Raw genomic sequence first — 144,179 nt, forward strand, 5'->3', positions numbered from 1 at the left:
AGACACAGAAATACAGAACAGACTTTTGAACTCTGTGGGAGAATGTGAGGGTGGGATATTTCAAAAGAACAGCATGTATACTATCTATGGTGAAACAGATCACCAGCCCAGGTGGGATGCATGAGACAAGTGCTCGGGCCTGGTGCACTGGGAAGACCCAGAGGAATCGGGTGGAGAGGGAGGTGGGAGGGGGGATAGGGATTGGGAATACATGTAAATCCATGGCTGATTCATATCAATGTATGACAAAACCCACTGGAAAAAATAAAAAATAAATAAATAAATAAAAGTTTATAAAATATTTTATACAGAGAATATATTATACATAGTCATATATATATATATATATATCTTATTTATTAGTTCAATTCAGTCACTCAGTCGTGTCCGACTCTGCAACCACATGAACTGCAGCACACCAGGCCTCCCTGTCCATCACCAATTCCCGGAGTTTACTCAAACTCATGTCCATTGAGTCGGTAATGCCATACAACCATCTCATCCTCTGTCATCCCCTTCTCCTCCTGCCCTCAATCTTTCCCAGCATCAGGGTCTTTTCCAACGAGTCCGCTCTTTGCATCAGGTGGCCAAAGTATTGGAGTTTCAACTTCAAAATCAGTCCTTCCAATGAACACCCAGGACTGATCTCCTTTAGGATGGACTGGTTGGATCTCCTTGCAGTCCAAGGGACTCTCAAGAGTCTTCTCCAACACCACAGTTGAAAGCATCAATTCTTCGGTGCTCAGCTTTCTTTATAGTCCAACTCTCACATCCATACATGACCACTGGAAAAACCACACCCTTGACTAGACGGACCTTTGTTGGCAAAGTAATGTCTGCTTTTTAATACGCTATCTAGGTTGGTCATAACTTTCCTTTAAAGGAGTAAGCGTCTTTTAATTTCATGGCTGCAATCACCATCTGCAGTGATTTTGGAGCCCAGAAAAATAAAGTCAGCCACTGTTTCCACTGTTTCCCCATCTATTTGCCATGAAGTTATGGGACCAGATGCCATGATCTTAGTTTTCTATATGTTGAGATTTAAACCAACTTTTTCACTCTCCTCTTTCACTTTCATCAAGAGGCTCTTTATTTCACCAGTTCACTTACCCTAACAGATATTTGTACTTCCTGCCAATATTACTATAAAACAAGCATGCACATAGCTAATACTCAGGTAATGAGAATTCACACTAAATTATTAAAAAATGCAATCTGATTTTTAAATTGTGTAGTAGAAAGTATGTAGCTTAAATTGAAGGTAATATTAGTTATGATAGAAGAAAATTGGTTGGGTTTCAAATAGCTTTTTAATATAATTTCCTAATGAAAATTCTTCACAATTTATTTAAACCTTGCTTTCTTTTCTTATAAAAATATTCATTTTTTGACTGCAGTTCATTTCTCAAGTTTATATCATTAAAAAAGTCTTCCTATCCTGAGCTTAAGATCTACTCTAATGTATTCTTTATATATATATATACATATATATATAGTTTTTCACATTTTTTCATGGACAGTTAGGATGGATATATACTAAGGTATAGTTAATGTTGTTGTCCCATTTGTTATGCCAATACCTCATTAGGTTTGCCAGAGTTAGCTGAATTTCTAAACATAGTGCTTAATCAATCAGGAAAAGACCAAAAGAAAACCTCAGTCAACAACTATGTCTCATCAGTCATTTGCTAGATGGAACTGGAGTTAATATACATAAGTAAAAATATTTACTTATATAGTCGAACATTTGAAATCAGTCAAAGAAAAAATATTACATTTTAAATCTACTTTTATAAAAAATGCATGTATATGATAGGAGTTCAAAAACCATGGAAAGGTGAAAGATAAACTATAAGAAATTCTCTTCTTCCCCAAAGCATCTACTAATAATGCTACCTTATTTAACTTAGTGCTAACAAAACCTGTAGGAGACAAAATAATGGATCCCAAAAATATTGTGCCTTAATTGCAAGAACTTGTGAATATGTTATATTAACAAGAAAAAGAGTGATTAGTTTGCAGATCTAATTAAGGGTGCTAATTCACTGACCTTGAGATGGTGAAGTTATTTCTTTCCACTTTTATTTAGATAAAATTGACAAACAGCTCTGTAGAAGCTTAAGGTGTAGCACGTGATGATACATCATGAAATGATTACCACGATAAGTTTTATGAACATTCATCATCTGATATAGGCTTCCCAGTTGTCAGTGGCTAAGAATCCGCCTGCCAAGCAGGAGACGCGGGTTTAATCCCTGGGTTGGGGAGATCCCCTGGAGAAGGAAATTGCAACCCACTCCAATATTCTTGCCTGGGAAATTCCATGGACAGAGGAGCCTGGTATGCTACAGTTCATGGGGTCACAAAAGAGCTGGACACAACTTAATGACTAAACACAGACATATTCCCTGTCTATACACTTTGTGGAGAGTTATTTTATCATAACTGGATGTTGAATTTTTGTCAAAAGGTCTTTCGGCATCACTGGTATAACTCTTTTTATTCCTCAAATTTTAAACGTGCTTTGTCACATTTACTGACTTGGGGCTATTAAACCATTTTTGCATCCTTGGGATAAATCCTGCATGATCATGGTGTATAATCCTTTTAATGAATTGCTGAATTCAGTTTGCTAATATTTTGCTGAGGATTTTTGCATCTATTCTCATCAGTGATATTAGCCTGTAATTTTCCATCTCTCTCTCTCAGTATTTTTGTCTGGTTTTCATATCAGGTTGGTACTGGCCTTGTGGAATGGATCCAAAAGCATTTCCTTCTGTTTAATTTTTTGGACTATTTTGAGAAGGATAGGCATTAATTCTTTAAATGTTTGGTAGAATTCATCTATGAAACCGTCTGGTCTTTGACCTTTTTATTTATGTGGGAGTTTTTTTATTGCTGATTTAATCTCATTACTGGTACTTGGTTTGTTTATATTTTGTATTTCTTCCTGATTTAATCTTGCTATGAAAGATCAACTTTAAAAACTATCAATACAAAGAGTTGGTTCTTTGAAAATATAAACAAAATTGGTAAATCTTTATCCATATGTATCTGGACTAAAAGAATATCCAAATAAATAAATCATAAATTACAGTAGTTACAAGTGAAACCACAGAAATACCGCCCCCCCCAAAAAAAAGATATCACTAAGAACAATTATATGCCAGTAAAATGGACAACCAAGAGAAATGGATGAATTCTAAGATAGTGAAATTTTCTTATTTGGGTTGTTTCAATGTAATCACAGAATCCTTACAAATGGAAGAGCAAGGCAGAAGAGGGAGAAGCAGAGTGATGGCTGCATAATATTTAATATACTGTTGCTGACTTTGAATATACAGGAAGGTTATAGCAGTGCTGATACATTTATTTTAGCCCAGTGAAACCCATTTGAAATTCTAACCTCCAGAAATATAAGGAAATAAATTTGTGTTGTTTAACCACATTTTGGGGTAATTTTTCGTAATTTTATAAGTTGTAATAGGAAAGTAATATGAGATATTCATAAAATGTATATTTTATTTATTCAGATCAGAACTCTATGGGGAACAATTCACCTCACCTGGAGTTCTCTGAAGTTGTGAAGTATACAAGTTGTGAAACTACGTATAATGGTGGCCATGATTATACTCTTTACTACATGATAGAGATATTCCTATATCAGCATATATACAGAGCTTTTTGTTTCACTAATGATGCATGGTATTCATGTGTTCACAGATAATGAGACTCTTGTTATCCTTGGGGAGATTGATCTGTCAATATAAATAAGCAAACTCTGGGAAAGAGCCTAGTGCAAAGCCAAACTAGGTACAGGATGATACCGAGCTTAAATCCAAGAAGACAGTTGCCATTTTCAGAAGGACACTGCAAGAGGAGCTCTGGGTGATCAAGAATCTGTAATGCTAATATTCCAGCTATTTGTTGAACTTTCATTTTCAAAACACAAAAAGTATTAAACAGCACAAAAAATATTTGATCTGGAAATGCTATGTTGTCTACATTAGTTAGTTCATTTTGGAGAGACTGTCCATAAATCATTAATCTCATGATGAGAAATAGATTTATTAAAGAAAATCATCATATACTGTATTATAATCATTCTCATTTTATTATCCAGTTATAATTGCTTTTTAGAAAAATGTTGAGTGGGCATAATCTCATAAAATCATTTGATGAATCTCATTTGAGTTTGTATATTGTACCATTTATATATTTAACATTTAAACAGGTCTGTTTTCTAAACTTAATGACAAAGTAATCAAATTTTATAAATCTAATAAAATAAATTTTAAGAGGAAATAAGATTTTGACAATAAATTCTTACAGAATTATGAAAGTTACTAAACAGACATAAATTAGTCTGAAAACATTGATGCTTAATATTAGAACATACAGGAATTTAAGTACTAAAATACATTTAAAATAGGATTTTTTAAAATGTTTTAAAATTTATTTTCTAAATGGAAGAAAATTGCTTTACAGTGTTGAACTGGATTCTGTCATGCAACAATGCCAATCAGCCATAATTATACATATATCCCCTCCTTGACCCTCCCTCCCTCCCCTGATCCCATTCCTCTAGGTAATCACAGATTGACAGGTTTGGCTCCCTGTATTATATATCAGCTTCTCACCAAGTATCTGTTCTACAAATGATAGTGTAAATGCTACTTTCTCCATTCATCCCAATCTCTCCTTACCCCACTGTGTCCACAAGACCATTCTCCACATCTGTATCTCCATTCCTTCCCTGCAAGTAGGTGCATCAATATCATTTTTCTAAAATAGGAATGTTTAATAATTTTGGTTATAATTATTTCTTTGATCAGGCCCAAATGAATCTTTTTAAAGTACGTATTCTTTTTTTAAAACAAAATATGTTTAATGTATGCTTATTTTATCACTGTCATGCTCTAAATCATTATTTACCAACATCTGAGACATGGGTAAAATAGTAGATATATTTATAGTTTTAAATTTTTGAAAATAAATTAATTTAGGGTCACTTGGTTATCTAATAGATTCAGTAATGTTGCTGCATATTTTCACTCTTATACTGAGTAAAAGGTCTGTGGATAAGGGGGAAGACAGAATTTCTTGCATCTGTTACTCACTATCTATATTTTCTTAGTATTGACATATGAGAATATTGACATGTTAGATGTTTATCTTTCATTATTTTAGGAATGTTTGGCAGAAATTCCAATAGTGACATCGACTTATTTAAAAGACATAAGTGTTATTTTAAGAATATTGTATATTGAAGATTTTTAACTGGCTCAGTTTCTTACAGCACCTTAGAGAATGAAAGATGTGATAAATAAGCTATATCAGCTCAGGAAAAAGGGAAAAAATATGGAAATGAAGATCTAAAGTGTCTTCTAACGACAAGAGAGAATAGGAGAGGAAGATAGCTGTATTTATGAATGAAGCAAATGTGAATCAAGGAAAAAGATGTTAAATGTGTTGATTAGGAGAGAATAAAGAGGAAAAAATAGAAAAAAAAATCAAGGTAATTTTCATGTTTTAAACTTTTATAACTATATATTAATTTTACTGACATATTTTCTATAGGCTTCCTTGTCTGAAAGCAAAGAGAGAACACTTAGAAAATTAATCTTTTTTAAGCACTGTGGTACTTCCCAGTATTTAAAATAGACTCTAATTTTTGTTTAAAATATCATAAATACACTTAAAATCATCAGGACACTTATATAAAATATTATTAATAGTGACTGTTTATCTCTTGATATCCTTTGACAGTATAATTTTGAGTAATTTCAATTTCTTTGAATGTACACACACACACAAATATATTCTGCCAGATTCTTCAAAATGAGCACATTTAATTTTTTATTCATGTTTCAAAGCATAAAATTAAAATTTTAAGCAGGAAATATTTTTTTTTTATTCCCTGAGCAAATGAAATTTTTTGAAAGTCAGAAGGGGCAAGTTTTAGTTTGAAGTTCATGAAGGTCCCTTTAAACAACAAAAAATAGACTCATCAAGATACGTACTATTTTGAGGCAACTGATATAATTATTTGCCCCAACTTCATAATTATGGGAAAAGGATCAGAAAATTTGAATAAAGATAGCTTTGTTGCTGCCAAAACAGACTCTCACTGAAGGAGGACATAGATTTTCAGCAGAAAGATGGTGGTGCTCATTTGTTTTCTGTAACTGTCAAAATCTAGTATGACCTTGATATCCTTTAGTCTAGGAACTAAATTTTCATATTCACTACCACCAGCACAGCAAAATAAAAATAAGAAATGAGGAGACTATATATATATATATATATATATATATATATATGCCATATGTATATGTGTGTGTGTATAGAGAGAGAGAGAGGGGGAGAGGATACGGGTAGTCTTGCCTTGGACTGCCGCTGCCATAACAAAATATCATAGATCAGTAACTTAAACAACAGCAATGTATTTTCTCAGAGTTCCAAAGGCTGAAAATTGAGATCTGGGATGCTAGAATGGTAGGATGAGATCTGCCTCCCTGGCTTAGGTATACTATCATCTTATAAATGAAAGTGTAAGAGAGAAAGTAAATGCTAGTGTCTCTTTTTATAAGTGTACCAACTCCATCATGAGGGCCCCATCCTCATGACCTCAACTAAGTCAATTACTTCCCAAATAACATCATTTGGGAATTGGGGCATCAATATAATGAATTTGGGAAAGACACAAATTCATTTCACATTACCACCAACACCATTCAAGGGTTCCAATTTCTCTACATTCCCAACAACACTTGTGATCTTTTGTTTTTTGATAACCATAACAGATATGAGATGATATCTTACTGTAGTTTTTATTTGCATTTTCATGACTATTAATTATGTTGAATATCTTTTCATATGCACATTGTGATGCAGCAATCCCATTCTGGGTATGTATCCAAAATAATTAAAATCAGGATTTTGAAGAGATAACTGCACTCCCAGTTTCATTGCCGTATTATCCACAGTAGCCAAGATATGGAAACAACTTAAGTGTTTTCAAGAGATGAACAAAGAAAATATGTTAAATACATACAATAGAATGCTATTCAGCCTTTTAGAAAAAGGAAATATTGCCATTTGACACAATGAGGATGGAGGGCATCATGTGAAATAAAATAAGTAAACACAGAAGGACAGATACTGAATGGCTGTATTTATATGAGGCATCTAAAATAGTCAAACTCATAGGAGAAGAGAATACAGTAGTGGTTGCCATGGATTGAGGAACGGGAGAAATGGGGAGCAGTTGTTCAACAGGTATAACACTTCAGTTATGTTAGATGAATAAATTCTAGAAATCTGCTGTGCAGCATACTGCCTGTAGTTAACAATATGCTATTGAGCACTTCAAAATTTGTTAAGAAGGTAGATCTCATGTTAAGTGTCCTTACTGCACACCCACAAAATAGACATAAAGAAACTTTGGACAGTATTGGATATGATCATTATCTTGATTGTGGTGATGGCATCACAGGTGTTTTGTCATGTCCAAACTCATTAAATTGTACACAAAAACTGTGTGCAGTTCTTTGTATATCAATTATACCACAATAAAGCTGTTTTAAAAAGCCAAGAAAAATCTTAAACTGTTGATGTATAATGCCTTGTGGATAGGAATAAAAAATAGTTTATGAGTGAATTGCATGATGTATAAAAATGCCATGCCTAGATCCATTCTCTTGGCACTTGGATTCTGCATTCTTCAGAAGGTCATTCTAGCATTCTGAAAGGCCAGATGCTAACTGCTATCCCAGGTGGCTGAAATACAGAGTAAAACCGGTAAAATCCATGCTAATCAGTACATTTTTTTGCCTCTTACTGTAAATTCAGTTATTCTCATTAACAAGATTTTAATAGTGTAGTGTTCCACCTCAAGCTGGTGACAACTTACCATGCAGAACCAACTGCAAAGCGGACTAAAAACGTTACCTTCCATAGTTAACATAGAGCAAACTCCCTAGAAGACCATGGCAGTAAGTTGAGAGTGAGTGGCAGTGTACCAGGAATAGGTGCTCTGGGAGCACGATCCACTAGCTTGAGCAACTTACTTGTACTTTTGGGACAAGCTTGAAGCCATTCTTCAATATGACATTTTCACTTGATGGTACAGGAATGCTGATCATACATTTGTGGCTTGGTGAATTAGATAATGCCCATTTATTTGCATATGCTCAGTTGTAGGACAGTGGTCTTTAGATTTTCCTAGTACTCAAAGAGAATTTTCTCCACACCCTAAGGGTCCACTCGCTAATTATCTTTGAGGACTCACAATAGACTGAAGGTTCTTCCTCATTTGCTACAGAAATTTTGAGTATTATTGGTTTTGCCAAGCCATATGTGACAAAGACGCATTCACTAAAGCTTGGGCCAGCTCTTAGAGTCTTTGTAAGGACTGGACCCCAAATTCAAAACCTTGTAGCCTTCAAAAACTAATTTGCAAAATACAGCACATTTAATTTGTCATATACCTCTCAAGTCAAAAGAGGACAAATGAGCCATGTGCCACTTGCCTGGTTCTAGGGACTATAACGGGCATCATCCTTGTCTTTTACTTTAGAGTAACTCTAATTTGACTCAGGCCAGGAAACACCAATAATCCTAACTGAGGTAGAAAATTGAAATTTGACAGGTTTTATCTCCCTTTAGGGCTTCCCTGGTGGCTTAGAGATAAAGAGTCCACCTGAAATGCAGAAGCTGCAGGAAATGCAGGTTCGATCTCTGGGTCAGGAAAATCCCCTGGAGGAAGGCAAATTAACCCACTCCAGTATTCTCGCCTGGAGAATCCCATGGAGAAAGGAGCCTGGCAGGTTATAGTCCATAGGTTGCAAAGAGTCAGACAGAACTGAAGTAACTTAGCACACACACACATCCCTCTTTAACAAGCATTTTTTTTCTTGCCAAATGTTAGAGGATATAAACTGTGTCTATCCTGTCAATATGTAGACATTAATGTGGTGGACCAGCATAATGTCTTTTGAGATGTTGGGTTAGTCTAGATTTCTTAAACTAAATTATGAGAGAGAATTATAAAAAGAAAAGAGACAATAGAGTTTTAGTGCTGTCATTACAAGTTGAAAGCCAGTTGCTGCTCATGTTTTCTACTTATTGATAGAAAGCAAAATCTTTTGGCAGTTTGATAGCTGCATGATAGGTGCCAGGGGCAAAGTTAATTGCTCCTATAAAGAGACTACATCTGGAACAATTGGAGTCATCATCAGATTTTATGTGGTTATCTCCCATTCCTGCCATGTTTCATCTGCAAGAGCCAAACAGACATGTTAAATGAAGTTGTGCTAAGAATCTCTGAAATTCCCCCAAGGAATACAGCACTGCTTTTATTGCTGTCTTTTGATAGGGAGGGGTGGAGGGAAGATGAAAGGGTTAGTGCTCAGTCGTGTCCACCTCTTTGTCAAACCATGGACTAGCCTGCCAGGCTCTTCTGTCCATGGAATTCTCCAGGCAACAATACTGGAATGGGTAGCCATTCCCTTCTGCAGAGGAGTTTCCCTGACCCAGGGATCAAAATCAGGTCTCCTGCATTGCAGGCAGATTCTTTACCATCTGAACCACCAGAGAAGCCCAGGGAGGGGAAGGTTTCAGGGCAAATCTTTAGCTTCTCCATACAGAATCTACTCTGAAAATGACTCAGTCCAAAGCTCTATTCCATGACTATAAGCCCCACCTCCGACAGAGCACCGTGGTATTACAGCTCTGCAGAGGTTAACATTGCTTTGGAGCCAGTGAACAGTTACACGTATAAGTTATGACAATAAATGCCTGGCGTCTCATATACATTTAGTGGCAGCTACCTGTAAGACTAGGTTTAGTCAAACAACTGAACAAGGTGCTTGAAGTATTACTCTTGTTGCTCAGAATGGCACATTACAATTAGAATTGTATGTAAGTATAGCCATATTGATTAAGTCCCCTAATTTAATGTTTTATTTCCTTTCTGTCACATTTAGAATGCAGCTCCAACTAAATTTACCAGACTTTTGCCAATAATAAGTGGTGAAAGGATGTAATACGTGGCATATAGTATATTTATCATGATCCTACTTCTGGTTATCCCCTGGGCTTCCCTGGTGGCTGAGACAATAAAGAATCATCCTGCAATACAGACCTGGGTTTGATCCCTGGGTTGGGAAGATCCCCTGGAGAAGGGAATGGCTACCCACTCCAGTATTCTTCCCTGGAGAATTCCATGGACAGAGAAGCCTGGCAGGCTACAGTCCAGTCCATGGGGTCGCAAAGAGTCAGACATGACTAAGTGACTAATACTGTCACTTCACTTTCTGGGACATAATGCTATCAGAATCAGTTTATCTGGCTAGAGGCTATGAGGTAGTAAGAGTGGTTAGTGAGAAGAACTGGTGTGTCATTGCAAAGCAAAAAGCTCAGGTGAATGACTAAAGCTCTCCACCAACAGCATGCACACCCATGAGCCAGGAGAAGAACAAGGGCTAGGGATTCACACAACTCGTATCTAGATAACTTCACATAAAGGATCCCATTCCAGTTCTCCAACTCCACTCTTTCCCAGTCAGTCTTCCAGTCTTCACATAAGAAACCAACAATTTATTTATAAATTCCATAACTTGATAAAACCATGTATCTGATCTGTGTTTTTATTACCCTAACACTACTAAGTACAGAAAAAAAAATTATCTTAAATTATGAATAGAAAGCTCAGAGCTTGCAGGTGTCTTTCTTAAAGGTTTGTAGTGTCAGAGGCAACTAGCCCATCTCCCAATTCTTATAACCCTCATCTTCACCATAACACTCTGTTGAACAGAGACTCTTCACTGAAGCCATGTCTCCCTTACTACTTTTTCTGTCACTGCTTTCCATAGACTGTACAGCTCTCATCCTCCAGTTATAACCACCAGATCAACTCATATCCATCCAAACAGGCCAAATAAAACAAATCAAAACAAACAACAACAAAAATGTTCTCATCCTTGAATATCTGTTTTTGCACCCACTGCTGGTATCAGCCAAGTCAACTACAGGAAACAGAAACCATTTTCAAACAGGTGGTTTTAAACGGTTTCTGTCACAAATCACTGAAGGATAGGTTCTCAGATAACAATAAGGAATAACTCCCATTCTCTTACTACCTACCACGGAGAACTGGAGCCATGACATCTAGCATACACACCTGAAAATGAAGGTCAAGAGATGAAAAACCAGTATCAAGAAACTACCACTTGGTGATGCCGCAGGTATCTCTAAACACAGTGGAAGCTGATGAAGAGACCTAAGTGGTGGCTACAGGGAACCTTCAAATGTGTACAACCCTGTTTTGCCATCACAAAAGATAAACATATCCAGGATATTGGCCTCTACTTCATTTTTATCTTCCACATTTAAGCGCATTTTTGGATTTTTATTAAATCCAGACCCAAAGGTACAAGATACCACAAGAAATAAAGTTGTAGCTTTCCAACTTCTCTAAGAAGGAAGTGAGAAATGGAGAGAGACAATCCATAATATCTAGAACACCAAGAATAAAAGCATCATAATAACAGAATCTTTAAAGTTAAACTGTATTTAAATAATAATTTAATATTGGGGTTTTTAAAAAATAATTTAACAAGCTTTTTACAATAATGACTTAAGATTCAGTTTTATATGTATTTATTTTGCACTGGAGGACACTGTAGTACAGTTAACAAAGTCATCAGATTTTAGAATTAGATTTCACAATTAGGCTTCTATCGTACAATTCTAAGTCTTTTCCTCTGCATAATCTGTTTACATTTTATTCTTCATGACTGTCTTTCAGCTCAGAGAATTATACATAGATAGGTAGGCTATTATCTGTGAAATCTCAAAATGAAAAAAAAATTAATTGCAATTAATAGAGTAAGATCTGCTTTGATAATGGTAATAGGTGATTTGTGATTCTTCATCACAAATGACACTTGTGTTATCAAGTTCAACTGTTAATTCATTGGTATGCTTTTGTTGCATCATCCAGTATGTATTATACTTCACCTTAGAAATGTTACTCTCTTTTGCTCTATTATTCATGTTTTTAATCAGAATACAGAATACTTACTGAAGAGTGTACAGATGTTAAAGTGAGATGGAATTGGGTTATACACCCACATCCACACCTTCTCTACAGTAGCATCTCAGTCAAGTGTTTCAAGTGTTTTCTATTAAGTCCTGCTTCTGCATCTGCTAAAAACTATAGCAGAGCTGTTGTGAGCCGTATATGAGAGGGATAAGCCTTGCAATTTGCTCAGTACATTGTCTGTCTTGATATGAATGCTTAATCTGGAAGTTGTTTATAATTCAGTTCAGTTCAGTTCAGTCGCTCAGTCGTGTCCAACTCTTTGTGATCCCATGAATCGCAGCATGCCAGGCCTCCCTGTCCATCACCGACTCCCGGAGTTTACTCAAACTCAAGTCCATCGAGTCGGTGATGCCATCCAGCCATCTCATCCTCTGTCGGCCCCTTCTCCTCCTGCCCCCGATCCCTCCAGCATCAGGGTCTTTTCCAATGAGTCAACTCTTTGCACAAGGTGGCCAAAGTACTGGAGTTTAAGCTTCAGCATCAGTCCTTCCAATGTTTATAATTAGTGACTGTTAATTGAAATACTGCTTTTCAAATTCCATAGTTTCATTTTCATTAATTGGGTATCCACTCATCTCCTACAAATCATCTGAGCAGAAAATATTTTAAGTTATTTGTGACTTCTAATATTTAGCAAAGATATCTGGCCTATTAATACATAATGTATGCTATGAAATATGTGAGATAATGAACAAATATTATCAGAGAGGATTTTTCTGATCATAATATCTAAAGTAGACCTCTCTCTTCAAATCATAAAACTATTCAATTAACTTCTAAGTGGTTATAAACATCTCAAAATATACTTTTCTTCATTTGTATTTCTCTTTCTATAAAATAGAAATTTCCCGAGATAAAAGTCCAGGTCTAGTGTTTTATTATATTATAACACAACATAATATAATGTAATATGATAGTTCATACTAGATATACCTGGTCATAGTATAGGATGTTACACCAGTCTTGATTTCCTGGGATGAATCCCAGTTGGTCATGGTATGTAATCATCATTGTTGCTATTGTTGTAGTTGCTAAGTCTTGGCCAACTCTTTTTGCAACCCCATGTACGTAGCCTGCCAGGTTTCTGTCCATGGGATTTCCCAAGCAAGAGTATTTGAGTGGGTTGTCATTTCCTTCTCCAGGGAATCTTCCCCACCCAAGGATCAAATGCACATCTCCTGCATTGGCAGGTGGATTTTTTTACCACTGAGCCATCAGGGAAGCCAACAAAAATTTTTGCATGTTGCTAAATTTGGCTTTTCAAGAACTTGCATCTTGTGTCCATGATAGGTATTAGTCCTTAGTTTTCTTAACACAACTTTATCTAGTTTTGTTATCAGGGTAATATTGGCCTCATAAAATCAGTTACAATATGTTCCTCTTTTATTTTCCGGAAGACTTCATGAAAAATAGGTGGCCTTCTATTTCTCTTCAATTCAGTTCTGGTATTTTACTTTTTTTCTGGAAGCTTTTGCTTGTCATCTAAATTGACTATTTTATTGGCATGAAGTTTTCAATGTAATATTTCCTTGTTTATTTTTAACATTTTCACAAGTTTTAGTGATCTTCCTTCCCTTTTTATCCTCAATTTTGTAAATCTGTATTTTCTCTTTCATTTTCTTGATCATTTTAGGTAATGTTTGTCAATTTTGTTGATATTTTCAAATAAACAACTTTTGCTTTCACTGATTTCACTATGATATTTCTGTTATGTATTTTATTGGTCACAAGGAGCTTAAATGTTGACAACTTAAAAATGTGAATGTACTAAAAATATAATTTAACCACTACAATGTATAAATATACAAACTCTTATAATGCAATAATTTAATGTAAGAGCACATAAACTTAAATACTTTAATATAGGGAAAGAATAAAATAGTGAATCACTCTGTGTGTACCTGTATGAATGTGTATAATTTTTATTTTTTAATTTAGTAATTATACACTATAATTTTTATTTTATATTATACCATGAGACAAAGAGAGGTAAAAAAAAATTATCCTCCTTTTATGAAGGTGGGTATGTGTCCTGTTAAGTTAGGTTCTTGTTTTACATGAAAAGCATTGTAGTGTAGTCATTACAACCATGGCTGCTAAAACTTGTTATCTATGGGACTTTGTTCAATGTGATAGAATATTTGCAAAAATGACCAGGATAATGCCCTCTCCTTAAATGCACACTTCTTTAGGAAGATCCCCTGGAGAAGGAAATGGCAACCCACTCTGGTACCCTTGCCTGGAAAATCCCATGGACAGAGGAGCGTGGTAGGCTACAGTCCATGGGGTTGCAAAGAGTCGGACACGACTGAGAGACTTCACTTTCTCTTTCACTTTTATAATGTAGGTTTACCACACCTATAATGAGGTATAATCTATTTTCCCATTCCTTATTTGCTCTGAACAACAGAATATAGAATATGTGTTACTGCTCAAATTGCAGAGCCTCAGTTTTAAGAAGAATCGTGGTTCATATTCCCATAGTGTTGAAACATTCCTATGAGAGAATCCATCTAAAACAAATAAGCAAACAAACAAAAAACTAGGTCTAGCCCCCCAGGGGTGGCTGTCTTGCAGAGAAGAACAAAAGACTGCAGTTGCTAGCCAGAATCACCTGACAGTTATATACGTACATCTGTTTGAGACCATGCTGCGCCAGCAGAGACACCAGGTGTTTGAAGTTGCATGAGTGCTCCCAAGTGAAACTGATCAAAGAGCTACCTAGTTGAGCCCAGACTAAAGTTCTGACCCACAGAATCATAGGCAAATCAACAGTTGTCCTTTTAAGTTTTGGGTGGTCTGTTATGCAGGAACAGATAACTGAAAAGGGCAGATTTCTTACATTCTCTGAGGTTTCCTTATCTGTAATATTGGAGATACAACAGTATCTACTTCATAACTTTGTCTTGGGTCAATAACTGAAAAATGCTTTTGTTGGTACCTGGCCCATAGCAAATGTTCTTTATGTTATTGTCAAATACATACAAGTGACAGAAAACATATGGGACAAATGTAGGCTAATCATAGCAAAGACCAGATGCATCTGGAACAGGAGATAACTGGACACAGAAAATTAAAAGCTTCCATGGCCCAGTTTCCCATCTCTGTTTCTTGGCATCGTATTCTCTCAACATTTGCTTCCACATAGATACAAATACAGTTGCCAGCATGATCTGCATGAACAGAAATCTTAGCTATATAAAGGAAGTGTTTCTTCAGTATGCTCTTCACCTGACATTTTAAGGTACTACAAAAAAGCATTTTAGAAACCATGGATGATTAAAATATCAAATATCAGCTTTCAAGAATGACTAACAGTATGTGTGTAATGCATTAATCTTACTACTTAAAATGCAACATTAAATATTATATAATTAATATAGTGATACCACTATTACTTACAAAGATTTGTACTGAGTACAATCAAAGATAGTTTAGTTCAGTGTATAATCATGAAATTCATAGTATTGGAATCAGAGAATTTAAAAGTCAATTATATAGATGTAAAATATCACTGTATAATATTATAGAAAGAAAAGATAATGAAATAATATATTTGGATTGTTGATTTAATAGAAAATATGGTTAAATTATTGAAATCTAAAGAATATTTATCATCCATTGATATATTGGGAAAACATACACACACATATAAAAGGGGAAATTGCAGAGAATATTTTATTTTTTTGTAACTACAAAATTTAGATAAGCCAAGAACACAGTTTTAGTTCAAAGGTGTAGAACAAAGATTTGTTTTTGTTCTTTTTTTGTGCATGACTATATAGGCATAGAAATAATTTCTTATTTTCCTATTTTTAGCATTTTCACTCTTTCTGCTGTAACATTATATTGACAAATCTATGTAATAAAATCTTAAACAGTTCATAAATGAATATGCTCAAATGGCCAAAAAGCATATAAAAAATATTCAACATCATTTGTTACCAAGAGAGAAAAATTAAAGCCACAATAGTATAACACTACACATACACTAGAACACTAGAATAGTAATTCAAAAAAACTGACAGTGCAACTGAGACTCATAAATTGCCAATGGAAGCATAAACTATTTTTAAAAAATATAGCTTGACATTTTCTTAAAACTATGACTTATGAATTTCACTTCTAGTTATTTATCTAAGAGAAATAAAAGCAAGAATGTTAAATACCTTAAATAAGAATCGTCATAGTAGCTTTATTTGTAAGAAGGAAAGTTTGGAAATCACCAACGCTAGGTATCCATCAACAGAAGAATGGATAAGCTGTAGGATATTAGTAAAGTTGAACACTACTCAGCAACAAAAAGGAACAAGCTGTTGATATATGCAACAATAAAAATGCATCAAAACAATCACTGGAAACCATTTAGGTGAGAAATAGAAGCGGAACCCCAAAGAGAACAGACTATCCAGTTCCACTATTATGAAGCTCTAGAGCAGGCAATAAATCTATGATGATATAAATAATATCTAGAAGCAGAAGGTATAGCAGATTGACTGGGAGGGACATAAGGGAACAATCTTGAAAAAGTATGTGTTACAAGGCTGTATGCATTTTTCACAACTTACTGATCTGTAGAGTTTTCGGTGCATTTTATCATATTTATATCACATTAAAATAACTTATTGGAAAAAAACAAGACAACAGCATAAAAACCTATGAAAATAAACAAATAGTACTCATTTTAGATTAGATCTCGTCTTTAAACTGAAATTAATCCTTCGAGACTTCATTGGACATTTTCAAAGTGACAAAGCTAGCATGATTATAAACATGAATAGTGATGCATTACTTCCTCATTGCTATTAGGTGACGTGATTCTTTGGTGGGAAGATAAGAGAGTAGACATTTTCCATGTGTTCGTTTCCATTTCTACAAATAAATCAACTCAGATACTATTTCATTAGAATTGTGCTTTTCTAGTCTCAGAATGTTCAGGCAATTAAGTATTGAAAGTATCTATAAATAATGATTTATCTGAACCATAACAATGACCAAATTATCTAGACAAACTACGAGGTGACTTTTCTATTTAAAAGTTTGTTTGTAATGTTGTAAGATTATATACTCATCAGTTTTCTCACTTAATATGTCTCTCACTTGGTGTAATCGATAAATCATTTATAATACCTTTCTTGTAATTTGTCTTATCACTATGCTTCATTGGTTTTCAACTTTATATCATAGTTATATTAACCCATTAAGTGTTAAACTTCTAAATATCTCCTAGCACTGATCAATTGGTATAGATAGTGAAAGTGTTACTCACTCAGTCGTGTTCATCTCTTAAGTGACCACATGGATTGTAGCCCACCAGGCACCTCTGTCCAGAGGATTTTCCAGGCAAGAATGCTGGAGTGGGTTTCCATTCCCTTCTCCAGGGGATCTTCCCAACCCAGGGATCGAACCCAGGTCTCCTGCATTGCAGGCAGATTCTTTACTGTCTGAGCCACCAGGTGTAAAAATAGTGAGATATTCAGTAATTATTAAATTTATTAGTTTAAACATAATTGGCTGGTTTGTAAACATATAACTGTGTGAGAATCTGATAACTGAGAGATGTGGTTAGTGTATTTTACATAGATTGTTTGAAATGTTGAGATAAGTTAATTGTGTTTTGCTTATGATGCTTGGGAGCCAGTAACAGACTGCATTATATGGCAGATAAACTTATAGATGAGGTGAAAGTGTACTGTATTTTAAGCGGTCCATTAAATCCACTACTAGACCACAAACTGAAATAGCATCAGTGAGCAATTCCCTGAGGCAAAATGATCTGAAATCCATGATAGCAAATGTAACACAGCCCTGTCATTAATAAAATCATAACCAAGGCATGGTTTGATAAACACAGAGCAGCAGCGGTAAACGTCCAGAAAATTTGTTCCTGTAGGCGTCTGATCTACCATTTTACAACGAACATGATTCAAAGGGATCATATTTCAAGTTCTAAGACAGTCTATATTATTTTTGTCTTTCAAAACATACAGTTATATAAGTTTTCTTTGTCATTGTTATTTTTACTTCTGTCTATAAGTAGAGTGCTTATAGGGAGTGCCATCAGTACACAGTAGGGGAAAAAAAAAACCTCTTACTTCTGTCTGCTTACTCAAGTTATGCTTATGGGCAGTTGCAGTTTATTTAATATATGTTTCCAGTATGTACCTAGAATTTTGATGAAGGATGAATTAAATCCAAAACAAAAGAAAGCAAGAAAACCCAAACGTCAAACTATATTTATATACACTCAAACACACATACACACACACACAAACTATTGCAAGTGCACATCTATATGCATATTTGCAGATATGTAATCAGTTTGTCTGCTGAGGAGGGACTTAGTTTTCCTCTGCATGAAAAATATATTCACTTACTTAATGATTACTGAGGAGCAGTGGAGAAAATTAATTATAAAGTGCCAAGATGTCTTCCTGGAGGGCAAGAACAAAAACTTTATAACCTTCTTCCTGAAACGTGTATTTCTTTAAACATGTGAGTATGAGCCATCCTGCTCAGTAATGAGTACCCTGATAGAAAAATCATGGACTGTAGCCCATCAGGCTCCTCTGTCCATGGCGATTCTCCTGGCAAGAACACTGGAGTGGGTTGTCATGCGCTCCTCCATGGGATCTTCCTGACCTAGGGATTGAACTCGGGTCTCCTTAATTGGTGGGCAGGTTACTTACCACTAGTGCCACCTGGGAAGCCCGATTTAAAAAAAAAAAAAAATCACAATATAAAAACTAATGAATCCATGGACTTGATCCTGCAGAAACAGACTAACAGTTGTGAATATGAATCTACATCTACAATATGGTCGACACTAGCATCTAGCATGGTTCAAGCTGCCTGGGGGAGTTTAAACCTAACTAGAACTAAGTAGAAATGTCAGGCCAAAGTTTATATGAAACATTCTCCCCTATTCATACAACTCTATGACAGGTAAGGTGCATTTTTTTTCTTTCTGTTATACTTTGACAGAGAGGTGATGATCATTTACAGTAGTTGCTTGTGACCAGAAGAGACAGCTGCAGCCTCACTGTCTGGATGAGAAACAGTGTGAAAGGTGAGAGGTAGCAATGGACACCCACAAAGCATTTCTTGAGACCTCTGCTTAGCTGTCTCCAAGTCAGGTGACACAGCAGAACTGGTGGTTGTGAAATACTCCAGGCTCAAAACTGAGGAACGATCTTGACTGATTTGTTGAATAGGAGTCAGAATTAAGTTATCTCCTTGAATTGTCATAGGAAGCAGAAAGCCAGGCGGGAGGGAGAACAGGATAAGTGAGACTGAAAACCATCTGCAAACATACTCTGGAGCTCAAACGGAAGGAGTAGAATACAGTCACTACTGATAAAGTTAGTAATAAGTTCCTACAGTGTATATTCAATTCATGAAACCTATCTTCTCCAAATGATATCTAGGAAGACTCTATTTTTTTTTTCTGTAGTTCAAAAAATCTGTTTATTACAGAGCCTTGTAAACTTTGATACACTTGGCAACAATAACCTAATAAAGGGAAGCTGCCTTTCTGGGACAAAACAACCACTGGAGTATAGACTGGTAATAATACTTACCACTAAGTGCAGCTGAAATTCACAGGCATTTTTGTCCTCTACAACTAAGAATAATAAAGAAGGAGTTAAAAATGATTTTAAAAAGTTAACCTCAAAGTCACTGGAAATGAATAAGCTGTTACACTTAATTAGGCAAAAATCCCTGCCATAAAATGCCTATCTTCCTTTAGCTACATGATATGTGTGCTAATTAATAATCAAAGTACAGCCTGAAGGAAGGTTGGCACAGTAATTTGTTCAAGTAAAAGTAGAATTTGGAATGTGCTGTCAGTTCTAATTGAGTTATGACAAAATACCCAGGAAGAAGATTTTTCGAAAATAGCAGTTCAAATTTAAAAGAAATCTTATAACAAGAAAGTAAAACTGACTTGAGAATTGCTTGATAAAATATATCCTAGAACTTTGTTTTTCTAGCATACTGTGATCAGTGGGAAGTTATTATTTTTCAGGAAAATCCTCATGAATGAATGACAGAAAATAGACTCCTGTGGAGCCTACAGCAGCAGTAAGGCGGAGTACTCGGCACAGAGCATCGACTGAGATGCGTCAATGGCTACCTGTGTTTAGATGATTCAGGTGAATAAACGTTGCTTTGTGCTCAGGATTATCCTGAGTGATGTAATGAGGAATTTTAGAAAAGAATATATGCTATCCGTTCAAGAAAATTATATTCTTCATAAGAAAAAGCATCTTCACATATAAACTACTTGCTAATAATGAAAAAAGCACAGTATGTGTCCATACTGATGGTTATAATGCTTAGAGTAAGTTAGAGTTTTGGGTGGTGTCACAGTCAATTAGGGAATACATTAATGAGGCCTGAAAAGATGGAAATTATTCAAATACCAGAAGAATGGGGTAAATATGAATTAGTGGATGAGAACATTGACTGTAAAGAAGAAAATGATGATATGGCAGAAACCAACACAATATTGTAATTATCCTTCAATTAAAAATAAATTAAGAAGAAAAAAATGAAGAAAATGAGTAAAGTATATGAGACAGCTCTCTTGAGTTGATGAGCCCTTTTAATTGGGAAAAATGAGAAATAATTTTGAAAGGATATTTTGAAATTATTTAAAAGTCAATCTCATCAACTTCTAATGGGGAAGCTTCTGAGAAAGTGATGTGCATAAAATAGCAATAATTTTATTTCCAACCTTCCTTGATATAACTTTAATAAAGTAAATATTCAATAAGCATAATCTCCAATATGGGCATTAATGAACCTCATCTCCTGGCATTCTTACTGCTCTATAATTCTCTTCCAAATCAAATAGGGTCAACCTGTGTAATCAACAGAATATTGCAAAAGTTGTGATATGTGATTCTGAGACCAGGTAATCAAAGCCCTTATGCCACCTTGCGCTTTAAGGAATCACTCACTATGAGGATATTATGACACTACTCAACAGCCCTATGCAGAGGTTCATATGACATGGAACTCTTACCATGAGCTACTAAGGGAATTGAGAATTCTTCTTAATAGCTCTATCTGAAAACTATCTTGAAAGTAGGTTCTCTAGCTTTGTGAAGCCCTCAGTTGACTGCAGTCCCAGCTGACATCTAGATTGTCATCACCTAAGATGATAGAATCACCCAGCTAAGTGAACCCCCAAATACCTGACCCTCAGAAATGGTGAGATAATAAATGTTGTTTAAGATACCTAATTTTGGGATAGTTTGTTATGCAGCAATAGGTAACAAATGAAAAAAAATAGTTGTCTGAAATTTCAATGGCAAATGAATGCAAAAAGGAGACAGGAAGTGCCAAACCTCCATATCTAGTCTACTAAATATCTAAATACTTTCTGATAGTTGTTGAATTTTATTCTCATTACAATTTTTAGTCTAAGAGCTGATGAATTTAGGCAATTAGACACATTTCCCTTGTGTAGATTCAGTAAAGAGATTAAACAAAGAGTTATTAAGAAAAGTTATCTAATGTCAAAATTAGAGATACCAGCGATCCAATATAAATATAGTCAGCGTATTCCCAGAGCACCTGAGCCACTCCTTTATGCTATCTTGGCTATCTTGACTAAGTTAAGCTAACTTGATGCTTTAAACAACTCTAATACTCCACTAGCTTAATTGTCACATTTGAAGAAATATGAAATGAATATTCCTTATTCTGAGACAGAATAATGTGCTGCTTGAGCAGGTGGTAAAATTCTAAGGGGATGAAAATATGCTTAACTCAGAAACTATTTTACTTATTAAAATTTCTCTTCACTGACATTTATTGTAATTTCATCAGAATAACTGCATTGCTGACAAGTTTTAAATAGCATGGAATCTGCTATTAGAGGTTCTGAAATTCTGAATAGAAAATTAAAACATTGCAAGTTTTACAGAGAGTTTTCATGTTTTACTTCAAAGTCTTATTCATTTAATCAACCTGATTCTTACTCGTGAAGGAGGAGAGCTGCTTTCAATTCTACATTAATTTTTATTATGTGCTTTCACGTAGAAAGATGATAAGGGAAGTAAAATAATCTCCTTTCAAATATGGAGAGAAAGGCTATTCTTCTTGGCTTTCTGAGAAAAACACAAATTTCTCCAGGAAAGATTATGAGTGCTATCAGCCACACTTTTTCTACTTCACAGCTTCTCACATTCCATATCAAAATAGGCTTAGTTATTATTTTTGAGTGGGTTCAGTTATATTCATTTAAGTTATTTCATATCTTTCCTATAAGAGAAACTAGAGTCATCTAATATTTTAGAATCCATAGTATCCTTTCAAGTGTAAGAATTTAAATTAGTGGCTAGAAATTATTCCTATTCCATCCTTGCTAACCAGCACTTTTCCCCCAAGAGCTTCTAAGTGCTTGGTTGCATAAAACTATATAAATTTAATGTTCAGTGCTCAAGTAGAAATTAACAGGTTTAGAGCTTATAAGCAATTAGGGAGTCCTGAGAAAGAAATGATCTCTATACACTGAATTTTGTGTGTGTGTGTGTGTGTAGGATCTTTGTTCCCCACCCAGGAATCAAACCCATACCCCATATATTCAAAGCACAGTCTTAACCATGGACAGCCAGGGAAGTCTCTGATATGTTTAAATGAGATATCCTTATGAGTCAATCAATTAGTATATACACATTCCATTTAGAACTTGGTATATATTTCAGTTTTTAAGCTTATCTTTGTATTGTGGGTAAATGCGCATAAAATAAGGCAGACTTTATGATACAAGTGTCTGAATAGCTTTTATGGAGGATTTAGGAATATAAACAAAATTAAGTATATTCAGATTTTCTCTGAATATGTTGGATTATGTATGTATCAATGGACTAGGCTAAGAGAAGAAAGGTAGATCTAATATTTATGTACTAAAGAATAATAGAAAAATTGTTATTGAATCAAGTAATTTCCCTGCTGACATATAACAAGTAGAGAAGACCTTTGAAAAGAACATGTAAAATTTACTGGAAAACAACAAAAGTTAATCAGAGATGAAATGATTATGTAAATCAAATCACTATTATAAATTTTAAAGTATTACAAACTCTTTGCATTCTTGATCAATATATCTTTATTTTTAGTAAAGCATTCATGTAATTATAGTATAATATAATTCTATCCTTACAGCAATTCGAAAATGTGTTTAAGTTTCTTATAGTTGGTTTTGTGTATTATATATATGTGTTTGTATTCCTCAATAAGAAATCAAGAAACTGGCATCAATAGAAATGAAATATAGACTCATCTGAGCTTTCTAAAATGAACACAAGTATCAACTCTCTGGCTGTAGTTTCAGAGAGAGATGAAATGCATGAGGGAGCAATTAAATCATATATTTTAAAGACAAAGGCTAGTGAATTGCTTTACTGGTTACATGTATATGAAATGATAGGATAAAATGCTGCATCTCTTATTTAAATTGATCAGTTTACAGAATATGTAGAAAATAATATTTTTATATTTTAATGCTTTCATGTAGAGGATGAGAGTACTAAGTTTTCTACAGTGGAAACAAAATTAGTCATTATTGAAAGGCAGTCTCATCCCACATAGTTAATTTTAATCACAAGGGGAGACAGAGAGGATACAGAATGCTGTCATTAAATAACTGACAATACTGTAGTAGGTTCCAAACTCAAAGATGTGTTCAATATTCTGAACCATCATTCAATTACATGATACACTAGCAATATAAAAAGATAACATAATTATTCTTGCATTTATTTTGTCTCAGAACCAAATTTTATTTGAGAAAAATAAAGTTGATAACCAGAATTTGGGCTGAGAGTTCAGGATAATTGCTATTTATTACAGTGCAGTTGACAAAAAGTGGCAAATTATTAGACATTTTGTATCTACTTTCCTTTTAGAAATTAAAAAGGTTACCACCTACAATTCTGTTAAAATTTCTGTATTTGCCATCTACTCATTATAAAGTAAATACATGCTTTAAGGTTATTTCAGTTCTAAAGAGGTGAAAGACAAGCTGCTGATGAATTTGATAAGGTACAATTTCTTTTCATAAGCAATTTTTACTTAGAAGTACTCTTTAATTTCTAGCTCATTTTCACAGAAAGGAAATCAGGAAAAGAAGAACAATAAAAATTGTAACTCACTGATTCACAATATGTTTATATTTTGGTTAGAAGAATGAAGCACATTCTATGATGATACAAATGATCTTACTATTTTATTTCAATAGTGGCAAGTTTATTTGAAGTAAATTATTTTTAGGTTATGTTGTTTCATGAAAAACTCAAGAATACTCACTGCTTCATCAAACCTAATTTGAGAGTTACATCTGGAAAAGAATTATGTAAACGATATAAGGAAGGCACAGATTGTTCAGTGATAAAGAATCCACATACCAATGCAGGAGATGCAGGTTCGATCCCTGGATTGGGAAGATCACCTGGAGGAGGAAATGGCAACCCACTCCAGTATTCTTGCCTGGAGAATTCCATGGACAGAGGAGCCTCGAGAGCTACAGTTCATGGGGTCACCAAGAGCTGGACACGACTGAGCAACTGAACACACACAAATGATATAACCCCTGATTTATAATAATACACTGAGGTATTGAGCAAGAAAAAAATGACACAATTGCAGAATATTTAATTTAGAAGGAATCATAATACAAAATATCTACTCTAAGTCATGACCCAATAAAGGGATGTTGTAGTTTAGTCACCAAGAGTGTCCATACAACTTTGAGACTTCATGGACTGAAGCCCACCAGACTCCCCTCTCCAGGGTATTTCCCAAGCAAGAATACTGGTGTGGGCTGCCATTTCCTTCTCCAAGGGATCTTCCTGACCCAGGGATGGAGCCCGCATCTCCTGCATTGCAGACAGACTATTGCTGAGCCACCAAGGTAACCCCAATACAAGTCACAAAAGTGTTAGACACAACTTAGCAAATAAACAACAACAAAGTATAGGGATACTCACTATCTTACAATTGGGAGAGAGTCCTCTATCTACTGTAGAAAGTCTCTGGTAATCAGGAACAAATTTTGACACAACTCCAGTGTCCAGAATTTAGGCTCATTGTTTACATTGAACCAAAGTCTGCCTCTACCTAACGCCCAAATTTAGACTGAAGTATTATTTCTAGGAAAATATTGAATTGACTATCTCCTTTGTATACCATTTAATAGTTGAGTGTACTCATCTTCATTTAATACACCTGACTCATGAATTACTTTTCAGTGACCTGATTTCTTAACTACCTTTGTTTTCATGTTTAACTTTCTTCTAATTTATAAAAATTTGTAAAATGAGACATTTAAAAATGTTTATTTCATCTAAAATTTGCGAGGTATTACTACATGCTTTGTAGGCAGACTTTACACCTAGTATTGTAATCCAAAATTGTCTTGAATTTGGTTTTTCATGTGATCCTTTGGTAGTTATTAATGTATTTATTAGGTCATAATTAATATATTTCTTAAGTCATTGGGACTTCCCTGGTGGCTCAGACAGTAAAGTGTCTGCCTACAATGTGGGAGACCCAGGTCCAACCCCGGGTCAGGAAGATACACTGGAGAAGGAAATGGCAACCCACTCCAGTACTCTTGCCTGGAAAATCTCACGGACAGAGAAACATGGTAGGCTACAGTCCATGGAGTTGCAAAGAGTTGGACACAACTAAGAGACTTCACTTTCACTTTTCACTTTTAAGTCATCAATAATTCAGACCAGCAAATTTGGTGGTCCATTAACTACAACATTAAGTGTTGCTATAACGTGATATACTACTTGAATTTATTATTAAATTGTAACATTTTCTGTATGTAAGAATTCCTTTTATTATCAGCTTGTGAGGATACATATTAAGAATTATAGATCTAAATCTGATGATGTCATCAAAGTAGCTGAATAAGATTCCTCTTCAACAACAACAAAAAAACTTGGCATACATTCACAAAAGCTTCCTGGGAGCTATTGGATTTCAGGAAGAGTTGTGAAACCTCACTGCAGAGCCCAAGACTACAGAGGGCCATTTTGAGAAGTCAGGTTCACAAAGTTGTGTTTGGCTTGCCCATGCATGGTCTTGACTACAGAAATGGAAACACATCCATGTCCTTGAGGACTGCTGCAGCCCCATTTGGCTTTGGGTCTGACACCAAGCCTATATAACAAAGATCCTGGAGGAGTCATACCCACCATGCATTGGGTGACAGAACTTGGCCTTGGGTATGAATAGGGATGTGGCACATCAGCTGGCCCTAGACCCCTCAGCTGCACTCCAGGAGGCACTGAATTCAGAAGACTTACCCACATGATAGAATCTATACCCACCTGGAGCCTAGAAATAAGCCTGACAACAGCATACCCCACTGCAAACTCAGCAACAGCCTTGTAACTGGCATCAACTCACCAAGACTGCAATTCTACATGTAATCTCACCACCCTGGGGCAACTGAGAGGAGAAGGCTGTTACCCGCTAAATCCACTCGGTAAGGACTAGAAGAGATGTTTGCTACTTCAAAAGCACAGACATTAGGCTACATAGATCATGAAAAATCAGGTAAATATGATGCCATTGAAGGGAAACTAATGAAGCTCGAGTAACCTACCCCTAAAGAAATTATGATTGGCCTGGCAAAAATTCAAAATGATCATTTTAAAGAAACTGAATGAAATGCAAGAAAATGGAGACAGACAACCAGACAGAAACAGGAAGCAATGCATGAACAAAAGGAGAAATTTCATTAAAAAAAAATCCAAACATAAACCATAAAAGGCCAAACAAAAATTCTGGAGCTAAGGAATTCAATGGCAGAACTGAAAAATTCAACACAGAACTTCAACAACAGACTTGATCATGTAAAAAAAAAATGATCAACTTGAAGACAGATCATTTGAAGTTAGCCATTTGTGTGTGTTAGTCGCTCAGTCGTGTCTGACTCTATACGACTCCATATAGCCTAGGTTATGGCCTGCCAAGACCCTCTGTTCATGGAATTCTCCAGGCATGAATACTGGAGTGGGATGACATTCTCTTAGCTATTTAGGGGTACAACAAATCAAAAAAAGAAAGAAAGAAAGAAGTGAAGAAAGCCTACATAAATCATGGAACACCATCAAGAGAATGACTAAATGTAATTTGATACTTCTGTCACATTCTGCATTCCATCCTGAAAACCCTAAACTTCTAAATGATTTTTTTTTTAATTAAGTATTTTAGGGTTGTACCTTTGTGCTATCTAGTTGTATGGGGTTTTGACAATGCTTAATGCTTTGTATTTACCACTACACTGCCATACAAAACAGTTCTGCTGTTCTAAAAATCCCCTGTGCTTCTTCTACTTAATTCCCCTTCAATACCACTCCCACTCAAACCCTTTGCAAATATTAATCTTTTTATCATTGCTATAGATTGATCTTTTACAGAATGCTATATAATTGGAAGCATATAGTATGTAGCTTTGTAAGGCTGGCTTCATTACCCTACTAATATATATATTTAAGATTCACCAATTTCTTTTGTGACTTTCTACTTTTTTTTTTTTTTTATCATTGATACACTCACCTATTGAAGAGCTGATTCCAGCTTTGGTGACTATGAATAAAGCTACTGAATGCCTTTTCATACATGTTTTATATGGTTAAAAGTTTTATAGTTAATTGTGTAGATATCTAGGAGTGTGATTGCAGATCATATGGTAAGATGATTAAATATTCTGAATATTGCTGTAAGAATTAGTACAAGCTTAGAATCTTAAAATGTCAAAAACTTATTTATCTCACAGTATTGTAGGCTGGAAGTCTAAAGTCAAGATGTCACCAGAAACGAGTTCCTTCTGAAGTCTCTGAGAATCTTTTCAGTTCTATTCTCCTAACTTTTGGTGGCTGCTGGTGCAGAGTCAGACACGACTGAGCAACTGAACTGAACTGGACTGGTGCATCTTGACATGCTTGTGAATACATCACTCCGATCTCTGCCTCTGTCTACATGTAACTTTTCCCTGTAGATATCTCTGTGTCTTTTCATTTTGTGTCTCTCATAAGACCACTAAAAACCAGATGCAATTTTTGTTGTTTAGTTGCTAGCTTGTATCCAACTCTTTGCGACCCCATGGACTGCAGCACTCCAGGCTCCCCTGCATTCACTGTCTCCTGGAGTTTTCTCAAACTTGTCTGTCTAGTCAGTGATGCTGTCCAATCATCTCATCCTCTGCTTCCTCCTTCTCCTTTCGCCTTCAGTCTTTCCCAGCATCAGGGTCTTTTCCAATAGGTCAACTCTTCGCATTAGGTGGCCAAAGTATTGGAGCTTCAACTTCAGGATCAGTCCTTCCAATGAATATTCAGGGTTGATTTCCTTTAGGATTGACTGGTTTGATCTCTGTGCAGTGCAAGGGACTCTCAAGGGTCTTCCCCAACACTACCATTTGAAAGCACCAATTCTTTGGTGCTCAGCTTTCTTTATGGTCATCCTTACATGACTACTGGAAAAACCATAGCTTTGGCTATATGGACCTTTGTTGGAAAAATGAAATCTTTACTTTTAAATATGCTGTCTAGGTTTATCATAGTTTTCCTTCCAAGGAGCAAGTGTGTTTTTTAATTTCATGGCTGCAGTCACCATCCACAGCGATATTGGAGCCTAAGAAGATTAAATCTGTCACTGTTTCCACTTTTTCCCCTTTTGTTTGCCATGAAGTGATGGGACCAAATGCCATGATGTTAGTGTTTTGAATGTTGTTTTAATCCAGCTGTTTCACTCTCCTCTTTCACCCTCATCAAGAGACTGCTTAGGGCATACACGTGTGCTAAGTCACTTCAGTTGTGTCTGACTCTTTGTAACCCTATAGACTATAGCCTGCCAGGCTTCTCTGTCCATGGGGATCCTCCAGACAAGAATACTGGAGTGTGTTACCATGCCCTCCTTCGGGGGATCTTCTGAATCCAGGAATTGAACCCACATCTCTTGTATCTCCTGCACTGGAAGGCAGATTCTTTACCACTAGCCTTACCTGAGAAGCCCTCTTTAGTTAGGGTTCACACTAAATCCAGAATGATGTCATCTTGACATCCATAATTTAATACCTATGCAAATAACTAATTTCCAAACAAGTTCGTACTATCAGGTACAAGGGGATAGTACTTAGAGATATTTCTTCTCATATTAATGCACCATATGTTATAGAAGTTATTCCAAAATATTTTAATTACCCACCCCATATGCAAAATGCATTCACCCCAACCAAACATCCCCCAAATTTGCAAAATATTACAGCATCAACCCCAAGTCCAAAATCTTATATTAATCCTAAACCTCATGTGTTAAATTGTCTTATATACAAGTGAGAATTTGAGTATAATGCATCCTGGGGCAAAAATACTTTTCATCTGTGGAGCTGAGAAGCTAATAAATGGTTACCAGTGACTTGGTAATTCTTCATAATCCAAAAGGGAGAAAGTGGATATATTATTCCTCTGAGGGAGGCATAAAACAAAGATAAAAGCAAAATAGTTGAGGGAAAGGACAAAGGAGTAAGGAGGGAGTTAAAAAGTATAATAACAAAAACAAGACAGTCAACCAGATGAAACTGGGACAAGACTGAGCTTATTTAGTAAATAATTGTATCTTACTATTAAATAAAACTAAAAACAATCTAGTCATAAGCCAGAGTCAATCAAATTAAATATACCTTACTGTGTTCCCTACAATAATAAGATACTTAGAATTATGTGACTCAGATGCTAAAAGAATCTGCCTGCAATGCAGGAGACCAGGGTTCGATTCCTGAGTCAGGAAGATCCTCTGGAGAAGGAAATGCAATCCACTCCAGTATTCTTGCCTGAAGAATTCCACAGACAGAGGAACCTGGTGGGCTACAGTCCACAGGGTTGGGTTGCAAAGAGTCAGACACTACTGAGCAACTAACTTTCACATGTAGACGAAAATTTAACTTCACCGTATGTAGGAACACAGGCAGATTTGGAGGCATGCAACTTTTAATTGAAGCTTGTATATTACCTTCAACGTCTACTGACTTAAAGATTTCAGTTTTAATTAACAAATGTCATGGAATATGTTTATGCTAAATCCACCCACAAAGAAATGTCGAACAGGTGTCTGAATGCTCACACATTGTTGTGTCTTTTTAGGTGAACATCTTTTTCTTCATGATTAGAGAATTAAACAGTCTCATTAATGTGGAACAAGAGTAGGATTGAAGTAGAGGCTGGCTGGTTAAAATGGAGGAAAATTTCAGAAAAAAATTAGGGCTGTCATTTAGTTTTCGTACGTTGAAAGAGTGGGGAAAAAAAGCAGGTGTCCATTTAATAACATTCTACCCATCAATTAAGAACAGTTGTCTTCCATAATTAGTAGACTACAAGCATGCACATGCAATATTCAAACAAATTATCCTAAAACTGTGAGGTAAATTGTGTGATCTTTAATATTATAAAAAAGAAGCTCTTGTTTTCTGTATTCCTTTTTATCTTGGAATCCTTTTTTCTATTTATCATTGTTTTTCCCCTTAACAATCTGTACCAGAATCGTTAGAAAATAAGCACCCTTTTCTTTAACAAAAGATGAAGAATCACTGACAATACGGTTAATCAATATTTTGTTCTTTGTATAACTTTACCAATGAAATGTACATTAATTTAACATAAAATAACATATATATGATATCTTGGCATTGCAAATATTTTTAATACATAGGTACCTGAAAATGTACATTTAAGTATGTAAAATCAGGAACAGATACATGGAAATACGTAGTTTTTGCATGTTATTGTTTAAAACTTTCTCAAAGTACATAAATTTAAAGTTTGGAGTTGATGGGGTCTTCCCTGGTGGTCCAGGGTCTAAGACTCCTTGCTCCCACTGCAAGAGGCTCAAGTTCAATTCCTGATCAGGGAACTAGATCCCACATGCTACAACTAAAACCCAGCATAGCCAAATAAATATTTTTGGGCTTCCCAGGTAGTTCAGCTGGTAAAGAATCCACCCGTAATGCAGGAGAGCCTGGTTCAATTCCTGGTTTGGGCAGTTCCCCTGGAGAAAGGAGAGGCTACCCACTCCAGTAGTCTTGGGCTTTACTGGTGGCTCAGACAGTAAAGAATCGCCTGCAATACGGAAGACCTGGGTCCAATCACTGGGTTGGGAAGATCCTCTGGAGGAGGACGTGGCAACCCACTCCAGTATCCTTGCCTGGAGAATCCCCATGGACAGAGAAGCCTGGAGGGCTATAGTCCTTGGGCTTGCAAAGAGTTAGACATGACTGAGTAACATTCCTCCCCATGATTTTCTCTTAAGAGTAAACAAAATATCCTGGTTTTAAAAAGCAAAACAAATCAGTAACAAAACAAAGAAACTGCTAATAATATTTCTACATATGTTTTTTACAAATAAAACATTGACATAGGCAGATTAAAATGTCCTTGATTTATTCAGATTGAGTGAAAAGGAAAGCAAGTTATCATGCTATATTTAGATAGTCTGATGATTTATTTTCCCTAGTTAAGTTCCTTTGACTCTAATACCTCTCATCTTCCTGTTCCTTGTACATGGAGAAAAGAGTGGTTTTCCATAACTTTGTGATAGCAGAGGAGAGAGGCATCCACATACTGATGTTTTGTCCACTGGTTTCTTATAGTATCCACTGTGGAGAGGCTACTTTGAGCTGTTCCCTGAATAGGAAAAGATAAGACTGGTCCTTTCCTGGATGACAGACTAACTGCTGCTGAAGCCCTTAGCGGTTTCAACTTGTGATCTGGTCATTCTTGTTTAAGGCCTAGTCGGCCTCCATATACACCTCTGAATCATTTTAAGTCTCCTTTACCTCAAGCCCCTAAACCTCTTTCACATTCTCTCCACAGGTCCTGGCCCAGGATTTCCATGCCTCATCCTCTGCTGTGCCATCAACTCAGAAACTGCTAGACTTGGGTGGCGGCAATTTAAGGACATTTAGATCTGACAGGCTTTCAATTAGGCTGACCTCTGTAATCATCAAGGAAATGTAAGAAATCCTGTGTGATGATGCACTTCAAGCAAGATTAGTGGAGTTTGGGACTATTAAGTAATCTCTGTCTCTGCTTATGCATTTATACCATTGTCTTTACTTGCTGAGACCATCCTATGTCAGTGCAAGGCCTCTTCACTTGAAAGGCTTCCTCCCAGAGTGCCAAAAGGAAAGCAGGGCATTTCTCTGCACCAAACATAGCAAACTATCAACATAACAAACACTTCCTCAAATTCATCAGCATAGGGAGTGTTCAACATTATTCGGTGCTTTCCTCTCCTACCTCACACTCTTATTTTCTTGCTTGTATTCCTTCTACCACTCACTGATTAGCAAAATTCTTAGTATATCATGAATCTCTGAACTTTTTCCTACACTATGAAATTGTTTGTAATCTGGTTGTCCAAGTCTCACTCTTGGTTTGTTAAAAATGCTAAAGGATAAATTTACTTTTCCTTTTTTTTAATTTTTATTAGTTGGAGACTAATTACGATATTGTAGTGGTTTTTGCCATACATTAACATGAATCAGCCATGGATTTACAAAATTACCTGGCTTTCCAGACTATTATATTGCTATAAAATTAAGAATCCAGATTTTATTTCTTTATCTATTCCTGCAATAAGAGTTCTAATTTCTAACCATCTCTCCCCTGCCCCTTGGAAGACCACATTCCGTTATCTAGATAGATAGTAACTTTTGGCCAAGTAGAATATTACGAACAAAAAAGCAGCAAAAAGACAAAAATACATTCAGATATTTCATATGTCTTATCTCTTTTAGACATATGCCCACACGGATAGAATGTACTTGCCAAGGGGATTACTAATGTTAAGAAAGATGATACAGATCCCAGCCAGCTTTCCAGGAAATAAGAATGAAATGGAAGGAGATTCCTATCACACATGCCAAACAGCTAGCTTGCCATTCAGTGAGTTTCAGGAAAAAAGAAAGTAGTTTCTCCTTTATTTCTGTCGTTTATTTTTTAGATCCAATACATAAAACAGAAATAAAACAAAAGAAATTAAGGATCTAAACCCCACTCTGTCACTAATATTCTTCTAAGGCCATTTGTTTTTCATATGATGAGAGTTATCATTACCTTTTCTGAGCATCCTCAACCATTGTATTTTCAATGTCTTTCCAGATATGTATTCATACTGTATACATTACTCTATGCACACTGAAATTTTCCAAATATTTTACAAAATCATTAACCATAAACAAAATAAATAATTCAACCCAGCTTTGTATAAGTATGTGACAAATAATTCAACCCAGCTTTGTATGTGACATAAAACAACTGTATTTTTACTTATTATTTCATAGTGAGTTTATATGCCATAAATTGAATTATTTTTTCTAATACTACTTAACTATTTGACTTTGAATCATGAAAAGTAAACTCTTGGGTCCTCAGTTATTTATATTATTATAACAATAATTATACTGCTATTTCTTGTATGTGTTTAAAAATTCTATGAACAATGTATGCGGAGGACATTTTATTGTAACTGAAGAAGTCTGCTGAATGTAACTGAATTTGATTTTCTTTTTTTTTCACTGTTAGTAACTGTCACTCAGAGAGAATATAATATAGGGCACTCAAATCAAATTTAATTTTGTTATCTTAGACTTATCATTCCTTCCTATCCATATGCTTTGGGATACAGATTTAACACAGGTATGCTAGGATAATCTCTCATTTACTTTCACTGGCAAATATTATCATCACTTATACATGTAAATAATGACTTGGCCAAGTATGAACTGAGGAGAGAATTCTCTTTACAATTTGACAATAAAACATTGTTTCTGGTGGCACTACTGATTGGCTTTCTTGACCATATTTAATCTGATTTTTTTGTTTAGATATTATCACTTTAAAGGAATAGAAAAGTGAGCAATATAAAAGAAAATACAAAGAAAAAATTTTTAATCTTGTAACTATGGAAAAGCTGAAGGAGGAAATGTTATTAATCTGTAATAATTCCACATAAACTATTTCAGGGGAGTGCAATTACTCAATAATTTGTAAGGAATAAGATACTAATTTTTTTAAGCTATAGGGGGTATACACAGAGGCTACTGGTTTTAACTCCAACATGTAAAGACCTAGATGCCATCACGTTCATCCTAACAGTTAGAAAAAATTGGAAACACTAAAAATCAATGACTTAGACCCATTCAAGAACTGAAATTGTAAATCACTACCCAAACTCTAGAGATATAGGTGAGTGCAGAGAGTCAGAGCTGAAATATGTTTAGCAAAATTAATACAAAAGTGTAATACACTACAAACAAGATCTATCCCATTAATGCAATTTATTCAACATTTAAAGTGTAATATATGTGGCCCAGTATATTAACAAGCTAAAGAATGAAACTCATATGAACATATTATTAGAGGTAGGAAAAATATTTGACAAAATGCAATCCTTATTCTGATAAACACTCTCTGCAAAATAGGAATTGCGGTTAGTTTCCTTAATTTGATAAAGGGCACATATCAAAATTAATTTTTACAATTTGACAAAATAGAGAATTTTTCCTAAATTCAGAAAAAATGCAGGGATGTTTTCTCTCATTACTACTAATCAACATCACCCTGGAAGTCCTAGGAACTATATAAATTAGAAAAAGAGAAATAACTGTTCTGGTCTATTTTGTTTTGCAAATGACATGAGTACCTATGTATAAAACCCCCAATGAATCTACCCTCAAAAATACTTTCTAGTATTCTAGAAAGTATAGCAAGTCATAGCATACAAAACCAATATACAAAAATAATTTCCTTTCAAGTATCTCAGTACTAAACAACTGGATTTTAAAAAAACACTATATAAAATAAAATTTCCTATTAAATTCTGAGGTATAAATATTTTGAAAGTACACATAAAATATATATTCATAAATCTACAAAATGCATATTAAAATAATAAATAGTTCTAAACAAATTGAGAACTATCCCATGTTCATACATTGGAGGAACCCCTATTATAAGAAGTCAGTCTTCTAAAATTTGATTATAGATCTAATCCTATACCAACTGAAATCCTAGTGACCTACAGTATAGACCTCTATAAAGTGTTCTGAAACATGGGGATTCTCCAGGTAAGAATACTGGAGTGGATTGCCATGCCCTTCTCCAGGGGATTTTCCCAACCCAGGTCTCCTGCATTGCAGGCAGATTCTTTACCGAATGAGCCACCAGGGAAGCCTGTCTAAAATATACAAAAGGACAAAAGACCTAGAATAACTTAATATTGAAAAATAAAAAAGCTGAGTGACTCACAATATCAGATTTTAGATTTACTGTAAAGTCACAGTACACAGGTTGCATTAGCAAAATAATAGACACCTAGATCAATGGAGGGCTTCTCAGGTGGCATTAGTAATAAAGAATCCACCTGCCAATGCAGGAGACATGAGATGCAGGTTAGATCCCTGGGTTGGGAAGATCCCCTGGAGAAGGAAATGGCAACCCACTGCAGTATTCTTGCCTGAAGAATCCCATGGACAGAGGAGCCTGGTGGGCTACAGCCCAGACACAGCTGAAGCGACAGCAGGCACACATGCCCAGATCGGAGGAACAGAATAGAAAGCAAAGAAATGACTATAATGATACAGAAATTACTCTCTGCATTTGTCGAAATTAGTCTATACTTATATAAATGATTGATAGAATATTTTGTGCAAAGTAATTCTAAATTTATGTAGTTATTTCACCTTCATGATGGTGATTATTAACTCCCCAGTCTTTAAGTGAGGTCGTGCAGAGTGACTTTCTTCCAAAGAGTAGAGTGTGGAAAGAGGGGAAAAAAGTAACTTTACTCTGTTGAAACTTAACCAGTATTACCCAGTCAGGTGACCAAGGCTAACATCAACAATGATTGCATATTGATAATACGTACTCTTGATATATCGTGATGAAGATGATACTTTCTTTATCTCTGTGACATCCATCTCAAGAACTCCAGTATAACCATGAGAAAAACAGGAAAAATGTGAGAGAGACACCTTACAAAATATCTGGTCAGTATTTCTCAGGATTTCTAGGATCATCAAAAACAAAGAAAATATGAGAAACTGTTACAACAAATAGGAGCCCATGGAGCGAAAACAACGAAATGTAACGTGGTATCCTGGATGGGATCCTAGAACAGACAAAAAGAACATTAGGCAAAAAACTAAGGAAATCTACTTAAAATACTGGACTTCAGTTAACAGTAACATATTAATATTGGCTCACCTATTGTGTCAAATATATGTACTATAATAAAATAAAATGCTAATAGGGGAAACTGGCTATGAGTATATGGGAACTTTCTGTCTTCATAAAAGTTTTATAAAACTGAATTATTCTAAAATAAAATACTAATTTACCAATTAAATAACAAAACAAAACAAAACAAAATACAAACAAACACTCCACACTTAAGCTTCTCCTTTCAGGCAGAGATACTGGACACATGTGGCTCTCTCTCCTGAAACATTATTGAGACTAAAATGTAAAAACAGATCAGAATCGACCCATAACAGCAAATTTCTTCAAATCATAAGTTAGATGGGGCATATTTAGTGGCTGAAACACATAAAAGGTTACTGTTTAATGTACGCTCTGAGGATGTGCAAGAAAAATTGTAGTGCAATCCTCACACTGATAGCCTAACGTGGTCTTGGCTCTGATTCATCAAGTACAAAATTCTGCAAGCATGAAAGTTAGGGATGAAAACAGAACTCACCTCCAAGCCCTTTCTTCCATTTATTCATTATGTAGAATTGAGGCAAAGAGAATTGAGTAAGACTAGCAACTCATTTTTCTTTAATGCAGTTGATTAAAGAATCTGGAGGAAACAAGGGATCTAGTGTAGATTTTGTTTCCTAGAGAAAAACCTTCATTCTGGCACATAGAAAGTTCATTTCCTCACAGAAGTCTCTCACCTAAAGCACCATAAATTGAAGTCTAGGAATCAATAAACCACATTCTATCATACGTTGAGCTCCTGATCAAATTCTGACCTATAGTAGTGATTAATGACCATTATAAATCCCCATCTTAATCTTCTGACTTTCAAGGGAGAATGATAGCCGTGCAGTCTGTGGCCTTCTTGGGGTTGAATGTGGCCCCTGTCACTAGTTCTAGACAATCATCACCACTTCCAGATTGGAACATTTAACTGTTGACACAAGAGGCATTAGAGTTCATTTTCTGCCATAATGATCAATAAAAATCCAAATAGTAAGTGCTATGGCAGCTCAAGTTCCAAAGTGAGGACAATTTAAAACACAGTACAGACACAAACCCCTGATGGAAATTCAACACGAGCAAGGAATAAACCTTTGTGTCAAGCCACTAAATGCTTGTCACTACAGCATATTTTAACTTACTTCTCTTGATGCATCACCTATGGAAAAATATATCAAGAAATAATCCTACTAATCAGATTGCCAGGAAACCCAGCCAATTATTTATTTCTTCTCTCTTAAATATAAATATCAGTGATAATAAATATTCATACACATGAAAAAATATCATAAGGAAGATAATTTCAGAAATAAAGAACATAAGTGAATTAATAAGCATTGTAATAAATGAAGAAAAAACAATACAATTAAAAAGCCCTAACAAATATGCTAAAAATAATCTGAGAGGGATGACATTCTAAAAAAATATATATGCTATATGGAGTATAAAGGATATGAAGCCTTTTGAGATTAAAACCACAATAAAAAATATTAGAAAATAACTACTAACAAAATATATTTAAAACCTTGAAAATATGTTCAGATAATTGTACAGCTTTAATAGCAAACACAGCAAAGAAATTAGAAATATGGAAAGTTAAGAGACAAAGAGGTTCGGTCTACATTTGAGCATTATAATAATATAGAGAAATCTCAAGAGTCTACTTTTTACATTAAAATTGCATTTCGGATCTAAGTGTTTCACTCTCTTCAACTTTAATAATTCACATGTTGCCCAAGCCTGTTTTTTGTCTTAGGAAGTTTTTTTCTATTTTCCTTTTCTTACTTGTCTTTCCCTTCCTCCCTTTCTCCTTTCCTCCTATGCTTCCCTCTCCTCCTCTCCCACTTTTCCTTGCCCATTATGATAATATGGAGACATATCAGAAAGTGTCTACTTTTACATTAAAATTGCATTTCACATCTATTTCACTCTCTTCAGCTTTAATAATTTATGTGTTGCCCAGCACTACTTTTTATCAAGGGAGTTTTTCATATCCTTTTCCTTCCTTCCTTCCATCTTTTCTTCCCTCTTTTCCTTCTTTCCTCCCTCTCTCCTCTTTTCCTTCTCTCTCTCTCTCTCTTTCTCTCTCTCTCTCTCTGTTTCTATCTTCTTTCATAGTACCTAATCCACTGGGTTTTGAAAACATGTTCTTTATGTTTACAAAGCATGGGCAAACATGACCTCCAGGGAATCAAACCAAAAAAAACCCCTAAATATTTTTTTCTTTCTTTAACTAGTCTGGAAATAATGCCAAATTAAAAAAAAAAAAAGTAACAGGTAAATGTAGCTGAAGAAAATGCAAGACAAATATCTTATTCCCTTTGATTATCAAATTACAATGAAATAAAACTTGACTAGTAATATTTATCAAATATAGTTGGGGTGGAAAATTCAAAACAAAGGCTATTTTATAGGCAGGAATATATGTACCTAGGCAGTAAGCCCAAAACAATAACATCTTTATTACCTTTATCTAAATTTAATACTTGATTTTTAAATTTGTAGTTAAAGTTTTAAAATTTATTTTCCACATGTGAATTATCTCTGAGAATAGTATGCTTTATAAATTCCATTTCTAGAGATCAGGAAAACGGTGACATAATTGTACCAACAGTAGCTATAATATAGATGCTGTACTGTATGCATTATAATATTGAAAGACATATTTACCTGCCATTTGTGGCCACGCTATCTTTCCATCCTCCTGTCTTTTTAATACTAGTCTTGGCAGGTACTAGAAGGCTCATTGAGATTTCCTGTGGTTTATGACCCAAGTTGACAACTGTGACTTCTTCTTTGTTTTTTTTTTTTTTTTTTTTTTTTGTGACTTCTTCTTTGTGGCGTTCTGATGGTTGTGTCATATAAGAATCACCTTATATCATTTGAGAAGCTGCTGACACAGGGCTCTGGTTTGATGGATGACCTGAGCTGCTGCGATTCCCATCAGAGGTAAGCAGCAAGCTTTACAGGAAATTATTGGAAGAAGATACAGTGAGGGGGAGAAAGAGAAAGTAATGCGCATTGCACAAAAACTGACAAAATGATTTGCTTACAGTTCCAAGCTGGTATAGCTAAGAACGGCAGGGACGGAAAAAATGTCTCATCAATATTTAAATAGTTGATCATACAACCAACTTGACAGGCCATTTGTAAGGGCAAATTATAGAGCAGAACTGTAAGCTATGGAAGCCACTGTGCCCTCACTTGCAGTTTTCATATTTCAGGTTTACATAAAACATAAAAGAAGTACAATCATGCAATTGTTTTATGTTTTTACAACAATGAGTCTCAAACTGTGCTCCCCAGAAGCAGCATTAGTGTGAGAACTTGTTAGCAAGTGCAATGACTAAGACCCCACTCCAGTCATACTGAATCAGAAACTCTAGGGTGGGTTTAGCAATATATGTTTTAGCAGTCCCCCAGGTAATCCAATGCAAGTTCAAATTTAAGACCACTGCCTTCTCAAATCAATATTTGCTGTCTTAGTTCCCAAATATGTAATATTCCATGCACACATCTTTGATTTTCTCGAAAGATTTATATAAATAATTTATAACAAGAGAAAATAACCCTGGCAAGATTAAATTAATTAAACTCTATTGCATATAAACACAAAAAATATGCACATGTGATATGCAATGCTGCTAATAACTTTTAGCAATACAGCAATTACTTTAGAAATATGGTCATAGAGCCACAGATTGGAAAATACACACCACAGTTTAGAGTAACTCTCCATTATCAACATGATAATCCCATTCCTCCCTGTTAAAAGGCTTACATGTTTATCCAGCTTGCAGTTTAGCATTCCTGGTAATAGAAAGTTCACTACATTGGAAGGCTGCTCGGCTGTTAGCCAATGTACCTGTTGGGGACGGGGCGTTGTAGCTATGTTAAAAATTGTTAAACAGAGCTTTAAAAGACACCTGAGAACCATGGAAGGAATGCAAAGCAAATTAAACAAACAAACAAAATCTTGAGAAGCAGAACTATTCTTAGGTGAGCAAAAGGTCACCAGCAAGATTTTTCCCTTAGTATATCTGCTGATTATTGGTGGAGAATTCTGGGCCTTTGATAGAGAAAGATCAATTGAGCTTTCAGCGGTTCTTTTCAAAAACCTGGAAAATGCAAGTGCCTGAAATATATGGTCAGTTTTTTTTTTTTTTCTTCACAGAATAATGCTAAATTCTGAGCAATAAACAGAATGGGGAACAAGGCTAAAAGCTTCTACAAAGCCACGGAAATGTTTCCGCAGTCTTTCAGTGTCCAGTGAACAACTCTAAGAAGTCGTGGAGAGGAGCAAAACAGGAAGGGAGCGTTCCTCAAAAATATTGGCTCTCCAGTATTACAGTTTTCTTCAGGAAAACAAAACAACCTGGGCACATCAAGCAGAAAGAGTTCATACCATGAATGATAGGTCTAAAAAAAAAACTGTTGAAAGAGCTGGAGGAATAAAAGAGACACACCTGCTAGTATTCAGGCCTTCAGAAGGCACGGAGTTGCGGGAAGTTGTGTAACGAAGCGAGGCGCTGCGAGTCCGGGGCGGTGGGTTTGGCCCGGGGTCCTCCAGGCGCGCACGAGGGGCGCCCAGGGGGCGAGGGACCGCATCCAGGGGTCAGTCCGCTCTCGCGTTGGAAAGGTCTGAGGACTTCGATTATGCAGCTTTTGAATAATTTTTTTCCCCACCCGTTCCGTGACACCAGCAGGGCCATAACATGGTCCACAGCTCTAAAGGGAAGCCATGGTGTCCAGAGGATTGCGACAGTGACGCGCCACATCCGGAAGGGCGTCCCGCCCGAGCGCTGGGCCCGCGCCTGCGTCGGGGTGAACGAAGCCTTGGCCCCGATGGACCGGAGCCCTGGCCACCACCACTGTGTTCTCTGAGGAGAGAGGCATGACGGCCTGGAGGAGGCCCTCAGAACACACAGGAACGGGGCCTTCCCGGACAGCGTGAGGCTCCAGAAGGGCGCGGGCCCCTGCTTGCAGAGGACCCTGGATCACGTGCTGCGGAGCAGCCCGCACACAGCCGCGGGGTGGGCTGTTGTCAGGGAGTGAGCTTCATAGCGCGATATCTGATTCTGTGGCTGTTGGACGTCCCAGCGGACGGAATACTTCCAGAGTACTGCGGTCCCTCGATGCTGAGCCCGAAGACAGGCCAGGAGGTCCTCCCGGAGCTGGTGAAGACCAAGCTGCTGGCAGTGGTGGGCAGGAAGGGACAGACACGGCGTGCGGTGGAGCCCGGGCGTGTTGCACTGGTTTGTCTGCCTGTCTGTAAACCTCCAGCCCGCGTTACTTCACCTCTGGGATAGTCTGCTCAAGGAGGGCTCCAAGGTCACCTTCCAGGTGGCCCTGACCCTCCTCAAGCGACATCAGGCGTTGATCTTGAAAACTAACCGCGTCCCCGACATCTCAGGGAGATACCAGAGGGGGCTTCGTGACGCAGTTGCACACCTTCGTGCAGACAGTGTTCTCGGAGCCTGGAGCCTGTCCAGGGCCAGCGTGACGGGGCGCTGCCGCCCGGCTGCTGACACAGGGCTGACTCAGCTTTCCGGGCGAAGGAGTTTCCACCCGCCAACGCCAACACAGCTAACGCCCCCGCCAGGAACCGAGCAACTTAATTATCATTCTGTAACGTACATCTTACTCGTGCCTGGAAAATCCCATGGACAGAGGAGCCTGGTAGGCTGCAGTCCATGGGGTCGCTAAGAGTCGGACACGACTGAGCGACTTCACTTTCACTTTTCACTTTCATGCATTGGAGAAGGAAATGGCAACTCACTCCAGTGTTCTTGCCTGGAGAATCCCAGGGACAGGGAAGCCTGGTGGGCTGCCGTCTATGGGGTCGCACAGAGTTGGACACGACTGAAGCGACTTAGCAGCAGCAGCAGCGTACATCTTCTCTTCATTGTGAGCTGCAAGTCACCTTTCTAGATTTCTTTTTTTTAATCTGAGATGTTAAAAATATATAATACGTGAGATGTAAGGAAAAAAATGTGTCATTCATGGGAAGTTGAAACCTTCCATAGTCGAAAGCCCATTTGCCTGACTACCACTGCTGGAGCTATACTGGTCTCTTCTTTACCCCCTGAATTTCACATGTGCTTCTTGCTGGTAAGTCCTAAACTGTAAATATACCTTTTACACAAAATGGTAGAGATAGAGGACAGCAAAAAAAGGGTTAATGAACACAAATATGTATATAACAGAGTATTTGCTACTGTCCTCATTTCTGTAATTGTTCATAAGGTATTTATACCTCCTGCTATTTATAACTTTTGGTATCCATTCCATATCTGCTTTTGTCAACCAGATGTCTGGATGTGTTTCTTGCTTGGTACATATGTAATATGTAAATCCTTTTAGTAATATTTAAATATTTTTTCTTTAATTCAGGACAGTTATGGTCTACAACTTTTTTCTATGGTGAATTTCAAAATAAGTGTTTATCAAATATATAAATATAAATATGAATTTGTGTTTCACCCTATCTCAATAAAAGATTATCCTACAGTAAGTAGTATTCTTAAAATTCGCAAAATTTCAATTTTAGTGTAAATGAAACTTCACACTTCTTCACAATTAAATATATTGGTCTAGTGAGTAAAATAATGGTAGGAAACTAAGGAAAGTTAAACTTCAAGTCAAGTATGATAGCATGAGTGCTGTATTTCCATTTAACTGTTAATTGACATTGTTACACACTTTAAAAAGCTTAGTATTAAAAATGCACTCTGTGGGACAGTTTTTACAATTACACATCTTATTGCAGTGGATGCAAAGTTATGTTCTTAATGACTATGAGGAGAATATCTCTGTAAAATAAAGTGTGCCTTTATTGAAACTCTTTTCTTTCTATTTTTTTCCTTCAAAATATTGTTGCTTGAGGAAAAAAAAAGATTTCTGTCAGTGGATCAAAGCTCTGTTCTCAGTGGAATCTCATCGACTCTGCTTGCTAAAGAGGTGAGGAGGCTATGGTGGGCGGTCGGTAGAAATAAAAGGGAGACAGTAATGCCCAACGATTTAACAGATTCGACTACGTTGCAGATAATTTGATCGATCTCTGATGAATCTCCAGTCTTCTAAATTTCTTCCTAATCATAATATGCCTTTCAGTATTGTATTTCTTTGGAAAGACAATGTTGAGACTAAATTTTCTGTCAAGTTTGCATCAGGTTTTAACAAAGGCTGTGCACTATTTATCTGAGTCACAACTCTTTTTAGATAAGTTACAAATTAAAACTTTTCAAAATAATAAGTAAAAATATAAATAAAGATATAGCTTTTTAATGTCTAAGAGGTAGAAAGAGAAGATATAGCGTTAGCACAGATATAAGATGATCAATCTAATAATAAGACTTTAGTGTTTTCGTCAGATTCAAAGCATGTTACGTGTCTTTGATGTTAGAAAATCACCTGAGTATTGTGGAAATTTACTTGCTCTGGAAATCAAAAGTTCTGGGTTCAAATCCTGAACATATACTAGCTCTGTGACCTTGAACAAGTTGAACATACTTCTGATTTCTTCACAAAATTGTAATAATTGTACAAGTCATGTATTCCTCTCATGCTTGTTTGACAAACAAATGATAAAACCATATCAGACATTATTTGGCAAAACTACAAAGCACCTTTTGATGTAGGATTCTTAGAGAAAGTGATGTTGTGCAGCATATGTGAGATAAACAGGAAATCATACACAAACAGTATACTTTAGAATCAAATGTCTTAGATTTTAACTCCATTTAGCTTGTGCTTTTCTACACAATGAAAAGTGACTGTCACTAAAAAGTAATGAAAAAAAATCATTGAATTTGATGAAGATGGTTCTGGAATTGACATGTTTTTCTTTTGTTTAACAGTAATTTTCTAGCTTAGCCTGTGTTTTCTTATCTGTGAAGTGTGAAGGGGGCAGCATTAAAATTTGTGTTGAATAGTGTTAAAATGTAAAGAATACTAGTAGAATTTCTAATCCATTGGATGAACTCAATAGATTTTGTTGTTTTTATTTTTCTAGTTAACAAACTTTATAAAGGTCATACTAAGGAAATTGCTAATGAAAATAAGATGGTAAAAATGATATGTAGTGTTAAAATTAAGTGCAGGGTAAATGCTGATATGCTGAAAGAGATGATGTAGTGGTAAGGAATCCACCTGCCAGTGCAGAAGGAGCAAGAGATGCAGGTTTGATCCCTGGGTCAGGAAGATTCCCTGAATAAGGAAATGGCAACCCACTCTGGTATTCTTGCCTGGAAAATTCCATGGGCAGAGGAGCCTGGTGGGCTACAGACCATGAGGTCACAAAGAGTTGGATACCACTGAGTGACTGAACACACAAATACAATTTGTTTAACGAAGATCTGTTTTGCTATGTACATATTTTGATCTATTTCTTAAAGACGCATTAGCAGAAACCTTAGTGGCCATAACCGTTGCATGTTACATCCATACTAATAGTAATAAAATTATTTCTCGTTCCCCAGAACTTATCATTATGACTTATCATTATCATTCAACAGAATTTATATTTTTATCAAAAACAACTGTATTTCTCTTTCTAATTCAGCTTGATATTTCCCTAAGGTAGTCTGGTTTGGAGAACTGTACTTTTTGAAAGATCAGTCAGCATCTTCTCTGTGAAACTGTAGAACATATACTCTCCAACCATCTAGGTTTAACAAGCCTTAACCAGTTCTCAGCTGATTCCTTGGCTGTATTAACAACCTCAGGGTCCAGCAACATCCCGGGCACTCTGCCACACCGTCTGTTCACTATCAACGAATGTCGCCAATCAGTTTGATCAAAGTGTCACAAAGGTCAATGTCTTGCAGATTTTGCTAAAAAATAAATGCCTAAGAAGAATATTCTCACTTTCCTCTTATTATCTTTTATGACTCGCTTTTTAAAATGTGTTCCTATTAAATACTGAGCAGAAACAAAATATATATAAACTATATGATAGATGCAAAGTGTTTAACATAGAACTAACCAAATAGTAAATGCTGAAAAAGTTGACTATTATTAGAAATAATATGCACCTAAAAACGTATTTTCAGACTTAAAAGAATTTTTACAAATTTAAGAATTTTAGAAATATAAAGAGATACAGATATATTTGAACTTCCTGTAGCCCATTTGATCTCATTTATTCTCCAAGGAAACTGCAATCCTGAAGTCAGTATGATTTATGCCTACACAGACTTTTATATTCATACTAGTTTATATGTTAGTTTATTCTTTATATTTGTGCATACTTTATTAAACCTAAACTAAAACAATCATAGTTGATAAAAAAAGAATAATCTGAGGCATAGATTCAGAATTTGATCATAGTACCCATTACAAATGGTAGCATCAATTTATGCTCTTTTGAGAAGAGTCTGCATTATTTTTGCCAAGATTTGGCATTGCCAGCCTTTTTACTTTTTAACAGGCTACTGGGAATAAAATGGTGAATTTTAATGTGTTTTAAAAATTATTTACAATGTCAAGCATCCTTTTTGAGGTTTATGGGCCACATGTGATTTCTTTCCTGCAAAATGCTTCTTCATGACTTTTGGCAATTATCTTCTTGACTTGTTTGTGCTTTCATCAGTTGAAATGATGGAGATGCTTATATGTTTTGCATATAAATATAATTTATTTTCTTACAAATATCCACTAATGGCTTGCCCAATTATTCTTATTTTGGTGCTATGAAAGTAATATGATACTTTTCATATTAATACTCTCAAAACTGTCAACTTTTTCATTCCTTTTGATACAGATTTGTTAACAATATTTTCCAACTCAAAGATAAATAGAAATTTCTACAAGTTTTTCTAACTAAAATTCGATTTTCCACAGCTTAGCATTTAAAATATATTGTTTCTTTTTCATAGAATGAAGAGTAAATGCATTTTCCATAGATATAAAATTTGCCTCAGCACCATTTACCAAATAGTTTATTTTGTTGTTTTCAGTTGCTAAGTCATGTCCGACTGTTTGTGACCCCATGGATTGCAGCATATCAGGCTTCCCTATCCTTTACTATATCTCAGAATTTGCTCAAACTCATGTAAATTGAGACAGTGACGCTATCTAACCATCTCATCCTCTGTCACCCCCTTCTCCTCCTGCCATCTATCTTCCCCAGAATCAGGGTCTTTTTCCAATGAGTCGGCTCTTCACAACAGGGTGGCCAAAGGATTGGAACTTCAGCTTCACTATCAGTCTCTCCAATGAATATTAGGGTTAATTTTCTTTAGGATTGATTGATTTGATCTGCTTGCAGTCCAAAGGACACTCAAGAGTCTTTTCCAGTATTGCAATTCAAAAGCATCAATTCTTTGGTGCTCAGTCTTCTTTATGGTCCAGCTACCACATCCATACATGACTACTGGAAAAACCAGAGCTTTGACTATAAGGACCTTTGGTGGCAAAATGATGTCTCCACTTTTTAATATGCTATCTAGGTTTGTCATAGCTTTCCTTCCAAGGAGCAAGCATTTTTCAATTTCATGGCTGCAGTTACCATTTGCAGCAATTTTGGAACCCAAGAAAATAGAGTCTGTAGCTGTTTCAACTTTTTCCCCTTCTATTTGCATCAAAGTGATGTGACCAGATGCCATGATTTTAGTTTTTTGAATATTGAGTTTTAAGCCTACTTTTCATCTGTTTCCTTAAGAAGTTCTGTAGTTCCTCTTCACTTTCTGCCATTAGAGTGGCATCATCTGCATATCCAAGGTTGTTGATATTTCTCCTAACTATCTTGATTCCAGCTTGTAGATTTATCTAGCCCGGTATTTCACATCCAGCCTTGTATGTAAGTTAAATAAGCAGAATAACAATATACAGCCTTGTTGTATTCCTTTCCCAGTTTTGAACCAATCCATTGTTTCATGTTCAGTTCTAACTGTTGCTTCTTGATCTTCATATAGGTCACTCAAGCGACAGGCAAGGTGGTCTGGTATTCCCATCTTTTCAAGAAATTTCTGCAGTTTGTTGTGATTCACATAGTCAAAGTCTTCAGAGTAGTCAATGAAGCAGAAGTTGATGTTTTTCTGAAATTCCCTTGCTTTTTCTATGATAAAGCAGGTGTTTCAGTTTGGTCTCTGGTTCCTCTGCCTTTTCTAAGTTCAGCTTGTACATCTGGAAGTTCTTGGTTCACATACTGCTGAAGCCTAGCTTGAAGGATTTTGAGTATTACCTTGCTAGCATGTGAAATTAACGCAGCTGGATGGTAGTTTGAACATTCTTTGGCATTGCCCTTTTGGGGGATTAATATGAAAACTGACCTTTTCCAGTCCCATGGCCACTGCTAAATTTTCCAAATTTTCTGACATGTTAAGTGCAGCACTTTAACAGCACCCCAGAGTCTGTTGAACAGTTTTATGTAGTTAATAGACTGCTAGGATCGATACTAAAGACAGAAAAAAATGGATGTTCATTTGCATATATTTTCAAATTAACTTTAAAATGTTTGAGTAAATATTAAATTGTCTCAGTTTCAGCCCCTCTGATTTACAAATTTAGCAAATAGAAACAGAAGCGGCTCAGATAAATTTGAAATTCATGTAGGCAATGAATACTTTTCTGTTCTAAGCATGTCTTAAATATTGCATGGAACATACACTTAAAAATATCTACTTTTTATCTTAAATTCAATTTATAAAAAAGTTCTGTATTTTATCTAACAACACTATTCTTACTGAAACAAAAGTATAAAATTAGTATTTTGATGATTCTAATTGAAAAAAATAAAGTTAATCATACAAATTAATTGTGGGACATTCTCAAAGATGAAAATTTGAAAATAAATTTGAATCGTTAAATTTTCAAACGTATTTTTTGGGAATTTGCATCATTTACTACTTGATTTTGCACTGGTCTTTTGAGATACTCCATATGTGAAGTTTAGCAAAATTTCATTATTTTTAATGGCTGAGTAGTATTCCATTAGAAAAGAGAAAATTTCCTCTTCTGGGGCTCTAAAACCACTGCAGATGGTGACTGCAGCCATGAAATCAGATGTTTGCTTCTTGGCACGAAAGCTATGACAAACTTTGACAGTGTGCTGAAAAGCAGAGACATTACCCTGCTGACAGTGGTCCATATTGCCAAGGCTATGGTCTTCCCAGTGGTCATATGTGGTTCTGAGAGCAGGACCATAAAGGCAGAGTGTTGAAGAATTGATGCCTTTGAACTTTAGTGCTGGAAAAGACTCGACGCCTTCAAACTCTGGTGCTGGAAAAGACTCCTGAGAGTCCCTTGGACAGCAAGGAGATCAAACCATTTAATTTAAGGGAAATCAACTCTGAATACTTGTTAGAAGGACTGATGCTGAAGTTGAAACTCCAACATTTTGGTCATCTGATGCGAACAGCTGATTCATTGGAAAAGCCCCTGATGCTGGGAAAGATTGAGGGCAGAAGGAGAAGAGGGCAACAGAGGATGAGAGGGCTAGATGGCATCACTGATGCAATGGACATGAACTTGGGCAAACTCCAGGAGGTGGTGAAGGAGAGAGAGGCCTGGTGTACTGCAGTCCATGGAGTTGCAAAGAGTCAGACATGACTGGGCAACTGAACAACTATGGAGTATATATACCATGTCTTTATCTATCCCTATGTAGATGGACACCTAGGTTGTTTCCATGTCTTGGCTATAGTAAATAGTGCTACATCAGTGGTCAACATTGAAGTCCATGTGTCTTTTTTGATTAGCGTTTTCATCTATTCTGGATATCTAACCAGGGGTGGGATTGATGGATCATATGATAACCCTGTTTTTAATTTCCAAGGAACCTCCATTATGTTCTCCATAGTTGCTGCACCACTCTATAATCCCACTAACAATGTAGGAGGTTCCCTTTTTTCCATATCCTCTCTAGCATTTATTATTTGTAGAGCTTTTGATGATGGTCATTTAGACTTGTGTGAAGTGCTACTTCATTGTAGGTTTGATTTGCATTTCTTAATAATTAGCAATGTTGAACATCTTTTAATGTGTCTGTTGACAATCCACATGTCTTCTTTAAATAAATGTCTATGTATGTCTTCTGCCCATTTTTTGTTTTTAATTAGGTTGTTTTTTTGTAATTGAGTTATATGAGCTGTTTGCAGTATTTTGGAAATTAAGCCACACTCAATCACATCATTTGCATTATTTTCTCCCAGTACATAAATTGTCTTTATTGTTGTTTATAGTTTCCTTTGCTGTGTGAAAGCCTTATTTTTGTATTTATTTATTTTGCCTTGGGAGTCTGACATAAGAAAACATTGTTACAATTTATGTCAGAGATATTATGTCTTATATTTAAGTCTTCAAGCCATTTTGTGTTTACTTTTCTGTTTTGTGTAAGGGTGTATGAGGGTGTGTTTGAATTTCATTGAGTTACTATTACATGCAGCTGTCCAACTTTTCCAACACCACTGCTGAAGAGACTGTCTTTCCTCCATTGTATATTCTTGCCTCCTCTGTTGAAGATTAGTTGTTCATAGGTGTGTGGATTTGTTTCTGGGCTTGCTATTCTGTTCCATTGATCCATGTCTGATTTTGTGCCAGTAGCATACTGTTTTGATTACTGTAGCTCTGTATTGTCTGAATTCTGGGAGAGTCATACCTCCAGCTTTGTTCTTTTCCCTCAAGATTGTTTTGGCAATTCTGCTTTTCTGTGGTTCCGTATAAATTTTATGATTATTTGTTCTAGTTCTTAGTTTTATTTTTTGGTAATGGCTTTGTTTGATTTTGGTATCAGAGTGATGGTGGCTTTATAGAATGACTTTGAGAGTGTTTTCTTTAATGTTTTGGAAGAGTTTGAGAAGGATCCATATAATTTCTCCTTTGTATGTTTGGTAGGATTCCCCAGTGAAACCTGAATTTTGTCTTCAAGGAGTTTTGAATAGATCCTTTTATCATTACAAATGATGATAAATGAAATCATTTTATCATTATAATAAATGAATAATATATACATATAGTATATTATATATAATATATAAAAATAAAAGGAAGTAAAAATTCTTTTATCATTATAAATGATTGTAAATGGCTCAGATGGTAAAGAATCTGTCTGCAATGCAGGAGATCCAAGTTTGATCCCTGGGTCAGGATGGTCCCTGGAGAAGGGAATGGCAACCCACTCCAGTATTCTTGCCTGGAGAATTCCATGGACAGAGGAGGCTGGTGGGCTACAGTCCATGGGGTCTCAAAGAGTCGGACATGACTGAGCAACTAACACTTTTATCATTATACAGTGTCCATGTTTACCTTTTTTGTCTATTTATTGTCTATTTTTGTCTATTGTCTATTTGTCTATTTTTGTCTATTATCTATTGTCTATTTTTGTCTATTTATTGCCTATTTTGTCTGATATGAATATTGCTTCCCCCCTTTTCTTGGCATTTCCATTTGCATGAAATATCTTTTTCCATCCCTCTACTTTCAATGTATATGTGTCCTTCACCCTAAGGTAGGTCTTTTGTAGGTATTATGTTGAAGAATCTTGTTTTATTATCCAGTCTGCAACTTTGTATCTTTTGATGAGCACATTCAGTCTATTGATATTTAAGGTAATGATTGATACCTGTGTATTTACTGCTATTTTAAACCTAGTTTCCAAGTTCATTTTGTATTTCTTTTTATTCCTCTTGTTTTCTATTTCCTTTTTTGGCTTGATGGTTTTCTTTTATATTATGCTTGAGTTCTCTTTTGAGTTTTTGTGAATCTATTTGTATCTCTTTTGATTTGCAATTATCCTGCTTTTCAAGTATGTTAGCACATTACTATATCTTCTTACTTTAGACTGGTAGTCATATGAGCTGAAACACATTCAAAAAGTCATTTTCTTACTCCCCTCCTCATTTTATGATTCTGATGTCCTATATTATATTTTATATTTTCATTTCATTTATAATTACTTTCACAATTTAAAAAAATTTTTTATTTTAATTCTTTGTACTAGCTTATTTTTCCCTTCATGGATGACAACTTTGTCATGATGAAGGGGTTTATGTAACTCAATGAAGCTATGATCCGTACTGTGCAGGGCCACCCAAGATGGATGGGTCATAGTGAAGAGTTCTGACAGAACATGGTCCACTGGAGTAGGAAATGGCAACATACTCCAGTATGCTTTCCTGGAGAGCACCATGGACAGTGTGAAAAGGCAGAAAGATATGACACCTGAAGATGAGCCCCCCAGAATGGAAGGTGCCCTATATACTACTGGGAAAAGCAAAGGGCAATTACAAGTAGCACTAGGAAGAATAAAGTGGCCGGGCCAAAGTGAAAATGATGCTCAACTGTGAATGTGTCTGGTGGTGAAAGTAAAGTCTAATGCTATAAAGAACAATACTGCAATGGAACATGGAATATTAGGTTCATGAATTAAGTTAAATTGGATGTGGTTGAGTAGGAAATGGCAAGGGTGAACATTGACACCTCAGGAGTCATTGAACTAAAATGGATGTAAATGGGAGAATTTAATTCAGATGACCACTATACCTACTACTGTGGGGAAGAATCCTTTAGAAGAAATGGAGTAGCCCTTATAGTCAATAAGAGAATCCAAAATGCAGTACTTGGGTGCAGTCTTAAAAACAACAGAATGATTTTGGTTCATTTCCAAGGCAAATCATTCAGCATCACAGTAATCCAAGTCTATGCCCCAAATACTGATGTTGAAGAAGCTGAATTTGATGGGTTTTATGAACATATACAACACCTTTTAGAATTAATACCAAAAAAAGGTCCTTTTCATTACAGGACATTGGAATACAAAAATGAGAAGTTAAGAGATACCTGGAATAACAGGCAAGTTTGCCCTTGAAGGTAAAAATGAAGCAGAGTAAAGGCTGACAGAATTTTTTCATGAGAACACGCTGATCATAGCATATACCCTTTTGCAAAAATCCAAAAATAACAGCTCTACAAATGGACATCACCAGAGAGTCCAACACCAAAATCAGATTGATGATGTTCTTTTCAGACAAAGATGGAGAAGCTCTATACAGTCAGCAAAAGCAAGACCTGGAACTGACTGTGGCTCAGATCATGAGCTCCTTATTAGAACATTCAAGCTTAAATTGAAGAGAGTAGGGAAAACCAGTAGGCCATATGGGTATGATCTAAATCAAATTCCTTACTATTATACAGTGGAGGTAATGGATAGATCCAAGAGATTAGATCTGGTAGAAAGCCTGAAGAACTATGGATATAGGTTCTTAACATTGTACAGGAGGCAGTGACCAAAACCACCACAATGGTGTCACTCACCTAGAGCCAGACATACTGAAGTGTGAAGTCAAGTGGGCCCTAGGAAGCATTACTGTGAACAAAACCAGTGGAGCTGATGGAATTCCAGCTGAGCTATTTTAAATCCTAAAAGATGGTGCTGTTTAAGTGCTGCACTCAATATGGCCGCAAATTTGTAAAACTCAGCTGTGGCCACAGGACTGAAAGGTCATTTCATTCCAATCCCAAAAAGGGCAATGCCAAAGAATATTCCAACCACTGTAGAATCGTACTTATTTCACATGCTAACAAGGTTATGCTCAAATTCCTTCAAGCTAGGCTTCAGTAGTATGTGAACTGAGAACATATAGACACACAAGCTGGGGTTAGAAAAGACAGTGGAACCAGAGATCAAATTGTCAAAATTTGTTGGATGATGGAGAAAGCAAGGAAGTCCCAGAAAAGCATCTGCTTCATTGACTACTGTGAAGCCTTTGACTGTATGGATCACAAAAAAAAAAAAAAAAAGAAAAGAAAGAAAAGAAAAAGCTGTGGAAAATTATTAAAGAGACAGAAAGGTAGGAATACCAGACTACCTTGATTGCCTCCTGAGAAACCTGTATGTGGGTCAAGAAATGACAGTTAGACTGGACATGAAAGAGCAGACTTATGCAACAGGAAAGGAGTACTACAAAGCCATGTTTAGTCACCCTGTTTTTTTAACTTATATGCAGAGTGTTTCATGAGAAATACCAGGATGGACGAATCACAAACAGGAATCAAGATTGCTGGGAGAAATACCAGCAACCTCAGATATGGAGATAATATCACTTTTATGGCAGAAAGCAAAGAGGAACTAAAGAACCTCTTGATAATGTGAAGGAGGAAAGTGAAAAAGCTGACATGAAACTCAGCATTGAAAGAAACTAAGATCATGGCATCCAATCCAATCACTTCATGACAAATAGAAGGGGAAAAAGTGGAAACAGCAACAGACTTTATTTTCTTCGGCTCCAAAATCACTGTGGATGGTCATTGCAACCATGAAATTAAAAGCCACTTTCTCCTTGAAAGCTATGACAAACCTAGACAGCACATTAAAAAGCAAAGACATCATTTTGTCAACAAAGGTCCATGGAGTCAAAGCTATGATTTTCCCAGTAGTCATGCATAGATGTGAGAGTTGGACCCTAAAGAAGACAGTGCCAAAGAATTGATGCTTTCAAATTGTGGTGCTGAAAAAGACTCTTGAAAGTCCATTGGACAGCAAGGAATCAAACCAGTCCATCCTATTCATTGGAAGGACTGATGCTGAAGCTGAAGCTCCAATACTTGGCCACCTGATGCAAAGAGCCAACGTACCAGAAAAGACCCTGATGCTGGGAAGGATTGAAGCAAAAGGAGAAGAGGGCAGCAAAGAATTAGATCATTAGATAGCATTGCCAACTCAATGGACATGAATTTGAGCAAACTTCAGGTGATAGCAGAGGACAGAAGAATCTGGCATGCTAAGTCCACAAAGTCTCAGAGCTCTGCATGACTTAGCAACTGAACACCAACACTTGCCTATTTAAGTGATCTATGATCCTTTTATATATTTGTTTTTTCTCTTGTGATTTTTCCTTTCCTCTAGATCCTTGTGCTGTTGGAAAGGAATGTTTGCTTTGACCAGTGCAGTGTGTTCTCGTGGAAAAGCTCTTTTACCCTTTGCCCTGCTTCATTTTGTGCTCCAAGGCCAAACTTGCCTGTTACTACAGGTATCTCTTGCCTTCGTACTTTTGCATTCCAGTCCCCTGTGATAAAAAAAGGACATCTTTTTTTTTTTTTTTTTTGGTGAAGAGAAACTAAAAAGCCTCTTGATAAAGGTGAAAGGAGAGAGAGAATTTAAAAAAACTGGCTTAAAACTCAACATTCAAAAAACTAAGAACAAAGCATCCAATCCCATCACTTGATGGCAAATAGATGGGGGGAAAAATGGAAACAGTGATAGACTTAATTTTCTTGGGCTCCAGAATCACTGTGAATTGTGATTGAAGCCATGAAATTAAAAGATGCTTGGATACTTATGACTGATTCATGTTAATGTTTGGCAGAAATCAACACAATACTGTTAAGCAATTATCCTTCAATTAAAAATGAATAAATTAAAAAAAAAGTTCTCCTTGGAAGAAAAGCTATGACAAACCTAGATAGTATCTTAAAAAGCAGAGACATCGCTTTGCTGACAAAGTTTCATCTAGTCAGTATTATGGTTTTTTCCAGTAGTTTTGTATGTGTGTAAGAGTTGGACAATGAAGAAGGCTGAGCACCTAAGAATTAATACTTTTGAACTGTGGTGCAGGAGAAGGCTCTTGGGAGTCTCTTGGAAAGCAAGGAGATCAAACCAGTCCATCCTAAAGGAATCAACCCTGAATATTCATTGGGAGGACTGCTGCTGCTAAAGCTCCAATACTTTGGCCATCTGATGAGGAGAGCCGACTCATTGGAAAAGACCCCGATGCTGGAAAAAGAGAAGAGAGTGACAGAGGATGAGATGGTTGGATGGCATCACCAATTCAATGGACATGAGTTTGAGCAAACTCCAGGAGATAGTGAAGGACAGGGAAGCGTGCTGCAGTCCATAGGGTCGTAAAGCATCAGATGTGACTTAGTGACTGTACAACAACATTGACCCTTGCTTCTTTTCTGTTTAAAAATACTTTTTAATATACTTCTTTAGAATAGATTTAATATTGCTGTATTCTTTTAGTTTTTGCTTGTCTAAGAAATTTTTTCTCTCTCCTTGTCTTATGATAATCTTGCTAGACAGACTATCCTACTTGCAGGCTTTTCCCTTTTAGGATTTTGAATATATCTTTTGAATTCTTCCTGAATTGCAGTGTTCTGCACAGAAATCAGCCGATAGCCTTTTGATGTTCCTTTGTAATTAACTTTTGTTTTCTCTGCTGCATTTTAGAATTTTCTCTTTCACTTTTGCCATTTTAATTATAATATATGCTGGTGTAGGCCTGTTTGTGTTCATTTGTTTGACACCTCATTGTTTCCTGTACCTGGATATCTGTTTCTTTCTTTAGGTTTCAGAAGTTTTCAGCCATAATTTCTTTAAATACCTTTTTGATCCCCCTTACTGTTTCTTCTCCTTCTGAGATCTTTATGCATAGATCAGCATGCTTTATTATCTCATAGGTCTCATATGTTGTTTTCACGTGTCTGCTAAACTCTATAGTATCAATTCCATAAATAGTTTTTGAATGAAAGTTACTGGCGTGTCAGATCATATTTGGATTTGAATACTAGCTAGGTATTGACTTCTAGCAAGATACACACACACTTTTACACACTTAGTGGATTGATGTCTACATTACAAGGATGTTATGACTAAATGGAGATAAAATTTCTAGCATAGTGTGAGTACTATTAATATTTTTCATGTGTTTAAATAAAATTTAAAAAAAACTGAAGAATTAATTTAGCTGTTTCTAAAATACCCTTTGACTTGTGCATGATGTAAAAAAGTTCTGGTTAGCCTGATTCAAGACTACATGTCTTTATATTTTGAAGAGTGATTTGACTTAGTAAACATTTTTCAAATAGCAAATATAAAACCTATTTTATACATTAACTTGTACTTAGCTTTATGCATTATAATGACTGATTTATTAATTTGAATTTTCTTCAAGTATTATGTTACCTCTTGTGTAATTTAGAAATATGTTGATATGTTCATCTCATAAAGTAAGGCAAATACAATTATAATGCCAATAGAGTGATAAAATAAAGGATATACCATCATTTCCAATAGATTTTTAAAGGAAAGTAGATTTGCTTACATAATATAATGGTTGATGGCTGTCTTCAGAGTATGAAACTCTCCATGTTATTGAAATATTCCATTTCCTTTCTGGTCCTTGCTATAAATGTGCATGACAGCTGCTTTCATAAAGGTGAACAATGGAATAGCATTTTAATACTCACTCTGAAAGAAGGATTGGTCACAGAGAAAAGTGACTTCAATTATTTTCTAAAAAATAAAAGGTGAAGGAAATTGTACTGCTTATAGAATGGTCATTTCTTACACAGTGACATTTCATTCAACATACATCATTCTAGCAAGATAAAATTAATTGATAAGCTCTGTGTCCCATTTATCCTTAGAGTCCTCCCAATTCCAAAAGGAAGAATTTTACTATTGATTTTTTTTATTTGATTTTTTGGTAGATGCATTATCCCATATGCCCCAGCACTTAGTCATCATAGATGACAATAGGATATGAAGAATGACAACAAGATGCCATATTTTCAGTGTATTTTTCTACTTTGAATGAAGTTATTTCATGATTTTTGCCAGTACAATACAGTACAGGGGGAAAGATAAATGATAAATTCAAAAATAGCAAAAGTGTTTCTAAACCTAAAATATATTCTCTCTTCTGATTCTCTCAAACCACATGAAATAGAAAACACAAACAGCAATAAATGACAACATCACATTACAGAGAAAATGACATTCACATAACATCATTACCTTTTTTTAGAACTGTGTTTTGTTCTTTTTTCTGTTGTACCACACGATTATTTTTCTTCCTCTTCCCTTCTATCTGAGGTTAAGCTAATATTAAAATGGAGTATTTATAGATGATCACATCTCTAAAAGGCTTTTACTTTTTCATAATGGCTTTTACTTTCAGGTAAAATTGATATTAGATGTTGTAAAGTAATAGAAAATATATTCCTTGGTCTCTGCACCTGATTCCTGTAACTGAGCTCTTTAAACTCTTGTAATTTCCTAAGTGAAGCACTCGGAGCATCTTTTGTTCTAATATTTGATTTTTGATCCCACGTTACTTGCACTGAGCTTCTATAACTTTGGAATTTCCTGGGTGACAGCTGTGTCTTTTGTTTTCATGAGGTGACATGGGTGGGTTCCTGGATGAGGGCTTGTCACCAGAAAGGGCAAATCCTGCTTCCATGCGTTCTTGGTCATGTTCGACTCTTTGCAGCCCCATGGTCGGTAGCTCGCCAGGCTCCTCTGTCCACTGGATTCCCTAAGAATGCTGGAGTGGGCTGCCGTGCCCTCCTCCAGGGCATCTTGCAGACCCAGGGATTGAACCCGTGTCTCCTGCATCTCCTGCATTGCAGGCAGATTCTTTACCATTGAGCCACCAGCGAAGCCTAAACTGTGATTAGAGTCTTAGAATTTTCAGCTCCACCCCCAGTTCTCTAGAGAGGGGAGAAAAACTAGTAAAAGGTTAATGATCAATCCTGGCTATGTGATGAAGCCTCTATAAAAATCCCCAATTTATAGGATTTGGAGAGCTTCCAGATTGGTGAACACGTCTACCTACCAGGAGGGTGGTGCACGTCAAATCCATGGGAATAGAAGCCGCTATACTCTTACCCTCCCAGGCCTCCCCCAGTGTATCTCTTCATCTGTTCTTCTGTATCATTCATCATATCCATTTTTACTATATAAAACTATGTAATAAATTGGTAAACATAAGTCTTTCCTTGAATCCATGAGCTGTTCTAGCAAATAATCAAATTTAAGGGGGAGAAAATCATGGGAACTTCAGGTTTGTAGCCAAATTGGATAGAAGTTGTGGGTAATCTAGGGACCTACTACTTGTGTTTGGCATCTGAAATGGAGAGCCGTCTCATAGGACTGAACCCTCAGCTTGTGGGATCTGATTTTATCTTCAGGTAGATAATGTCAGAATTCAGTTAAATTGTAGGACACCCAGCCAGTATCACGATAATTGCTTGTTGGTGGGGGGAAAACAGTCTCACACATTTGTGTCAGAAGTGTTGTGAGTGCGGTAGTAGTGTGACAGTAAAAGAGACACACACAGGATAAGTTGGGTTTTCTTATATAGACATAGTTGATTAAAGGACACAATAGTTCTATGCAGTGAGCAAACATTGACTGAAAGATCAAAATCTATATTAAAGTTGAAAAAAAGATGTCTACCTCCTGTGTGTCTCTAAACTTAAATGTCTCAAAAAAACCTTTCATAGCACTACTCAAAGTATGCTCTTCAATTTTTAGGGACCCATAATCATTTATTTTCATTTCTTTTATGTAAGTTTAGATGATATTCACAAAATTGTAGAAATAAACTGCTCCTTGCTTTTAGCATATTTCTAAAGAATAAATTACACACTTTATATCTCTCAACCAAAACTGTAATCTCTTTGACATCATAATTGGTTGCAATGACTATTTGTAGTCGCTAGAGCACATGCCTCAAATCAATACATAATTGTTGATAAGAGGAAAATGCAAATATTAAAAAATGGATGATATGTAGATAGATATAAAGATACAATGAAAGGAAAATAATTGTTAATACCAGTTTTTAAGTCAGGAATTTCAGGAGGAGGAAGCATATAGGATTCTCCTTGAAGTGAGATATTAATAATTTCGGTGAAAAATGAGTTGGTCAAAAATCTCTACTGTGGTTCCTATAACAGAAATCACTATTAAGAGATAGGAATCAGGACATGGAGCAGAGTTTATTCACTGTTTTATCTCTGGTATTTATCATAATATAGTCATATAAAATGTGTTCCTTCTCTGATTATTTAATAGAAAAATGCCACTATAACAATTATAAATTTTCTTAATCCCCCAATTTTAAAGAAAATTTTCACCTAGCTTTAAAATTACCATAAAATTAAATAGTGCATGTGTAAATATCTTGAGATATATAGAAAATTTTTAAAAAATTGAGATATGTCAAATGGGCTTCCCTTGTGGCTCAGCTGGTAAAGAATCTGCCTGCAATGCGGGAGACCTGGGTTTGATCCCTGGGTTGGGAAGATCCCCTGGAGAAGGGAAAGGCTACCCACTCCAGTATTCTGGCCTGGAGAATTCCATGGACTCTATAGTCCATGGGGTCATAAAGAGTCGGACACAACTGAGCAACTTTCACACGTGTTATTTAATTTGGTGCAAAGGTAATTGCGGTTTTGCACTCTACTCTTGAATTTTGCTATTTGATATTGGTATATACATTCATGTATAAGGTATATACATTGTTAAATAATTGTGGTTATGTTACACATCATTTTAATATGCATTTCTTGCTTTATGTTTTTTGCTAAGGACTTATTACTTGCTGTTTATTTTATATTTATTTTAGACTATGTTTAGTTGTTAGACATTTATTTTAGATATTAGACAAAAAGCAAATTCAAGCAGTTTTCTTATTCGAGTTCAAAATGGGTCTTAAAGCAGCAGACACAACTTCCAACATCAACAACTCATTTGGTCCAGGAATAGCTAATGAATATACAGTGCAGTGGTGGTTCAAGAAGTTTTGCAAAGGAGACGAGAGCCTTGAAGATGAGGAGCTCAGTGACCATTCATTGGAAGTTGACAACAGCCAACTGAGATGATAATCGAAGCTGATTCTCTTACAACTACACAAGAAGTTGCCAAAGAAGTCAATGTCCAGCATTCTGGTCTTTTGGCATTTGAAGCAAATTGGGGAGGTGAAAAAACTCATAAGTGGGTGCCTCATGAGCTGACCGCAAATCAGAAAAATTATTGTTTCGAAGTATCATCTTCCTCTTGTTCTCACAACAATGAACCATTTCTCAATCAGATTGTGATTTATGATGAAAAGTGGATTTTATACAACAACTGGCAGTGACCAGCTCAGTGGTTGGACCAAGAAGAAGCTTCAAAGCACTTCTCAAAGCCAAACTTGCACCAAGAAAAGACAAGGTCATGGTCACTGTTTGGTGGTCTGCTGCCCATCTGATCTACTACAGCTGTCTGAATCCTGGTAAAACCATTATATCTGAGAAGTACACTCAGCAAGTCAATGAGATCCACTGAAAACTGCAACGCCTGCAGCTTGGCATTTGTCAACAGAATGGACCCAATTCTTTTCCACGACAATGCCTGACCACACATCCCACAACCAGTGCTTCAGAAGTTAAATGAATTTGGCTATGAAGATTTGCCTTATCTGCTATATTCACCTGACCTCTTGGCCAACTGACTACCACATTTTCAAGCATCTCTAGAACTTTTTGCTGGGAAAATGATTCTAAAACCAGCAGGAGGCAGAAAATGCTTTCCAAGAGATCATGGAGTCCTGGAGCATGGATGTTTACACTATAGGAATAAACCAAGTTTATATGAATTTAGATTTATTTATTTTTTTAATGAATTTAGATTTAATTTTCAAGTGATTAAGAATAGAGACTGTGTACTGGACACATTTCATTATATTATTTTTCTTTCCTCAAACAATGATAGAACTCTAATGGGATAGGTTTTTCTGTTAGTCTAGAATTAATATGATCTAAAATTAATATGAGCTGAAACATTTATTTTATAGGAAATACACTCATTAAAATAATGCATTACTTTCCAGCTCTCAGAGACCCTGGTTTGGGTCCTATATGTTTGTAATGATGTGGAAGTTACAGAATACTATGGAAGTTAGCAGGGCAGAATCTCATGGGTATGAGATAGATCTACATAATAGATTATGTAGAGAAAATAATTTAAAGGGTTTGTTTTTAAGAATGATGACATTTAGAACCCTTGAGAATCCATACCCTGAATTTTTTGTATCAACATTTATTAAAATGTAAAGTAATTTGAAAAGCTTACATTCATAAGTGAAATTGCACTGACAAATAAGTCATGACTTTCACTAGTAAAGAGATCACTTTATCTCTGATGAAAAGTTATGATGAAAGAACATTGAATAAATTCTTCACGTTAATGGTCATATTATTTTCTTTTTTTTTTCATTTATTTATATTAGTTGGAGGCTAATTACTTTACAATACTGTAGTGGTTTTTGCCATACATTGACATGAATCAGCCATGGGTTTACATGTGCTCCCTATCCTGAACCCCCCCTCCCACTTCCCTCCCCATCCCATCCCTCTGGGTCATCCCAGTGCACCAGCCCTGAGCACTTGTCTCATGCATCAAACCTGGACTGGCGATCTGTTTCACAATTGATAATATACATGTTTCAATGCTATTCTCTCAGATCATCCCACCCTCGCCTTCTCCCACAGAGTCCAAAAGTCTGTTCTATACATCTGTGACTCTTTTTCTGTCTTGCATATAGCCATTCTTCAATCCATGTCAAGTCCTCACTGTTACACTTCCCAAATAACTTTATTCTCAATTTGACTGTTGTAGACACCATTTTTAAAACTGCAGAAAGCAAGCACCTGTTTCAAAGAAAGAACTCAAATGACTTATTAAATCTAGCAGATGACCAGACTCAGTATTTTCACATGCCAGTAACACCCTTAGAGGTATCCCAGGTTGAATAAAGTAGAAGAGAACAAGTTGAATAAAGTAGAAGAGAATATTGTTTACACTGCTAGAAAATTGTGTCTTTGTATTCTGAATATAATCAGGAATATCAGTTCTGATGCTTGAGAATTCAACCCTATTTCAAAAGCACCACAATTAATTAAGAAATAAAGTAATAACATAATATATATGGAAAAAGCAAACCTCGATTACTCCTAAGCAATTATCTACCTTGCATATTTGAAATTATTCTTTACAAAGCTGCCTTTTACAGTGCTTTTTCCATTTGAATTATTCGACAGTATAATTCAGATTCATGCTGAAAACTGTGAGAAAAGTACAGAAAAAAAGTGAACAAGTAATTAGAGGAACTAACTTTCATCAAATAATTGATTTATAAATTTGTGATTATTGCTTGATATTTTTTTATCCATTCCTAGTGTCTTTAGATATGTACCATGCAGAATAAATTACAACTTTTGTCTTTATAACTTGTGAAATACTTTCTTTATATTAAAATGTGATTGTAGGACTTCCAATTTTAGCTCCAACCTGTATAATACTTGGAAGTTATCATGCCATCATTATAGAAAAATAACTGAGCAATGTGAAAAGCAGTGACTTTTGTTAGACTCATCAGAGATTGGAAGTCAGTGGAAAAATTATAAACAGTACTTTGGGGAGGCAGGCAAATATAGTTATTAGCAGTCTTTATCAATTTACCTGGAACAGAAGCCTCTGAAGTCTTAAACTGGGAGGAACACATAGTCATTTCAACAAACCAACTGGTAAGACTGAGTGTGAACTCGCTTGAGAAAAACTCCTGCGGCCATAGTCCAAGTTTTTGTAGATGTTAACCTCCAGGAATCCTACCAGTTTCTCATGTTGATGATCCAATAAATGCCCTCATGTTTTGGGCAGAGGAAAAGGAAAATAAAATATTCCTGGAGGATTCTCCACAGCAAAGACTACCACTGCAGGGGAAACTATGTTACTAGAGAGTTTTAACAGGGGAAGGAGTAATTATATGGCTTCAGCCACATCCCCCATACTCCCAGCCTTCCTTTCCTATTTTATGTAAGAATAAGGGGAAAAAAGCTGAAAGATACTTGCAAAAGTCACCGTCTGGGGACCCAGGCCCACCAAAAGACAGAAGTGATCATAAGATATAGAACAGTTTCCCTCTGCACACCCTACCATTATTCATTTCAGCAAGGCTGGAGTATAACAGAGAATCACAACGGAAAGATCTGCAAGGCACAATCTTCATTTAAGAAGGAATTCTTAGGAAAATTCAAACATAACAACAGAGGATGGGACAGGAACACTAGAGGAAACTGAAGTCTCTGACATCTATAGCTTCAGCAAATACTGAGCAGAGTAACTACCAAAAATATCCATCATTTGGCATATCTATTCAAATTGTAGATCAAAGAAAATCTCGAAAGAATCCTGAGTTGAAGAGACATCTAGGAGGAACAAGAATGAGATTTATATCTAATTCTTTATCACAAAACATACAAACAGAAAGGTGAGTAAAATATGTAAAGCACTGAAAGAAAAAAATAATAAAAGGAAACCTAGAATTCCCTATCCAGTGAAATTATATTTTAGAAGTTAAGGGGAATTAAAAATGTTTTCAGGCAAAAAACCTAGGGAGATTGTTGCCAGCAGGCCTGGCTTGCAAGAAATATTGAAAGTTTTTCAGGGTAAATTAAAATTATTTAAAATTATGTAGATCAAAAATTTAGATCTACATAAAGAAAGAGTGTCAGAGATGAAAGTAAAAGAAAATATTTAATTTTTCTTATTCTAATTTGATCTAATACCTGTTTATCTAAAATAATAATACTATCAATATTTGAGTGTTTTTAACATGAAGAAAACTAGATTAAATGACAGCAATATTATAATGGGAGGGAGGATGGAATTATAAATTCTCTTTGAAAAACTACTTACCCTGTCACTAAAGCTGTATATTGTTATTTGAAAGTGGATTTAGGTCATTTATTAGTGTATATTACAAACTCCAGGATAACCAGTAATTTAAAATAGGTATAAATAATTGATATGCTAATGGACTAGAGAAAATCGACTAATATAAAATGCTCATTTGAAAGCTCAAAAGTTAGAAAAAATGGAGAATATTAAGAAACAGAAAAAATCAAAGAACGAGTATAACAAATAGAAAAGAGTTACAAACATAGTAAATATTGGTTACACTATATAATTAATTGCTTTAAATGTAAATGGTGCAAATATAACAAACAAAAAAACAGAGGCTGTTAGAGTAGTTAAAATAACAATCCCAACTATATACTTACTGCAAGAAACCCTCTTTAAATATAAGGGCACAGATAGTAAAGACATGAAGAAAGATGTAATATGCTAATACTAACCAAAATAAAGTTTGAGTGGCTGTATTAATTACAGAGAAAGCAGACTTCAAGGAAAGTCATCTAGGATAAAGTGTTGCAAGACACAATCTTCATTTAAGAAGGAATTCTTAGGAAAATTCAAACATAACAACAGAGGATGGGACAGGAACACTAGAGGAAACTGAAGTCTCTGACATCTATAGCTTCAGCAATTACTGAGCAGAGTAACTACCAAAAATATCCATCATCCATAATGATAAATGAAGCAATTCTCCTGGAAGACATAACAATTTACAGTGTGTGTGCACCTAAAAACAGAGCATCTAAATATGTAAGACAAACAGTGATAGCTCTACGTAAAGAAATAGATAAATACACCATAGCTGTAACTCTAACACCCATGTTTAACCAATCAATAGAGCCATCAAATACAAAATCATCAAGTCTATAACTTAACTAAAGAGAACTGGATCTAATTGGTATTTATAGACTACCTCATCCCACAGCACTAGAATATACATTCTTTTCAAGCTCACATGGAATATTCACTAAGATAGATCACATTATGGACGAATAAAATACACCTAAACAAATTTTAATGAATAGAAATTACACAAATTATGTTCTCAGACTACAATGGAATAGCAAATAAAATTGAATTCAGTTATAGAATGTTGTTTGCATAACATAAAATATCAAAATATTTGGAGAGTGAAAAACACACTTCCAAATAACATCAGGATCAAAGAAGGAATCTCAAAAGAGTTTAAAAAATATTTTAAAGAAAATGAAAATACAGAATTTGTGAAATGCTGTGAAGTCATTTCCTAGAGGGAATTTATAGCATTGAATGTGTGTATTATAAAAGAAGACAGATCTAAAATCAACAATCTACTCTCCTATCTTAGCCAGTTAGAAGAAGAAAAATAAGGGAAATTTAAGCCTAAAACAAACAGAATAAAGAATCAGATTTAGAGCAGAAATAAATGAAATGAAAACTGTAAATCAATGAAGCACAAAGCTAGTTCTTTTGATAAGATCATTAACATTTATTTTAAAAATCAAGTCAGGATAACCAAGAGAAAATGTAAAAAGACAAAAAAATACTAATCTCAAGATGGGAGTGTCCATCACTAATAACTCCATAGCGTTTAAAAGTAACAGTAAAGGATAAGTATGAACAGCTATGCTCACATATTTATCAAAGTAGTTTGAGAGCTAAAATTCTAACTCTTTTAAAAGAAAATGTAGGAGAAATACTTGTGACTTTGAGCTAGGCAAATGTTCTTAGGACAGCAAGAATACTGTATATATTTTAAAAGTAATGTGGGGTACTCTTTTGCCCCCTTCTGATGCCTATGTCAGAAGCTTTCTCTATCTCCTTTATACTTTAATAAAACTTTATTACACAAGCTCTGAGCGATCCAGCCTCGTCTCTGGCCCCGGATTGAATTCATCTCCTCCGGAGGCCAAGAATCCCGCGTCTTATCCTTCAGCAACAACCTTTCATCTTGGGGGCTCATCCGGGATACTTCTGGACAAGATGGGCCTGATAATCTATGTGAGCCTACTTCTGCTGACTCCAGAAATCCTGAGTCTGCCGTTTGATCCTCAAGACAATGCCTTCCTGTCCTGGGCTCACTCCTATGCTACATTCCACAATCGGTCTAACTGCTGGGTCTGCGGAGCACTCCCCACTTCATCAGTGGAAGGCGTCCCATGGTGGACATCTCCACTTCAAGGAAAGGACTTTCTCCAAGTCTGCAAATACCTTCAACAATCACATGTGATGCCTCTTCTTAAACTGATGACATCTAACAACCTTAAGATGGACTGATGTAACTATGGACATAATGTGACTTTTCATTTTGATTTTAACTTGGTTTAATGACTATTTTGCCTTACATCTGTAACTGTATAATGGGGTTTTCTAACTGTCTAAAAGCTTTTAATTTACAAATAGTTGTCCAAGCTCCTATGAGTGCCACAGCCTCCTCCAACTATTACTTGGAGCCCCTGGATCAGACATCCTCACTATGAGGATTAGGAGAATATGTTGCCTCACCAATTTAGGGACAATGCCCCTTGTCAGCTCGGAAGCAGGTATGGAATGAGAACGACGCCCCTTTTCCCTAGGCAACATAATTCTCCTAAAAGAAAAGGGGGGAATGAGAGAGTCATTTCCTAGGCAGGTTGATAAGAAGTCTAGGGGTCCCCAAGGAGAGAGAGGTCTGGGATATTCAAGGAGGAAGAAAGGACAAACTTTTTTACTTTTTTTCCTCTACATTCCTTAGGATTATATAACAATAATGTATCCTGCCTGAGGACAGTCTTTGGATTAAACCCTCTAGCCAACTGTTATCTTATAATGTAAATTATGGTAGTGGGTCTGGTGAGGTCTTTGCAACCACCAGACATTCTCTGGATTCATTGGAAAGTATATAACTCCATTGCTAACACTAGCAAAGGGGGTACTCTTTTGCCCCCTCTGATGCCTATGTCAGAAGCTTTCTCTATCTCCTTTATACTTTAATAAAACTTTATTACACACACACATAAAAAAAAGTAATGTTAGGCATATCAAAAGTCTTTGAATACTCTACAAGATGCACCATTAAGAAAGTAAAACAAAAAACAAAAACCCATAAGCTGAAAGAAAATATTTGCAAACCATGCATCTGAAAAGGGACTTAATATTTACTAAGAACTCTTATAATCCATTAACACTAGCAAAAAGAGAATTGCATTTAGTCACATAAGATGCATACTAGACCTTATAAAATGAATGAATTGTCCTTATTATAAGAAAAGATGTTCAATATCAGTTACTGGTTTACAACATAAAAGACCGACAATACATCATTCTGGCAAAGATGTGGCGGAACTGAAATGTTCAGACCTTGATGTTTGGAGTGTAAAATCATACATCTGCTTTAGAGTAGAATTTGACAGTTCCTTAGAAATCATGCATATACATATCAACAACAACCGGAATTACCAATGCTTGTTCAGTAGCTTCTCAGTTTTAGAAATAAGAATATTCTCCATTTTCTCTCATTAGAATTTGTTGAATATCTAATGAATGCTGAGCTAAATACTTCTGGAAAGTATTCTTAGGGAGCAGTCATTAAATGATTAATTAAATATGATTCTTAATACCTGACAAAACTAAACTCTATGTATAAATGTACAATTGTACTATGTATTTTACAACATACTAGTGAAATCACCAATGTCATTTTCAAATATTATGCAAATGTTCCAATGTGTAATTCTTACAGTAAAGTAATAGAATATGGCAATATCAAGACCAGAAGATTCCAAGTCATCTGATTTATTTAAGTAAGTAAAGGACAAGTAGTTGAACAATTCCATATTTCTGAAGGGAAAATCATTTTACACAATGTCAAACTTTGATCACATTACACAATGTCACATTACACATTACACAATATTTACACAATGTCAAACTAAGAACACACATGAATGTTGAGCAAAACACTCAAACACTACAGTCTTGGAGTGAAAAAGTGAATCAGGTAAATTCCTGCATGTCTCTGGGGAGAGGATAAGCAACACAGATGTCTCCTTTCAAGAGAGGTGTATTGGGGTGAGAAGGTCACAGTGATCAAGCCGCATCAGGTGATTGACCATTAAATTCAATAGCCTCTGCAGTTTTCTTATCGACTTCTCAAATCTCCATTAAGGAAATGTCTCAAGGGAGAGAGACAAACCATAGAAAAAGTGGCTGTAAATAAAGCCAGCTCCAGAATAAATATTTGGTTACCAAAGAATTTGAAAATAAAAACAGCTACAAAATATAACCAGATTAGTGTTGTTTAAAACATTACAAATGCAGTTTTAAATGGGCCAGGTCTGTTAGGAAAACAAATAATCACTTCATGTTGGAAATCATAATTAACATATAAAGTTTGGAACAGTTAAATTGTATCTTAAAATCCAGTCCTTTTTTTAGGATGTAAAGTGCATTGTGTTCTTAGAAATATGGACCCCTCTAATGAAGTGTTATAAAGGTGAGCCAGAAACATTCCTGATCAATTTTGCTTATTCATATGATCCTTCCCTATGGAAAAGTGAAAAGTGAAAGTGAAGTCGCTCAGTCCTGTCCGACTCTTTGCGACCCCATGGACTGTAACCCACCAGGCTCCTCCCTCCATGGGATTCTCCAAGCAAGAGTACTGGAGTGGGTTGCCATTTCCTTCTCCAGGGGATCTTCCTGACCTAGGGATCGAACCTGGGACTCCTGCATTGCGGGCAGACGCTTTAACCTCTGAGCCACCAGGGAAGCCTATGGAAAATGAGACTGAAATAATCAGAATTTCTGGATAAATCTGTCTCTGTCTCTGTGTTTCTCTGTCTCTAATATTTATATTAGAAAGATATAAATTTAATACCAATGAAAAGGTATGTGTGTGTGAATGAGGAAATTTTTCAGTCAAAATTTGACTCCAAATTCATAATTTTCAGTAGTATAAAAATAACCTAGTGATGAGAAAATAATCTAGACATAGATTGCCAGCTTTTTCTTTTTGCAACATCTTCTATCTTTAAATTTTATTTAGAAATACATAAGCACACTTCCGGAGAAGGCAATGACAACCCACTCCGGTACTCTCACCCAGAAACTCCAGTGGATGGAGGAGCCTGGTGGGCTGCAGTCCATGGGGTCGCCAAGAGTCGGACACGACTGAGTGACTTCATTTTCACACATTGGAGAAGGAAATGGCAACCCACTCCAGTGTTCTTGCCTGGAGAATCCCAGGGACGGCGGAGCCTGGTGGGCTGCCATCTATGGGATCGCACAGAGTCGGACACGACTGAAGCGACTTAGCAGCAGCAGCAGCAGCAAGCAGGCTATTCATGGTGTGGATGTCACTCACCTTTTTCAGGTTTTCAGTGTCATGGATCACTTGTAAGTTCAGCAGCATTTTAAAGTTCCACAAAGCCAAATAACTACTGGCTCTGATGCATTTACATTGTAAAGATCATAGAAAACTAAAAAAGAGCTCTCAAATGAGACCGAAAAATATTTATTGGTTTTGATCATTTCATTATTTGAGTTGTATAATCTAAAATCTAAGCACTGGCACATTTAATAATGCATGATTATAATTTAAGTGTATAAATTAGATTGGTATGAGTTATTTATCTGTGGCTTCTAAAGGAAGCAGTTCCTTGATAAACCCAATAGACGTCTTTAAGCTTCTTTTAAAGCCGTCATTGTGCAGCTGTCTCAAGTTTCTGTAGCTTCATCGTGTTTTGAGAGATGTACGGTGCATAGCTTTAACTTTTCCACTGGTTATTCTACAGAATTGCTTATATGAGGAGTTCTCACCTACAATTATACTCCACATATATATAGGAATTTAATTACAAATATTTTGTTATAATATTTTGGGATCCTGATTTCCTACTTGAGGAAATAGTTGTAAATAAAGGTTCCTGTAATGAAATAAATTTCTTGATAATCACTTTAAATAATAAAACTGATACAATTTCATGTATTAGTGTGAATAAAACAATTGTAATTATTTTAAAAAGTCAGTGACTCTTATATCCATAATTTTGAGCAAAACCTGCCAGATTAAATGTGTGCTACGTAGCTCCAGTCATGTCTGACTCATTGCGACCCTATGAACTGTAGCCCGCTAGAATCCTCTGTCCATGTGATTTCTCAGGTGAGAATACTGGAGTGGGTTGCCATTTACTACTCCAAGCATCTTCCCAAACCAGAGATCTAACTTGAGTCTCTTACATCTCCTGCATTGGCAGGTAGGTTTTTACCACTAGTGCCACCTGGGGAGCCAGATTAAATAATACATCACATATAATTTCATCTCTAGAGTAAAATATCTGTACTATTAGATGTTATAGTAGTGTTTGTCTTGTGGTTTTGTGGTTTGTTGAGGGCACACCCATGACTCCCAATGTCTTGGAAGCCCTGGGAGCCTCCTGTGTTTACTGCAGTTGTCGTGGCAGAGCACACATCCCAGCAGAGTCAGGGGCCAGGTAGGCAGCACTTTGGCTCTGCTCAGCCCCAAGTTTTGACTTAAAGTGACTTTTGAAGCTATCTTCTCCCATGGAGCTAACCATACCTGTCCTGAGCAGAGGTCAACATTACCCCCTTAGTTCCACTAAGACCTCTATCTGCTGCCAACACATTAAGTATTGGCTTTCTTTCCAGTTGCTTGCTACCATTCTGTTTTTTTTTTTTTTTAATGAAGTTTAGTTACAAAGTTTCCAAGGGTTTGCCTGAAGTGTCAGAATTCAGGAAGTGTTATATTTATGATGAACACATTTATCTGCATGTATATTGATTAAATTTTAAAAAATTCAAGTAACCAAAATAAGTTTACTAAATTACTTAAAGGCCTCAACACCCAAGGCAGACATAATGGAAATAGCTACTTTGTCTGCTAGATGCATACAATAGTAGTAATTGACCAGAAACAGTACCCTCTCATATCTTACTAAGCAGAGATGCTTACCACATCCTAGTAGAAAAGTAATATGTGAAATGGCATAGAGTTTTGGAAGAAAGTATGATATTTAGGGTTACAAGTTTGATACCATATATGAAAAAGTGAAGGAGAGGAAGAGAGGCTATCGAGAGGGGAAGGAGTCTAGATTTTCACAAATACACACCAACAAAGAACTTCCTCATATGCCATTCTAAGAGGTAGAAATCTTCTCTAGGCAATAGAGACCTGTATAAGATTTCTGCTAGAGAAACAAATTGAGCTCATTTTGACTTTTGAAAGAGGATTTATAGAGTTGTAAAGAATGGAAGGCAGCTCTTCACAAAAGAACACTGTGTGCTATAAGACAGCTGATTACTATCTGTGCTTGTTTCACTTAATTTCTTCAGGACATAATTTTCTAACTAGATTCCCTATGATGTCCTTAAACCTATTTGAGCTTACTAGAGTCTGTAAATAATTACTTACTATCCCTATATGCCTAAATATAAATTAAAATGCTGACACGTCCTAGGAAATTTATTTCATCTGTGAAGTATATCCAAATGACACTGCCATTATTTGAAAACGTTGTCTCCTTGTGCATCCGTATTATACCATCCTTATACATCGTCCCAAGCTTAACTCTTCTTTTTATAAAATCCTACATTTTGCTGAACCGATCCTCTTTATTCCTTAGATAAACTGAGATAAAAGATCCACATAATTTCCTACTAAAACATAGTGGCTGGCTCTGCTGTGCCTCAGCAAAGATAAACGAGAACTGTCCGACCCTGACAACATTTGTAAATCAGCAGCTATAGAAACACACAACTGCAAAAAGTTTCAGAAGAAAAGTTGTGACATTTTACCTGGCCCTGTATACTTCAAAATGTCTAAAAGTTTGCCTGTTTGATGTGGTATAACGTTAACAAATGGAAATAGCTTAATATGATAACCTTGCATATCATTACTAGCACTGTTATTTTAGAAGAAAAGTATGTATGTGTGTGCACATGTGAGCATATATATATATATATGCTCAGTCTCTCAGTTGTGTCCAGCTTTTTGCAACCCTGTGGACTGTGGCCCCCCAGGTTCCTCTGTCCATGGGGATTCTCCAGGCAAGAATACTGGAGTGGGTTGCCATTTCCTACTCCAAAGGATCATCCCAACCCAGGATTTGGACCCATGTCCCTTGCGTCTCCTGCATTGGCAGACAGATTCTTTACCACTGTTCCATTTGGGAAATTAGTTAGTTAGTTAGTTACTTATTTATTTATTTTCTGCCCAGTTGGCAAAAGTATTTTGATGATGGAAGCCTAGTTATAGGAATATTGGTAAAGGCCAGTAAATGATTTATTTTTTATTTGGTGTGAAATATAATTTATTATGTTAATCTTCCCTAGCTATTCAGTAAAACAGACCTAATTTCAATGCATGCATTGCTCAGCTAAAGGTCCGTGTCCTGTCCTTAAACAGTTGCTGTTAATTAGGTTTTGAAATTCATACTTTAAAGGTAATGTTATATAATACCTGGAGTTTCTAAATGATAATAGCTAATTATAACAACTGTGACAGAATGTGGATAGTCCTGTAAGGTTCTTTTTCTTAATGTGGTAAAATATACACAATGTAAAATTTATCATGTAACTACTTTTAAGTATGCAGTTCAGTGGTATTAAGTACCTTCATATTGTTGTGCAATCATCACCACTGTCTCCAAAAATTCTTTTATTATCCCAAACTGAAAATCTGTACCCATTATATATTCCCCATTCCTCCCTTCCTCTAACCCCTGGTAACCACCATGCTACCTTCTAACTCTATGAATTTGATTATTTTGGCCTTCCCTGATAACTCAGTTGGTAAAGAATCTGCCTACAGTGCAGGAGATCTGGGTTCAATTCCTGGGTCAGAAAGATCCCCTGAAAAAAGTAAATTTGATTATTTAAGATACCATGAAAAGTGAAAATGGAAGTTGCTCAGTCGTGTCTGTCTCTTTACAACACCATGGACTATACAGTCTGTGAAATTCTTCAGACCAGAATACTGGTGTGGGTAGCTTTTCCCTTTTCCAAGAAATCTTCTCAACCCAGAGATTGAACCCAGGTCTCCCATATTGCAGTCAGATTCTTTACCAGCTGAGCCATAGGGGAAGCCCTTAGGTACCATATATAGGTGCAATCATACAATATTTGTCCTTTTATGACTAACTTTCATTTCATTTAGCATAATTTCTTCAATATCATTCATATTGTAGAATGGGGCAGAATTTTATTCATTTTTAAACATCATTGCATTGTATCTATACACCACATTATGTTTATCCATTTGTCTATTGATAGACACGTGGATTGGTCCCATCTTTTGGCTTCGGTGAACAGTGCTGCAATGAAAATTGGTTAAGCCTCTGCTTTCAGTTCTTTAGAGCACATAACAAGAAGTGGAATTGCTGAATCCAGTAGTAATTCTAGTTATTTTAAGAAGCACCATACTGTTTTCTACAGTGGCTATGCTATTCTACATTCTCAACAGCAGTGCACAAGGATTCTGGTTTCCCCACATTCTTGCCAACACTTGCTATTTTTTGTTGTTGTTTTACAGTGGCCATCTAGTGAGTATGTAGTGGTATCTAATTTTGGCTGAATAAGTTTTAATAAATTTACTTTTCCAAAACAAAAGCAATAGTAAAGGTATTAAATATTTCCACAAAAGGCCCTTTTACAACCACAATGGTTCAAAAGAATAGTTTCCATGAGATACTACTCTGGCCTGTCATGGCCCTATCACCACTTCCCATAATCTCAATATAATATTGTTTTATGGAATTCTAAGGATAACTATGAAAGGAAACTTCATAGTTAAATAAAATTTATTAATTTTGATTTTGTTAATATTTCTTGAGAGAGTGTTTTACCATCCATATTTCCCTGTCTGTGCTGTGCTTAGCTGCTCAGTCATGTTGGACTCTTTGCAATCCCGTGGACTGTAGTTCACCAGGCTTCCCTGTCCATGGGGATTTTCCAGGCAAGAATGCTGGAGTGGATTTCCATTCCCTTCTCCAGGAGATCTTCCAAACCCAGGGATCGAATCCAGGTGTCCCACATTGCAGGCAGATTCTTTACCATCTAAACCACCAGGGAGGCCCATGAATACTGAAGTGGGTAACCTATCCTTTCTCCCCGAGGATCTTCCTGACCCAGGAATCAAGCAGGGGTTTCCTGCATTGCAGGCAAGTTCTTTACCAACTGAGCTACCAGGGAAGCCCCAGTATTTCCCTGCATAAAGATATTTGTGACAAATGCCATAGTTACTGTCTAAAGTTATTATCACTTTTTAATATAGTTTTTCCTGATGTATAAGCACATGTAACTGGAATAGGAAATTCAGCGATTGGAATGAATAATGTACAGTGAGATGTCTAAGTAATGAAAATAGCCATCTGTGGCCCAGAGAGAGCAAAATGTTTTTTGGATGACCTTTAGGAGTATCTTTCATACTGAATATGATTTACTATGTAGCATAAGACATCTGTTTTATAATAATAATATGTGATAGTCACATATGACATCTACTACATATCAAAACATACAGAGAATAAAATATTCTGTGACAGTGAGTAGTTGTATAGTTTATCTATACTTGTTTTGATAAAGAATGCTAAAAAATAAATTTGAGAGATTGGTTTAAGATGGCGGAGTGGAAGGACGTGTGTTCATCTCCTCCTGTGAGAACACCAAAATTCAAACTAGCTGTTGAACAGCCATCAACAGGAGAACGCTGGAACCCACCATAAAAAGATGCCCCAAGTCAAAGACAAAGGAGAAGCAGCAACGAGACAGTTGGAGGGAGCAATAACAATGAAATCAAATCCCATACCCACCAGGTGGGTGACCCACAGACTGGAGAACAATAATACTAAAATAGTTCTCCCACTATTGTGAAGGTTCAGTGTCCCAGGTCAGGCTTCCCAGCCTGGGGATCCAGCAAAGAGACTAGGAATCCCCAGGGAATCTGAGTTTGAAGGCCAGCAGGATTTGATTACAGGACTTCTGCAGGACTGGGGAAAACAGACTCCATTCTTGGAGGGCACAAATAAAATGTTACATGCACCAGGACCCAGGGGAAAGAAACAGTGACACCACAGGAGACTGAACCAGACTACCTACTAGTATTGGAGGGTCTCCTGTGGAGGTGTGGGTCAGCAGTGGCTTCCTGCGGAGATGGGAATCACTGGCGGCAGAATTCCTGGGACGTGCCTCTTGGCGTAAGCCCTCTTGAAGGTCACCATTAGCTCTACCATAGACCCTGTAGAGTCAAGGGCTGGGTTGCCTCAGGCCAAACAGAGATGAACAATACACTGGAAGGAATCAATAGCAAAATATTGAGGCAGAAGAACAGATAATTGACATGGAAGACAGAATGGTGGGAATCACTGCCCCAAAATAGAGTGGAAAAAAGAAAAAAAAAATGAAGACGACATAAGGGTCATCTGGGACAACATAAAATGCACCAACATTCTCATTGTAGGGGTCCTAGAAGGAGAAGAGAGAGAGAAAGGACCTGAAAAATTATTTGAAGAAATAATAGATGGGAACTTCCATCACATCAGGGCTTCCCAGGTGGCAGAGTGGTAAAGAATTCACTTGCAACGCAGGAGACGCAAGAGACACGGGTTCGATCCCTGGGTCAGGAAGATCCCATGGTATAGTAAATGGTAGTGCACTCTGGTATTCTTGCATAGAAAATTCTGTGGACAGAGTCCATGGGTGGAAGATTAGTGGGCAATAGTCCATGGGTTGCAGAGAATCAGACACGACTGAGCATAGCACAGCACAGCAACACTCTGTAACTTGGGAAAGGAAGTAGTCCACCAAGTCCAGGAAGCACAGAGTTGCAAGCAGGATAGAAACAAGGAAGAACACACTGAGACGCATAGTAATCAAACTGCAAAAATTAAACACAAAGATAAAATATTAAAAGCAACAAGAGGAAAATAACAAATAACATACAAGCAAACTCCCGTAAGGTTATCAACTGATTTCTCAGCAGAAACTCTGTAAGCCAAAAGGGAATAGCACATTCCCTTTAAAGTGATGAAAGGGAAGAACGTACAACCAAGAATACTCTATCCAGCAAGACTTTGCTTCAGATTTGATGGAGAAATCAAAAGCTTTCCAGACAAGCAGAAGTTAAGAGAATTCAGCACCACCAAACCAGCTTTATGACAAATGCTAAAGGAACTTATAAAAGGAGAAGAAAATACATGAGAGCAAGAAAAGAAAGGAGATACAAGAAAAGGAAAAGATCGACAGAAAATAATCCCCAAACAAGAAAACAGTAATAGGATCGTACATATCGGGGTGTCTGTGTGTGTGTGTGTGTGTGTGTGTGTGTGTGTGTGTGTGTGTGTGTGTGTGCGCATGCGCACGCACGCACTTAGTCAGTCGTGTCTGACTCTTTGTGACCCCATGGACTATAGCCCGCAAGGCTCCTCTGTCCATGGGATTTTCCATCTCCTGCATTGGCCGGAAAAATTTTTACCACGGTGCTACCCAGGATGCCCCAATAGATAGTATGTATAATATATATATTTTAGAAAAGTTATGAATTTTTGCCTAGCTAAAAAATTTATGACATTTTGGTTCCACTTGTTTGACTAAGTATGAATAGAATGCTAGATTTCTAAATTATATTCACAAAAACTTTGATATAGTTCTGTTTACTCTGGCATCGAGGATCACTGCTAAAAGTCTAGAAAGTTTATTTTCTTAGTGATTAAAAAAATTGAATGACGCTTGAAACATGTAATCCAATTCTGAGAATTTAAAGAAATACTATGTTTTAAAAAAAAGTACAAAAACAAAGTAATGACTGTCTTCTCCGTTTGTCAATATTCCCCTTATTTGAAATGGATTACATCAGTGCTAAGCTGGAAAATAAGTAAATTTTAGTGACTTCTGCAGAATATAACCTCAATACCTTTCTTAGGAGAGTGCATCCTGGTTAAAAGGTTGTGCTTTGCTGCTTCACAGAAACTAACAAAAGATTTGCTTAATGGTAAGTATATCTGATAATATTGTTCAGGTAAAGAAAATATAATTAGGTAAAATTTGGAGCACAAAAATATAGTGCTATTTTAAATGCATGTTTTAGATGTGGCAGTGTCTTAAGTGCATGTCTACATACTTACGAGATAATACATTGTTTTTCTAGAAAAATTAAATTTGCTATCATTAGCAAGCTATTAATAGTATCTTTTGAAAACATAAGCACCTAAAGAATATTGTGTCAAAAGTATATATAAAAGTAAGCATAATTTTTATAACAGATATTACACTTTTCAATGAAAGAGGTTAGGCCTGAACATCAAAATCAATACCACAGGAACATCAGTAGACACAGATACTCATGAAAGAGATTCAAAAATAATATATATGGAAAACATATTTTTACTGATTTTTATTTATTTTAGTACCCTTTAATATTCACCTTTCAGTTTTTAGATTTTATTTTTTTAATTTATTTACCTTTTTAATTGAAGGATAATTGCTTTGCAGAGTTGTGTCGTTTTCTGTCAAACCTCACACAGTGATTTTTTATAGTAAATTTGATTTATCATTTTTTTAATTTATTTACCTTTTTAATTGAAGGATAATTGCTTTGCAGAATTGTGTCATTTTCTGTCAAACCTCACACAGTGATTTTTTTATAGTAAATTTGATTTATCATTAAATTGAAAAATAAAACCACAGGGAAAATTGTTTTTGTGGAAATTGTTTAATTTTTTCTGAATCTTGTACAATAATCTGAATAGTAATAAATAGCTCAGTAGTTTTCTCTTGAAGATAAATTAAAATTTAATCAGTCCATTCTGACTACAGGAGGATATAAATGTATATAATGAATTATAAATATAATGAAATGTTAACATAATGATATCTATACATAGATATACATATATACTCTGACAGCCAAATATTCTAACTAGACATGTCAAAACATTGAGTTTTTTCCTCAATAAACAAATATTTTGAAATTCAGTTTAATATTTTACAGGATAAACTATCAAGTTTAGTGCATAAAGTGTTTCTTATTGATGATATTTACATGCTATTCCTCTAACCACAAATATAATCATATATATAATATACATATATATATATAATTTATATAAAGTATCGGGCTACTGACATTTTCAACTCTAGACAAATTTTCTCAGTAGGAAAAATAACATATGATCTTAATGGAAATTATTCAGACAATACCACCTAGTAAATCAATGTAAGAAGAACCAGCAAATATCACTCTTACATGTTATGCAGGACTTCGTTTGTCAGCCACTTAGGAACAATATGGGGCAAATTTAACTTCTTGCCTGAAATAATGAAATATCCTGACAAAATGTCTGAAACAACAATTTTTAAGATATTGAACATCAGGCAGTGAAGAACAGTGATTTCTAAGAGACAAGACATAGGCAAGGTGAATCTTATAATTGCCTAAGCTTACTGCTTTGATTTTCCAGGTGGCAGGGGTGGAGGAGGGCAGAGAAAATCAATATCCTGAATTAAAGAGGTGGACTTGAGATTCCAGGATATGAGGGTAGCTAAAATTGTGGGATAATATATCAGAGAGGAAAAAGCTTTACAGAGAGAGAACTCTGGAGATCTGCAGAGGGTCCCCCTCAAATATTCAGTAGGGTATTGATTGGCAAAAGGACTCAAGACAACTTTTTAACATTGGGGAAAACAATCTGAAAGAATTAAAAGTATCTGGTACTCACACAGAGCTGAGAATAACACCTATTCCCAAAGGATTGAACTGGAAAATTTAGTAAATTATGGAGCACTTGGTAGAATACTTAGAAGACTCTTGCCTTAGTTGTAAAGAATAGTAAGCTCTAAACTAAACACTGATCTTGTCCTTTATAGCAAATCTTAAAAGCAAGGCTTGAAAGGATCTACCTCTAAGTACCTTAAATGTATCCCAGAACAAACTCAGAATATTTATAGAATTATACAAATATCCAGCATGTAACTAGGGTAATACAAACAAACAACAACAAAAAAATGTGTTTGCAGTGCAATATAAAGACTACCAAAGAAACAGGAAAGTATAACCCATAATGAGTAGAAAAAGCAATATAAACAGTCCAAGAACTAACACAGATGCTATAATTAGCAAAGTATTTAAAATATTTTGTGTAAGTATTATATTTCATATCCTCAAAAAGGTAAGTAGAGATACAGAACATAAAATATGAACCACATTGAACTTGTGCAGATAAAAATTGTGATGCATGTGATGAGAAGTACACCAGATAATATTAGTGGCATTAAGGAACAGCAATAGGAACTATACAAAATGAAACAAAAAGAAAAAAAAAAGACTAAAAAGATTAATAGAACTTCAGTTGACTGCTGGAAAACTTGAAGCAGCCTAATGTATGTGTAATGCTTCTGCTGCTGCTAAGTCGCTTCAGTCATGTCCAACTCTGTGCGACCCCATAGATGGCAGCCCACTAGGCTCCCCCATCCCTGGGATTCTCCAGGCAAGAACACTGGAGAGAGTTGCCATTTCCTTCTCCAGGGCATGAAAGTGAAAAGTGAAAGTGAAGTCACTCAGTCATGTCCAACTCTTCACGACTGCCTGGACTGTAGCCTACAAGACTCCTCCGTCCATGGGATTTTCCAGGCAAGAGTACTGGAGTGGGGTGCCATTGCCTTCTCCGTTATGTGTAATAGCAAACCCCAAAGAAGACAGAGTGGAGAAACTGAAAATATTATTTGAATAATTATGACTAAAAGCTTTCTAAACTTGGTATAAATTATATATCAACAGATCCAATAGTTCCAAATATTTAAGGTACAAAAAAACAAGGCAACTTCTAATAATACTTGTCTGAGATTTTTCATCTCCATTGTTCAGACACAGTTTAGACTCAGTTGTTTGCCTCCCCACCCCATGACCATTAGAATATGTATACCACTGACTTCTTGCATGTATGTAGCTGATCTAAAATACACTGTCAGTGTAAACTTTTTTTTTGGAAGTACTTTGCATTTTATTTTTTATCTTCTAATATTTTAAGATTTATTTCTCTAACTTATGTTTTTCAAAATACTATATTGACATGTGAGTATTATATATGAAGACTATTTTCATTTCTAGAAAATTTTATGCTATTATATCTTTTGAAAATAATTTCCCTAAATTCTCTCTGTAGTTTAAATTCCCCATAAAGGTTAAACTTCTTTATTATGCTTTAACTTAGCGAGTATTGATTGCTGTGAAATATAGTGTAAAAATTTAATAAACAAATATCTCAACCTTGAGTAAATGGCTTCCCTGATGACTCAGATGGTAAAGAGTCTGCCTGTAATGTGGGAGACCCAGGTTCGATCCCCGGGTTGGGAAAATCCCCTGGAGAAGGGAATGGCTAACCACTCCAGTATTCTTGCCTGGAGAATCCCCATGAACAGAAGCCTGGTGGGCTACAGTCCATGGGGTCACAAAGAATCGGACATGACTGAGCGACTGATACTCTCAGTTAAGTAGAGTCAGGAGGCCAGACGAAGGTGCTCTCATGTTCTTCAAAGAATGTGCAACAGGAAGAAGGAAGGCTCCTCTTCTTTTCTGGCAAAGACTGAATTCAGTGAAGTTATTGACTCGACTACAGCCCTCCCAAATTATTTTTCTCCTCTATAAGAATGTTCTTCTTCCCTTGAAGTATGGGAACTTATACATAACTATTGTTACGGACCCTGATTGCAGTTATCTGCTGAGCCCAAATAAGTCTGCCCATGAAAAAAGTTAATTAAAAGTCTATCTAAAAAAGAAATGAAACATTTTTTTTCAGGCCAACTTGAGGATTATAACATAGTCTTTTAGAAAGCTCTGAGGGTTGTTCTTTCTGTTTGAGGTCAAAGCACAGTCACATAAGTTTTCGAAGCAAAGAGTTATAGGTCCAATGATGTATTATTGACAATTTACACAATCCATACCTATACATACAAAGTGAGTAGTGGATTATGGGTCATCCTGGTCCCTTACAAGATTAAGAAGGAAGACTGTCTCCTAAGGAGCTGTGACACTTTATGAGATTAAGGAGGAATGTAGTCTCCTAAGTAGTCCTGGTTACTGCAGATGCACAATACATGCTAAAGGGGAGGGTGCAGGCCCAAATGGGCAAAGAAAATTTTGTGTTTAAATTTTACGTTTAAAATTTTTTGTCTTACAAAAATATGATTTTTATTTTTAAATGTTCTTTTTCATATTACTTTCCATTGTTATTTACTACAGGATATTGAATATAGTCCCCTTGCTGTACAATAGGACCTTCTGGTTTATCCATTCTATATATATTAGCTTGCATCTGGTAACCCCAGACTCACAGTCCAACCTGAATTTTATTTCATGGAACCTATCCATGTTGAATTAATATATTGACAGTCTATTTGTTTAAGGTCAACAATAGTATCCATGTAGTCTTCTGAAGTTAGATGAATAGATTATTCAAAAATATATAAAAAATGAGAATTAAGACAAGCACAGAATGGGTCAAGAGCAACAACATCAATTGCTGGGAAGAAGAAGGATATGATATTGTGATTTACAATGAGAAATGTGTATTTGGCCTTCACCCCTGTTTATGGTAAAAACACCAAACCCTTTGGATTCTCCTAGGTGATGAGAGCTTAAAGATGTTCTTTGTTGTTAAGAAGGCAACTTTGGAAAGTGCCTGGTAACCTAATGATGTGGGCAGTTTTCCACGGGAGACAACACTTTGTGATTAGATGGTTGAAACTTTCAGTCCCACCTTCTGACCTTTGGGGAAGAAAGGAGAAGAGATTGAATTCCATCACCAGCACTCAGTGATTTAATCAGTAAATCATGCCTGTGAAATGCTTTCATAAATATCCAAAAGACAGGGCTTGGAGAGCTTTCAGGTTAGTAAACATATAGGGAGAGGGGCATGCTTGAAGAGATCATGAAAGTTTTATGCCTTTTCCCTGTACTTTACCCTATGCGTCTCTTCCATCTGATTGTTCCTTTTCTTATAACTGCCAATCTAGGAAGTAAAATGTTCCTTTGTGTTGTGTGATCTGCTGTAGCAACTTTATGGAAACTTAGGAGGAGATCATGGGAACTTCTTGTCTGTGTCCAGTCAGGTAGCACATTGACAGTGACAATCTGGGCTTGTGATTGGCATTTGAAGTGAAAGGAGTGGGCAGTCTTTTAGGATTGAGACCTTAATCTGTGGGATCTGATGATATCTTCAGATAGACAGTGTCAAAATTGATTTGAATTATGGGATAAGCAGCTGGTATCTGAGAACTGCTTGGTGGTGTAGAGTCACTACATTGTAATTAGTGATCAGAATCATTAAAGGAGAACCCTAAAAAGGACAGAAAAGGAATAGCTGGAGATATAGAGTAGAAATCAAATGAAAGGTACTCCTGATGCTAAAATTAAGATGGTTTTGAGAGAAAAAAATTGTGCTTAAAAGTCAAATTCAAATACAGTAAATAGAAAGTGAATATAGGATTCAGAATAATTGTGAATCTTGACAAGAGTAGTTTTTGTGAAATGACATTTTGCAAACATATGGCAATGTATTAAGGAGGCAGTGAGATTAAAATAAATAATGCAGATAGATAATGTGGACAACAACTCGAGCATTATACTATGTCTGATCAAAATTAGGAGAGAGATTGCTATGGTGTGAAGTTGAGAGAGATTTTTATCATTATCTTTGGAATATAAAATTGACTTGAACATATGCAAATACTACTAGAAGATGCCCCATAAAGATGAAGAGCTCAAAGTCCCAGGAGAGACATAAGATAATGAATTAACTATGTGTTGTTCAGTCATTAAGTCATGTCCAACTCTTTATGACCCTATTGACTGCAACACACCAGGCTTCCCTGTGCTTCATCATCTCCCAGAGTTTGCTCAATCTCATATCCACTGAGTCATTGATGCCATCCAACCATCTCATCCTCTGTCTCCTCTTTCTCTTCCTGCCTTCAATCTTTCCCAGCATCATGGTCTTTTCCCATGAGCATAGCCCGCCAGACTCCTCTGGCCATGGAATTCTCCAGGCAAGAGTACTGGGGTGAGTAGCCATTTCTTTTTCCAGGGACCTTCCCAACTCAGGGATCCAACCCAAGTCTCCTCCATTGCAGGTGGCTTCTTTAATTTCAGAGCCACTAGGGAAACTCTAGTTATGTTGTATTGATATTGATATGATGAGCTCCTGCATTAAACAGCCTCTAAGATGAAAGAAGATAGGATGTTTATTAAAGATTAACCACAGGATAGACTCTTTGGAAAGAAGGTGAATTTTCCAGATGGAGACGTCAGCTGTGATACAGACCCAATAATAGTTTCAAGCAACTTTACTGGAAATCCTATAGGTATAATAGCCTTTAACAATTGTCCTAAATTAGGCTAAGGTGGCTAGGTCATCTTATTCCTACACAAATAAGTTATTAGGCATGAGCTGGCCTAGAAATTGGTATAATTTGGGGCTAGGAGGATGTCTAGAACAGAGGCAGTCACCATAGGTAGGAACAGCTGAAGGCTTCCTGCCAGCAATAATTCCAGTAGCTGGGTCTTAGGAAAGTAGGAATGGATGTGATTCTAAGTGCAGAAAAAAAGAACTACTTTGTACAGGTTAAAAGAACACTTTTCCAGCAGCAGTGAAACCAACTGAATGGGTGACTTGAAAAGAAAAAACTAATTTTGGTTTACAAGGAAAGAAAGCAAACTGGAGTCACATCTCCAATGGCTAGCCAAATAATTAGGAAATCATAATTTGGGAAGAGATGATAACCCAAAGTCCAAAGCAGTAGTGAGGGGTCTGGCATCAAATGAAGACTGGAAGTAAAAAAAAAAAAAAGTAAGGTAATTAAGCAATGAGATGGTTCAGTGTAGATTAGCAACCCTAGAAGACTATGGAAAGCATCAAAGAAACTTGACTAGTAAACATAAAATGGTGAAAGAGTAACTACTTTTGTCTCAGTTCAGTTCAGGCATTCAGTTGTGTCTGACTCTTTGCAACCCCATGGACTGCAGCACTCCAGGCTTCCCTATCCATCACCAACTCCTGGAGCTTGCTCAGACTCATGTCCATCGAGTCAGTGATGCCATCCAACCATCTCATCCTGTCCCGTCCCCTTTTCCTCCTGCCTTAAATCTTTCCCAACATCAGGGTCTTTTCAGATGAGTCATTTCTTCACATCAGGTGGCCAAAGTATTGAAGTTTCAGTTTCAGCATCAGTCCTTCCAATCAATGTTCAGGACTGATTTCCTTTAGGATGGACTGGTTGGATCTCCTTGCAGTCCAAGGGACTCTCAAGGGTCTTCTCCAACACCACAGTTCAAAAGCATCAGTTCTTTGGTGCTCAGCTTTCTTTCTTTTCTTTTTTTCATAAAAATGTGCACTTACAGGCTTTATTGGTTTTCATTTTTAAAAACAATAACATTTATTTTAATTGGAAGCTAATTACTTTCCAATATTGTAGTAGTTTTTGCCATACGTTGACATGAATCAGCCAAGTTTTCCCCATCCTGACCCCCCCCCCCCAAACCTCCCTCCCCATCCCATCCCTCAGGGTCATTCCAGTGCTTTCTTTGTAGTCCAGCTTTCACATCCATACTTGACTACTGGAAAAACCATAGCTTTGACTAGATGGACATTTTTTAACAAAGTAATGTCTCTGCTTTTTAATATGCTGTCTAGGTTGGTCATAGCTTTTCTTCCAAGTAGCAAGCATCTTTTAATTTCATGGCTGCAGTCAACATCTGTGGTGATTTTCAAGCCCCCCAAAATAAAATCTCTCACTGTTTGCATTGTTTCCCCATCCATTTGCCTTGAAGTAATGGGACCAGATGTCATAATCTTCATTGTTTTGAGTGTTGAGTTTTAAGCCAACTTTTTCACTCTCCTCTTTCACTTTCATCAAGAGGATGTTCTTCACTTTCTGTCATAAGGGTGGTGTCATCTGCATATCTGAGGTTATTGATATTTCTTCCTGCAATCTTGATTCCAGCTTGTGCTTTATCCAGCCTGGCATTTCACATGATGTGCTCTCCATATAAGTTAAATAAGCAAGGTGACAATATACAGCCTTGACGTACTCCTTTCCCAATTTGGAAGCAGTCTATTGTTCCAAGTCTGTTTCTAACTGTTGCTTCTTGACCTGCATACAGATTTCTCAGGAGGCAGGTAAGGTGGTCAGGTATTCCCATCTGTTGAGGAATTTTCCATAGTTTAGTGTGATCCACACAAAGGCTTTGGTGTAATCAGTAAAGCAGAAATATATGTTTTTCTGGAACCCTCTTGCTTTTTCAGTGATCCAATGAATGCTGGCATTTTGATCTCTGGTTCTAAATCCAGCTTGAACATCTGGAGTGCTACATTCATCTAAAGTGCCTTAAATGATAGGGAATATGCTAAGTATTTTATGAGAAATCACATAGCATAGTCATTGAAAGGAAATGCACTAGGGCCAGAGAACTAAGGTTAACAATCCTATATGTCCACTTACCACCTTGGGACCTCCAATGAGTTTCTTAGCTTTTCTGTGTATCAGTTCTCTCTTCTGTGAAATAGAGTTGAAATAATATTAAATTTATTTGGATCGCTGCCGGATTTTGTGAAAGTTCGTTTGTTGACATCGTCAGTGAATGATTAATGCCAGCCATCACAGTAATCAAAAACATTTGAGGCAAAGCAGAAACCCCAAAGCTCAGTTGTGGGATGAGGCACAGGAATCGAAGGAAACAAATGGTCACTTATTGACAATAAGATGGAAGACGGAATTGGGATTTGAATGAGAGAAAGTTTAATCATGAGTCATTGAGTTTAACATAAAGTTTCTTATATTTAACCTCTAAGTGGCAAAATGAGCTCCAGAACATGAAATAGGTTCTAAATGCATATGTGGATTTTGGTTGACTCTAATTGCAACAAGCCAGAAATCTAGTTCATAGCAGATTCTAAAGCACATAAGGTCTAAGACTGATATTCATCAAGCAGTTGATATGTGCCATTCATTATTAAAAGCACTCTGTGCTGTGTGTGCTCAGTTGCTCATCATGTCCAACTCTTTGCAAACCAATGGACTGTATCCCACCAGGCTCCTCTGTCCATGGGATTCTCCAGGCAAGAATATTGGAGCGGGTTGCCATTTCCTCCTCCAGGGGATTTTCCAGACCTTGGGATTGAACCCATGTCTTTTGTGTCTCCTGCATTGGCAGGTGGGTTGTTACCACTGCGCCACCTAAAAGCACTCTATTTACAGTATTTATTTTATTTAATTCTCAGAAACAATGTGTGAAGTATATATATATATATATATATATATATATATATATATATATAAATGTGTGTAGATAATATAATTAAGACAAGGAAATCATGAATGATGACAACTGGTGATAATTACTCTTGTAGAAATTAGTTGTGGTGTGAGCAGGCCATAAAAGGACTGCATATGGTGATAGTTCAGTTCAGTTCAGTTCAGTCGCTCAGCTGTGTTCAACTCTTTGCAACCCCATGAACCACAGCACACCAGGCTTCCCTGTCCATCACCAACTCCTGGAGTCCACCCAAACCCACGTCCGTTCAGTCAGTGATGCCATCCAACCATCTCATCCTCTGTCGCCCCCTTCTCCTTCTGCCCTCAATCTTTCCCAGCATCAGGGTCTTTTCCAATGAGTCAGCTTAATATGTTGATAATAGTTCAATTTATTAAATTTACATTCAGATAGAGGTTTGTCTCATTTCAAAGCTTGTTCTGTCACACACTGTATTGATTGCATGTGTGCTAATATCACTTCAGGTAGTGATAACTGGATAACTGGATAGCTCTGATAACTGGAAGGAGCATGCATCTAAAAGGAAGGAATAAAAGAGAAGATAAACAGGGCTAAACAGGAACCTGATTTTATTAACTCTTCAAAAATATTAATAGTTAAGTTACATATATGTTGGGAGAATGTGTCATTTCCTCAGTTCTGTCTCACCGCAGCAAACATTTGAAATGGCGAGCCAGTGTTACAGCTCTGTTACAGCTCAGAGTTTTGTTCAGTCAGCAAGCAAAGGAAAGAGGTGTGAGGGTGGACCCACCCAAAAGAAGAGGCCTCAGTCCATCTTGGCTTCCTCTTTTTGTACGTTTTGTCTCCTCCCCAACTTGAGCCTGCCCTGTGCAAATTGGGCTAGCCAGGAGGGCTGTTTGTTTCACCTGAGGTTCTCACTTGGGTCCTTGGATTTTCTTTTGTTCCATTTTCAGGGACTTTTTCCTTTCTTTGTCTTTTTGCCATCGCCATTTTGGACTCATTTTTCCTATTCTAAGTACCCAACACATATATAAAGTCATATATAGACATATTTGTCCTAGTTACAAGAAACAGAAATAAGGTTTGAGTATTTTCTGGTTTATTTTTCTCCATGTCTATTAATTATTAACAAACTATATAGTGTTTATATGCATTAGCAAGTTTCTTTGATCTTACTTCACATGGAAATAGTTGGTCAGAAATTTCCATCCTACATCTACGGATTGAGGACCTTGGCTCCCTCAGAATTCCTCTGAAGTCATGTCTAGGACTTTGTAGATGGTGCTTTGCAGATGTTTGTATATGTTTCCCCTAAGAGAGTGTCTTGGTAATTGCTATTGTGGCAACTTTGCCTACTGTGTGTGTTTGTAATTCTATGTCAGCAAGGCCAGTGTCACTTTTTCACTGAGTACCTCAGTGTAGCCAGACTCTGCTCTGCTTGACAAGGCCACTTGTTCTCCTCCACTCTTTCCTCTGTTCTGCATGATCACTCTCCCACTCTGCTGTGTAGCTGACCATCCATTAAAGAGCGGTGTGAGGGGTTGAGATTAATACCACTTTACCTTTGCCTTTGGTTTTATTATAGGATTCCCAAAGTAGGGCAATTTATGCCCCAGTCTTCATGAATACTTATAGCACTCTGTCATACTGGGACCCTCCTGGACACCCAAGGTCCTGCCCCTTTGAAACAACTGGTATGACAAACAATAGGATCTGTGACAAATTCTTACTTTAAATAATAAGTAAAGTTTCACATTAGATTAAGCTTAATGTGCCTGGATTCTTCCCTCAGAATGATGTATATACTCAGTTTTTGTACAAAAGGATCAAAGTCTCAGTGTCCCAGATACAGCAAGAAACGTGTCTGAATCTCAAAGTTTGATATCTGTGTGTGTGTGTGTGTGTGTGTGTGTGTGTGTGTAGTATAGTCAGCTGTCTTGTGATACTCTCAATGTGAATAAAGAGATGTCTTTATGTAGTAAAATTATAGAGATTTAACACTACTATAAGAATTTATCAGTCAAAAACCATTTAAATTCCCCTTGGATTCAGAATAAAGATTACAATTAGCAGCACATTTTGGGTAATGGCATCTATAATGCCACAGCCACAGACAGCCTGCCAGAATGTGAGTAGCTTGATTGGAGCCATTCATTGCCTGGCTCCTTCTATACCCTGCAGAGCAATTTACCTCCTTAAATAACCATCCCCTACTGCTAAAAGCAACAATGTGCCATGCAAAGTAAATCAATATATAAATCATTTGCTTATATCAACAAATCTTTAATTTCCCTCATCACAAGAAATTTCTAATAAATTTTAATTGAGATCTTCTTACTAAAAGCAAATCTGATCTACCTTAATATGAGAATATTTCCCAAAAAAGATTTCATAAATTATATCTATATCTATGTATACTAGCATCATAAAGCAAGAGTGCTAATTGAATTTTTATAAAAGCAGTGTTTTAAACCATTTTAGTAGAATAAAGAACTTCAATCAGGATCTAATTCATAAGGATTTTCTGTGAAAGTCAGTGAATAATTTATTTCCCCAGCCTACTCACGGAAACTTCAAATTGTTATTGTAGAATGTAAAGTATTGGGACTTGCCCACCTTTTTTGCATTCATGCCTGAATTCAAATGCTTAAATTGAGAACTTGGCTGTGAATTTATCATCCATTCAAGCATGAAGGCTTCAAATGAAATTTAAAATTTTGTAGTTCTTTTGCCACTTAATTTTTCGTATCATAAAATCAGCTGACATAATCATTCTTAAGTGCAAAGTAACATGATAGAAATGCACATTGGTCTACACTAAGATGGTCTTAATAATTTATTAGCATTAAATGCAAATACAATATTATAAGTAAATTAATAGTTATTTGGTAAGTGGATTTCAAAGAATATAATTGTGTAAAAATAATGTGTACCATGGGTTATTCAATGATATCTAATGAATAACATCTCTTTTACACAAGAGTCTGTAAAATTTCTTAAAAATACAAAGGAGTGGTAGAAGGAAATACCATAGTTAACGTTTTTCATACTAAATCTTAGGTGAAGTAGTAATTATAAAACAAACTCCAGTAATAAGCTGATTTACCCACCTAATTACAGACAGGTCTAACTAAGGTTGGCCTCCCAGTACTGAACGAGAAATTGCAAAGATGAATAAACAGCTCTATCAATTAAGTACAGTGATTTATTTTCCAGATTTAACAACTGGGAATGTCATTTTACTGTGGAATGGACAAAGAAGCTAAAATATGTTATAATTTGTTCTTAGAGAAAGTACTTTATCTTGGTAACAAGGATATAAAAAGCACGATCCCTGTTTTTTTTTTTTAATTAATTTATTAATTAATTAATTTATTTTTTCAGTGGGTTTTGTCATACATTGACATGAATCAGCAATAGATTTACACGTATTCCCCATCCCGATCCCCCCTCCCACCTCCCTCTCCACCCGATTCCTCTGGGTCTTCCCAGTGCACCAGGCTCAAGCACTTGTCTCATGCATCCCACCTGGGCTGGTGACCTGTTTCACCATAGATAATATACATGCTGTTCTTTTGCAACATCCCAGCCTCACCCTCTCCCACAGAGTTCAAAAGTCTGTTCTGTACTTCTGTGTCTCTTTTTCTGTTTTGCATATAGGGTTATCATTACCATCTTTCTAAATTCCATATATATGTGTTAGTATGCTGTAATGTTCTTTATCTTTCTGGCTTACTTCACTCTGTATAATGGGCTCCAGTTTCATCCATCTCATTAGAACTGGTTCAAATGAATTCTTTTTAACGGCTGAGTAATATTCCATGGTGTATATGTACCACAGCTTCCTTATCCATTCATCTGCTGATGGGCATCTAGGTTGCTTCCATGTCCTGGCTATTATAAACAGTGCTGCGATGAACATTGGGGTGCACGTGTCTCTTTCAGATCTGGTTTCCTCAGTGTGTATGCCCAGAAGTGGGATTGCTGGGTCATATGGCAGTTCTATTTCCAGTTTTTTAAGAAATCTCCACACTGTTCTCCATAGCGGCTGTACTAGTTTGCATTCCCACCAACAGTGTAAGAGGGTTCCCTTTTCTCCACACCCTCTCCAGCATTTATTGCTTGTAGACTTTTGGATAGCAGCCATCCTGACTGGCGTGTAATGATACCTCATTGTGGTTTTCATTTGCATTTCTCTGATAATGAGTGATGTTGAGCACCTTTTCATGTGTTTGTTAGCCATCTGTATGTCTTCTTTGGAGAAATGTCTGTTTAGTTCTTTGGCCCATTTTTTGATTGGGTCATTTATTTTTCTGGAATTGAGGTGCAGGAGTTGCTTGTATATTTTGGAGATTAATCCTTTGTCTGTTTCTTCATTTGCTATTATTTTCTCCCAATCTGAGGGCTGTCTTTTCACCTTACTTATAGTTTCCTTTGTTGTGCAAAAGCTTTTAAGTTTCATTAGGTCCCATTTGTTTAGTTTTGCTTTTATTTCCAATATTCTTGGAGTTGGGTCATAGAGGATCTTGCTGTGGTTTATGTCGGAGAGTGTTTTGCCTATGTTCTCCTCTAGGAGTTTTATGGTTTCTGGTCTTACATTTAGATCTTTAATCCATTTTGAGTTTATTTTTGTTATGGTGTTATAAAGTGTTCTAGTTTCATTCTTTTACAAGTGGTTGACCAGCTTTCCCAGCACCACTTGTTAAAGAGGTTGTCTTTTTTCCATTGTATATCCTTGCCTCCTTTGTCAAAGATAAGGTGTCCATAAGCTCGTGGATTTATCTCTGGGCTTTCTATTCTGTTCCATTGATCTATATTTCTGTCTTTGTGCCAGTACCATACTGTCTTGATGACTGTGGCTTTGTAGTAGAGCCTGAAGTCAGGCAGCTTGATTCCTCCAGTTCCATTCTTCTTTCTCAAGATTACTTTGGCTATTCGAGGTTTTTTGTATTTCCATACAAATTGTGAAATTATTTGTTCTAGTTCTGTGAAAAATACTGTCAGTAGCTTGATAGGGATTGCATTGAATCTGTAGATTGCTTTGGGTAGAATAGCCATTTTGACAATATTGATTCTTCCAATCCATGAGCATGGTATGTTTCTCCATCTGTTTGTGTCCTCTTTGATTTCTTTCATCAGTGTTTTATAGTTTTCTATGTATAGGTCTTTTGTTTCTTTAGGTAGATATACTCCTAAGTATTTTATTCTTTTTGTTGCAATGGTGAATGGTATTGTTTCCTTAATTTCTCTTTCTGTTTTTTCATTGTTAGTATATAGGAATGCAAGGGATTTTTGCGTGTTAATTTTACGATCCCTGTTTTTTAATTGAAGTATAGTTGATTTACAGTGTCTCAGGTGTACAGAAACATGACTCAGATTTTTTTTGACTCTGAAATTATATTCTTTTCCATTATAGTTATTACAAGATATTGACTATAGTTCCCTGTGCTATACAGTTGGACCTTGTTGTTTATGTATTTTATATATAGGAGTGTGTAGCTGTTAATACCAATTTTTTCCCCTACCTTTCCCTTTTGGTAACTGTAAGGTTGTTTTCTATGCCTTTAAGTCTATTTCTGTTTTATAAATAAGTTATTTTTTTCTCTTTGTTAAATATTCCACATATAAGTGATATCATATGATATTTGTCTTTTGCTTGTTGTTTGACTTAATATGATAATCTCTGGGTCTATCTATGTTACTGCAAATGACATCATTTCATTCTTTTTCATGTCTGAGTAATATCCCTAAACATATTATATGAGATATATACATAGAGAGAGAGAGAGAGCTTTCCTGGTGACTCAGTAGAAAATCTTCCTGTGATGCAGGAGACTTGGGTTCAGATCTCTGGGTCAGAAAGAACACCTGGAAAAGGGAATGGCTACCACTCTAGTATTCTTGCCTGGAGAATTCCATGTACAGAGGAGCCTGGCAGGCTCTAGTCCATGGGGATCACAAAGAGTCAGACACGACTGAGCAACTGACACTTTCACTCATACATACAATCTTCGCTATCCATTCCTAAGTTGACAGATATTTAGGTTGCTTCCATGTCTTGGCTATTGTAAACAGTGTTGCTGTGAACATAAGGGTGCAAGAAATTCCACTAAAGATTTGGTCCCTAAGTCACATTTCTCTCTTTAGCAAGAACTGCAAGTTCCACCGTAGTGAAGTTTCTCTCTTTGCCACTTCACAATTTCACTACATATAGTATTACTGAAATTCCTAGAAAAACAGGTCAAATAAACATTTTTCAAAAATCTCTTCATAACCTGCCTAAAATCGTGAATTTATTTAAAATGCACAAGTTTAAATATGGCTACTCATTAGAAACACATCTGGAGCTTTGGAGGGAAAAATAGCAATATATCTGGGCATTTGTATTTTTCAAAAATTTCAAGATAATGTTTAAAAACAACTAGGCTATATGATGATTTTTTACTTTTATCTAGTTTGTTTCACTTTTTCATTTCATATTCAGTGCTCCCATTTAATTTAGTTTATGTTTTCCAATTTCTCTGTCCCTCATGTGCTTTCTCAAGTCTTTACCAAGCATAGTAGAAAAGCTTTTGTATAAAATATATATATATATATATATGTGTGTGTGTGTGTGTAGTATGTATAGTACATATATTTTAGAAAACTTATGAAATTTTGCCTAGTCAAATAATTTATGACATTTTGGTTCTACTTGTTTGACTTGGTATGAGTTGAATGCTAGATTTTTACCTTTATTCACTCAAAAATTTTATATAGTTACATGTATTTAGCATCTCGTATTACTGCTAAAAGTCTAGGAAGCTTATCATCTGAGTGATTAAAAAAAAATTGAATGAGGCTTTAAACTTCTAATCCAATACAGTATTATTAACTGAAGTACAGATTTTGTTCAAATCTCACAAAATGTTATGCTAGTGTCCTTTACTTATTTCCATACCTTATTCAAGACTCCACTGCAGTTGTACTTATTTGCATTTAGCAGCTTCAGCTGCATGAAATCACCTGGTAAATTCTTTTTTCAGTTTTATTCTACTACAGATATTTTCTAATTTTCCTTGTTATGGCTTCTTAGATATACCCCTCATTTAAAAGTAGACATTTAATTTCCAAATACATGGAATTTTTTAAAGTATCTTTGATATTTATTTCTTATTTACATACTTTCTTCTCTGCAATCACCCTTTCCAGTCTTCTAACTTTATTGAGACTTTCAATAGCTAAGTCAAAGATCTCTCTTGGTACATGTCACATAGCACTTGAAAATATGTGGGTTATTTTCAAGTATCTTTTGATATCAATCTCTAACATAATTCCATAGTCATAAGGGAACAGACTGTATGATTTCTATACCTTTAGACATGAAATTTCTGTACCTGGTCTTATGTCTCTGGATTTGTCCCGGTGTTTTCTAGTTTATAGTCTATGGGAACTTGAATAGAATTTGTATCCTACTATTGTGTGAAAATTATATAAATCTTATGTTGCATTGGTTCATAATGCTCTTCAGGTCTACTATATTCTTCTACTTCTCTGTACATTTGTTCTATTAATTTCTGTGGGTTTGATATTGAAACTCCAACTAAAAATCTTAATTTATCTGCTTAAAACAATTATAATATGTAGTGGAACTATGTGTAACTTTGTTTTGTTTTTTCCAAGTCTCCTGTAAATGTGTTATCATATTTTCATAATTTTAAAAAATAAAATAAAGATAAAAAATAAAATGCACAACTTTAATAATTATCATCTCATTAAGAGGCAACAATTTTTTCAGGCTTGAATACTCTGGCAGTTTATAGATAGACCCTAAACTTGCTACAATAATGACAGCATTAGCATCTGACTCACAGAATGACTTTTGAGAAATAAAAGAGCTTGTCCATATAAAGTACTTAAACAATGTCAGGTATGTAATAAGTGCTCTTTAAATATTTTCTATAATCGTTGTAACAATTATAATAATAGTTAATGATATTTCATTTGATAGCTAGTGTTTTATTTAAAGTCATTTTCTCTCAGAGTCTTTTTTAAAAATTAATTTATTTACTTTTGGCTGTGCTGAGTCTTAGTTGCTGCATGGACTTTTCTCTAGTTGCAATGAGCGGGACCTACTCTCTAATTGCAGTGTGTAGGCTTCTTACTGCAGTGGCTTCTCATTGTGGCTCATGGACTCTAGAATTTGAGGGCTTCAGTGGATCTTCCTGGATCAGGGATTGAACACATGTCTCCTGCATTGGCAGGTGGTTTCTTTGCCACTGAGCCACCAGGGAAGCCCTCATAGCTATTATTTTTAAAAGAGGGAATACAGACTACTATAGTATGGTGGTTTAGTTGCTAAGTCATGTCCGACTCTTGTGACCCCATGGACTATAGCCTGCCAGGCTCCTCTGTCCATGGGATTCTCCAGGCGAGAACATTGGAGTGGGTTGCTATTTCCTTCTCCAGAGGATCTTCCTGACCCGGAAATTGAACCTAGGTCTCCTGCATTGCAGGCACATTCTTTACTGACTGAGCTATGAGGGAAGCCCCCATTTAGAGTATGACAGCACTAAAAAGCTTAAATTAAAAAAAAATATTCTGTGATTTCTCAATTATTCATCAAAAATAGTGAATTATTCAGGAAGTATTTACATTTTTCTTAGGAAAATATTCTTGCAAATGAATTAACTTGCTCTTTCCATCATGAAACTCAGCATGTTTGATAAACCCTTTTAATGATTGTCTTCTTCAGGGGTTCATAAACATTATATAGTGCAGGGCAATAAAATGTATCTAATAATTACCTGTTGATTAAGTGAAGTTTTACTGAAGTGATGTAGTGAAGTTTTACTGAAAGTAGTAGTAAAATGTTTTCTTTAAGTGAATTAAGCCTAGTACATCATCTGAAACAGGACACAATCATGCTGATGACCATATGGGCTTCCCTGGTGGCTCAGACGGTAACAAATCTGCAGAAATGGTAAAGAAATGCAGAAGATCTGGGTTCAATCCCTGGGGGGGAAGATTCCCTGGAGAAGGAAATGGCAACCCACTCCAGTATTCTTGCCTGGAAGAATTCCATAGACAAGAATTCCATTGTAGCCTAGCCATCTACAATCCATCAGTTGCAACAAGTTGGACTTGACTGAGCAACTAACAACATTCACTTATACAATCTTTGGAGTAAGTACCGAGGTTAGAAATGCAGATATTATTAAGATATCTGCCAGCCAGAGAAGGCCTGCATCTTTGATTGAAACTCCATTCAGAGACTGCAGTGTGCCGGCTGTGCACCAGTTCCGGGGTGGAGAGGGCAGCTTTAGTCCAAGAGGCCTGCCAGGTAGAGCCTATCTAGTGTCCCATGGTCAGGACTGAAAAATCATACATAGGTTTTTGATCAGGAACTCAAGTCTTCACCAACAGTGCTATATTTGAATTTCTACACCCTTCATAACTAATGATGCTGATTGCTTCTTTATTAACTTCTTGGTAAATGTGCAACTCTCTTTTTGGAGTTTTTATTGTTTTGCTGATTTTATTTGCTCATTATTGATTTATGGAAAGTCTTCATGTATTCCTTCATGGGACTTCCCTGATAACTCAGCTGGTAAAGAATCCTCCTGCAATACAGGGAACCCTGGTTCGATTCCTAGTTTGGGAAGATCCACTAAAGAGGCGAAAAAGCTACCCACTCCAGTATTCTGGCCTGGAGAACTCCGTGGACAGTCAACGGGGTCTCAAAGAGTCAGACAGGACTGAGCAACTTTCACTTTAGTTTCCCTTGTTGTTCTGACAGTAAAGAATCTGCCTACAGTACAGGAGACCTGGGTTTTATCCCTGTGTTGGGAAGATTCCCTGGAGAAGGAAATGGCAACCTACCCCAGTATTCTTGCCTGGAAAATTCCATGGACAGAAAAGCCTGGCAAGCTATAATCCATGGGGTGGCAAAGCATCAGACATGACTGAGCTACTCTCATACATTCATTCGTGTTTTCTGGAAACAAGTCTTTTGCCAAACGTGTATGTATAACCCTTCATTTCCCCCACTCTGTGACTTCCTGTTAATTTTCATACCTATGTCTGTTGGTTAATTTTTTTTTAATTAAAGATCTTTATTTTCAATGCTAATTTGGTCCTCTCTAGGAAATCTTTACTATGCCAAGATTGTAAAGATATTATAACATATAGTCTTGTAGAAGATGTGTAGTTTTAGCTTTCAGACTGGGGTCATATATCAATCTCAGTTTTTGTGTGGTGTGAGATAGTGGTTCATTTTCTTCACATATGAATAGCTCAGTGTACCAGAACAATTTGCCAAAGACTATATTTTGCCATTAATTGACTTTGGTACATTTTAAAAATTAATTTGCCATATAAATGTATGTCTGTTTCTGGACACTTAATTTAGTTCAGTTGATCTAGTTACCTGTCTCTGTGTCAATACCACAATATGTCTTGATTATGAAAAAAGCACTGTGATTTCTCAACATGTTTAAATTATATCTTCAGAATTATTTTGGCTATTTTAGACCTGAGTTTCTACATGAATTTTAGAATCATTTTATCAATTTTAAAAAACATTTTTTTTTCAGAAATTTTTTAGAATTTGTTAATTCTAATAATAATTTCTGGGATAATTGATATAACAGTATTGCATCTTTGAATTCATAAACATTGTGTGTGTTAGTAGCTCAGTCATGTCTAACTGAGAGCCCATAGACTGTAGACCACCAGTCTCCTCTATCCATGGCATTCTCCAGGCAAGAACACTGGTGTGGGTTGCCATTCCCTTCTCCAGGGGATCTTCCCAAGCCAGAAATTGAACCCAGGTCTCCTGCATTGCAGGCAGATTTTATACCAGTTGAGCCACCAGGGAAGCATTGTATAAACATAGTATAAATCTCAATTTAAGTCTTCTCTGACTTCTATCACCAGAGTTCTTATTTAGAGATCTTATATATATTTTGTTACATTAACCCATACATGTTTTATATTCTTTAGTGCTTTTGTAAAAGATATATTTGTTTTAGTTTTATTTTCTGTTTGTTGATAGTATACAGAAACACAGTTTAACTTTAAATAGTGATATTATAACAAGTGAACTTATCAAATTAATTCTAATAGTTTTGTATACGTTTAAGCTTTTATATGTAGAACCTTATCTTCTATGACTAAAGCTGCTTTATCCCTTCGTCAGTAAAATGTGTACATTTTATTTCATTTTTGTCTTTGTTCAACTTGCTAGGATCTCAAGTATAGTAGAGAATAAGAAAGGTTAAAAGTACAAATGCTTGCCTTATTTTTAGCCTTATGGGTAAAGCATTCATGTTTTCATCAAAAAGAGCATAAAGCATGTTGTTGCTGCTAATGCTAAGTCACTTCAGTCACGTCCGACTCTGTGCGACCCCATAGACGGCAGCCCACCAGGCTGCCCCGTCCCTGGGATTCTCCAGGCAAGAACACTGGAGTGGGTTGCCATTTCCTTCTCCAATGCATGAAAGTGAAAAGTGAAAGTGAAGTCTCTCAGTTGTGTCCGACTCCTCGCGACTGCATGGACTGCAGCCTACCAGGCTCCTTCGGGTCCATGGGATTCTCCAGGCAAGAGTACTGGAGCAGGTTGCCATTGCCTTCTCCAAAAGCACGTTGTTAACTATAGAGTTTATATAAATGATATTTGTGGGTTAAAAAGTTTCATTCCACTCAGTTCACTTCAAACTCATTCATACCTATTTTATTTTGGTCATTACATTTATAAAGCCAATCAAATATTAAAGAGGAGCACACAGAATAAAATAGAAATGCAAGGGGTGAAGGTGAAAATACTATATAGATGGTAAAACTAAAGGATACCTACCATAGAAGGTGGAGTCTTCCCTTAAGTGTGTCTGTATTTTTGATATGGAAAACAAATCACTGTCATAAAACTGGCTGCTAGCATCTCTCTAACTAGGGTCTGATACCGTATTTTAGAATCAAGTGGCTACTTACATTCTTTGCTCAGTCACATTTTTTAATAAGCCAAATTGAATACCTAGAGCTATTATGGTAAATAAATGCAAAAAACAATCTGTAGAAATCCTCAATTCATCCACTGGCACATAGCAACTTTTACTATTTTTGTTGGCTCTAGTGGTATTATTTCAGATGATGAAGTCATAATTATGATTATCATGAAGACAATGGTGATGGCAAATGGTAATGATTATTAAAACAGTATATAGTTGAGTTTAATGCCCATGGTAGACTAGTAAAAGAAAAACCACTGAATCTAATAGAAGGAATAAATATCTGCCTAAAAGTAAAATACATGGCCCTGGTGGAAAAGTAGCACCGCAACACAATCTACCTTCCATTCAAAGTGTCTCAAGGTAAAAATAACCGGCGTTTTAAGACATCAACATAAAACTTTTGAGTCTATAATGAAAACTACTTGAGCAGTTCCTGTGATTTTTCCTCTATAGAGATTATGTAAATTACCACCTCTATCAATCTTGTGTTTTTGATTGTATCGTTTTCATTTATTCCTTGCCTCATTCTAAATACATGATTTATTACACAATAGTCCTAATAGAAATGATTTCGACCAAGAGAGTAAGAAAGCAACAGTAAGACTGAGTAAGGCCTGTACATGCTGTGTGCGCACTGAGGTTCTGCATTTTTGACAGAAGAACTCCACAGCTATACAGCAGCTAAGAGTCATGCAATTCAGTGAATTCACAAGATAAAACGTAAACCTTTTTTTTTTTTTTTTTTTTTTAGAAAAACATTGTGAAACCTAGTAACATCTAACAGAGAAAATAGTAATGGAAAATGGGCAGATATTGGAAATGTTCTTACATTACAGAAACCATGGCAGCACGTGATGGAGTCTCTGTCAGATGCTCTCATCACACCAAAACACAGCCGAGGGGAAGCCTTCCCTCTGTAGTGCCCAGTGTGGTGACATTCAGCTATGGGATTCTGATTTTATAAAAGTTAAGCATGCTTGGACATCTTCTTATGCCTTTAAAATGTTCCTTGTACAGTCTCTATTGGTTTGTGGTTTAGTCGCTAAGTCGTGTCCGACTCTTGCGACCCCGTAGACTGTAGCCTGCCAGGCTTCTCAGTCCATGGGGTTCTCCAGGCAAGAATACTGGAATGGGTTGCCAGTTTCTTCTCCAGAGGATCTTCCTGACCCAGGGATCGAACCCAGGTCTCCCGCATTGCAGGCCAATTCTTTTCCAGCTGAGCTATCAGGGAAGTTCTGCTGCTGCTGCTACTGCTGCTAAGTCGCTTCAGTCGTGTCCAACTCTGTGAGACCCGATAGACGGCAGCCCACCAGGCTCCACCATCCCTGGGATTCTCCAGGAAAGAACACTGGAGTGGGCTGCCATTTCCTTCTCCCCAGGGAAGCCCTAACATTCTCTATTAACAAGTCAGTACAGTTTAAATATGTGTATGTGTAGGTTGTTCTCAAACAGTGTTGTTGTTTTTCAGTTGCCAAGTCTGTTTGACTCTGTGACCCCATGGACTGCAGCATGCCAGGCTTCCCTGTCCCTTACCATCTCCAAGTTTGCCCAAGTTCCTGTCCATTGAGTCAGTGATGCCATCCAACCATCTCATCCTCTGTCTCTTTCTTCTCCTTCTGCCTTCACTCTTTCCCAGCATCAATGTCTTTTCCAATGAGTCAGTTGTTTGCATCAGGTGGGTAAAGTATTGGAGTTTTGACATCAGTCATTTCAATGAGTCCTCAGGGTTGATTTACTTTAAGATTGACTGGTTTCATATATTTACTGTTCAAGGGACTCTCAAGAGTTTTCTCTAGCACCACAGTTCGAAAGCATCAATTCTTCTGTACTTTGCCTTCTCCATGGTCCAGCTCACACATTCATACATGATTACCAGACAGGCCATAGCCTTGACTATATGGACCTTTGCTGGCAAAGTGATGTCTTTGCTTTGTAACACATTGTCTAGGTTTGTCGTAGCTTTCCTGCCAAGAGGCAGTCGTCTTCTAATTTTATGGCTGCAATCTCCATCCTCAGTGATTTTAGAGCCTAAGAAGAGGAAAGCTGTCACTGCTTCCACCTTTCCCCCTTGTTTGCCATGAAACGATGGGACCGGATGCCATGATCTTAGTTTCTTTTTTTTTTCCAATGTTGAGTTTTAAGCCAGTTTTCTCAAAGTCTAGCTTCTTTTTTATTAAAGGTGTTTTCCCTTCTCTTCATAAAATTCGGAATGATTTATGCTTCTTGACAAATACAAATCATTATTTACACAACTGCAATACTTTTTTCCCCTTTGAGGAATTAACATAGGGACAATAGTTGTTTATCCTGTCTGTGACAAAATCCAACACAGTTGCATGTGATTTGGGGAAAAAAAAAAAAATGGCATTGAACTTTTGAACTGATTTCATTGTAGGAAAGTTGACACCAAAATTTGTTCTGGAAAAATATTTAATTGAAAGAAATATTCAATGGAAATATTTCAGATGTGTAGGTATGCAGTGATGAATAATGGGGCTACTTAATCTATGTTATTAGTATGTAGTCTGTAAATCAATAATTAGTGTGATTGATGAGAAAACCACTAAAAATTCTTCCTAGAAAATATTTTCCAGGATATCTTTTCTCTTTGGTATGTGAATTAATAATGTATTCTTCTTTTATGCAGACTTTAACAATTTAACTGTCCATTTCTCTTTCTTGAAGGACTCTTGACTGATAGCTATTTATTATAGTAACCTTGATTACTCAGCAGTGCTGAACTTGCAAAATATAAACAAACTCTAAATCTCCTTTCAAATTTGGATATATCATTGCCTTCTAAATTCAGTTTGTCTAGTATGTATTTATACTACACTGCATACTGACATTTCAAACTCTTTATCAGGTAAAGGCTGAAAGTAAAACTCAGAGGCTCTCTTTGTTTTATGCATAAAGTAATAACATCAGTGGCAACAATAGAGTGATTACTAGAGACAGTATTAACTAAAAACTGTTTGGCTTTAAATATTGGATAGGGTGCATAGCAGGCACAAAATCCCTCCTTAACTTCTATTTTAATATTGATGTTTACACTGCATATGGAGAGTGTGTATGGAATATTTTCAGAAGCACCTTTAAAAGAAGAGAGAGCAAATTTGTATTTTGGCAGCACATATTTCACCATTTCCTTTGTCAAAAAGACAAGTTACTTTCAAAGTCACACTTCACAACAACCAAGTTAAAATTAATTTTTTTTTCAGAAATGGCAATTAAGCAACTGTACAATTATTTCTTACAAGAGAGAACAATACATCCTGAAAAGAATTTCTCCTACAAAGATTCAAACTGTATGATTATTAATGTTTATAAATTCATATATATTTTTATATAATTTTACATTTATATACATTTTTATAATAATGCTTATATTTGCATTATGCAACAAATTTTAAAGTAGTATCATACATATTCTATACTTTTCCATGCTTCCACATTTCACCTGATAGAACGACCAGGCTTCCATGAATTTGCACACTTCTGTGTGCAAGTGACATGATGATTTAGCCAAATTCTACTTAGAGGTCCTATCAGAGAGCAGCAGGTGAGATAGCAGAAACAGAAAGATAAAGAAGGAATTAGGGCTGTGTCAGTGAGTGACCCATGACATGCTCAGTGGAGGGCCTGGAGAATCACTGGTGCTGCCTCCCTGCCCTGTCAGGTTTAACTCACTAAAGCCTAGCCACTGCTTACTGTGGGTGGAGGTGAGAAGACAAAAGTCTTCTGTGAATATTCAAGCTGTGCATGAACATGGCGTAGTGTACTACCATCCTCACAAGAGCCTGATGGCTTGCTTCCAGGGCCAGCATGGTGCTGACACCAGAGGAAGTACAGGGAACCCGTACAGGAACTCAGAATATTCAAGAAGCATCAGCTCAGTTAGAAGACTTTCACTTGTGAAAATACTGAATGCATGGGGATGCTGAGAATCAGTTAACTCTAATCTCTGTTCATTATGATGGAGAGTTTTTCCTTGTTGAAGAAAAGATTGTGTACTTTCTGTGTGGCATAACAGAAGTGGAGATCCCTAAATATCCAGAAACAGAGGAAACTGCTTGATAAACTGGGATTTGGTTAGAGGCAGATGGAACTAAGCTCACAAATCTTCAGAAATCAACTTTCAGGGACTTCCATTAAAAAAAAAATGACTTAAGAAATGGTTGAAGCTACAAATCAAGTCAGTCAGTCATTTCGGTGTTCAGTTGTGTCTGACTCTGTGACCCCATGGACAGCAGCACACCAGGCTTCCCTGCCCATTACCAACTCCCGGAGCTTGCTCAAGCTCATGTCCATCGAGTCGGTGATGCCATCCAACCATCTCAGCCTCTGTCGTCCCCTTCTCCTCCTGCCTTCAATCTTTCCCAGCATCAGGGTTTTTTCCAATGGAGTCAGTTCTTCTCATCAGGTGCCAAAGTATTGGAGCTTCAGCTTCAGCATCAGCCTTCCAATGCATATTCAGGACTGATTTTCTTTAGGATGGACTGGTTTGATCTCCTTGCAGTCCAAGGGACTCTCAAGAGTCTTCTCCAACACTACAGTTCAAACTTATCTATTCTTTGGCTCTCAGCTTTCTTTATAGTCCAACTCTCACATCCATACGTAACTACTGGAAAAACCATAGCTTTGACTTGATGGACCTTTTTTGACAAAGTAATACCTCTGCTTTTTAATATGCTGTCTAGGTTGGTCATAGCTTTTCTTACAGGGAGTAAGAATCTTTTAATTTTATGGCTGCAGTCACCATCTGCAGTGATTCTAGAGCCCAAGAAAATCAAGTAGAACAGTGTAAGGATCAATTTGCAGCAGATGGGTGCAACTGTGTGGCCATTGATAGCAAGTAGAGAAAATTATTTGTTTCGTTATAATGTTTCAGTATAATCCCATCAAAAACATTAGCAATCTTAGGAAGGGCTGTCCCTGAAATGTGAGTCAATTAAGATAGGTGAGGGGAAAGACCAGCTTTGGAGACTCCTTTGAAAGAATATATGAAGGGGGTTCTAGTTGAAGCCTGTGCCATTGCTTCTCCTAGGGAACCAGAATGAGAAGGGCATTTTAAAGTTGATGTTGGGGCCTCCAAGCTAAAGAAACAGAGCTGTTGTAGACTGCTCTGCTTCTCACCTGGATAAACCCCATGCTGTAAGATGTTGATTTAAAACCCTAATTATGGAAATTGCCTTAAATTTTGATGACTTTTAATCTGTATGAATAATAGACAGAAGTTGCAAGTGTGCAAGACTAAGACAAAAAAAAACTTCGAGATTTACGGAGAACAGGTCAAAAGTTGCCACCACAAAATTTTATTAACTTTGAATTAAGTTCCTTGCAAAGCTTGCTTATACCAACAGCTGTAACAAAATGCACTGTAATCATTTCTGTACTTAACTTGTTATGGACCAAAAATGAAGGAATGCTCTCTGAAATGGCGGTGGCTGCAGCCACTCACGTGATTATGGTGATTGAACCAATCATTCAGGATGCCAACTGGCTCTTCCCTGTAAAGGTGAGATGTAATATATCAGAGCATTGTGCACTTCTGCACATGAATTCCATTGCTCATCCCACACTGGACATGACTAACTCAGGGGCCCTGGACAAGTGGCCTGCTGATATAATGGTGATGGAGGGAGGCTTGACTAAGAAGGGGAACTTAAATGTAAAGCTTATGGTTTGCTAGGGTAGCAGTCTAAAGAAAGCATATAACCACTGCTTTCCAGCTGCCTCTCCCATTAGCAGATCATATCACCTTGGTTTCAGTGGGCCAAGCTCCCTCCCACAACTCTACTTCTGAAGCAGTGAAATGAATAGGACTACCTCTGCTCTATGGACACACTGGAGCAGGGGCTGAGCCCAGATAAAGCAGTCCTCTGAAACCTGAGCACTTATTTCCATAGCCATTTCCTCACCAGGGAGGAACTGGAGTCAGATAACTGTTAGGCAAAACCAAGCTTAGGTAGCTGCCAAGTCCCATCAGCTTTGGCCCAGCTCACAACCCCTCTGATCTTAGCACTCATACTTTGCTCTGAGCTGTTAAAAATCTTAAATCTTACTTCAGTATCCCTAAATTCAGGAAGGCTACCTTCTGGGTGTCCTGATGACCAGAGTTGTCCAAGAATATCTCAGCATCCACTTAGTCTCTCACCAGATGCTCCTTGCACTCAGCGTACAGGTCAGGATCTAGGCATGCCCTCCACTGCCTTCTGGCGCTCTGGGCTCTGGAGGTATTCCCATGGCCTGTCCTATACAAGCTCACAGACGCCCACTGACATAGCTCCAACCCAGGTCACTCAAGTTGGATGACCAGAGCCCTTCAACCCCATGGCATTGCCCCGTGAATATGGACTTAACAGTCATCTCACATCTTACATCTCTCCAGAGTCCAGCACCCTTGGTACTCCACCCAAAGAGGGCAGCCTGGACTGTTAGCTTCTTAGATTCAAGCTGTGAGTTAACCTTGAGTCTGTGCAATTATATAGCAGAATTTTACTGAGGCCAAGACAAATACTAAAGCCATGATACTGACCCAGTGTTCCCCAACCCCTTATTCTCCTGATGTCATCCTTCTGAGGATGGCAACCTCATAAACACAGCACTAACAGTTCCTAAAATAGTAATGGATATACAATCTGCCTTTAGTAATAACTGAACTTAATAATGTTTTTTGACAATTCTAGGCTTTCAAAACCGCTTGGCAGCATATTTCCTGAAATGCACTCATATTCAACAAACAAAAATTGCTCAGCTGCATTTTGCTAGATATGGATGATACAGAGAGTGTAGCCTTATGAAAAAAGCTAACTTCTAGCCCTTGACCTCTTCTTTCTTGGTGAGTGAATAGGGCAGGAAAACATTTATCTTCACAAACCAGTGAAAAGATTTCAATAGAGGGAAGAAGGAGATCTTACTATGCAAGACTTCACCTTTTGCCCAGTTGAAGAAAAAAGAGTGGAGGCTGACACTTAATGCTGAATGACTTGTGTCTTGAAAGTTGAATTTCTTTAAATGGGAAAGAAATGATGACAAAAGCAAAACAAAACAAAAATACCTAGCCTGGAAAGAGTATTATTAGTTAGTCACAGCTGTTAACGCAAGTAGCATTAAGGCAATTTGAAATGACAAAGAAGCAATACGTTAATGATTTATTTAATAACATGCATTAATTGCAAATTATCTACTTCCTGCTGCTTGGACTTTTATATATTAAGGAGTGCTTCTCCTTCATTCTTGCTGCAAGTATTAAATATGGTCCACTTCCTCCCTAACCTTCTCAATCCAAAACCTTTTATGTTAACTTGGTTGGTCCTTAGTTGGAAGTGGGGAGAACAACCAGGAAGCCACAAGTCTTTGATTCTTCTGGATCAGTGTCTGCGGAAGTAGTGGTTTGTCTTCCTGGGCTAGTTCTTCCAGAGGTTGTGGGTAAGAATTCTAGTTGTCCTGTAGGGCCTGGCCATTGTTCAGATGTATATTGTCTCTCAGTCCTTTTTCTGATCATACTGTCCCTTGCAAGAAGTTGACCAATTGAGGAAAAGGCTACATCCAGATCCTCACTGCTTTAGGATTGTTTTCATGCAGTTGTATGAAAAACTGTTCTTGGCATTTTGTTGTACCATCGTGGTAATCATCTGATAAAAGAGCAGCTGCATAGAAGCATTTAAGATCCTGGATATATTGTAGAGGAACAGCATAATTTTTACTAAAATGAATATGAAGTAGCAATAGTTAATAGTTCCCTTAAGATGCTTGAAACCAGAAACCCAGCCTTCCCAAACTAGGCCAACATATAAGCCTCATAGACCACAAGGAAAAAATTTAATACATTCAAGTAGCTTCTTCCTTAAGGAAGTAATATATACCCTATTCTACTTTGCTTGTTCCATTCATCCAAATACAGTAGGAAGTATCAACAGTGGTACAGCCATCATTATAATTTGCCAACAAAGAATTGAGAGCCATGCCACTGTTCACATCACTAGTCATGCTAATGAGTTCAGACTAACCAATATTCCATCTAGGGCAGAGGTGATATCATTCATAACTTCTATCAGAGTTACTAATAAGTTTCCTTTACTTTTTTCTATGTGTATTATTGGTTCCAATGGGAACGTTGCCCTGATTGTTCATGTTAAAAAATGAATCAATAATATCTATGAATAATTAAGAGTGGTGTTGTTTTGGATATTGTGCCTGGGTAAGAACTTCCAACTTAGCTATTATAGAATTAAGGTCTCTATGTGTAGAAAAGTCTTATATTATTACTCTTGCCTATACTATAATCCTAAATTTCATGAGTTATCTGTCTAAGGAAAGCAAGACCTGGAACCCTGGCTACAAGTAAATTAATACCTGCTAGGGTTGCTCAGCGGAAAAGGCAATGGCACCCCACTCCAGTTCTCTTGCCTGGAAAATCCCATGGAGGGAGGAGCCTGGTGGGCTGCACTCCATGGGTTCGCTAAGAGTTGGACACGACTGAGTGACTTCACTTTCACCTTTCACTTTCATGCATTGGAGAAGGAAATGGCAACCCACTCCAGTGCTCTTGCCTGGAGAATCCCAGGGACGCTGGAGCCTGGTGGGCTGCCGTCTATGGGGTCGCACAGAGTCGGATAGGACTGAAGCGACTCAGCAGCAGCAGCAGCAGCAGCAGCAGGGTCGCTCAGAGATGCCAAGAAACAAAGGCATTGTCCACAATACAGAGTCAGACTCAAAACCTTTCATTAGCTTGGTTACATATTTGGATCTCTGTTAGTCTCTTCCAAGTGACAGATACTTAGCCTATTGCCTTATGAAGATTATTGAATTCAAATTTAAAATCACCTAACATCTGATTTCATTCTAGTCCCAAAGAAAGGCAATCCCAAAGAATGCGCAAACTACCGCACAATTGCACTCATCTCACACGCTAGAAAAGTAATGCTCAAAATTCTCCAGGCCAGGCTTCAGCAATACATGAACCGTTAACTTCCAGATGTTCAAGCTGGTTTTAGAAAAGGCAGAGGAACCAGAGATCCAATTGCCAACATCCGCTGGATCATCGAAAAAGCAAGAGAGTTCCAGAAAAACATCTATTTCTGCTTTATTGACTATGCCAAAGCCTTTGACTGTGCGGATCACAATAAATTCTGGAAAATCCAGAAAGAGATGGAAATACCAGACCACCTGACCTGACTCTTGAGAAACCTATATGCAGGTCAGGAAGCAACAGTTAGAACTGGACATGGAACAACAGACTGGTTCCAAATAGGAAAAGGAATGTGTCAAGGCTGTATATTGTCACCCTGCTTATTTAACTTATATGCAGGGTACATCATGAGAAACGCTGGGCTGGAAGAAGCACAAGCTGGAATCAAGATTGCCGGGAGAAATATCAATAACCTCGAATATGCAAATGATATCACCCTTATGGCAGAAAGTGAAGAGGAACTAAGAAACCTCTTGATGAAAGTGAAGGAGGAGAGTGAAAAAGTTGAATTAAATCTCAACATTCAGAAAACTAAGATCATGGCATCTGGTCCCATCACTTCATGGGAAATAGGTGGGAAAACAGTGGAAACAGTGTCAGACTTTATTTTTGGGGGCTCCAAAATTGCTGCAGATTGTGATTGCAGCCATGAAATTCAAAGATGCTTACTCCTTGGGAGGAAAGTTATGACCGACCTAGATAGCATATTAAAAAGCAGAGATATTACTTTGCCAACAAAGGTCCATCTAGTCAAGGCTATGGTTTTTCCAGTGGTCATGTATGGATGTGAAAGTTGGACTGTGAAGAAAGCTGAGCACTGAAAAATTGATGCTTTTGAACTGTGGTTTTGGAGAAGACTCTTGAGAGTCCCTTGGACTGCTAGGAGATCCAACCAGTCCATCCTGAAGGAGATCAGTCCTGGGTGTTCATTGGAAGGACTGATGCTGAAGCTGAAACTCCAATACTTTGGCCACCTCATGCGATGAGTCGACTTATTGGAAAAGACCCTGATGCTGGGAGGGATTGGGGGCAGGAGGAGAAGGGGATGACGAGGATGAGATGGCTGGGTGGCATCACCAACTTGATGGACATGAGTTTGAGTAAACTCCGGGAGTTGGTGATGGACAGGGAGGCCTGGCATGCTGCGATTCATGAGGTCACAAAAAGTCAGACATGACTGAGCGACTGAACTGAACTGAACATCTGATAAATAGATTTGTGTTTTTTCTTTTTTTGGGAGGGAATGGTGCTGGAAAAGTCATAGGTTGTTTCTGTATAGTCATTTGTTCTTATAGTTGCAAATTAAGATGCTATCCAGTTGTAACTCCCTAAAGTATCATTTTATGAGAGCAGAGTTGGCAAGAAATGTTTATCAAAGTGGTCTGGTGATGCATGGTATATTCAATAGTAGGTAAAATTAAGAGCAGTAGCTACATTTGGCATAATCTGAAAATTATCTTAGAATGTGTATTTTTAAATGTATTTTTTAAATGTATATTATAGAACACTTTTAAAAATGTGCCATAGTATACATTTTTATCCCTATGATCCAGTTAGAATTTTACTGTATATGTTTTGATCTAAAAAATATAAAGAGGAGATAAAGGAGAAAGAGGGTTATTGTAGGCTCACAACAATGAGGAATCTGTAGAAAATAAGAACAATGATTCTAAGTGAGAAAGTAAGAAACAAAACAGGATTTAGGTATCAAACAAACCTAGGTTTGACACCTTGAGCAGTCCACTATCTGACATCATCCACTTGTTCTAAAGGTCTTGGGTCAGCTTTGTATTTAGGAAGATGAGCTCTGTCTTTAGGGTATCTGTGAACCTTCACTTTGAGGTACCCTATTGGAGCGTCTGTCCAATTGCTTGCAATTCTACATTGCTTCTTTACTTGTGAATTGTAAATGTAAGCATTGACTTCTTGAAACTTGCTTTTTTAATTGTTAATAGAACCTGATAAAATTGTTTACAACGAGGTTAAAAGTAGTTCCCCCCCACCCCTGGTATATGAAATTCCTTGTTCAAGATCATGAAGAAGGAAGGCAATCTTAACTTGCTGGTGATAGAATAGGGTATAGTACATAAGTCCCTTGCAACATTTTGCCATGGCTGCATGTAACAAAGCATATACTAGTATAAAAGAGAAAAATCTCTAAATACATAGACATTTCAGTTACCAATTTATAGAGAGTAAATCAATATGTCTGTAAATGAAAGGACTATATCACCATTAAGGCTAACTGAAGTTCTTTTAGCCAAAGAAATTAAAAGGTTTTCAAAATGATATTAACTGTAATTTAAGGATGCCATTGGGTTTTTCAACCTTTCCAGAAGATTGTGACTGGCCAGCACAGTGTGGTTTTTGAATAGTGGATAACATCTTACAGAGTTCTTTTGTAATGGTTTCTATACAGTATGTGCCTTGGGCACATTATATAAATGTTGAAATGCCCCAGGTTGGAGCATAAAATCAAGGAGCACTTCAGTGACTGTTAGGGCAGTGGCTTTTTATCAAAATAATTCTTCAATCTATTCTGAAAATAGACATACAGTAACTAAAACATACTCAAATCCCATCATGAAGGAACATTGGATAAAAGCCACGCAGGTTGCTCAAATACCCCTTAAGGATTTGCTTCCTAGCTGGGTCCCACCTTTACAGGTTTTCCAGGTTTAAGTGGTTGACAGGTGATTAATGACACAAAAATAACCTAGGATGTATTTTTAAAGTTTCCCATCAATGTTGATTTGAGTTTGTAGCCAGTTTGTCTCTACTATGATAAAAATTGTCATGGAGAAATATTTATTAATATCTACTGCCACTCATCTGTTGCCACCAAGGGGCTGACTAGGGAGTCCAGAGATTATTCAGTCAAGGGTTCAGCAGGAGAATGAGAGCTCTGAGAGGCATCAGCCTTGTGGGAGGAGGAGGGAAGAGGTGCTTTTAGTAGCCCAAACTTGTGTGAATTTTCTTTCTGAGATTTCAGCTGATTCTCATAGTGAGATTTGAGAAAGATCCCCTCATGGTACTGGAGGAGGAAGGCAAAATGAAATCATTGTGAAAGGTGTCATCATTGGTGTTTAATAGCTAAGTCATGTCCAACTCTTTTGCAACACCATGGACTGTATCCTGCCAGGCTCCTCTGTCCATGGAATTTTCCAGGCAAGAATATAGGAGTGAGTTCCCATTTCTTTTTCTCAGGGATCTTCCCAACCCAGGAATTGAACCAGCATTTCTTGCATGGCTGGTTCTTTACTATTGAGCCACCTGGGAATGAGCAACACTTCAACAATGAAAGTGGCCTATACTTCAAGGGAAAGAACTTCAACAGAGTGCAATTCTGGAAGTGTATTCTACCTAAAGTAAGAGCATTTGTCCTTGCTCTGTCATATCCTGTCTTCCTGGAGGGGGAAAAACCAGAACAACAAAATTCTCACTAGAGGGACAATACTTTAAAGGAATAGATTGAGGATTCTGCAGTTAGAGAAGGGAGTAGAGAGTGAGGAGAAGGAACAAAAACATTTGTGAAAGTCATAGTCCTGCAATGTCATTGAAAGATGAATAGTAAATACGAAGTTTGTAGAATACTCCTAACACCTTACCACCATCTCCAACAGGGATCCAGCTTAATTACAATGGGTTATAGGTTGAGAGTTACATGCCACAGACACTTTTTAAGAGCAGTCTGTAGAAAGACTCAAAGCCAAAAAAAAAAAAAAAAAACAAAGCCAAACACACAGGAGAAATAAGTTGAAGCTTCTCTTGTACCTAAAGCTAAAATAAACATTAGACATTTTAACCATTTAAATAACACAACCCAAGTACTAGCCAAATTAGCATAAATTCTTATGAAAGACGTATGTGCTTCATTTTATTACCTGATACAACTTGTGTGGTTGTCAACAAAAAATTTAAAAGCATGCCAAATGTCAAGGAAAGCCCTAGTCTGAGAAGGTAAAACAAACATCTAAACAGTATTCATATATGAACTAGACATTGGGATTGTGAGAAAAGAAATTAAAATAGTTATGACTAATATGGCAAGGGATCTAATTGAGAGAGAAGACAGCATGTAAGCAAAGGTAGATTATGTAAATAGATAAAAAGCTATGAAAGATTCAAATGGCAAGTCACAATGACATTTTTTAAAAGGTCAGTGCTAGAAATCTAATAAACAGTAATAGAAATGAAGAATGACTTTAATGGATTCATTGATAGATTCAACATGGCCTGAAAGAATTAGTAAAAAATAAGAGAGACCAGTAGAAATTCTATACACTGAAATACAAAGAGAAAAAAAAAGATTCTAAAAACAGTAACAAAAGAAAAAGAAACATCCAACAACTGCTTAACAATATCAAAATATGTAACACACACATAAATGGATTACAAAAACTATAGAGAATGGAGCAGAAGAAATATTTAAAGAAATAATGGGCAAGAGCTTTCCAAAATTGACAACAGACAACAAACCATCTATCAAGGAAAATCAGAGACTATCAAAAGGATAAATATCTCTCCTACCCCCAAACCCATACCTTGGCACATTATTTTTAAATACAGAAAAGCAAATGCAAAGAGATGATCTTAAAAGAAGCCGAAGGAGGATGTGTGACACCTTACTTAGAGAGGAACAAGGATGAGAATTATAGTGAAATTTCTGCTGAACTATGCAAGCAATGAGGGGAGTTAAATATTTAATGTATTAAAAGTAAAAGCAAAAACAAACTAGAATTTTATTTTCAGGAAATTATCCTTCAGAAGTGAAAGAGAAATTGGCTTCCTCATATGAATAAAAACAGTCCTGTCCTGCATATTTGCCTTGTAAAATATTAATATGTTAAAAGAAGTTTTTCAGGGAGAGGAAACTTCCATTGATCTGACATAGGATCTAAATAAAGGAAGAGCATGAGAGAAGGAATATTTAATACTTTGTCAAAGTAATAATAGTGCACATGTACTGGGTGAATATGGGGTATGGATAAGGGAAATGAATAAAGCAATGCCTACAAGGTCATTGCGCTGCATGTATAGCAGTACAATAGTAACATGTATAGCCATGTAGTATTCAAAAGTGAACTTATATTGTTTTAAAATTTACATTTTAAACCCTAGAGAAACCACTAAACATTTTTAAAAAGATATAAATGATATGTATATATATATGTTAAGGGAGAACAGAAAGGGAATCATAGAAAATACTCAGTTAAAACCAGAAAAGGCAGAAAAAGGGGAAGAGGGAGAAACAACAAAAAATACAATGAATAGAAAACAGAGATAAGTATGGTAGAAATTAATCCAACTGTACTAATAGTTTCTTCAAATAGAAATGTTCTAAACACACCAACCAAACAACGGTGCCAAAATGAATAAATAAAGTAAGACCCAGCTGTATGTCATAAATTGAAAAAAAAAAAACACTTTAAAGACATAGATGAGTTAAAAACAAAAGGGCAAAGAATGATATATCATAATAATGCTAATAAAATACTAGATTACCTTCCTATTTATATGCATTTAATATTTACCTTAAGGTTTATCATTTATAATATTTTTCTCTTATTGCACATTTGGAAATTATAATTACTTCTTAGCAAATTTATGTAACTTTTACTGTTATTGAACATTTGTCTTGAGATCTTTTGCATTTTATTAAAAACTTGGAAACTTTGAGTAAAAACAATCAATATTACTTTTAGTATTTGTGCTAGACTTTGAGAAAACTTCCTATCTTAATTATTTCCTTTTTCACTTAAAGAAAAAAGATACCTAATATTGCCTCAGATGATGTTTTAAAGAACATTCAATTACTTTTAATTCACATGGTCATTATGCAAGAAGATTCTTTTTTAACAATGGGTGAAATTTGGAAAACTCAACAATGGCCATAGGACTGGAAAAGGTCAATTTTTATTCCAACCCCAAAAAAGGGCAATGCCAAAGGATATTCAAACCACCACACTATTTTGCTCATTTCATATTCTAACAAGGTTATGCTCAAAAAATTCTTCATGCTAGGTTTCAGCAGTATGTGAACTGAGAACTTCCATATGTACAAGCTGGGTTTAGAAAAAGCACAGGAACCAGAGATCAAATTACCAACATTTGTTGCATCATAGAGAAAGCAAGGGGATTCCAGAAAGACATATATTTCTGCTTTATTGACTATACTAAAGTCTTTGACTCTGTGGATCACAACAAACTGTGGAAAATTCTCAAAGTGATGGGAGTACCAGACCAACTAACCAGTCTCCTAAAAAACCTGTATGAGGTTCAAGAAGCAACAGTTAGAACCTCACTTGGAACAACTGACTGGTTCCAAATTGGGAAAGAAGTATGACAAAGCTGTACATTGTCACCCTGTTTATTTAATTTCTATGCAGAGTACGTCATGCAAAAGGCTGAGCTGGATGAATCACAAGCTAAAATCAAGCTTGCCAAGAGAAATATCAACAACCTTAGATATGCAGATGATACAACTCTAATGGCAGAAAGTGCAAATGAACTAAATATCCTCTTGATGAGGGTGAAAGAGGAGAATGAAAAACCTGGCTTGAAACTCAACATTCAAAAAACTAAGATTGTGACATCTGGTCCCATCACTCCATGGCAAATAGAAGGAGAAAAAGTGGAAGCAGTGACACATTTTACTTTCTTTGGCTCCAAAATCACTGCAGATGATGGTTGTAGCCATGAAATTAAAAGACAGTTTCTCCTTGGAAGGAAACCTAGACAGTGTATTAAAAAGTGGAGACATCACTTTGCAGACAAAGATCCGTATAGTCAAAGCTATGTTTTTTCCCATAGCCATGTATGCTTGTGAGAGTTGAAACTAAAGAAGGCTGATCACCAAAGAATTGACACTTTCAATTTACTGCACTGGAGAAGACTCTTGAGAATCCCTTGAACTGCAGGGAGATCAAGCCAGTCAATCATAAAGGAAATCAACCCTGAATATTCGTTGGAAGGACTGATGCTGAAGCTGAAACTCCAATACTTTGGCCACCTGATGCAAAGAGCTGACTTAATGGAAAAGACTCTGATGCTGGGAAGGATTGGAGGCAAAAGGAAAAGGGGGCAGTAGAGGATGAGATGGTTAGAAAATATCACCAACTCAATGGACATGAGTTTGAGCAAACTCAGATGGTGGAGGCCAAAGGAGCCTGGTGTGCTGCAGTCCATGAAGTTTCAGAGTCAGACAAGACAGGACTTAGAAACTCAAAAACAAAAACAACAAATGATATTACAAGAATAATGATAAGGCAAAGAAACCTGTTTTTTGTAAATGTAACTCACAAAAATCGTATGTACAATTTATTGGACACTAACATTTACATTCAATGTTTATATATATTTTAATCAATTTATACTAATGAAAAATTATATGCCTGGGGAAAGTATGATGTTCTTTTGTTCAAAGAGTGAATTACAATGCACATCTGAGAAATACTGTGGTTCCACAAAGGAGATTTTTAAGAAAATGTGAAGGATAGTGAAGTAAATTTATTAAAATTGAATGATAAGATTTCTCTGTTATTCAATTTTTACATCTTTATTTTATATATTTGTGTGCAATCAATAACAATTATATTATTAGGTTATATTGTTTGAGCACTAACCAGGCTTTGTATGAAGTGCTGACTATAGATTTTTTTTTTCATTTAAAAATTGAAGCCATAATTAATATACAGTAAAATTCACACAAGTGCTCTGTTCTTTGAATCTTTATAAATGTATACAGACTTACTGTTACCACTAAATTCAGGACATGAGAAACACATCATTTAAAAAAAAAATTCTCATGTCTTTCTGTAGCCAATCTCTCTACTTACTCCTGACTCTGGCAACTATTGACCTGTTATCTATTCTTAAAATTTTCCTTTGAAGTAATGTCATCTAAATGAAATCCTAGTTTTATGTAGTTTTTTGTCTATAATTTTTTCAGTACATTCATACTGTCACAGGTAGCCATAGTTTATTTCTTATTGTGGAAGAATAGTTAGGAGTCTGTTGTTGAGATTTGGATGTTTCATAGTTTGTTTGCTCACTTCACATTTGAAGGACATAGGGTTGATTTCAGTTTGTAGTAATTATTAATAAAGTGTTCACATACAGCTTTGTGTCAACATCGGGTTTCATATTACTTTGTCAGACTTCTTGAAGTGTGATTCCTAGGTCATATGGCAAGTATATTTTTAATATTGTCAGTAACTGCCCAACTGTTACTGAAGGGATTTACAAGTTTCCATTCCCCCAAGGAAATGAGAGTTCTAATTGCTCTCCATCATCTGCCAGGACTTAGTATTGCCTATATTGTTAAAGCTACTCTAATCAATGTGTTTTGGTTTGCATTTCATTAATGAATAATAATGCCAAGCATCTTTTAATATGATTATATACCAAATATATTTCTTCTCTAGAAAAATATAAGATCAGCTTTTTAATTGGGTTAGTTGTTTATTGTTGAGTTTCAAGTGTCCCTTATATAGTGTGTGTACAAGTTCTTTGGGCTTCCCTGATAGCTCAGTCGTGAGGAATCTGCCTGACAATGCGGGAGATGTGGCCTTGATCCCTGGGTCGGGAAGATCCCCTGGAGGTGGAAATGGCAACCCACTCCAGTATTCTTGCCTGAAAATCTCGTGGACAGAGGAACCTGGTGGGCTATAGTCCACAGGGTTGCCAAGAGTCAGACATGACTGAGTGAATTTTAGCAAGGCAAGGCGTGTTCATGTGGATGTTTCTCGGGAATGTATCATGGCCAATTTGTTGTACAAAGAGTGAACAAATATTTTCACAAATATTTTTATAGCTTTATAAGTAAATATCACTGATCTTTTAATGAAATGTTATCTTGAATTTTTTGAAATTATATTTAAATTAAAATAATAAATGTAATTATCAATATAAATAGTTGAATTCAAGAAGAATCTTCTAACTGAAAATACATCCTCTATCAATTATATCAAATTTTAAACATGAGAAATATAGTGATGTCCATATTATAAATAACTAGACACAGATATCCAATTTTTAAAAACATTAAAATATAGACATAAATAATAGACAAGATTGCATATCTGAAAGTTAATTTCTGTTTGATTGTAATCTTGAAGAAATTCACCGATGGTTAAACCTATACACAGCACATGTATTTAATGCCTTATATGTTCTAAAGTTAGATATGATTGCTAAAAGCATTCATTATATATTTAAACAATATTCACTTTTTTCTCATCTGAATTTATTAAAATATAGAAACATATTAGAAATAATTTATCTTGACAAAGTCCCCAAAAATCATTTAGGTAAATTTTTGTTTGTTTTTATTTTTTAGCTACATGTGAAGTATCTCCCATTTACTCCTATGAGGAAAGTTATTGCCAAATAAATACTATATCAGTGATATTATATAGGGAAAGTGAAAAAATTAATATGTTATGGATTATTAAAAGTTGTTTAACATTTTTCTTTGACAATTTTTTTTCTTTCTTTGACAATTTTTGTATTACATTTTTCTTGCCGGTTTGCTTAAATTGTTACTCTAAGTAAAATCAATATGAATTTGTATATTAATAGCAAATAACAACTTTATGAAATTATTACTCTTAAGTCATCCAGTTAACTAATGTCTCTACTCTTCTCTTTCAAAATCTCTCCAGTGTTACTCTCTAACACACTTGCATATCCATCATCATGATAATGATAGACTCATATAACACCTCAGCTATCGGGATTTCTCCAGGGTGCACCAGCAGTTTTATAAATGTCAGCTCCTGAGTATTATATGTGAAAGTGCAGCGACGCAGGAAAGCACCGAACTGGCCTTTTTGCGGTTACTGGAGTATTACATTTTAAAGGTCAGATGTACACGGCTGTTTCACCTGAGCCACCTTGCTGGGAGGAGAGGAGCTGAGCCCCTCACGACCTGCTCCAATTTCCTTTATGGTTCAAAACTTGAACTTGGAAACTTGGAAAGAAGCTTGAAGGTATGACACGGAAAATCCATACATCAAAAATATAAAATAAATTGTTTATCGCAAGACTGTAGCTTGTAGACATGAGTGCTTGATACTAAAAACTGGCAAGGATATAAGCAAATTATGTTCAAAGTACATTTAAAGTGTAAATGTGACGTCACTTGTAAACTTTGGTACATTTGTCCTAAGTAATTTGTGAAAAACATTGGCATAAGTAATTGTTTTACATCTTAGTCTATATCTGTACATATACTACATACAATTTGACTTATACTTTTTATTCTTACTTAGCATAGAATTCTGTTTGATCTAGTGAAACTTCATTAGGTCTATCAACTTGCCCCACATCTCCTTCAAAACATTATTGAAGGGGCATTTTGAGATTTACTTAACTGAAAACGTTGATTCTTTCAGGTTTTCATAAATAAGTGGCACATAAATCCATTTGGCATCCATTTGTATGAACAGTATCCTGACTTAGCATTATAGTGAAATAGTTCCATGTGATTTTTTCAAAATCCCTGAAAAACAATAGTGTTATGTGTAAATATTTTGCACTTTACATCATCTACAGTAGACTCCATGACTGTAACCCCCAGCAACAGACCCAGAATAGGCAAACAAGTAGGGCCACATCCACACATATTTATATGGAACATAGATAGGGCAATTTTCTGAAATTTATTAGGAAATCCACATCATATGATGCATTTATATAATTTTCTTCAAATACTCTGTTCATTAAAGCAAAAGATATCTAAATTCAAACTAAAAATACTATCTCTTGAGAGATCTTAACAAAAACGAGGTAGCTAATGAAGACCAAGGCACCCACTCAAATACATTAAAACACATATTTATGGATTAAATACCCTATTCCTTTCAATGAGATATTGATGTGTCCAATTTGCATTTTACCATTACCTCTAAGTTACCATTATCTCTAAAGTGATGGGGCAGGATGCCCTGATCTTAGTTTTTTGAATGTTGAGTTTTAATTCAGCTTTTTCACTCTCCTCTCTCACCTTCATCAAGCGGCTCTTTAGTTCCTCTTCACTTTCTGCCATAAGGATGGTGTGATCTGTATATCTGAGGTTATTGATATTTCTCCTAACAATTTGGAGTCCAGTTTGTGCTTCATTCAGCCTGGCATTTTGCATGGTGTGCTCTGCATATAAGATAAATAAGCAGGGTGACAATATACAGCCATGATGTACTCCTATCCCAATTTGGAACCAGTCTGTTCCATGTCTGGTTCTAACTGTTGCTTCTTCACCTGCATACTGGTTTCTCAGGAGCCAGGTAAGGTGGTCTGATATTCCTATATTTTTACAAATTTTCTACAGTTTGTTGTGATCCATACAGTCCAATGCTTTAGCATAGTCAATGAAGCAGTAGTAGATGTTTTTCTGGAATTCTCTTGTTTTTTCTATGATCCAGTGGATGTTGGCAATTTGATCTCTGGTTCCTCTGCCTTTTCTAAATCCCGCTTGAACATAGGGAAGTTCTCGGTTCACGTACTATTGAAGTCTAGCTTCTAGAATTTTGAGCATTCGTTTGATAGCATGTGAAATGAGTGCAATTGTGCAATAGTTTGAACATTCTTTGACACTGCCTTTCTTTGGGATTAGGATGAAAACTGACCTTTTCCAGTCCTGTGGCCACTGCTGCATTTTCCAAATGATAAAACAGTTTTTGGAAAAACAAGAAACAAGAAATATGGGTAAATCCTCTTAAATTTAGAACTATATCAAAGCACTCCCTTATGTTAAAAAAAAAAAGGAAAGAAAATGAACAAAAGTTTCAGATTAATTTTAAAACCAATGCAGAGGAAGCATTGTGAATAGTTCTACAATACAACTATCCTGGACTCTTTAAAATGTCCATGTCAAATATCTAATATCAAAATTCTAGTGGAACTTTTTTAAGATTAAAAGGAGAATATAAATAATACAATAACACCTAGCTCAATCAAAAGTTTAGTTTAGGAAAGAAGCATTAACCAAGTACCAAACAAGAAAAGTCTCATCCAAATGATCTGGGCTCATTAGCCTATTCAGCTTTTCTCAGTGTTTCAAAAGCTAAGAGAGAAAGTGAAAATATGAAGTGAGCTGTCATGTATTAGAAAAAAAATGGGTAGCAAATAATTCATACAATGATTGTATGTAATACAAACATATGTCATTCTATATAAAACAATGCCATTCATACCTGAGGTAAATGTAAGTGTTTTTATGTGATTTATTAAAAAGGGTTATGCTTTCAGGATGTGTGTTTGTTTAGTCACTAAGCTGTGTCCGACTCTTTGCAACCCCATGGACTCTAGCCTGCCAGGCTTTTCTGTCCATGAGATTTCCCAGGCAAGAATACCAGAGTGGGTTGCCATTTCCTTCCCCAGGGGATCTTCCTGACTCAGGGATGGAACCCAAGTCTCCTGCATTGCAGGCAGATTCTTTATCACTGAGTCACCAGAGAAGCCTGTGCTTTCAGGATAAAATCACTCAAAACTTTTATAACCAGAGGCAAAAATTAACAATCAGTATAATGTTAAATACTTAGAAGGACCTATTAAATGCATGTGGGAATTGCTATAGGACTTAAGGAAGCGCAGACCGTAGCAAAATGTCTTATTCTGAATTTGGTTTATTTATTTAAGGAATATTTGGGCTGAAAATATCAGAAAACTCAATTAACAATGGCTTTTAAATCAGTATCATTCATTTGCCTTATGAAACAAGAAGATTAAGATAGATACTTCCAATTAACTTTGTTTCAGCTAATTAAAGACTTAGACCCCTTGAATAGTTCTGTCTACTATATAGTCAATTATTAATCTTTCACATGTGTTTTATATGTTTTCACATGTGTTTTATATCCATATGAATATGGATTTAGGTTTCTGTAAATATGACTATAATGGTTTCTTCAGTTCCTCAATATTTTACTATTTATCTGCCCTTGCATTAATTTCTAGAAATAAAATTTACACCCAATTCTGCTTTTAATTATATATTATTTTATCCAAAGTTCTCTAATTTGAGAATTTGGTTTGGGAGCTTGCCTATAGTTTTTCTTGTAAGAAGTATATAGCTGCTGAATTTTATGCTTTAGCTATTATATGTTTTACCACACTGAAACTCTCTATCTTAATGATAAATTTTGGGGTTTATCTCTACTGCTTTCTTTTTCACTCATTTCCCTAAAAAAATCATAAATAATATCCTATATTATATTTTTTATTCCATCAATATTTTTCTGTGTTTTTTCCTTCATTTTCTTTACTCCCTTGATCTGATCTCCTTTGTTCCATTTCATTTACCTTTTCCATGGTTATCTTTGAGAATTTTTAATTTGCATTTTTAATATGACTACCTCTCAAGTCAATAAAATTGATATTTTCCTGGTAAATAGTACAGTTACACTTAGCTCAATCAAAAATTTAGTTGCTATTACAGAAATTCAAAAATAAGAATTTTTAAACCTTAGCAACCTAGACATATGTGATCCTGTCTGAATGGTTAAATGATGTTCTACCATCCACATTCATTAATATATTGGGTTTTCAGAACATGCATTAGTACCAGCAGTAGCAAGAGTTTTACTAGCATACATCCTTCTCTCTGAAACACAACTATTCTGACAACTGGAGTTGTTACTTTTAACACCAACAAGTACACACACATAAACACACGTATAAGTAAGATGAATAGATGTGGCACTAAAGTAATGATACTGAAGTTTAAGTGGGGGCCTCCCCTTTCGGAAATATTCATATAAACTTACCTCAAACCACTACTTCTCTTTCTTTGTTTGTTTTCCACCTACCTCTTTCTGTACATACCCTCTTGATTTCACTTCACACACCTGAACTCAAAGCTTCATATTCATATAAACTTACCTCAAACCACTACTTCTCTTTCTTTCTTTGTTTTCCACCTACCTCTTTCTGTACATACCCTCTTGATTTCACTTCACACACCTGAACTCAAAGCTTCATTACTTCATATTAATCGTCTCTCTCTCTCTCTCTCTCACACACACACACACACACAAACACACACACACACACTCTACTCACATCTAAATATTTAATGAGTAACTACCCTGGAGATTTGGAAGTGTCAGGCGAGTGTATTCTCCTCAGTTCTGTCTCCTCACAACAAAAATTTGAGCAACGGACGTTAGATCCTTAGCGTGTCATAGCTCTCGGACAGACCGTTTTATAGCTCTCAGGTCTGGAATAGACCATGTTATAGCTCTTAGAGAGTGTTACAGATCCGTGTTACAGCTCAGTTTTATTAAGAAAATAGCAGGAAAATACATCCTCCAGGTGTGAGGGCATGCCGACCCAAAGACACGAAGAGAAGAGAGGGAGAGCCCAAGAGCACGCGGGAGGGAGAGAGAGACCCGCAGCCCTTTGGCTCCTCTTTTTATATGTTTTTTCCTCCCCATGGGTCTGCCCTATGTAAACTGGGCTAGCCAGGAGTGTTGTTTGTTCTACCTGAGGTCCTCACTCCAGTCTTCGGACCTTACTTTGTTCTATTTTCATGGGCTTTTCCCTTCCTTGTCTTTTAACCACCGCCATTCTGGACTCCACTCTGTACAGATGTAGATGTGTTTTGAGATAGAAGAATTGTTTTAAGAAGAATAATAAAATATTTTAGTTTTCTTATGGAGTTCTCATTATCTCAAACGCCATTTTTAAATATTTAAATTTTTAATTTTTAAATATTTTTAAATATTAAATTAAATTTTAATTTAAATTAAAATTTAAAAATATTAAATATTAAATTAAATTTTAATTTAAATTAAAAATTTAAAAATTTTAAATATTAAATTAAAATTTAAATATTAGAACATATTCCAAGGAAAATAAATAACTTGTGATCAAGTGGTATTATAAATTTGTAAAGCTTAAATTCTATCTTAAACTAGAAATTAACCCCTAAGAAACTCCATAATAATTTATTATTATACAGAGATTGTTAAGATTGTCATAACATCTATATATGTATTTATAATAATCTAGGAAATTAGACTTTTGGATAGCAGCCATTCTGACTGACGTGTAATGGTACCTCATTGAGGTTTTGATTTGCATTTCTCTGATAATGAGTGATGCTGAGCATCTTTTCATGTGTTTATTAGCCATCTGTATGTCTTCTTTGGAGAAATGTCTGTTTAGATCTTTGGCCCATTTTTTGATTGGGTCATTTATTTTTCTGGAATTGAGGTGCAGGAGTTGCTTGAATATTTTTGAGATTAATTCTTTGTCTGTTTCTTCATTTGCTATTATTTTCTCCCATTCTGAAGGCTGTCTTTTCACCTTGCTTATAGTTTCCTTTGTTATGCAAAAGCTTTTAAGTTTAATTAGGTCCCATTTGTTTATTTTTGCTTTTATTTCCAATATTTTGGGAGGTGGGTCATAGAGGATCTTGCCATGATTTATGTCGGAGAGTGTTTTGCCTATATTCTTCTCTGCTATCCAAAAGTCTGCAAGCAATAAATGCTAGAGAGGGTGTGGAGAAAAGGGAACCCTCTTACACTGTTGGTGGGAATGCAAACTAGTACAGCTACTATGGAGAACAGTGTGGAGATTCCTTAAAAAACTGGAAATAGAACTGCCATATAACTCAGCAATCCCACTCCTGGGCATAGACACCGAGGAAACCAGAACTGAAAGAGACACGTGTACCCCAATGTTCATCACAGCACTGTTTATAATAGCCAGGACATGGAAGCAACCTAGATGCCCATCAGTAGAAGAATGGGTAAGTAAGCTGTGGTACATATACACAATGGAATATTACTCAGCCATTAAAAAGAATACATTTGAATCGGTTCTAATGAGATGGATAAAACTGGAGCCCATTATACAGAGTTAAGTAAGCCAGAAAGATAAACACCAATACAGTATACTAACACATATATATGGAATTTAGAAAGATGGTAACGATAACCCTATATGCAAGACAGAAAAGGAGACACAGATGTACAGAACAGACTTTTGGACTCTGTGGGAGAAGGCAAGGGTGGGATGATCTGAGAGAACAGCATCGAAACATGTATATTATCAAGTGTGAAACAGATCGCCAGCCCAGGTTGGATGCATGAGACAAGTGCTTGGGGTTGGTGCACTGGGATGACACAGAGGGATAGGATGGGGAGGGAGGTGGGAGGGGGATTCAGGATGGGGAACACATGAAAATCCATGGCTGATTCATGTCAATGTATGGCAAAAACCACTACAATATTGTAAAGTGATTAGCCTCCAACTAATAAAAATAATTGGGGAAAAAAATAGAAAATTAGGTGCCTTGGGTAGTTCTTGACTTATGCAAAATAAAAATACACTTCTTAATTTTTGTTCAATATATATTTAATCTGAGTTCAATTTGCTTATGTGAGTGGAGAAGTCTGCTCCAAGATATTCAATGTGGGAATTATTGAAGAAAAAAGTATCCTTTAGTCTTGATTACAGCGTTGTGCTTCAAGATAAGGGGAAAAAATAATTGTGGTTTTCCTCTAAATTTCTACTCCAAATTTATAACCTGTCATTCATAAAATAACATGGTGTGGCATGATACTTCAATATTTCATTTAAAAGTTAATATATTCCTAATTATTATAAAGGATTGATAATCTATTAGAAGTGTCAGTGTTATATTGAATTCTATGTTTAAAAGTTATGAGGTAATTCATAGGAGTCAATATGCCTTTTATTTTTACTGTACGTAACTGTTTTTAAAGCTCATGAATTAGTCTGGCTAATCAGTTATTCCTAAGAGGACAATTATTATATACATTAAAATATCTAGTTTTTCACACTAAAACACTAGAGTCTTTATACATTAATGAAGACCTATTTGAATATGTATTATTTTTGGATGATCATGTTAGTAATGTGTGTATCATAAAACTTCACTACATATTAAGGTCACTAAATGAAGTGAATTGTTTTTAAACTTGCACAATTTAATTACAAGACTTCTTCAGAGTCACACAACAGAGCATGGCTGTGGTAATAATAACAAAGTAACTGGCAAAGTAACTGGTAAACTTTGGAACAAATCACATGTATCAAAGAACAGATTAGATCATTGGATGTTTTTGTGAAATGTCTACAGAACCTGCAGTGCCTATTTATTGAGCAAACTAATAAACAGATGTTTACTTTGGCATTATAGTTTTGAGAGGTGATTAACTATTAGTTCTAATAACTCAGGATTACTTGAAAGTAAATCCAGCTAGTAAAAGCATTAGTCTATAATGAGGCCTATTAAATGCTTCCAAGCAATAACATTTAAAAATTTGCTCCAACACTAGGGAAGAGCACAAGATATATCTGATGTTCACAGACTTCATCATTTAAACTGTGCTAATCTATTTTTCGTTAAATGAAAATCTGATTACTCTAATCAAAAATGTTTTAATGCCCCCCCCATCAACCAACAGGATAAAATCTGAATACATTAAAATGATTTTTGAAGCTCTTCGTGTTCTAATTCTACCATGTGCCCAAGCTCAACTCCTGTCATTTTCATAACAGCATCTCCATGCCAGTCATAGTGAACAGTTCTCCATATGCATGATGCCCATGAGATTGGCATATTCTCTCCCTTCTACTTGGATTGTTCTTCCAACACTTATTTTCATAGCTAAAGAATATTTGCAAAATGTTCATATTTCAGCTCAATCCCTACTCTTTCTATGCATCTTCCGGACACTGTAAGAATTACTTGAGTTACCCTTCGGCAGCATGAACATTTTATGGTAATAATGCTGGTAAAATACATTGCTGAGCTCTAAAATTAAGAATTTATTGAGGTAAGAATTTTATGTACATTGTTGCAATTAATTACAAAAAGTCCACTTACATGATGATATTTGAGTTTAGGAAGAGTAAAGAGATCAAATTTACAACACTAGAATGTGTTACAGTCAATATTTGAATCAGATATTTCTGAAGTCAAATCTCTGTGCAAAATCACAACCTGCTGTACTGTACATGTCACACCGTGTACTCTTAATGTAAATATTTACTTATTTATACATTCCTCACATTGTTTCTTACATTTAAGGTAGAACTTGTTCATAGTTGTTTTCACAGATTCTAGCAAATAGAGTATACTTATACATGTGTAATACCTTTTTGTGCCATTATTTCAATCTGAGAAAAGCATATATTAAGTATTCATGTATTATGCTACCATTTTGTGTAAAATATTTCACTAAAATTATCACCTCAAAAGACAATATATGAACCACTATAAAAAGTATAACTTGGGCTTCAGGGATGATGACTATTTAAATTGCATTTTTCACATTGCTTGCTGGAAGTTGTCCAAAAAGCAATTCAGTTCAGTTCAATCACTCAGTCGTGTCTAACTCTTTGCGCCCCATGGACTGCAGCACACTAGTTGCATAACCAACTCCCAGAGTTTACTCAAACTCATGTCCATTGAGTCGGTGATGACATCCAACCATCTCATCCTCTGCCGTCCCCTTCTCTTCCTGCCTTCAATCAGGGTCTGTTCAAATAAGTCAGTTCTTCGATCAGGTGGCCAAGGTATTTGAGCTTCAGCTTCAACATCAGTCCGTCCAATGAATATTCACGACTGATTTCTTTAGGATGAATTGGTTGGATGTCCTTGCAGTCCAAGGAACTCTCAAGAGTCTTCTCCAACACCACAGTTCAAAAGCATCAATCCTTCGGCCCTCAGCTTTCTTTATGGTCCATCTCTCACATCGATACATGACTACTGGAAAAACCATAGCCGTGACTAGATGGACATTTGTTGGCAAAGTAACGTCTCTGCTTTTTAATATGCTGTCTAGGTAGGTCATAATTTTCTCCCAAGGAGCAAGTGTATTTTAATTTCATGGCTGCAGTCACCAAGTGCAGTGATTTTGAAGCCCACCAAAATAAAGTCTGTCACTGCTTCCACTGTTTCCCCATCTATTTATCCACAGTTCAAAAGCATCAATTCTTCAGTGCTCATCTTTCTTTATGGTCCAACTCTCACATCTGTATATTCTTTGGATTTTAAGTTATACCGAAGTGTGTGTTAGTGACTGGTAAAACCCAAATTTTTGGTTGGGAATGTTCAATACTATACCACAGGACTACTGGTTAATTGTTACTGTAATAGATTTCATAAAGACTAAATTTAGCTCTAGGATAACCCCATGGACTTAGGAGGTTTGAGGGCTATAGTCCATGGAGTCGCAAAGAGTCAGACTCGACTGACGCGACTGAGCATACATACATGCATCTTCAAAGGAACAACAGTGAAAATGAAGAAAACAAAACAAAACAAAAAAAATCATTGAATCTAAATGGGAAAGGCATGTGGTATTTATGGGGTATGTAGTATTTATTTATTCTTTCATAATTTATGAAAGAAATTAATCAGTGGGATAAATAAATGAAATATTTTTATTAATCCAAAGGAACACAAGAAAGAAATTTTTATTAAGGAATACAAATAAGATAGTTCAAATAGAAAAATAAAAAGAAGGTAGACACAAAATGAACTGTCAGTAATGACACTAAATGTAAATAGGATAAATACACACATGAAATAATAAGATTGATAAACTGGATTAGGAAAAAAATGCATGCTTGCAAAACACATGACAAATGTAAACACCCAAGAGCATAGTTTCCAAAGATACAGAGAAAGTTGCAAAAAGAAAAGTAAAAAGGGAATATTCTAAAAGAGTGATGGTAACTTTTAGCTAATTTCTCTCCCAGGTGATAGAAAAAATAGAAAGTCAATCAGTAAGAATAAAAGTCTTGTTAGCCTAATTGTGTAAATTTTTACCCACATTGAACCAACCTTTCATATAGTACTACACTAGGATACAACATGGTAACTTCTTTGAATATTTCTAGATTGAGTTACTTCTGTTTAACATGATTTTGAGAGTTGATTGGTGAATCCATCTACACTGAAGATTTCTTTAAAATAGATACCCAAATATCTAGATTTTAATTTTTTTGCCTTTCTGATATCTTTAGTATTTGTAGTGACATATTCCTTTTTAATTATGAATACTATCAATTGATGTTTTCATTTTTCCTGATAATTATTATAGGTATTTACAATTTAATTAATCTTCTGTCTTCATAGATTTTACCTTCTTGCATCTATATTCTATTTCAGTTTTTCTGCCTTTTTAATTTTTAATTATTTTACCTTCTTTAGGTTTTTTCTATTCTTTTACTAGCATAATTAGAAGAAATTTATATAATATATAATTTATATATTTTATATATGTATATATATCTTAATTGTAAGAAAAATTGATGCCTTACCGATTTACCAAACTTGGCCTTTTGCCTTCTCCATTAATCTGTCATAAGGGAGCACCTTTGTAACTATATGCATGACCTGAGGGAAATATTCTAAGCAATAGTTGTGGATGAGATAGGGATCTGGGCCACTGTGTCATATAGCTTAATTGTGACCATGGTGATGGGCATAAGGCTACACGTGGCTCAACAATGTGAACTTCCCTTCACCAAGGCTGACCTTGTTAATGTTACTGTTAAGTGTCTATTCTGTCAAAGAAGAGATAAACACTGAACCTTGATATGGCATCATTAACCTGGAAGTCCAGCTCCTCCACTCAGCCCTCATCAAGCCTATTTCATCATAGAGGGGTTAAAATTCCTTTTCGTGTGGAATGACCCATGTTTTTTACATGAATTTGTCTTCCCTGCCTGATTGCTTTTGCCAACACTCAAACATTATGGTATCTGCCATACCAATTCTGATAAAGTGCTCATTTCACAACAAAAGGATTGAACAATTAACCTCTGCTCTAAGTAAGCCACTTGATGAAAGTGAAAGAGGAGAGTGAAAAAGTTGGCTTAAAGCTCAACATTCAGAAAACTAAGATTGGGTCCCATCACTTCATGGCAGATAGATGGGAAACAGTGGAAACAGTGGCTGACTCTATTTCTGGCTCCAAAATCACTGCAGATGGTGATTGCAGCCATGAAATTAAAATATGCTTACTCTTACTCCTTGGAAGGAAGTTATGACCAACCTAGACAGCATATTAAAAAGCAGAGACATTACTTTGCCAACAAAGGTCCGTCTAGTCAAGGCTATGGTTTTTCCAGTGGTCATGTATGGATGTGAGAGTTGGACTATAAAGAAAGCTGAGCACCAAAGAATTGATGCCTTTGAACTGTTGTGTTGGAGAAGACTCTTGAGAGTCCCTTGGACTGCAAGGAGATCCAAGCAGTCCATCATAAAGGAGATCAGTCCTGGGTGTTCATTGGAAGGATCGATGTTGAAGCTGAAACTCCAGTACTTTGGCCACCTGATGTGAAGAGCTGACTCATTGGAAAAGACCCTGATGCTGGGAAAGATTGAGGGCAGGAGGAGAAGGAGACAACAGAGGATGAGATGGTTGGATGGCATCACCGACTCGATAGACATGGGTTTGGGTGGACTCCGGGAGTTGGTGATAGATGGGGAGGCCTGGCATGCTGCAGTTCATGGGGTCTCAAAGAGTTGGACACGACTGAGTGACTGAACTGAACTAAGTAAATATGGCTTCTTGAAGATTCTGATATGTTGTCAGCTGGGAGAAACCCCCTTAAAGACAGGGATTTGTCTTACAGGATAGAATATATGCTTTAAATCAGAGACCACCATATAACCGTATCTCACCCATAACCAGAATACGTAGGTCCAGGAGTCAAGGAGTAGAAATAGCTCCTCTTATTATTAAACTCAATTAGTCACAGAATTTTTGCAGAGTTGAACTCTGATGACTTGGATTTCCTTTTTTTTTTTTTTTTTCATTTATTTTTATTAGTTGGAGGCTAATTACTTTAAAATATTGTAGTGGGTTTTGTCATACATTGACATCAATCAGCCATGGATTTACATTCATTCCCCATCCCGATCCCCCCTCCCACCTCCCTCTCTACCCGATCCCTCTGGGTCTTCCCAGTGCACCAGGCCTGACCACTTGTCTCACGCATCCAACCTGGGCTGGTGATCTGTTTCACTATAGTTAATATACATGTTTCGATGCTGTTCTCACGAAACATCCCACCCTCGCCTTCTCCCACAGAGTTCAAAAGTCTGTTCTGTACATCTGTGTCTCCTTTTCTGTTTTGCATATAGGGTTATCGTTACCATCTTTCTAAATTCCATATATATGTGTTAGTATGCTGTAATGTTCTTTATCTTTCTGGCTTACTTCACTCTGTATAAGGGGCTCCAGTTTCATCCATCTCATTAGAACTGATTCAAATGAGTTCTTTTTAATGGCTGGGTAATATTCCATAGTGTATATGTACCACAGCTTTCTTATCCATTTGCCTGCTGATGGGCATCTAGGTTGCTTCCATGTCCTGGCTATTATAAACAGTGCTGCGATGAACATTGGGGTTCACGTGTCTCTTTCAGATCTGGTTTCCTCAGTGTGTAGGCCCAGGAGTGGGATTGCTGGGTCATATGGCAGTTCTATTTCCAGTTTTTTAAGGAATCTCCACACTGTTCTCCATAGCGGCTGTACTAGTTTGCATTCCCACCAACAGTGTAAGAGGGTTCCCTTTTCTCCACACCCTCTCCAGCATTTATTGTCTGTAGACTTTTGCATAGCAGCCATCCTGACTGACTTGTAATGACACCTCATTGTGGTTTTCATTTGCATTTCTCTGATAATGAGTGATGTTGAGCATCTTTTCATGTGTTTGTTAGCCATCTGTATGTCTTCTTTGGAGAAATGTCTGTTTAGTTCTTTGGCCCATTTTTTGATTGGGTCATTTATTTTTCTGGAATTGAGCTGCAGGAGTTGCTTGTATATTTTGGAGATTAATCCTTTGTCTGTTTCTTCATTTGCTATTATTTTCTCCCAATCTGAGGGCTGTCTTTTCACCTTGCTTATAGTTTCCTTTGTTGTGCAAAAGCTCTTAGGTTTCATTAGGTCCCATTTGTTTATTTTTGCTTTTATTTCCAATAGTCTGGGAGATGGGTCATAGAGGATCCTGCTGTGATTTATGTCGGAGAGTGTTTTGCCTATGTTCTCCTCTAGGAGTTTTATAGTTTCTGGTTTTACATTTAGATCTTTAATCCATTTTGAGTTTATTTTTGTGTATGGTGTTATAAAGTGTTCTAGTTTCATTCTTTTACAAGTGGTTGACCAGTTTTCCCAGCACCACTTGTTAAAGAGGTTGTCTTTTTTCCATTGTATATCCTTGCCTCCTTTGTCGAAGATAAGGTGTCCATAGGTTTGTGGATTTATCTCTGGGCTTTCTATTCTGTTCCATTGGTCTATATTTCTGTCTTTGTGCCAGTACCATACTGTCTTGATGACTGTGGCTTTGTAGTAGAGTCTGAAGTCAGGCAGCTTGATTCCTCCAGTTCCATTCTTCTTTCTCAAGATTACTTTGGCTATTCGAGGTTTTTTGTATTTCCATACAAATTGTGAAATTATGTGTTCTAGTTCTGTGAAAAATACCGTCGGTAGCTTGATAGGGATTGCATTGAATCTGTAGATTGCTTTGGGTAGAATAGCCATTTTGACAATATTGATTCTTCCAATCCATGAGCATGGTATGTTTCTCCATCTGTTTGTGTCCTCTTTGATTTCTTTCATCAGTGTTTTATAGTTTTCTATGTATAGGTCTTTTGTTTCTTTAGGTAGATATATTCCTAAGTATTTTATTCTTTTTGTTGCAATGGTGAATGGTATTGTTTCCTTAATTTCTCTTTCTGTTTTCTCATTGTTAGTGTATAGGAATGCAAGGGATTTCTGTGTGTTAATTTTATATCCTGCAACTTTACTATATTCATTGATTAGCTCTAGTAATTTTCTGGTGGAGTCTTTAGGGTGTTCTATGTAGAGGATCATGTCATCTGCAAACAGTGAGAGTTTCACTTCTTCTTTTCCTATCTGGATTCCTTTTGCTTCTTTTTCTGCTTTGATTTCTGTGGCCAAAACTTCCAAAACTATGTTGAATTGTAGTGGTAAGAGTGGGCACCCTTGTCTTGTTCCTGATTTCAGGGGAAATGCTTTCAATTTTTCACCATTGAGGGTAATGCTTGCTGTGGGTTTGTCATATATAGCTTTTATTATGTTGAGGTATGTTCCTTCTATTCCTGCTTTCTGGAGAGTTTTAATCATGAATGGGTGTTGAATTTTGTCAAAGGCTTTCTCTGCATCTATTGAGATAATCATATGGTTTTATCTTTCAATTTGTTAATGTGGTGTATTTCATTGATTGATTTGCATATATTAAGGAATCCTTGCATTCCTGGGATAAAACCCACTTGGTCATGGTGTATGATTTTTTTAATATGTTGTTGGATTCTGTTTGCTAGATTTTTGTTAAGGATTTTTGCATCTATGGTCATCAGTGATATTGGCCTGTAGTTTTCTTTTCTTGTGGCATCTTTGTCTGGTTTTGGAATTAGGGTGATGGTGGCCTCATAGAATGAGTTTGGAAGCTTACCTTCTTCTGCAATTTTCTGGAAGAGTTTGAGTAAGATAGGTGTTAGCTCTTCTCTAAATTTTTGGTAGAATGCAGCTGTGAAGCCATCAGGTCCTGGGCTTTTGTTTGCTGGAAGATTTCTGATTACAGTTTCGATTTCCTTGCTTGTGATGGCTCTGTTACGATCTTCTATTTCTTCCTGGTTCAGTTTTGGAAAGTTATACTTTTCTAAGAATTTGTCCATTTGTTCCAAGTTGTCCATTTTATTGGCATAGAGCTGCTGGTAGTAGTCTCTTATGATCCTTTGTATTTCAGTGTTGTCTGTTGTGATCTCTCCATTTTCATTCCTAATTTTGTTAATTTGGTTCTTCTCTCTTTGTTTCTTAATGAGTCTTGCTAATGGTTTGTCAATTTTGTTTATTTTTTCAAAAAACCAGCTTTTAGCTTTGTTGATTTTTGCTATGGTCTCTTTAGTTTCTTTTGCATTTATTTCTGCCCTAATTTTTAAGATTTCTTTCCTTATACTAACCCTGGGGTTCTTCATTTCTTCCTTCTCTAGTTGCTTTAGGTGTAGAGTTAGGTTATTTATTTGACTTTTTTTCTTGTTTCTTGATGTGAGCCTGTAATGCTATGAACCTTCCCCTTAGCACTGCTTTTACAGTGTCCCATAGGTTTTGGGTTGTTGTGTTTTCATTTTCATTCATTTCTATGCATATTTTGATTTTTTTAAATTTCTTCTATGATTTGTTGGTTATTCAGAAGCATGTTATTTAGCCTCCATATGTTTGAATTTTTAACAATTTTTTTCCTGTAATTGAGATCTAACCTTACTGCACTGTGGTTAGAAAAGATGACTGGAATGATTTCAATTTTTTTGAATTTGCCAAGACTAGATTTATGGCCCAGGATGTGATCTATTCTGGAGAAGGTTCCATGTGCACTTGAGAAAAAGGTGAAGATGATTGTTTTGGGGTGAAAAGTCCTATAGATATCAATTCGGTCTAGCTGGTCCATTGTGTCATTTAAAGTTTGTGTTTCCTTGTTAATTTTCTGTTTAGTTGATCTATCCATAGTTGTGAGTAGGGTATTAAAGTCTCCCACTATTATTGTGTTGCTATTAATTTCCTCTTTCATACTCGTTAGCATTTGCCGTACATATTGCGGTGCTCCTATGTTGGGTGCATATATATTTATAATTGTTATATCTTCTTCTTGGAGTGATCCTTTGATCATTATGTAGTGTCCTTCTTTGTCTCTTTTCACATCCTTTATTTGAAAGTCTATTTTATGTGATATGAGTATTGCGACTCCTGCTTTCTTTTGTTCTCCGTTTGTGTGAAATAGTTTTTTCCAGCCCTTCACTTTTAGTCTGTATGTGTCTCTTGTTTTGAGGTGGGTCTCTTGTAGACAGCATATATAGGGGTCTTGTTTTTGTATCATTTCAGCCAATCTTTGTCTTTTGGTTGGGGCATTCAACCTATTTACATTTAAGGTAATTATTGATAGATATGGTCCCATTGCCATTTACTTTGTTGTTGTGGGTTCATGTTATATTTTCTAGAGAAAATCCTTTAGCATTTGTTGAAGAACTAGTTTGGTGGTGCTGAATTCTCTCAGCTTTTGCTTGTCTGTAAAGCTTTTGAATTCTCCTTCATATCTGAATGAGATCCTTGCTGGGTACAGTAATCTAGGTTGTAGGTTATTCTGTTTCATTACTTTCAGTATGTCCTGCCATTCCCTTCTGGCCTGGAGGGTTTCTATTGATAGATCAGCTGTTATCCTTATGGGAATCCCTTTGTGTGTTATTTGTTGTTTCTCCCTTGCTGCTTTTAATATTTGTTCTTTGTGTTTGATCTTTGTTGATTTGATTAATATGTGTCTTGGGGTGTTTCGCTTTGGGTTTATCCTGTTTGGGACTCTCTGGGTTCCTTGGACTTGGGTGGCTATTTCCTTCCCCATTTTAGGGAAGTTTTCAGCTATTATCTCCTTGAGTTTTTTCTCATGGCCTTTCTTTTTGTCTTCTTCTTCTGGGACTCCTATGATTCGAATGTTGGGGCGTTTCACATTGTCCCAGAAGTCCCTGAGTGTGTCCTCATTTCTTTTGATTCTTTTTTCTTTTTTCCTCTCTGCTTCATTTATTTCCACCGTTTTATCTTCTACCTCACTTATCCTATCTTCTGTCTCTGTTATTCTACTCTTGGTTCCCTCCAGAGTGTTTTTTATCTCATTTATTGCATTATTCATTTTTAATTGACTCTTTTTTATTTCTTCTAGGTCTTTATTAAACATTTCTTGCATCTTCTCAATCTTTGTCTCCAGGCTATTTATCTGTAACTCCATTTTGTTTTCAAGATTTTGGATCATTTTTATTATCATTATTCTAAATTCTTTTTCAGGTAGATTCCCTATGTCCTCCTCTTTTGTTTGACTTGGTGGGCATTTTTCATGTTCCTTTACCTGTTGGGTAGTTCTCTACCTTTTCAACTTGTTTAGATTGCTGTGTCTGGAGTGGGCTTTCTGTATTCTGGAGCTCTGTGGTTCCTTTTTATTGTGGAGGTTTCACCCAGTGGGTGGGGTTGGACGATTGGCTTGTCAAGGTTTCCTGGTTAGGGAAGCTTGCGTCGGTGTTCTGGTGCGTGGAACTGGATTTATTCTCTCTGGAGTGCAATGGAGTGCCCAGTAATGAGTTTTGAGATGGGTCTATGTGTTAGGTGTGACTTTGGGCAGCCTGTATGTTGACGCTCGGGGTTATGTTCCTGCGTTGCTGGAGAATTTGCGTGGTATGTCTTGCTCTGAAACTTACTGGCTCTTGGGTGGTGGTTGGTTTCAGTGTAGGTATGGAGGCTTTTGGATGGTCTCTTATTACTTAATGTTCTGTGTAGTCAGGAGTTTTCTGGTGTTCTCAGGTTTTGGGCTTAAGTCTCCTGCCTCTGGATTTCAGTTTTATTCTTCCAGTAGTCTCAAGACTTCTCCAACTGTACAGCACTGATAATAAAACTTCTAGGTTAATGGTGAAAAGATTCTCCACCATGAGGGACACCCAGAGAGGTTCACAGAGTTACATGTAGAAGAGGAGAGGGAGGAGGGAGATAGAGATGAGCAGGAGGAGAAAAAGGGGGACTCAAGAGGAGAGAGACAGATCTACGCAGTTGTCTGTTCCCAGAGTGTTCACCGTAGCCCAGACACCCACAAAGATTCACAGAATTGGATTGGGAAGAGAGGGTAAAGGAGGAAATAGAGGTGTTCTGAGGTAGAAAACGGAGAGTCAGAAGTGGGAGAGAGTAATCAACACACTCCTGAATAAAAATGGGAACTGAATATTGGATTCTTAAATGTCTGAAATTTATATCACATACCAAAGATTAAAAATCTAGAGTAGAGGTTAGACTCTTAAAAATACAATATTAAAAACAAAAACACAAAAAATTTTAGAAATATATATGAAGTTCAGTTTAAAAATAGGGCTTCTCTCTCTTTTTTTTTTTTTGCAAGGTTATAGTGAAATGAAAATGAAAATTAAGGAGTAGTAGAGGAGTAATAGAGGACTTTAAAATAAAATAAGAGAAAAAGAAAAAAAAGAAAAGAAAAAAAAATTTTTTTTCCTAATTAAAAAATCTTAAAAATATATGAAAATGAAAGTTAAGGAGTAATGGGGGAGTAATAGGGAATTTTAAAAGAAAATAAAAGAGAAAAAATAAAAAAGAAAAGAAAAAAAAAGGTAAAAATATATCTAGGAATTTCTCTGGAGCTGTTGCGGTCAGTGTGGGTTCGGTTCAGTTTCAGATAGCTCCTCGTTCCAGCTTACACTTCTCGATATCTATAGGCCCCTTCCGGTGTAGTCGGTGTTAACTACATGGATTTTAATCTGTTGCACCGGTCCCTTCTCAAGCGGTTCCCTTTGTTTATTTGGCTTCTGTTTGCCGGTCTCTTCAGAGCCTCATTTCCGCCCTGACACAGGCGGGCGGAGGTGGTCTCTTGTTCAGGTTCGCTAGTTCAGTCCTGCTGCAGGGAGGGAGGGGCGCTGCAGGCAGATATCACTGGCCTGTGTGGGTGGCACTCACAGTGTTCTGGCCACACTGGGTTTGTCCCCAATCACGGGTGTGTGCTTTCCCTGTCTACACTGCTTAGGCTCCCGGCTGCTCTGTATGGAGCGGGCCCTGCGTTGCATGCGGTTCCAGTTTTTGGGTACTCCACAAAAGCACGGACTCAGTTGTGCCTGCGTTTTGAGCCTTCCCCAGCCTGAGCAGCTCAGGCAGCCAGGAGCTTGATGGGCGCAGTCTCCCCGGGTGCGGTGCGCCTTCTCCCCTCCGCGGCCCCAGCCTCAGTTTCCGCCCGTGCCAGTCGGGTGTGTGTGCCTTCTGTTTAGCCGTGACCCTCCCAGTGGATGTCGACCATCCAGAATCTCAGGAAGTCTTTGATTAGAAACTGGGGGCCTGTTTGCAGTGCGGTAGGGGATGCGGTCCTTGGGGCTGAGCCTGCCCCTTTCCCCTCCCCCCTACCTCCTGCCTCTGGCGGGCCTGGGCTGGTCCCCAGCCAGCTAGCTCTTCTCTGGACTTGCTCAGACCCTTTGTTCTGCGAACAGCTGGCAGTGTGTTCCGGCCGGTTAATTTTCTCTCTCTCTCTTGCTATCCCACAGTTTAAGCTGCTATCTCACAAAAGCTCCCTCCAATTGCCCTCAGGGCACTCAGGCCCGGTCCTTACCCTAAACAATGCCGTCCGCTCCTCTGTTCTGCCCCCACTTGCTGGTGGCGGGTGTGGGCATCTGGGGTACTTTTCTGCTGGGAGTTGCTTTTAGGCACGTAATCTGTGGGTTTTATTTATTTTTCCTCCCAGTTAGGTTGCCCTCTGAGATTCGAAAACTTCCCCCAGACCCGCCAGTGCGAGGGTTTCCTGGTGTTTGGAAACTTCCTCTATTAAGACTCCCTTCCTGGGACGGGTCTCCGTCCCTAGCTCTTTTGTCTCTCTTTTTATCTTTTATATTTTGTCCTACCTCCTTTCGAAGACAATGGGCTGCTTTTCTGGGTGCCTGATGTCCTCAGCTAGCGATCAGAAGTTGTTTTGTGAAGTTTGCTCTGCGTTCAGTTGTTCTTTCGATGAATTTGTAGGGGAGAAAGTGGTCTCCCTGTTCTATTCCTCTGCCATCTTGGCTCCCCCCCCACCTTTTTTTTTATTAAATATAATTTTATTTGTAACTGAAGGATAATTGCTTTATAGTATTGTGTTGGTTTCTGCCAAAGATAAACATGAATCAGCCATAGGTATAACTATGTCCCCTCCCTCTTGAACAGCCCTCACATGTCCATCCACCCCATCCTTCTAGGTTGTTACAGAGCCCAAGTTTGAGTTCCCTGGGTCAAAGGCAAATTCCTATTGGCTATCTATTTTACATATGGTCCTGTGTGTTTCCATATTACCCTGTACATGCCATGCTCTCCTTCCATCCCACACCCCCGTGCCCATAAGTCTGTTCTCTGTATCTGTGCCACCATTGCTGTCCTGCAAGTAGGTTTACCAGTACCATCTTTCAAAATTCCATATGTATGTGTTAGTATACAATATTTATTTTTCTCTTTCTGACTTACTTCACTCTGTATAATGGGCTCTAGGTTCATCCACTTCATTAGAACTGACTCAAATGTGTTCGTTTTTATGACTGAGTAATGTTCCTTGTATATATGTACCACAATTCTTTATCCATTTATCTGTTGGTAGACATCTAGGTTGCTTCAGTGTCCTAACTATTGTAAATAATGCTGTAGTGAACATTGGGGTACATGTGTCTTTTTCAATTTTGGTGTCCTCGGGGTGTATATATACCTAGGAGTGGGACTGCTGGGTTATATGGTGATCTTGTTTCTAGTTTTTTTAAGGAATCTCCATTCTGACTTCCATAGTAGCTGTATCAATTACATTCCTACCAACAATGCAAGAGGGTTCCCTTTTCTCCACACCTTCTCCAGCATTTATTGTTTGTAGACTTTTTGATGATCGCCATTCTGACTGGTGTGAGGTGATATCTCATTGTAATTTTGATTTGCTTTTTTCAAATAATGAGCAATGTTGAACATCTTTTCATGTGTTTTTATTAGCCATCTATATGTCTTCTTTGGAGAAATGTTTGTTTAGGTATTTTGCCTACTTTTTAATTCAGTTGTTTGTTTTTCTGGTATTGATTTATATAAGCTGCTTGTATATTTTGGAAATTAATCCTTTGTCAGTTGTTTCATTTGCTATTATTTTCTCCCATTCTGAGGGTTGTCTTTTCACCCTGTTTATAGTTTCTTTTGGTGTGCAAAACTTTTAAGTTTAATTAGGTCCCACTTGTTTATTTTTGTTTTTATTTCCATTACTTTAGGAGGTAGGTCACAGAGGATCTTACTGTGATTTGTCATACAGTGTTATTTCTATGTTTTCCTCTAAGAGTTTTATGGTTTCTGGCCTTACATTTACATCTTCAATCCATTTTGAGTTTGTGTACAGTGTGAGGAAGTGTTCTAATTTCATTCTTTTATACATTGGCTTGGCCTTTTTAATCTCCAAAGTAGTGATGTTACTTTATCAAGGGTCCATAGCATTAGTTTCACTGAATTGGAAGATGAGGCTGTCACCTGTTCTTTTTCCTGTCTCTTATGCCACTAAACCAACAAGCAGAAATAGGGGTTGTTCTATAGACTCAAGTGATTGATCCTGGCTATCTAGGGAAATCGGGTTACTTCTACACAATGAAAGCATTGAGGACTATTTCTGGAACTCAGGGAATTCTATGAGGCAACTTTTAGTACTTTCATAGCCTAGAATTAATGGAAAACCACAGGTTTTTTTCTTTTTTTTAAAGAACAACTGAGGACTCAGTGACTTTGGATCACTTTATAATGTGAAAGAACTGACCATCCGAGGTTCTGAGTGAAAGTTGAGAAATATCAAAGGAAGAGGAAGCATAGATATCAATCACAGCCTATGACTACAAAAATAAAAATCATAGTAGTTTAGCATACTTTCTCTCTGCTTACTATATGTTTATTTGTCTATGCTAACCATCTTACTCTTCTCTTTTCTTCTTCCCTTTTTAAATATAGAAGTTATTGGAGATTCAGTCTTTCTGTAACACAATATTCAGTGGGATTGCAATGAATTTGATGCATGATTTGTACCAATAGAACAGTGACTGGATTATGACTTTTCTCATTTCATAATTTGATTTGGGAGAAATAGAATTCCTTCACTTATTAAAAGGATAAGTGTTTCTTATTTTGGAAATATAAACTATTTTATTCTTGTATAGAAGTTCAAAATTGGAAAGGTACACACAGAAGCTGAGTACTTAAATAGGTATACAAGTGTCATTTATCAATTTATTGATTCTCAACTCCAGATATACTTTCATTGCTTTCTCTGAATATATACGCTCTGTGTGTATGTGTTAGTCGGTCAGTTGTGTCAAATATATATGCTACCGTGTATAAAATAGATAGCTAGTGGAAATCTGGTATATAGCAAGAGAGCTCAGCTTGGCGTTCTGTGGTGATCTAGATGGGTGGGATGGGAGAAGGGAGGTCCAAGAGGGAAGGGATATATGTGTACATATAACTGATTCACTTTGTTGTACAACAGAAACTAACAAAATATTGTACAGCAAACTATATCCCAATTAAAAAACTCTTCTACTTTATTGGCTGGCATGATGTTAAATTTTATTTAAATAGGGCACTTGATATGGCAGGATCCATTTGGTGTTAGTAGGTTTTGGACTGGTGAGTTAAATGGGGTTATGATGGAAGTACCATACCTGCATTCCTTAAAGTGGCCACTGTCTTCTGTCATATACCTGGTATATGACATTTTATTTGACTTACTCTGTTGATAAGAATGAAGCTCAAAATCAGGAACTTCTATCTGACTTTCTCCACTACAATAGTTTTTCTCTCACATGCCGAGGACAAATTTTTACCAACAAAACATACATTCTAATTTCACAGTTTCAAAAGAGGAAAATGACCACTGTGTGAGTCTATGAACTGTGCTCAGACTCCAGTTATCTCAGGCTAATCTCATATACCCTCACTCTGTTGGGGAGAGGAACATGATGATACTTCAGATCCCTGGAAATTAATGTCAACTTGAATCCTGTTTCCAATAATTCTCAGAATGGCAGGACATTTCCATTTTTCTGGATATAATTACCAAATAAATGGCCTTAAAGAATTGACAGTATCATAACCATATAGAAAGACTTCAGTCAAAGGTTTATAGGTCCATAAACTGGCTAAGCCACAGAAACTAATTATGAGATGATAACTTTAATAGTGTGATTGTCTTCAATTGACTGATCATGCATTCTTGATTTCTTTATATTTTTTAAATTAAATAATAACTCTGTAGACTTCCAATCTATTAGTTTCCTAAATTCATCATTTCTATTAACCATGTCCTTAATTTTCAGAAAAGCAGTCTCCTCTGGCTGCCACTTTGAACTTGAAACCCATTATAATAATTGCTCCTTTATACCGCCTGATGATTGAATATCATGTTTTGACCTCCATTATTTCAGGATCCTATTAACTCTATTGCTAAAAGAGGGCCCAGTTGTGTAGTAATTGTATTAATAGCACATCTGATCATCAGCCCTGTCCTACACAGGGCAGTTACCCCTGAGATTCTCCTGATGACCCTTCACTAGCATAGTCTTTATCGCTTTGATAAAGTCTTTTGTGTCCTTCTTTGGAAATTTTCCAGTGGTTTCCAGCTTTAATTATGTATTTATAGCAATACAACCGATCAAAAATTTTTATCTCTTTTTCCAATTCTCTGCTCTTACAGTTCTGGGATTTCTCTATCTTTTAATGTGGGCTGCCTTTCTTGCTCCAGTTCTTCATTGCCCACTTCCTTCTTTCTCTCTTTCATTTAGTATGGACCATTACAGGACTCTCCAGAGAAACAGAACCAATAGATGTTTGTTTATTTATTTTAAGGAATTGTCTCACACTAGTATGGAGGTTGAGGAGTCTCAAAATCTCTGTGGTCAATAAGCTGGAGACCCAGGAGAGCTGATTTTATGGTTCTGGTTTTGAGTCCAAAGGCAAAAGAGCTGACCGTGTAAGTTCCAGCCTGAATCTAAAGGCAAGAGATTGTCCCAGCTTGAAGACAGTAAGACAGTGAGAGAGAATGAATTCTTCCTTCCTCAGCCTTTTTGTTCTATTCAGGCCTTCAGTGAATGAGGCTCACCTACATTGGTCAGGAGCAATTTACTTTGCTCAGTTCACTGATTCAAATGTTAATCTAATCCAGGAACACCCTCACAGAGATATCCAGAATAATGTATTACCAAATAAAGGACACCTTTTAGCCCAGCCATGTTGACACATAAAATGAACCATCTGGGAATGCTGTTAAGGTATTAACCCATATTCACAGGGGAGTATGTCTATATTGGTAAATACCTCTGATCCAAACTTTATATTTCATCACTTTTGAGTTAACACCTTAGTCCTATTCATATACCCTTGGATCTTGCCTTAAAATGTTGACTTGTCCTGCAGGTATTTCAAAAGTTATAACTCATTTCTTCCGTTAGCAAGCAGAAATCTACCATAATTGTGTTAAGTTGTGACTTGAAAGTTTGAGAGGAATGTAGATTTGATTCTTGGAAGAGAGCATATTGGTTCACAACGATGAAGTCCTGACTTACCTTAAAACATAGAGGGTTTGCCTGTAAAAAGGAGAGATATTTGTGCTGACTAAAGGAGAGCTGGGGTTTTAAAGTTACTGTAGTCATTGACCCACATGTCTGTATTTGGTGACTCAGGATCCCAGCTTTTTCAATCCAGGCCAGCCTTTGCTCTAGGGAATTTATCAGATTGAGACTTTAAATTTATATGGTTCTCAAATACCATAATAATTAGGTCTTGGAGCAGCTTCCTAGCTTCTTCTATCCTCTAACTGTTGGAGAGAAGAGGGCTTTTAAAATGTGCTTCTCAGGAAAACCATTAACTTTTACACTTCTTAAATTTGTGAGTAGTCACCCACAGCCTTTTATTGGCTTTCTCCAAAGCATTGTAACAATCAGCATCAGTTGCCTAATTCAGAAATACTTATATTTAGCTTCAAGCTACCACAGAAATGCTGAGATAGTTTTCTGATACATTTCATTCATCAGTGTCTAACCTTAGTCCACCTCCAGTGAAAGTTTTAACAGCTGTACCACTATGATTTTTATCTCACTGTATTACCAGTTATGTAGTCCTTACTGAAAAGTGACCAACAAATGATCCCGTTCTGAAATATAAAATGGGTTGGTAATTGGTTAGAAATCCTGGGAAAGAGGCTTCGAGAGAAAACTAACCATACAGTACATTGGGAAACACTCTTAAAGACAACACAAGGCACTGAAAGAAACAGGATTCATTAGAGGTATAAAATTAAGCCTGAAGAACTATGGATAAGGTTCATGTTATTGTATGGGAGGCAGTGATCAAGACCATACTGAAGAAGAAGAAATGCAAAAAGGCAAAATGGTTGTCTGAGGAGGCCTTACAAATAGCTGAGAAAAGAAGAGAAGCTAAAGGCAAAGGAGAAAAGGCAAGATATACCCATTTGAATGCAGAGTTCCAAAAAATAGCAAGGAGAGATAAGAAAGCTTTCCTCATTGATCAGTGCAAAGCAATAGAAGAATACAATAGAATGGAAAAGACTAGAGATCTCTTCAAGAAAATTAGAAATACCAAGGGAATATTTTGTGCAAAGATGGGCACAATAAAGGACAGAAATGGTATGAACCTGACAGAAGCAGAAGATATTAAGAAGAGGTGGCAAGAATACACAGAAGAACTATACAAATAAGATCTTCTTGACCCAGATAACCATGATGGTGTGACTCACCTAGAGCCAGACATCCTGGAATGTGAAGTCATTAGGGCCTTAGGAAGCATCACTAAGAACAAAGCTAGTGGAGGTGGTGGAATTCCAGTAGAGCTATTTCTAATCCTGAAAGATGATGCTGTGAAAGTGCTACACTCAATATGTCAGCAAAATTGGAAAGCTCAGCAGTGGTAACAGGACTAGAATATGTCAGTTTTCATTCCAATCCCAAAGAAAGGCAATGCCAAAGAATGTTCAAACCCACAATTGCACTCATCTCACATGCTAGTAAAGTAATGCTCAAAATTCTCCAAGCCAGGCTTCAACAGCACATGAACCCTGAACTTCCAGATGTTCAAGCTGGATTTAGAAAAGGGAGAGGAACCAGAGATCAAATTGCCAACATCTGTTGGATCATAGAAAAAGCAAGAGAGTTCCAGAAAAACATCTATTTCTGCTTTATTGGTTATGCCAAAGCCTTTGACTGTGTGCTTATGCTTGTATGTTAGTTGCTCAGTTGTGTCCGACTCTTTGCAACCCCACAGACTATAGGCCACCAGGCTCCTCTGTTCATGGAATTCTCTAGGCAAGAATACTGGAGTGGGTTGCCATTTCCTTCTCCAGGGGATCTTCCCGACCCAGGGATCGAACCCGGGTCTACTGCATTGTAGGCAGATGCTTTACCATCTGAGCTACTAGAGAAGCCCCTTTGTGTAGATCACGACAAACTCTGGAAAATTCTTCAAGAGATGGGGATACCAGACCACTTTACCTGCCTCCTGAGAAATCTGTATGCTGATCAAGAAGCTGCAGTTAGAACTGGATGGAACAAGAGATGGGTTCCAAATTGGGAAAGGAGTACATTAAGGCTGTGATTGTCACCCTGCTTATTTAACTTATATGAAGAGTACATCATGTGAAAAGCCGGTCTGGATGAAGCACAAGCTGGAATTGAGATATTGCTGGGAGAAATATCAATAACCTCAGATATGCAGATGACACCACCTATATAGCGGAAAATGAAGAGGAACTAAAGAGCCTCTTGATGAAAGTGAAAAGGCTGGCTTAAAACTCAACATTCAAAAAACGAAGATCATGGCATCTGGTCCCATCACTTCCTGGCAAATAGATCTGGAAACAATGGAAACAGTGACAGACTTTATTTTCTTAGGCTCCAAGATAACTGCAGATGGTGACTGCAGCCATGAAATTAAAAGACACTTGCTCCTTGGAAGAAAAACTGTGAACAACCTAGACAGCATATTAAAAAGCAGAGACATTATTTTGCCAACAAAGGTCCATCTAGTCAAAGCTATGGTTTTTCCAGTTGTCATGTATGGATGTGAGAGTTGGAATATAAAGCTGAATGAGCACCAAAGAATTGAAGCTTTTGAACTGTGGTGTTGGAGAAGACTTTTGAGAGTCCCTTGTATTGCAAGATCAAACCAGTCAATACTAAAGGAAATCAGTCCTGAGTTTTCTTTGGAAGGACTGATGCTGAAGCTGAAACTCCAATACTTTGGCCACCTGATGCGAAGAATTGACTCATTGGAAAAGACCCTGATGCTGGGAAAGACTGAAGGCAGGAGAAGAAGGGGCCAACAGAGGATGAGATAGTTGGATGGCATCACAGACTCAATGGACATGAGTTTGAACAAGCCCAATAGTTGGTGATGGACAGGGAAGCCTGGTGTGCTACAGTCCATGGAGTCGCAAAGAGTCAGACATGACTGAGCAACTGAACTTAACTGAGAAACTGAACTTAGGAGTCATTGCAGGGTAGGCCTTATTCAATTT

At 36.5% G+C, this 144,179-nt stretch overlaps 1 pseudogene; it reads left to right on the top strand.

Moving 5' to 3' along the window:
* The first annotated feature begins 41,111 nt into the window (after positions 1-41,111).
* On the top strand, positions 41,112-103,799 carry LOC122706426 (annotated as a pseudogene).
* The last annotated feature ends 40,380 nt before the right edge of the window (positions 103,800-144,179 follow it).

This window comes from Cervus elaphus, chromosome 13 (assembly GCF_910594005.1).
Source record: "Cervus elaphus chromosome 13, mCerEla1.1, whole genome shotgun sequence".
Lineage (NCBI taxonomy): Eukaryota > Metazoa > Chordata > Mammalia > Artiodactyla > Cervidae > Cervus > Cervus elaphus.